Source organism: Dioscorea cayenensis, chromosome 20, assembly GCF_009730915.1.
Source record: "Dioscorea cayenensis subsp. rotundata cultivar TDr96_F1 chromosome 20, TDr96_F1_v2_PseudoChromosome.rev07_lg8_w22 25.fasta, whole genome shotgun sequence".
NCBI lineage: Eukaryota > Viridiplantae > Streptophyta > Magnoliopsida > Dioscoreales > Dioscoreaceae > Dioscorea > Dioscorea cayenensis.
In genome coordinates, this window is record NC_052490.1 from 28,700,437 (window position 1) to 28,837,203 (window position 136,767).

A 136,767-nucleotide genomic window follows, 5' to 3' on the forward strand; every position below is an offset into this window, starting at 1 on the left:
GGTGCGTCTACCATCGATCTAAACATCATTACATCTTCATGTCACTCCTCTTGGTCGAACAAACCTTCATACGGATCCGGATTGAACATTTCCCGCATGTATTCATCAATAATCTCATCAATAGTGTCTAGAAAGTATAAAGTGTCATCGAAAAACCAAGGGAATGCCACATAGCTTCATCAAGGCGGTATGTGAGCTTGTCATCTCCAACTCTCAATGTGAGCTCTCCACCGTCCATGTCAATCAATGCTTTGGAAGTCTGCAAGAACGGTCTCCCAAGTATCAAGCGTACATCTACATCCTCATCGACATCTAGCACTACAAAGTCAACCAGAAAAATGTACTTGTCCACCTTAACAAGCACGTCTACAATGATGCCTCTCGGATGTCGCCTCTGTTCGGTCCACTAGTTGCAAAGTTATCCGAGTAGGCCTAGGCTCGCTCAAGCCTAGCTTTTTGAAAGAAAGTATATGGCATGAGCGTTGATACTAGCCCCCAGGTCCGCTAATGCCATTTCCCCACCTAAATTGCCAATATTACACGGAATGATGAAGCTTCCGGGTCTTTCTTCTTGTTCGTCATGTTCTTTTTGCAATACCGCCGAGCATGAAGCATCTAAAAATCACTTAAGCACTTTCCTAAAACTTCCTATTATTAGTCAACAAGTCTTTCAAGAACTTCGCATACTTAGGCATTTGGGCTAATGCCTCAACAAAAGGAATATTGATGTGGAGCTGCTTGAACAAACTCATGAACTTCTTATACTGTTCATCCCCTTGGTCATTTTTCAATCTAGAGTGATAGGGGATTCTTGGCTTGAAAGGTGGTGGCGCCACCTGTTTCTCTTTGCTCGTCCCCTCTTTTACCTCTATAATCTCGGGTGCATGTTCTTTTTGGCATCTCACTCGGAAGCCTACCTTCAACCTCACGACCACTTCTCAAAGTGATCGCCTCGCATGCTCTCTAGGGGTTGGTCTCTGTATTGCTCGCCTAGCTTCCATGTGGCCTTTCGGAGAGAGACTTGCAATTTTGCCCCACCGATTTTCAAGGTTATGCAAAGAAGCGGTGTTCTTGTGAAGTGTAGCCTCGAGTGATTCAAACCTTGTATTTGCAGATTGCACAAATCTAGCCAAGTGCTTCTCTAAAGTCGGTCATTCGGGTTTCCAAACCTGATACTCTGTTTTCCACCTGAGGGGCTTGTTGTTTTTGTTGTTGGAAACCCGGTGGCCCAATGGTCTTTTATGAACCCTGATTACTCCATGAGAAATTGGGATGATTCTTCCAACTTGAATTGTAGGTATTGCTATATGGGTTTCCTTGTGGTCTCATGACATTACCTACAAAATCAACGTTTCTCTACCGAAAGAAACATCACCGATAGAGATCGAGGCAATCGGAGGAGCATGTCCTCCACCACACCCGGTGTAATTAGTCACGGCCGCCACTCTATTTGAAGTTAGAAGATCTAACTTCCTACTCAAAATTTTTCCACTTGAGCCGCCAATGAAGTTACGCATCTATTTCATGGAGACCCGGCCACTTTTTTTCTTCTCCTTGGCATTCCATTGGTAGTTGTTTAACCCCATTTCTTCAATTAGCGATGGGCCTCATCGGGGGTCTTGCTACCTAAGGTACCTCCTTCGCCACATCCAAGAGTTGCCTTGTACTCGGGTTCAAACCATTAAAAAAGGTCTAAACAATCATCCACTCTGGGAATCTGTGTTGCGGGCACTTTCTCAGGAGCTCGTTGAACCTTTCCCATGTCTCGAATAAAGACTCCAATTCCAACTGAACAAAGGATGAGATCCCATTCCTAATCTTTGTTGATTTTTCGGGAGGGAAATACCGGGCCAGAAAAGCTTCTACCATCTCCTCCCATGTGGTAATTGATGCTCTAGGTAATGAGTGTAGCCATTGCTTCGCTCTCCCCTTTAGGGAAAATGGGAAGGCTCTCAACTTGATGGCATCATGCGTCACTCCGTTTATCTTCAGCATATCACACACCTTGAGAAAACTCTCTATATGAATGTTTGGATCCTCATCGGCCAAACCGTTGAACTGTGCGGATTGCAGCAACATGTGGATGAATGTCGGCTTCAACTCAAAGTTCTGAGCTGTAATCGGGGGACGCACAATACTCGATTGTGTCCCCAACACTGAAGGTCTGGCACAATCAGATAATGTTAGTTATTGCTCATTCTGTTCTGCCATGTTTCCAGATCCTTCCATTTCCAAATCAGCTACATTAGACTGTTCTTGCACAGGCTCTTTCTCTTTTTTCTTAAGTGTACGTTCAAGCTCAAGATCTCCTTCAACCAATATTGAGCGATTCCCTCGGGTCATAACCTGGAGCTGCACCCAAAAAGAAAGAAAAAGAAATTAGAACGATGATTGAATAAGAAGATAGGAAATAGAATGTATGGTGAAATAGCTAAGAAAAATAAAGTGCAAAGTATCTTTAAACGCCTACTCCCGGGCAATGGCACCTAAAACTTGACTAGGTCCCCTTGCGTATATCCCGTAAGTGTACGTGTTTGTCGAAGTAATAATTCCAGATGAGCGGGTATCGAATCCGCAGAAAATAGGGAATAAAAACACTTAATCCGCTTTTAGCTATGTGAAAAATCAATAGTGATAAGTGTGACAATGATTCAATTATCAAAAGTAAAATCAACAAGTAAGAGAGCATGAGTAAAAGAGAAGGTAAGGCAATCAATAAAGATGGGGTACTCGGATAATGCTCCGACTAGGACGATTGCTTCAAGTGCAAGAACCCTCTATTATGCTTCCTAATCAATGCAATAGTCAGTCGTGGAAATCCTTCATTACATAGTCCCAAATCTAAGGTCAACTATGCCTAACTCTATACATGTCCCGGAGAAGAAATCGAACAATCTCAACACCTCGTACTCGCATAGAGTTGCAATGAGCTCTAGGGATTCCAAGTAATAAATCTCTTCCTAATTATAGACCTAACCCTTTGGTCCAGGTGGAAGGTCCCTAACCACGATTAAGCCCTAGATACTAAGATCACCTCAATGATTCACTCCGTTGCACCTGTAACTAAGCCCCAGCGGAGGGTCATCCCTTAGACCATTCACTCTATTATGGCCGCAAAAAACTCGAGGAACGGAGGTAGAATCTATCAGATCGGAGGGGAAAGGGAACGCTCTTGTACCTCTCGACTCACCCTCTCAACCCTCTCCAACCTAGCTTTGTCTAACACTCATGGTGTGTCACTCACTCACAATGTCACCAACAAGAACTCTCAACCCTAGCGTCACTCTAGGTGAAATGTTCATACAATCAAGCATTTAAGGTTGGAACTCACAATAAACATCAATTAATTGAAAGCATAATAAAGAGATTCAATGAAATGAATACATCCTAGGGTTCACAAATACCCAAGTACCAATTAGGGGTTTAGCTCTCCATGGAGCTAAGTACAATCAAAAGAATAGAATGTAAAAGCAATGAATCCATAGAGAAACCACCTCGATAGTCGTGTCGATGGTCTTGTGGAAAGTCCTCTACTCGTCGTCCAAGGATTCCCTCGTCCGGTATAGGATACGCCTCGACGGAAGCTCCCCTACCAACCTTCTTCCTAAGGAATGACAATGTCAGAGCCATAGAACCTCCCCAAAACCTTAGCCAATACCTCTCAAAACCCTAGCCGAACCCCTCTCTCAAGTTGGGGAAAAGATGAGAAAAGAATGCTGAAATTGGGGCTGAATCGGCTTTAAATAGGGCTGGAGTCGGGCGACTACATGGGCCTGTGTATTTTTCAAATGCCCATGTGGAATTTCCACATGGGCGTGGATAATTTCCAAACGCCCATGTGGATTCCCTGAATTCCGGTTTTCTCGGCCAGCCTGAATAGCTTCCCGAATCCATATTTTCATCGGGGTAACGCAAACAGGCACACGTCCACGTCATAGATCACTTGCTTCTTCAATAATAGACAAGTTGGTGGAGCTCTTGTTCTATGTGCATAAGTCAGAATGCGCGAGTGTGACTGCCCTTGTGCCCCTCCAAATGGATGTGAAAACTAGAATATGAGGAGGTTGGCACACACTCTAGCATTTCCCACCCGACCTATGTCTTCGCGTTTGAACCTTAGCAAGATTTCCTCCAAAATCGGTGCATTACGATCCACATTGGCTTCTTTCCTTCATACTCAGCCTCAAAACCCTACCTGCACGAAAGTAACATAAAAACACACATATTAGTGTAAAAACCCGAGAAAAGTAATGCTCAACATAAGGAATGAACGCTTCGCATTCATATCGCACAAGCACTTATCACACTCGTGGTGTGTCACTCACTCACAAAGTTACCAACAAGAACTCTCAACCCTAGTGTCACTCTAGGGAAGTATTCACACAATCAAGCATTCAAGGTTGGAACTCACAATAAACATCAATTAATTGAAAGCATAATGAAGGGATTCTAAGAAATGAATATATCCTAGGGTTCACAAATACCCAAGTACCCACTAGGGGTTTAGTTCTCCATGGAGCTAAATACAGTCAAAGAAATAGAATGTAAAAGCAATGAATCTATAGAAAACCCCCTCAATAGTCATGTCGATGGTCTTATGGAAAGTCCTCTACTCGTCGTCCAAAGATCCCCTTGTCCGGTATAGGATACGCCTCGACGGAAGCTCCCCTATCAACCTTCTTCAAAAGAGATGGCGATGTCTGAGCCATAGAACCACTCTAAAACCCTAGCCAATACCTCTCAAAACCCTAGCCGAAGCCCTCTCTCAAGTTGGGGAAAAGATGGAGAAAAGAATGCTAAAATCGAGGCTGTATCGGCTTTAAATAGGCTGGAATCGGGGATCCAAAAGTCCCTGTGGACGCCCCTGTGGATTTTTCACACTGGCGTGTGAAAATTCCCCACGCCCGTGTGGATTCTCTGTTCAGCAGCTTTCTCGGCCGGCTATGAATAGTGCTGCTACAGTCCTTTTGCTACAACGCTTTCCTAGAGTACCTGGCCAAAAATACTTCCCGAGTCCATAAATTCATCGAGGTTACGTAAATAGGCACACGTTCACGTCGTGGATCGCTTTGCTTCTTTAATGACGGACAAGTTGGTGGAGATCTTGTTCCATGTGCATAAGTCGGAATGCTTGAGTGTGACTGCCCTTGTGCCACTCCAAATGGTTGTGCTAACTCAAATACGAGGAGGTTGGCAGACACTCTAGCATCTCCCACCCGACCTATGTCTTCGTGTTTGAACCTTAGCAAGATTTCCTCCAAAATCAGTGCATTTTGATCCACATTGGTTTCTTTCCTTCATACTCGGCCTCACAACCCTACCTGCAAAAAAGTAACATAAAAACACACATATTAGTGTAAAAACCCGAGAAAACTAATGCTCAACATAAGGAAAGAACGGTTCGCATTCATATCACACAAACACTTATCAGTTATCACCGATTCACTCTACTATGACCGCAAAGAACTCTTGGGATGTGGAGGTAGGATAGATCACACCGGAAGGAAAAAGGGACGCTCTGCTACCTCTTGGCTCACCCTTTCAACCCTCTCTAATCTAGCTTTGTCTAACTCTCATGGTGTGCCACTCACTCACAAGAGTTACTAAGAACTCTCAAGCATACAAGATTGGAACTCACAATAAACATCAATTAATTGAAAGCATAATAAAGAGATTCAATGAAATGAATACATCCTAGGGTTCACAAATACCCAAGTACCAATTAGGGGTTTAGCTCTCCATGGAGCTAAGTACAATCAAAAGAATAGAATGTAAAAGCAATGAATCCATAGAGAAACCACCTCGATAGTCGTGTCGATGGTCTTGTGGAAAGTCCTCTACTCGTCGTCCAAGGATTCCCTCGTCCGGTATAGGATACGCCTCGACGGAAGCTCCCCTACCAACCTTCTTCCTAAGGAATGACAATGTCAGAGCCATAGAACCTCCCCAAAACCTTAGCCAATACCTCTCAAAACCCTAGCCGAACCCCTCTCTCAAGTTGGGGAAAAGATGAGAAAAGAATGCTGAAATTGGGGCTGAATCGGCTTTAAATAGGGCTGGAGTCGGGCGACTACATGGGCTTGTGTATTTTTCAAATGCCCATGTGGAATTTCCACATGGGCGTGGATAATTTCCAAACGCCCATGTGGATTCCCTGAATTCCGGTTTTCTCGGCCAGCCTGAATAGCTTCCCGAATCCATATTTTCATCGGGGTAACGCAAACAGGCACACGTCCACGTCATAGATCACTTGCTTCTTCAATAATAGACAAGTTGGTGGAGCTCTTGTTCTATGTGCATAAGTCAGAATGCGCGAGTGTGACTGCCCTTGTGCCCCTCCAAATGGATGTGAAAACTAGAATATGAGGAGGTTGGCACACACTCTAGCATTTCCCACCCGACCTATGTCTTCGCGTTTGAACCTTAGCAAGATTTCCTCCAAAATCGGTGCATTACGATCCACATTGGCTTCTTTCCTTCATACTCAGCCTCAAAACCCTACCTGCACGAAAGTAACATAAAAACACACATATTAGTGTAAAAACCCGAGAAAAGTAATGCTCAACATAAGGAATGAACGCTTCGCATTCATATCGCACAAGCACTTATCACACTCGTGGTGTGTCACTCACTCACAAAGTTACCAACAAGAACTCTCAACCCTAGTGTCACTCTAGGGAAGTATTCACACAATCAAGCATTCAAGGTTGGAACTCACAATAAATATCAATTAATTGAAAGCATAATGAAGGGATTCTAAGAAATGAATATATCCTAGGGTTCACAAATACCCAAGTACCCACTAGGGGTTTAGTTCTCCATGGAGCTAAATACAGTCAAAGAAATAGAATGTAAAAGCAATGAATCTATAGAAAACCCCCTCAATAGTCATGTCGATGGTCTTATGGAAAGTCCTCTACTCGTCGTCCAAAGATCCCCTTGTCCGGTATAGGATACGCCTCGACGGAAGCTCCCCTATCAACCTTCTTCAAAAGAGATGGCGATGTCTGAGCCGTAGAACCACTCTAAAACCCTAGCCAATACCTCTCAAAACCCTAGCCGAAGCCCTCTCTCAAGTTGGGGAAAAGATGGAGAAAAGAATGCTAAAATCGAGGCTGTATCGGCTTTAAATAGGCTGGAATCGGGGATCCAAAAGTCCCTGTGGACGCCCCTGTGGATTTTTCACACTGGCGTGTGAAAATTCCCCACGCCCGTGTGGATTCTCTGTTCAGCAGCTTTCTCGGCCGGCTATGAATAGTGCTGCTACAGTCCTTTTGCTACAACGCTTTCCTAGAGTACCTGGCCAAAAATACTTCCCGAGTCCATAAATTCATCGAGGTTACGTAAATAGGCACACGTTCACGTCGTGGATCGCTTTGCTTCTTTAATGACGGACAAGTTGGTGGAGATCTTGTTCCATGTGCATAAGTCGGAATGCTTGAGTGTGACTGCCCTTGTGCCACTCCAAATGGTTGTGCTAACTCAAATACGAGGAGGTTGGCAGACACTCTAGCATCTCCCACCCGACCTATGTCTTCGTGTTTGAACCTTAGCAAGATTTCCTCCAAAATCAGTGCATTTTGATCCACATTGGTTTCTTTCCTTCATACTCGGCCTCACAACCCTACCTGCAAAAAAGTAACATAAAAACACACATATTAGTGTAAAAACCCGAGAAAACTAATGCTCAACATAAGGAAAGAACGGTTCGCATTCATATCACACAAACACTTATCAGTTATCACCGATTCACTCTACTATGACCGCAAAGAACTCTTGGGATGTGGAGGTAGGATAGATCACACCGGAAGGAAAAAGGGACGCTCTGCTACCTCTTGGCTCACCCTTTCAACCCTCTCTAATCTAGCTTTGTCTAACTCTCATGGTGTGCCACTCACTCACAAGAGTTACTAAGAACTCTCAAGCATACAAGATTGGAACTCACAATAAACATCAATTAATTGAAAGCATAATAAAGAGATTCAATGAAATGAATACATCCTAGGGTTCACAAATACCCAAGTACCAATTAGGGGTTTAGCTCTCCATGGAGCTAAGTACAATCAAAAGAATAGAATGTAAAAGCAATGAATCCATAGAGAAACCACCTCGATAGTCGTGTCGATGGTCTTGTGGAAAGTCCTCTACTCGTCGTCCAAGGATTCCCTCGTCCGGTATAGGATACGCCTCGACGGAAGCTCCCCTACCAACCTTCTTCCTAAGGAATGACAATGTCAGAGCCATAGAACCTCCCCAAAACCTTAGCCAATACCTCTCAAAACCCTAGCCGAACCCCTCTCTCAAGTTGGGGAAAAGATGAGAAAAGAATGCTGAAATTGGGGCTGAATCGGCTTTAAATAGGGCTGGAGTCGGGCGACTACATGGGCTTGTGTATTTTTCAAACGCCCATGTGGAATTTCCACATAGGCGTGGATAATTTCCAAACGCCCATGTGGATTCCCTGAATTCCGGTTTTCTCGGCCAGCCTGAATAGCTTCCCGAATCCATATTTTCATCGGGGTAACGCAAACAGGCACACGTCCACGTCATAGATCACTTGCTTCTTCAATAATAGACAAGTTGGTGGAGCTCTTGTTCTATGTGCATAAGTCAGAATGCGCGAGTGTGACTGCCCTTGTGCCCCTCCAAATGGATGTGCCAACTAGAATATGAGGAGGTTGGCACACACTCTAGCATTTCCCACCCGACCTATGTCTTCGCGTTTGAACCTTAGCAAGATTTCCTCCAAAATCGGTGCATTACGATCCACATTGGCTTCTTTCCTTCATACTCAGCCTCAAAACCCTACCTGCACGAAAGTAACATAAAAACACACATATTAGTGTAAAAACCCGAGAAAAGTAATGCTCAACATAAGGAATGAACGCTTCGCATTCATATCGCACAAGCACTTATCACACTCGTGGTGTGTCACTCACTCACAAAGTTACCAACAAGAACTCTCAACCCTAGTGTCACTCTAGGGAAGTATTCACACAATCAAGCATTCAAGGTTGGAACTCACAATAAACATCAATTAATTGAAAGCATAATGAAGGGATTCTAAGAAATGAATATATCCTAGGGTTCACAAATACCCAAGTACCCACTAGGGGTTTAGTTCTCCATGGAGCTAAATACAGTCAAAGAAATAGAATGTAAAAGCAATGAATCTATAGAAAACCCCCTCAATAGTCATGTCGATGGTCTTATGGAAAGTCCTCTACTCGTCGTCCAAAGATCCCCTTGTCCGGTATAGGATACGCCTCGACGGAAGCTCCCCTATCAACCTTCTTCAAAAGAGATGGCGATGTCTGAGCCGTAGAACCACTCTAAAACCCTAGCCAATACCTCTCAAAACCCTAGCCGAAGCCCTCTCTCAAGTTGGGGAAAAGATGGAGAAAAGAATGCTAAAATCGAGGCTGTATCGGCTTTAAATAGGCTGGAATCGGGGATCCAAAAGTCCCTGTGGACGCCCCTGTGGATTTTTCACACTGGCGTGTGAAAATTCCCCACGCCCGTGTGGATTCTCTGTTCAGCAGCTTTCTCGGCCGGCTATGAATAGTGCTGCTACAGTCCTTTTGCTACAACGCTTTCCTAGAGTACCTGGCCAAAAATACTTCCCGAGTCCATAAATTCATCGAGGTTACGTAAATAGGCACACGTTCACGTCGTGGATCGCTTTGCTTCTTTAATGACGGACAAGTTGGTGGAGATCTTGTTCCATGTGCATAAGTCGGAATGCTTGAGTGTGACTGCCCTTGTGCCACTCCAAATGGTTGTGCTAACTCAAATACGAGGAGGTTGGCAGACACTCTAGCATCTCCCACCCGACCTATGTCTTCGTGTTTGAACCTTAGCAAGATTTCCTCCAAAATCAGTGCATTTTGATCCACATTGGTTTCTTTCCTTCATACTCGGCCTCACAACCCTACCTACAAAAAAGTAACATAAAAACACACATATTAGTGTAAAAACCCGAGAAAACTAATGCTCAACATAAGGAAAGAACGGTTCGCATTCATATCACACAAACACTTATCAGTTATCACCGATTCACTCTACTATGACCGCAAAGAACTCTTGGGATGTGGAGGTAGGATAGATCACACCGGAAGGAAAAAGGGACGCTCTGCTACCTCTTGGCTCACCCTTTCAACCCTCTCTAATCTAGCTTTGTCTAACTCTCATGGTGTGCCACTCACTCACAAGAGTTACTAAGAACTCTCAAGCATACAAGATTGGAACTCACAATAAACATCAATTAATTGAAAGCATAATAAAGAGAATCAATGAAATGAATACATCATAGGGTTGACAAATACCCAAGTACCCATTAGGGGTTTAGCTCTCCATGGAGCTAGATACAATCAATGAAATCGAATGTAAAAACAAAGCATCCATAGAAAACCCCCTCATTAGTCATGGTGATGATCTTGTAGAGAGTCCTCTACTCGTCACAAGGGTCCCTTTGTAAGGCCTATTATACACCTCACCGGATCGATGCCGACAAAAGCTCTCTCACTAACCTTCTTCCAAACGGCGGCCAATATTTGACCCGTAGAACCTCTCCAAAGCCCTAGGCAATACCTCTCAAAACCCTAGCCACAGCCCTCTCTCAAGTTGGGTAAAAGATGGAGAAAGGAATGCCGAAATCAGCACTGTAGAAAAGCACTGTAGTAGCAAAGGTACGCCGAAAATCATAATTCCAAAGAAATCCCATAGGGGCATGTGGATTCCCGATTCCAGCCCTATTTAAAGCCGATTGAGCCCCGATTTCAGTATTCTTTTCTCCATCTTTTCCCCAACTTGAGAGAGGGTTTCGGCTATGGTTTTGAGAGGTATTGGCTAGGGTTTTGGAGAGGTTCTACAGCTCCAACATCGTCATTCCTTTGGAAGTAGGTTGGTAGGGGAGCTTCCATCGAGGCGTATCCTATACCGGACAAGGGAATCCTTGGACGACGAGTAGAGGACTTTCCACAATACCATCGACATGACTATCGAGGTGGTTTCTCTATGGATTCATTGCTTTTACATTCTATTTCTTTTGCATTCTATTTGTTTCATTGAATCTTTTTATTATGCTTTTAATTAATTAATGTTTGTTGTGAGTTCCAACCATGAATGCTTGATTGTATGAACATTTTCCCTAGAGTGACACTAGGGTTAATAGTTCTTGTTGGTAACCTTGTGAGTGAGTGACACACCATGAGCATTAGATAAAGCTAGGTTGGAGAGGGTTGAGAGGGTGAGTCGAGAGGTACGGGAGCGTCCCTCTTCCCCTCCGGCGTAATAGATTCTACCTATACAGGACAAGGGAATCCTTGGACGACGAGTAGAGGACTTTCCACAAGACCATCGATACAACTATCGAGGGGGTTTGTCTATGGATTCATTGCTTTTACATTCTATTTCTTTGATTGTACTTAGCTCCATGGAGAGCTAAACCCCTAGTGGGTACTTGGGTATTTGTGAACCCTAGGATGTATTTGTTTCATTGAATCTCTTTATTATGCTTTCAATTAATTGATATTTGTTGTGAGTTCCAACCTTGAATGCTTGATTGTATGAACATTTCCCCTAGAGTGACACTAGGGTTGAGAGTTCTTGTTGGTAACCTTGTGAGTGAGTGACACACCACGAGCGTTAACAAAGCTAAGTTGGAGATGGTTGAGAGCGTTAACAAGAGTGTCCCCTTTCCCCTCCGGCGTGATAGATTCTACGTCCGTTCCTCGAGTTCTTTGCATCCATAATAGAGCGAATGGTCTAAGGGATGACCCTCCACTGGGGCTTAGTTGCGCGTGCAACAGAGTGAAGTGTTGAGGTGATCTTAGTATCTAGGGCTTAATTGTGGTTAGGGACCTTCCACCTGGACCAATGGGTTAGGTCTATAATTCGGAAGAGATTTATCACTTGGAATCCCTAGAGCTCATTGCAACTCTATTCGAGTGCAAGGTTGAGAGGTTATATAATCTCTCCTCCTGGACATGTATAGAGTTAGGCATAGTTGACCTTAGATTTAGGACTATGTATTTAAGGATTTTCACGACTCACCATTGCATTGATTAGGAAGCATAATAGAGGGTTCTTGCACTTGAAACGGTTGTCCTAGGCGGAGCATTATCCGAGTACCCCATTTTTATCGATTGCCTTACCTCCTCCTTTACTCGTGCTCTCTTACTTGTTGCTTTTACGTTTGAGAATTGAATCATTGTCACACTTATCACTACTGATCTTTCACATAGCTGAGAAGAGGATTAAGTGTTTTTATTCCGTACTCCCAGTGGATTCGATACCCGCTCATCCGGGATTATTACTTCGACAAACCCGTGCACTTGCGGGATATACGCAAGGGGGTTTTGTCAAATTTTTGGCGCTGTTGCCGGGGGAGTAGGCGTTTAGAGATACTTTGCACTTTGTTTTCTTAGCTATTTCACCATACATTTTATTTCATATCTTCTAATTCTATCATCGTTCGGATTTCTTTTTGTTTCTTTTTGGTGCAGCTCCAGGTTATGACACGAGGGAATCCCTCAATATTGATTGAAGGAGATCCTGAGCTTGAACGTACACTTAGAAGAAAAGGGAAAGAGCCTGTGCAAGAATAGTCTAATTTAGCTGATTTGGAAGTGGAAGAATCTAAAAATATTGTAGAACAGAATGAGCAACAACGAATATTATCCGATTATGCCAGACCTTTATTGTTGGGGACACAGTCGAGTATTGTGCGTCCCCTGTTTACAGCTTAGAACTTCGAACTGAAGCCGGCATTCATCCACATGTTGTAGCAATCCGCACAATTCAATGGTTTGGCCGATGAAGATCCAAACAGTTATATCGAGAGCTTTCTTGAGGTGTGTGATATGTTGAAGATAAACGGGGTGACGGATGATGTAATCAACTTGCGAGCCTTCCTATTTTCCCTAAAGGGGAGAGCGAAGCAAAGGCTACACTCATTACCGAGAGCATCAATTACCACATGGGTGGAGATGGTAGAAGCTTTTCTGGCCCGTTATTTCCCTCCAAGAAAATCAGCAAAGCTTAGGAACGAGATCTCATCCTTTGTGCAGTTGGAATTGGAGTCTCTATTTGAGACATGGGAAAGGTTCAAGGAGCTCCTGAGAAAGTGCCCGCAACATGAATTCCCGGAGTGGATGATTGTTCAGACCTTTTATAATGGTTTGAACCCGAGTACAAGGCAACTATTGGATGCGGCAGCAGGAGGTACCTTAGGTAGCAAGACCCCCGATGAGGCCCGTCAGTTAATTGAAGAAATGGGGTTAAACAGCTACCAATGGAATGCTAGGGAGAAGAAAAAAGTGGCCGGTCTCCATGAAAAAAGTGCATCTGCCCATGTGGACCTCTCTTGATGAGGCGCACGGGCTTGCATAATTTCTGCACGCCCGTGCGATTGCGCAGAAATCCAAGAGCCGCGAGTCTTCCTATAAAAAATCCTTGCATGCTCTTTTCTTTTTCATCTTCAACCGCCCGAAAACCATTTCTGATCATATTCCCGACCTCTCATCGTTGTTTTGGAGAATTTTTCTTTGCATATCGAGCCAATTTTCAGAGTTTTCGCATTTATTTCATCAGTAACCTTTTTATCCTCTTTTTTTGCCAACTCTTGTTTTTCACAGATTAAATATCTGTATGTGCGAATTTTCATTTTTACAATGCATGGTGCATGTTTAGAAAGCATCTAAACGGGGTTGTAAGTTAAATTCTTGAGAATTGTTGTGCACCTGTGCTGGTTTTTCACGCTCTACAGATAAACACGGGCGTGGGTAATTTCCACAAGCTCGTGTGGAATTCTGTAGTATATTGCTTTTGGGCTTCTTTGATCATTTTCCTCTTTTTGTACTATAGGTATGGCACCTCACGTGAAGAAGAATGAAGTAAAGTGTCTCAGAGTCATCCCACCCGAGCCAATACAGATGGAATTCTCAAATCCCTAGCATCAAGCTCGATTTGAGAGATTTTCAGCACTTGGTTTTGGTCAGACTTGTGTTGTGGATTTACAAGCGCTGAGAAATATTCAGCGGTGTGACGAGCTAGCTGATGAGATTGATAATATGTTAGCAGTAGGAAGCTGGAGGAGGTTACTGACGATTCGTGAGCCGGCTTACCGCGCATTGACCGTCGAGGTTTTAGCGTCTTTTGAGTTGAGGTATGGGAGAATTGACACTATGGATGCTATACAGTTTCGAGCATTCGGACATCCATTTTCCAAGAGTGTCCCTAAGTTTTTGATTCGGATGTGCCTGTATGGCGTTGCATATACTAGTACAGAGGAGTATGGATGTTTACCTGCAGAATTTCAAGTATCAGTGACTCCAGACTATGTATATAGGGTCCTATGTGGACATGGGCAAATTGAACTGGGAATGTCGAAGGCCACCAGCCTATCCCGGTTGAGCTACAGGTATTTGCACACGGTCCTCAGTAGGTCTGTGTGACAAGGTCCCCTTGCGTATATCCCGTAAGTGCACGGATTTGTCGAAGTAATAATCCCGGGTGAGTGGGGTCGAATCCACAGGGAGTAGGGAGTAAAGACACTTAATTCGATTCTTAGCTATGTGGAGTATCAACAATGATAAGTGTGATAATGATTCAATTCTCAACAATTAAAAGCAACAAGTAAGTGAGCAAAAGTAAGGAGGAGGCAAGGCAATCAATAAAGATGGGCTACTCGGATGATGCTTCACCTAGGATAATCGCTTCAAGTGCAAGAACTCTCTATTATGCTTCCTAATCAATGCAATGGTGAGTCATGAAAATCCATACATACATAGTCCCAAATCTAAGGTCAACTATGCCTAACTCTATTCATGTCCCGGAGGAGAGATTAAATAACCTCTCAACCTCGCACTCAAATAAAGTTGCAATAAGCTCTAAGGATTCCAAGTGATAAATCGCTTCCTAATTATAGACCTAACCCTTTGGTCCAGGCGGAAGGTCCCTAGCCACAATTAAGCCCTAGATACTAAGATCCCCTCAACGCTTCACTCCATTGCACGCGCAACTAGGCCCCAGCGGAGGTTCATCCCTTAGACCATTCACTCTATTATGGCCGCAAAGAACTTAAGCAACGGAGGTAGAATCTATCACGTCGGAGGGGAAAGAGGACGCTCCTATACCTCTCGACTTACCCTCTCCAACCTAGCTTTGTCTAACGCTCGTGGTGAGTCACTCACTCACAAGGTTACCAACAAGAACTCTCAACCCTAGTGTCACTCTAGGGGAAACGTTTATACAATCAAGCATTCAAGATTGGAACTCACAATAAACATCAATTTATTGAAAGCATAATAAAGAAGTTTCAAAGAAACAAATACATCCTAGGGTTCACAATCACCCAAGTACCCACTAGGTGTTTAGCCCTCCATGGAGCTAAGTACAATCAAAGAAATCGAATTTAAAAGCAATGAATCCATAAAAGAAACCCCCTCGATGGTCATATCGATGGTCTTGCGGAGAGTCCTCTACTCGTTGATCGCTTCCCCGCAAGTGTACGGGATCGCCAAGTAATACCTCATGCAAAGACACGAGGATCGTATTCCACGGGGCTAAGGATCTCCTATTACTCCTTCTCGAGCTATTATCTAGCCTAAGATCTTAAGTGAAGGATTTACTCTACTAAATACAAATAAAACTAAACACAAAATTTGCTAGCAAATTAGAGAGAACAAGCAATAAGCAAGCAAGAGAATCAATGAAGTGCAAAGGCCTATGGATGTGGATCCCCTTGAGGGGTTATCATGCAACATGGATGATGATTTAAAGATGCAAGGGTAAATTGGACCATGAGATTCCAAGATTAGAACAACCCCAATTTCTCAGCGATTGAACCCTAATCCCATACGAACATAGATAGGAATTTCTTCCAAATCTACATTCCTACGATTGCATTAAGTACAAAGAAATCTCGCTTAGGAATAAACCTACTCTTCTTCAGATTAAACCTACATGGAGGGCTACCAAACACCCAATTTCTCGGCGTGATGATACAAGTATCCCCCTTCTAATCCATTCATGACCTAATACATGCGAGCAAGTCACATCTACATGCATCATTCATAAAAGAGCTACGGATTTCTCCTTGGTGTAACACTTAGCATGAAAACAATGTATTAGATCTCAAAAATACCCAAGCATAGAATTAACAAGTAATCATCCAAAATACATGATAAAACCCCCCAAGGTTCACCAACACCCGGTGGCCTTGGGGGTCTAGTGTGTCATCATCTCATAACAAAGCATACAATCAAGCAAAACATGAAACAAAGACATAGTATGACACTCCCTAGATGAAATGGTGAAGGATGAGGCGAGAATATGCCGAATGACGCTTCCCCCGCCAAAGGAATGCCGAATGACCCTTCCTCCAGCCGCGGTTCTCCTTCCTTCAAGTCGTGATCGATCTCCCCTTTGAATGATGTTGCCTTCTTGCCTTGAGAGCCTTGGACCTTGGGCTTGAATGATCTTCTAGCTTTCTTGCCCTTCTTCTCCTCCCCAAGGTCGCCCAAAATCTCCCAAATGATCTCCCAAAAGTCAGCCAAGAAAAAGTCTTTTAATAAGCCCTAAAAGTGAGTATATATATCCCCCGAGGCATACGGGCCATATAAGGGTCGTATGGGGGTCGTATAGCACTCAGAAACCCTAGATTCGCGTTCCATACGGGTGCATACGACCTCCATACGGCCCCCGTATACTCGGGTAGTATGGAAATCGGACGTAATACCAAATCAATCCATCAGCATACAGATACGGCCCCCATACTCGGGTAGTATGGGGGTAGTATGAAATTCTTGTTTTCTTCTCTTTTTTCCAAAATGATATCTTCTTGTTCTCCATGGCTTCCATATGCCCTACAAGCAAATAATAGACGATTAAGCGTGAAACGGGCATCAAACCTCACAAAATACATGCAAAGTGCATACGATACATATATGAAAACACCTACATTTAGACACTTATCAAACATCCCCACACTTAAGCGTTGCTTGTCCCCAAGCCAACAACTCATGAAAAACAAAGAGACTGAGAAGTGGCTAAATGCAATACCTCTGTCTCAAGCAAATATAAGATTCCAAAAGCAAAGGATAATGAAACATAGATGTTGAGTTATAGTCATTAAGCATAATAAAAATATCCTGTCTCACCCCTAATATGTATGTGCGTGTAAAGTGAATCCTTTATCTCATTTGCCCTGATCTGGTCTAGCTCAAGGACTTCAATCAGTACAGCTCTAGATGCTAATCACTCCACATACAAAGAATACTAAGTCTTAAACTACTAAGTGCTACTTCAATGGCCAAGTAAGATCCTTCTAATTCTATAGCTTGAAACTAAATCCTTTTTCTTTTCAAAACCTTTGGTAGGTACTCAAAAAGATCACTAGGGTTTTTTTATTTTTCAACTCAATATTCAACATCGAGTCCAACTAACGTAGACTGCATCAAAAATCATTTTTAAAATCTTTCTAGAGGATGCACATGCTCGGGTTAGGCACAAGAGCCACCCAACTACTCGATTACGTCTACATAGACGCATTCATGCTTCATTAGCGGAGGAATACTCGACATAGACTCATCACTTTCACTCTCACCCCTAGATCACATCTTCGTAGTACACTACATGCCACAAAAACTCAGATTAGCTCAACAAGACTTAGAAGTTCTTAAGAAAAACATTGAAGGATAGAACTTAGTGTTCTAAGGCCAAGTACTCAAAGTAGTGTGTTAAGCATACAAGAGAGTTAGAGTAGTCACATTGGCTATTCCCTGTGGCATCGACAAAAAATTCAGTGCACAAGACAATACTATGGGGTGAAACAGGATTCAATAAAGCATAAAAACAAGTAATTCACATCAATCATTAGTCCAAGCTAAAAGAATCTTACAAGAATGAACAAAGCCATCATAGGTAACACTAGCATGTAACAATGGTCCTAATACATGAAATGCACCCATCCCCACACTTAGTGTTGTACATTGCCCTCAATGTACACTAATCATGAAAAAAACATGCATGATGAAGCAATACAAATAATAAAGGAGGGTGAAAATGAACTCCCCGGTTGAACTTGTGCTCGCCGTGAGGTAGGACTCGACAAAAGGTGTGGTGAGCAAGACATGTCTCGTCCGGCCTCCATTAAAACTAGGAAAGCTCACCAAATTCCCTTAATGCCCTACGAGGCAAAAAGGGGACACCATCATTCCATAAAGATTTTAAAAATACAAGCACAAGGGAAAAACTAGGGAGTAGTCAACAAAACACAAAGATGAAAATAACATAGAGTTCGACAACACAAGTCGGTAGGGTACAACCATGCCAACTCAACAAAATACAACAAAAATACAAAACAAAGCAAACTAAAGTAAATGCTAGGTGTCCATGCTCATCCTTGTCCTTAGAATTAAGTCTCTCATAACAAAATTAAGTCTCTCATAACAAAATGACATCTTGTTACATGTGGTCACCCCGTGTGGTGTAAATATCACTCCATGGTTTCTTGTTAATTTCTTCATCCCCAAAATTCCTACAAACAATGAAAAACTCAATCAAGCATAGAGGAATCCAATATTATTCAAAATGTAGTGTAAGAGATGAAGAAACAATGAAAATTATGATGTATAGTGTCCATACGGCCGTATGGGGGCACGTATGGGTACTGTTCATTTTCGACAGTAACCTCCCCAAAAAAACATGAAAAATCGAAAAATGTTTTTACATAATTTCAAGGGATACTTCATCCATAACAATCACACCATCCAAACCAAGCAAAATGCTAAAGAAATTCCACACAAAAACTCCAAGAATGCCCAAGAAATGAAAAAGATAAAACTAGGGCATTGAAAAAGCATACCGACGAAATCTTGAGAAAACTAGCATTAAACATGTGGAAAACTACTAGATCGACGTCTCAAATGGATGAGGAGAAGATTTAGGAGAAAAAATGAGCAGATTCGGCCAAGAAATGAGTGAGAAAGAAGAGAAAAAGTCGGTGGAAAAAGAGAGAAAAGAAGAGAATGGAAGAAAGAGAAGAGAGAGAAGAGAGATGAGGGTTAAATGGGCAAGAACCGGGCCATACGGCCCCCATACGGCCCTGTATGGGGGCCGTATGGCCTGAGAAGGCTTCTCGGGCATTCTGGATGGCATCCCAGACGGCCCAGTATGGGGGGCCGTCTGAGATGGCACAGAGCCTCGGAATTGCTCTGTGTTCATCTCAGACGACCTCCATACGGTCTAGTAAGGTCGTAAACCTTTTAAACTCACTCAAAACTTCGAAAACCTGCTCCAAATGATGTAAACATGGTATGGCAAGGTCGAAGGCTTCTCCAAAAACGAATGAAATGAATAAAACGACGATCTAGTGCATGAATTAACACCTAAACATGAGTTTCTCAAGAAGTTGCACAAATATACCACAATTAAAACGATAGAGCATTGTGCCAATTGTGTGAGCATGAACTTATTCAAAAACAAACAAGTCTAAGAAATACGAAAATTGAAATGAACTAAGAACTAAAAATACGGAAAATGCAAACAAATGCCCCCGAATGCTTGGGTTGCCTCCCAAGAAGCGCTTGTTTAACGTCACGAGCCTGACGTACCTTGTTCCTTACCTCATGGGGGTTCAAACAATTTGAAGCCACCCCCGGTTTCCCTTGTAGTGTTGCTTTGGAAGTAAAGTTTCAATCGTTGCTCATTGACTTTAAAAGTGCCATTTTCCGGGTGAGTTACCTCGACCGCTCCATGGGGAAAGACTTGAGTGACTGTGTATGGGCCTGACCAACGTGATCTAAGCTTCCCAGGAAATAGTTTCAACCTTGAGTTGAAAAGTAGAACTTGATCGCCCACGTGAAATTGCTTAGGGTGCTTGATGCGTCTGTCGTGGTACTCTTTTACTCTCTCTTTATAGAGTCTCGAACTTTCATATGCCGTGGAGCGCCACTCATCAAGTTCATTTAGTTGGAGTTTTCTCTTGCAACCTGCGAGAGAAGAATCAAGATTTAGAAACTTTATCGCCCAATAAGCCTTATGCTCAAGCTCAACAGGTAAATGGCACGCTTTTCCATAGACCAGACGATATGGAGTGATTCCAATAGGAATCTTGTAAGCTCGCTCAGAGGGCCCGGAGGGCGCCATCTAGATCTTCCCGCCCAATCTCTTCGGGTTTTGAGACACGCTTTTCTAGGATTCGCTTTTAAGTCCCTATTGGACACCCTCAACTTGCCCACTGGTTTGTGGATGGTAAGGTGTTGCCATTCTGTGGGATACTCCGTAACGCTTCAGAATTTTGGCAAACTGGGCATTACAGAAATGAGTGCCTCTGTCACTAATGATCGCACGCGGTGCGTCGAACCTGGAAAATAATTTCTTTAAGAATTTTACGACCACCCTCGCATCATTTGTTTGCAAAGCCCGGCCTCCACCCACTTAGACACATAATCAATCGCCACGAGGATAAACTTGTATCCTTGGGAGCTTGGAAAGGGTCCCATAAAATCAATCCCCCACACATCAAAAAAACTTCACAGTGCTTGGTTCCAATTTTGGGGCATCTCATCCCAGCGAGATATGTTGCCGACCCTCCGACATCCGTCACGGTGATTGAATGAATTTTTTTGTGTCTTGAAATATTGATGGCCAATAGAAGCCCTCGCATCAAGAATCTTTTTGGTTGTTCTATTTGCATCATAATGGCCACCGTTGGTCCCGAGTGGCAATGCTTCAAAATACTTTAGACCCTCCGCTCTAGAGACGCATCTTCGAGCAACCTGATCGGAGCACATTCTAAATAAGTATGGATCTTCCCAAATATAGTGTTTAAGATCAGAAAAGAATTTCTTCCTCTCGTTGATATGTAAACCATTTCGGGATGACCCCACCAACCAAGTAATTAGCAAAATCGAGCAAACCGGGTGGTTCCTTCTCTTCAACTGCCTGAATATTATATAGATGCTCCTCAGGGAATAAGTCATTAATGTCCTTTTCTCTTATAGTTTCTGGGCCAGGGGCTTCTAACCGGGATAGATGATCGGCACTGAGATTCTCCGCTCCTCGCTTATCCTTAATCTCAAGGTCAAATTCTTGGAGCAACAAAACCCACCTTATCAAATGAGGTTTTGCATCTGATTTGCTAAGTAGGTACCTCAACGCCGAATGATCAGTGTACACCACAACCTTAGAAAGAACCAAATATGACCCGGAATTTATCAAAGGCAAAGACCACGGCAAGTAGTTCCTTTTCGGTGGTAGTGTAATTCAGTTGGGCACCCGTTAGAGTCTTGCTTGCGTAGTAGATGGGGTGGAAATGTTTATCTCTCAGCTGACCAAGCACAGCCCCAACTACAAAATCACTCGCATCACACATCAATTCAAATGGGGAATCCCAATCGGGAGCGACCATGATGGGTGCTTGGATTAGCTTCTCCTTGAGCACCGTGAAGGGACGCCATGCAATCGTTATTGAACTCGAATGGGACATCTTTTTCCAGTAACCTTGTTAGGGGCCTAGCAATTTTTGAAAAATCCTTGATGAATCGTCTATAAAACCCGGCATGTCCCAAAAAACTTCTTATGGCCTTCACATGAATTTGAGGTGGTAGCTTTTTCAATGATAGAGATTTTTTTGCCCCTGTCGACCTCAATTCCATCTTTTAGAGATTTTTGTGACCCAAAACTATCCCTTCTTGGACCATAAAATGGCATTTCTCCCAACTTAGCACCAGATTAGTCTCTTCACATCGAATAAGGACCAACTCAAGGATCTTGAGGCAAACATCAAATGAATCACCAAGACGGAGAAATCATCCATGAATACCTCCATAAAATCTTCCACCATATCCTCGAAAATGGCCGTCATGCACCTCTGAAAGGTAGCCGGGGCGTTGCATAACCCGAAAGGCATGCGGCGATAAGCAAAGGTGCCATAGGGACAAGTGAAGGTGGTCTTTTTCCCCGATCTTCGGGGCGATAGGGATTTGGAAATAACCCCGAGAACCCTTCCAAAAAGCAATAGTAAGAATGTCCGACTAATCGCTCTAGCATCCGGTCAATGAATGGTAGGGGAAAATGATCTTTTCGGGTGGCGCTATTTAGTTTTCTATAGTCGATACATACTCTCCACTGGTAGTTGTACTGAGTTGGAATCAACTCATTTTTTCATTGGTGATCACAGTCATCCCCCTTCTTTGGGACCACCGGACGGGCTTACCCACTCACCGTCTCGATATCGGGTAGATAATACCCGCATCGAGTAGCTTGATGATCTCTCGCCCGAACCACTTCCTTCATGTTTGGGTTGAGTCTTCTTTGGGGCAAGGCTCGGGCTTGTGTTCATCCGTCATTAGAATTTTTGTGAGTGCAAACCGACGGATTTATTCCTTTTTATATCCGCAATCTTCCAAGCAATCGCACTCTTGTGCCTCTTTAGCATATCCACCAATCTATTCTTCCGCTCGCTTGATAGGTTTGCAGAGATGATGACCGGAAGTCGCGTATTTTTCTCCCCAAAAAGCATATTCAAGATGGTCGGGTAGTGATTTTTAACTCCAAGTCGGGTGCTTCCTTGGTTGATGGCAAGAACCCTCCTGCTCCAAAGCCCATCACCCCGCTCCCGACCCCCGCAATATCATCGAGTTGTTTTCGATACCATGGACACCAAACTCACAACATCAAGTATCACATCCAGACTTTCATGTCAGATATACCGAGGTTCCACATCGGATTCCTGCATCAATGCTAGCATCCGCCCATTTCAAGACAATCCTCCGTAGTGGGAATCATGGCAATGGATCTCTCACCCTCGTAGTCAACATAAACAGCTCAAGCTAGTGACATGTTTCCTCCACTCGCTGATGGGGCACCACTTTCCAAAAAGGTCTTAAACACTGTGTGCCAGTCACTTCCATAATAAGCTATACTGGGGTCCCCCGATAGTAAAAGTGCGTCTAGACAATCATTCGGAAATTGTGAAACATGAAGTTGGGTTTGCCCATTAATCCGACCGTCAAATCTATATACGTAGTCTTCCAACTTGATGTTCGGATTTGCCATGTATGGTGTAATCAAGGTCGATGGATTCGAACGTGTCATGCACATGCACCTTGCACAACCAAGAAAAAAATTGATAGAAAGTTAAGATCAAGGGAAAAGAAAAACAACAAATGAGTAAAGAATGAAATGGCTAGAGTAATAATCTAAAAGTTTCCTAGAATTCCTTAATGTCCCCAGAACGGCGCCTAAAAACTTGATCGCTCTCCCGCAAGTGTACGGGATCGCCAAGTAATACCTCGCACAAAGACACGAGGATCGTATTCCATGGGGCTAAGGATCTCCTATTACTCCTTCTCGAGCTATTATCGTAATACCCCGAACCCCGCTGATTAACCGTTGGAAAAATATATTCGTGGTATTACTATAGTTGTAGTAAGATTTTTTTCTACGAGTAATATTGTTGAGAAACCCCAAGTGGAAATAATAAGGACCTAAGTGTAAAAGTTTTATAAAAAGATTTTGGGTTAAAGAGTAAATAGAAAAAGGATTGATATGAAAATGTTTCTGGCATCCAAGGACTGAAAGGTAGGATGGAAGGGATCTTTTTAAAATGTTGTTTCTATAATCCAAGGACCATTGGATAATTTGAAAAAGGATCTTTTGAGAATACTATTTTCGTAATTCAGGGATCATTTCAGGGAGTTTTTTTCAGGGACTGTTTTGTAAGGAAATTATGTTTTGAGGGACTAAAATGTAAATTTCGGCTGAAAACTTAAAGTTGGAGAAAAACTCTAGAGTTTGTGATGTTCATCTTCTTCTCCACTCATTTGCTACAGATAACTCGAGGGTTATGAAGAAATGGGAAGAAATTTGGAGGTTTTAAGGAGAGGGACTTGGAGATCGTTGGAGTGAGTCTCACGGGAGGATGACTTGGGCTTGGTAAGAGCTTCCTTGTATTGTTTTTGGCATGTATGTATGCATGTATATATATGTATTTATGGTTGGATTTGATGAAAAATGTTGATGAATTTGAAGAAATATTAATGAGAATGATGAGGGTGTTGTTTTTGAGATGAAATTTGTGTCGAAAAACCTTGTATCCATGATAAATCGAAAAGGATGAGATTGCTGGAATTCATCGTAGCGATTCATGTAGCAGCGAGATTAGGGTTTGGTTTGATTAATTAAAGTTGATGATTATGATGATTAAGGTGTTAATGATGATGGTTGGATTGAAATTGGTTGGGTTTAGCCAAATTGATTTGGTTGAGTTGAATTGAATTGATTGAGTTGAGTTTGATTTGGTTTAACCAAGTTCATTTTAATTGAATTGGAATTGGGTTTGGATGAGAATTGAAGTGGTTGGGTTTAATTGAATTGATCCAGTGCAGGTTTTGATCAAATCAAGTTGAGTGTAGTTGGACTTGAATGGTTTTGGTTGAATTAAATTGGTTGAAGTTGATTTGGGTTTGGTTTGGATGTTGGAGCTACGGGTTTTTGGGCGAACCAAGTTGGTTCAACGAAATTTGTATAAGAATTAAGTTGGTTCAAAGGCTGGTTGGTTTAATTAAACCTGGTTCGAGTGAATTTGAGTTTGGTTCAGTGAATTTGATCTTGGTTCGTGGAATTGAGGGTGGTTCGAGTTGGTTCATAATAGTCTAGCCCTAAATTGAGTTGGCTTTAATTGTAATTGGAGACCAATTTGGTTATACAAGGTCGAGTTTTGAACCGATTGGAGTGAGTGGGGCCCAATTAGAGAGTCGATTATTGATTTCTTGTATTTTCTATTTGGGATAAATTATATTTTTTTAGTTATCGTATTTATTTATTTTTATTATGTTATCATGCTAGGTGTTGATTAGGCTTGGGAGGAGTTCTAGGTCTAGCAAGGAACTCAAGGACACCAGGTGAGTTGGTAGTGGCTATTATTTTTAAATAATTGATTAATTATTATTATTTTTGAAATAATTGTTTAATGGCTAGTATTTTTGGAAAATAAATGTTTAAGTATTTCATTTTTATCATGTTTGATTCCATATATAGTTGAAATATACGTATATTTGTTTGCCATTGATGTTCATGATAACCGTATTGATACATTCGTTTTTGTATAATTATACGATGTTGTGAATAGTAAAAAAATACATGTATATGTGATTTAATTATTCGGTTCATGTATTTATTTTTTTGATGGGTATATATGCTTTGATTTGGAGTGATTTGCGAAACCATGTGAGCATATTAAAAGATGTTTTATCGGCATTGTTAATAGAATTGGTTTTCATTCACGGTATAGGAATGGTATCGATGAATCCGGGCTTTCTTGGTATTATGCATTATTATACGTTTGGCATTGGCTTTGTGGAAAATAATGTTTATTTCCGTGATGTGAATACTTGTCCTGGAAAAGGATCATGTGTTATGATTTACACAGATGGTATTATTGCTGTATTTACTTGATGGTTTTGATGGTGACGGGCTAAGGCCCGACTCTCTGCGATGAGTGGGTCCCCACGGGCCGACCCTTTAGAGGTGGCGTGGTGGACCGGGTATTGATTACTACGAGGGGCCGGTTCGGTGGGAGTGTAGAGCCACTGCTGGATATTCATCGAGTAGCCGGGGTCACCGACCGGTGAACCGATGGGTCAACGTTAAGGACATGAGTTCCTCGACGGCTCTGAACCCTAGCCGTGACCACGGCGAGGGTTTAGAGAGTTTTCTGAACCATGTTATCTTTGGGTGAGTGTTGGGTATTCTTGTATTTTGAATTTGAGATTTATGTTATTTTTTTGAATTGTGATGAGGCGTCTCTCACAAAAAAATTGTGTTTTTCCCGAGAAAATCAAATTGATGTTGATTTATGTTGAATTTATGTTTCAAGAGTTCTTTAAAGATGTATTTTTGCTAGAATTACAGTATTTTTGGAAAAAAATTGGAAAATTATTTGAGCAGTTGGTATTTATATATTTTATATATATTGTATTTAAGTATTTGAAATTATTAAGCCACTACCGACCAACTGAATGTCTCGTAGGCTGCGGGAGGCGAGGACCCTAGATTGCTGATCGACTATAGAGCTAGTCGGGGTTGAGTCCGAGGACTGCAGTGGGTCCCCCTTTCTTTATTTCTTGTCATTGGTGTTGTGATCTTGTAGCGGTTGTACCCTGCAAAATTTGAGTTATTGTATTCATGATATTTATGTATTTGAACCTGTAGTTGGTGTAAAGTTGTAAATTGTGATTTGTAGGTCTGATTTTGTTTAAAAAGCAGAGTGTCGGTTTCGAGTTAAAAAGGGAATTTTAACCGATGGGTGCCACATTTACCTCGAGTAGAAGGGGTGGGTGTGACGAGTAAAGGCGAAAAACATCATAAAATTCTTCGGGAGAAAATATCCTATCTGATTTGGAACTCAAGAAGAATTATCTCGAGATAATGGCCCCGCTTTCAAAAGCTTTTAAAATTGGGAGATTTGCACAACATCACAAAATAGACTGGAGGTATACCTCCATCTATAATCGCGAGAAACAAATGGGTTAGCGAAGCATTTAACAAAACTCTCTCAAAATTGCTAAAAGAAGGTCGTGTCTAAAAAAATAAAAAAAGGATTGGCGTGAAAGACTTCACGAGATGCTATGGGCCTATCGTACCACATATAGGACCCCAACACGATGCACACCATACTCTTTAGTATTTGGGCCCGAAGCAGGTCCCTACCCTTGGAAATTCAAATACCCTCATTAAGGATGGCATTGCAGAATGAAATATCAAATGAGGATAATGTTCGACTTCGCCTAGATGAGTTAGACTCTCTTGATGAAAAAAGGATAGAAGTACAGCAAAATCTTGAAGTTTACAAAGCAAAAAAATGTCTCAAGCATATAATAAAAGTCGGCGGGGTTTCAGTACATTTACGAAAAGGAGAAATGGTTCTTGTCCTCGGAAGACCTATCATCACCAACAAGCGAGCTGGGGGCAAATTCAAAGCAAATTGGGAAGGTCCGTATGTCGTGGAGATCGTCTATGAAGGAGGTGCATACCAACTTATTGATGACAAAGGAGAAAGACCCATGCCACCTATTAGCAGTCGCTTTTCTAAAGAAGTACTATGTATAATGTAGAATGTTAGATCTATGACTGAACGTCTGGTCCCTTAAAAAGAGGTAGACCCGGTCAGTATACGATTATGCGTACTTCTCGAGGCAAACATTAATATTTATGTACTTTTTGTCTATAATGAAATACACGCCATGTTATCTTAAAGTTTCATTTTTCATGAATCAAAAAAATATGTTCGACTATGACATATAAAAAGTTTTGAAGTTCCTACTTCTCTCACTCAATCTCACTAAAAATTTCTTCGTGAGAGAAGTATGAAGGGGCATTTGTTTATATATATGAAAATGAAAATGATAATAAATAAATTAAATGTATTTCCTAATTTAAACAAAATATTCAAAATATTCAAATCTCAAGACTAGCCGAGATCACAGATCTCAAGGCAGTTTAAAATGCACAAATCTCAGGATTAGCCGAGAGCACCGAGTTCGAGCTGATCCAAAATATTCAAAATATTCAAATCTCAAGACTAGCCGAGATCACAAATCTCAAGGCAGTCTAAAATGCACAAATCTCAGGATTAGCCGAGAACACCGATCTCGAGGCGATCCAAAATATCCAAAGTATTCAAAATACTCAAATATCAGGATCAGCCGAGAGCACAGATCTCGAGGCGATCCAAAATATTCAAAATACACAAATCTCAGGACCAGTCGAGAGCACCGATCTCAAGGCGGTCTAAAATACTCAAATCTCAAGATCGGTAGAGAGCACGGATCTCGAGGCGGTCTAAAAATATTAAAAATCTCGAGGATCGCCGAGGGCAGCCGATCTCGAGGCGGTCTAAAAATGCACAAATCTCGGGGATTAGCCGAGAACACCGATCTCGAGGCGATCCAAAAATATTCAAAAATACTCAAATATCGGGATCAGCCGAGAGCACGGATCTTGAGGTGATCCAAAATATTCAAAATACACAAATCTCGAGGACCCGATCGAGAGCACTCGACCTCGAGGGACGGTCTAAAATGCACAAATCTCAGGATTAGCCGAGAACACCGATGTCGAGGGGATCCAAAATATCCAAAATACACAAATCTCAGGACCAGTCGAGAGCACCGATCTCAAGACGGTCTAAAATATTAAAATCTCAGGACCAGTAAAAAGCACCGATCTCAAGATGATCTAAAATACTCAAATCCCAGGATCAGCCGAAAGTACCGATCTCTAGGCGATCCAAAATATCCAAAATACACAAATCTCAAGACCAGCCAAGAACACCGATCTCGAGGCAGTCTAAAATACTCAAATCTCAGACCAGCCGAGAGCACAAAAAATAATAGTAAAATGAATAAAATAAATAAAAAAATAAATAAAGAAAGAAAAATAGTAATTATAAATCAATCAAAAAAATAATAATAATAAATAATAAATAATAAATAAATAAATAATGAACCAAAACCAAATCAAAAAGAAATCAGATAAAAAAATCTATATATATATATATATATATTAATTAATTAAATAAAATAAATAAATAATAATAATAATAATAATAATAATAATAATAATAATAAATCTAAATCAGATAAAATCATTAAATATATATAATTAATTAAAAAAAATCAGATAAAATAAATGTAATAAGTTAAAATAAAATAAAATAATAATAATAATAATAAATAATAATAATAAAATAAATTAAAAATAAAATAAAATAATAGTTAACTAAATGAAAATTAATAAAAGAAAAGAGCGTGGGGGATTGGACCGTCGTTGCCCTCACGATCAACCAAAAAAATATATAAATAATATATATGTATATATACAATACTAATAAAATAATAATAATAATAATAATAATAATAATAATAATAATAATAATAATAATAATAATAATAATGACGACGACGAATAGTTCAAATCTGATATCTATATATAATAAAATAAATAAAATAAATCCAGTCAGTTAAAATATAATACATATATATATATATATATATATATATATAAAACAAAATTTTAGATATAATAAGATAAAATATTATATATATAATATATAGATAATATATAAATATATATAATTATAAATAAAATAATAATAAAAATATTTAATTGATTAATTAATTAAAGTAAACAAATAAATAATAATAATAATAATGAATATAATAATAATTATTATTATGAAATTAATATAAAAAAGGCGATAAAATAATCGTGTTGCGTCGTGCTCCCTCACGATCTCCTCACCGCCCATGCAACCGATCACCACGATCACGTCCCCTCACAACCGGCGTAACGGCGCACCTGTCACAAAAGTCTTTAAGAAGGGGGAGAGGATTGAAAACAAAGAAGAAGAGGAGAGCAAAAGGGAGGACGAACGAAGAAGGAAGAGCAAAGAAGAAAGACAAAGAAGAAGAAGAAGGTCATCATTTTTCTCTCTAAACCTATAGTTATATATACACATGTAAAGAGAAAAGAAAGTCGCTGCTGCTTGAGGCTGTCGCTGGTGTCGCCGTCGTCACTTGATGCTTGTTGTCGCTGCTGTTGCCTGATGCCGTCACTGGTGTCGCCGTTGTCACTTGATGTTGTGGCTGCTCGCCACTGATGCTTGTTATCTTTGCTGCGATGTTGCTGTTGCCGCTTGCCTTAGTTATTGTTGATTGCTGCTTCCCTTGATGAGGAGCCCATGAAGACGAAGAACTCTAAAAAAAAAACTGGAAGAGGTTGTGAAGAAGGAGGATGAAAAAAGGAGGTCGCTATCACTGATGCCGTTGTTGCCGTCGATGTCACCGCTGTCACCGATTGCCGCCTGTCGCCATTGCTGCCGTTGCTGATCGCAGCCGTCGTTGCCGCGTTTCGTCATCATCACCGAAGAAATATATATATATATATTGAAGCTGTTTCCTTTGATGAAGAGCAAGTGAAGATGATGGACTCTAAAAAAAAAAAAGAGGCTTGAAGAGGTTGTGAAGACAGAGGATGAATGAAGACGGAGAATAAGGCCAAAGAAGACGAAGGAACCAGAAAGGAGATAGAAAGAAAGACGGAACCGGAGAAGGAGAAGATGGCTCGCACATCTCCACTGCCGGGAAATGATGAGTGGTCACTATTTCGTTGGACTTCAACTAGGTTTCCAGTTCGGCTGTGACATGCCGAACAAGCAAGCTCTTGTCAACGACTTTGTCCTCTTAAAACAGTGCACTCGAGAGTGGAAGGATCATATTGCAAGCGCGAGGCATACGACAGAGTTGCTTCGCTTGATGATGACACAACCAAGGCTGTCGCATACTGGACAGGCTGCGGTTCTCATCCACGTTGTTCATACTGTTGGTGAACAGTTTATCATTGCTATCCTATTGAAGAGCTCGTGAATACGAAAAAGTCCAAGAAGCCCGAGGAGGTGTTGAAGATGGAGGATCTGTCGCTCTTCATCGTCATCAAATAAAATATTGATGCCGTTATTGTCGGGATTCGCACTGCGTTGCTATTGCATGTTGCTCGCTTTTTCACGATTGCGACCCCATCGTCGGAGGATAACAATATTGATGCCGTTGCTCGTTGTTGCTCGCCGTAGGCCGCCGTCGATGCCGGTCATCGCCCAACACTTTCAAAAGTCGGAATCTATACATGAATCCCAAGATCTACTAACTATGGTACTGAATCACTTTAATCTTATCGGCAGCACTGTTGTTGACGTAGGGAATATTGTTAAAGCGTCACGAGTCATGGATATCCTATCGAGAGGAAGCAAGAGGATCCCGTTCTTTGTCGTCTGTGGATTTTGATGAGGATCATGATCTCGATAAGGCTTTGATGATTGTTGTAGCGACTTAGAATGATGGACACGTGCAAGCGATTTATTGAAGATATGGCGTCAAGAAGCTTCAAATAATGATGATGATCATGAATGATTTAGTCTCTGTTGATGGGGTCAAATCCCAACCTATTAAAGGATCTTTGTAGAAGTTAAAAAAATAAAATTATATATATATATATATATAAGTAAACATCCAAAAGAGAAGTTCCATTTCTCGATTGCGGAGAAGAAATAGATGTTGGGCTTAGGGTTCGCTGACAAGATGATTATGGCAGTGTCCAAAGATACGTTAAGAGCTATTTAAAGAGATATTTCCAACTAGATGATCCGATACAGTGAGATGCGTTCAAACAAATATCTTAATGAATAACCATGCCTCAGAATCTGATCCCGATCATAGAGTATTATCAGAGCGATGGCAATCTAATTATAAATGTAGCGAAAATGTTGGTGTTCCTTACTATGCCCTACCTCGTGTGACATTTCTCAACAGATGGAGTATATGTGGCACTTAAAAGGCTGTGATGATCTGCAACGTTACAATTGCGATGATTGACTCTTTCCTTGAAGATCCTTTGGATCATTTGGAATGTGATGCATTCACAGAGGATGACTAGAAGTTGATTCAGTTAGTAGTCACTCTTTTTCAGAAATTCATTAATTATCCAAAACATTCTATTACACCATAAGGACGCTGATCTAAATGTCGCAACGTCCGTAAATTCTCTTAAATTAATGATGGAAGAAGAAAACAAGGAATCTGGAAAATTATTATTATTTTTTTTGAGGAGGGTATTTGATGTAAAAAGAATAGAAAACCTCCCGTCCGTAATAGAGGCCTTCCAACGATGCCATCAAAATCGTCTTTGTTAATTGGTCATTTAATAATTGACAAAGTTAGCCTCCAAATGCAACATGATGAGATGAAAAAGGCCATACTGATATCATGTTGCTCTCAGGTAAACAAAGTCAAATATGAAATGGCTTTGGAATGGATGTTGACACAAGAGAAGCCAGCCATGCTATCGATCTGCATTCAAGCCCGCAACCACCAAGTAGCAAGGTTATGGTTTGCATATCCTATAATATGTTCCCACCAGAGCAAAGGAGAATAGATATATTCAATTTAAAGCTTGATGAGCTGTAATAGATTAAAAGCTTTTCTTTCAAGGGACGTACATGCCATATGTTTTTGTAAAAAATATATGTATGAAAATGTATTGGAGGGACCCACCATGCAATCCATATCCCATTCTCAACACTAGAAAATTCATGTTGAAACCATATTGTAAAAGCTGTAACAATGTAACCTGAACAACATCTTCTTTGGCTATTCTTGCATTTTCCATCTTTACTGGCTATATGTATGGAGTCATTGATCTGCGTGATGAAAGATTGTTTCTTTTGTGTCATCATGAAGTATGAACGACAATGAGGAGCGAATCAACTGGCTTTTGATTTGAGGCATTGGTGAACTTCATCAAGAGAAACTTTATGTAATTTGCATATAAAATATTTCTAGGAGTTGCTAGCCTATTATTATGCAAGATTGGGTTACAAAATGACAAGAAGACTAATTTTGCCATACATTAAACATCATTCAAGGAGAAAAGGTCTTTACCCATATGCATGAAAATTTGCAAAGAATACGTGAAAGAAGGCATAATTATCCATTTCATTAAGTGGGGCCTCCATTGATGGTTGCATGGAATGGACATGGTGGGCCATAAAAAAAAATAATAATTATTAATGGCTGAACCCATGCAAATATATACATATATATCCATACATGCACGATCATGTACTCAAAAGCCTGGACCATCATGCACATAAACATAAGAAATGATGAGATGCATGTAATGGCATGCATGCACATATATATACTTGTGCACTTTTCATGGAAATGAATAAAATGTGACAGTGAAGACTAAGTTGATGGTTATGATCATAAAAAACAAATATATATATATATATATATATATATATATGCATGGCATGGATGAAGTGGTCATTTGACCTATGGTAAATCCAATATATATATATATATATATAAGGACACATGGCAAGTAAAAAAATGAAAATGATGAGAAGCATAAAGTGAGAAGCACGCTATTGTGTGCATGCAAGCAAACGTGAACTAAAGAGAAGAATCTAAAGGTAGGCTCCACCATTCAAAGGATGCCCATGGAATAAGCATGGATTAATATATATTATATAGATTTTTGAGAATGATGATCATTTGAGGTTGCATGGACTGGACTACATTTAATGTTATATTGTTGCACATGCTTTGCAACTTCGAAGCTCACTAAATATCAACCCGAGTGAAGATTGGAGTTATCTAGAATTGATGTATCAATCCAACGCAGTGAACTCATCCTAAAGCAATAGCAAGAAAGATCATCTCGAGGCAGCGGCAATGTCTAAAATAAATATATAAATTTCAAGGCAATGATAAGTTATATATTAAGGCGACAACGAGGCATGCAACGTGGCGACAAGGCACAGGCAGCAGCATTGATATAATATATATATATATATATAACTATATATAAAGTTATATATATATATACATATAAAAAGTTACATGTTGTAGTGAATATATATATATATATTATAAAGAGCAAAATTTATAATTCGCACATTTTCTTGCCCTTTTACTTGTACTTGAGCCCTTAATCGGAGGTTCCTAAGATCTCAGTCTGGGGTAATTAATAATGGAGGCTTGCCTCTATTAGGAATGGAAGAGCCTACAAAGATAAAAATAAATAAAATAAAATAACATTTGTGATTCGATATATCGTCTGGTGTCTCATCATCGACACGATGCCAGGGCGCCTATTTTCGATCCCACAGCCTCCATAACCCCACCTCACAAAAAAAAGAAAAAAAAATTCAACATTTTTTATTTTAATTTTAAATTTTTTTGGGTTTTCCATAAATGAGAAATTCAATATTCTAACTATGATTCCGCCACCAAGGTCGCTTTTGCCTCTTCGCTTCCCTAGAAGGTATTTTTCTTTGCCTTTTTTTTCCATTTCTCTTTGTATTGATTCATTTCTTGTTTCAGTGTTTTTTTGTTGTTGTAGGTGTTTGACATCCCAAAAGGAGGAGGAGAAAGAGTGATATATAAGTTTGTATAAACAAAGTGAGTTATTTTATTTTATTTTGGGTAATATTGGATTGTGTTGTTGTTTTGATGCATGGGTTTCTTGGTGTGCATTTGTTATGCCGATCAGTTATATGTTTTAATGTGTCACTGTTTGTTTCTTTGCTCTTTGTCACGAGTTTTGAGTTTTGGTGTTTGTTTCTTGATTGTTAAGGCTTGGAAAGTTGTGATCTTGGGATTTATTGTATTGTTGTTTTGATGAATGAGTTTCTTGGTTTGCATTTGTTTTGCATATGAGATGTATGGTTTAATGTGTCACTGCTTTTTGTTTGCTTTTTTTTTTCACAAGTATTGAGCTTTGTTGTTTGTTTCTTGATTAAGGCTTGGAAAGTGGTGATTTTGGGATTTTCCTGAATTGGAAGGGAAGGGGAGACAGCTTAAATTATTGCTTATGTAAGAGATTTGACTGCTTGTTGAGGAGCATCTAATCGTTTTGTAGTTGATTTTTGCATAAAAGATGTAGTACAGTTAAGGAAAAATTGATTGGGCTAGTGGGAAGATGGTAGTTTGGGTTGCAATTGTAATATTTGGCTTGTATTTTTGGTGACAAGGAAGCGGCTCAGATTGCTTTCACCACTTGTAATGCAAGCACATATTTCTTCTTGAAGTCGTAACTTTGTTGGCAGGAATTGAAGAGTGTAAAATGACTAGGTATTTCTCATATTGTTTTGCATTCCACGAATTTGTGTTTTTCTCAGTCTGAGAGGACTTTCAAAAGAAAGATTTATCAATTGAGGATTTCTATTCAAGTTGAATTTGAAAAGCTTCTTGATGGGTTATGAACCTTGTTTATTTGGTAGTGTTCTTGGTATGTAGAAACTGTGAACTAGCTATAATGTTTTGTATGCTAATCTACTTGGAATTGTTTTGGCATTCATGTTGTGAACTCTTGCCTCATGCAGGTATTTTGCAATGGCAACTGTCCTTTTGAATGGTAACTCCCACGTGCATTATGGTGGAGTTAAGTTACTTAATATGAAGGATCATAGGTTAGATTGTGGTGTCATTGACATATCTTTCAAGGCATGTATACAGAAGGATCTTTCAAGGTATGATATATAAAAGCATGATTTTATATATATATATATATATATATATATATATATATATATATATATAAAATCTTCTTAGCATATACTTTTTCTTACTTTCTATTCTGAATATTGAAATGCATGATGGTTTTTCTTACTCAAACCATCATATGCTTAACATTCGAAGCAGCAAACCAATTCATGCCACTTGCCTTCTATATATATGTTTGTGTGATCCTATGTGCTGTATGTTGAATAATGTTGAAATTTTTCTATGATTTAGTAACAATCTGGTTGCCATTTATTTAGTACATTCCTGGAGGTACGTAATTAGGGTTTCTAAATTTTGGGTTTTATTACTGTTTGAATACACATTAGATTTTTCTTACGGAGTTTTTCCTTTTTCTTTCTTTGATTTGGGGCTTTTCAAATATCTTGCTTTTATATTGGGGTTCTTCTTGCTCTTTCAACTCTGTACAAGATAAGTGTTTATTGTTTACAATGCTTTATTCAAATGTTCTCTTTCTTTAGTCATAGTGTGGTACACATTGTCCTCTATTTTTTTTGGAAATAATCATTTATCCTACCATGTAATTTTTTAAATTAAGTCAACCCCAAAAGGGTTGGGATTGTTGACATATCTTGTATGCTGTTCTCCCTGGAAAGGAAGATTTCTACCATTTTATTCATCTATTGCTCTGGGCTAGTAATTATAGCTTGCAAGCCCATTTTCTTAAATATTATCCCAAAAAACTACTTGGGTTAACTGAGTGTTATTTTAATTAGAAACTTGCCTGTTCACAAAGCTACGCCGATTTAATAAACCCAAATGAGATTTTCTAGTTTTGTTTTTGTGAATTTTTGGATTTAAATGTTCCAAGCATTTATTTTTATTATCATTTTAGTTTTTGTATGTTGTCCTAAGCCTACAATGTATTTGTAGGGCTTGAACGCAATCAAATTTTTTGTCGATACTCTTGTCTTGATTTAAGCTAATTTTAGGCAAGCAAAAAAATGTGTAGAATCTCTATGAAGCATGGACACGGATACGGGGGCACGATACGATACGACACGAACACGATGACACAGTAATTTTTGAAAATTAAGGACACAGGTACGGAAGGACACGACAATAAATAAATAAATATAAATATATAAATACATATATATAAATATATTATATTTTTAATATAAAATGCTCATTATAAATATAAATAATTATATTTATTATTTAGATATAAAATAATTTTTATAGTAAAACTATTGCAATTATACTATAGAAAGTCTTCAACAATGACATAACAATAGTAAATACACTAATATTAAAAAAAAAACACTTTCTTTCATGTTCAATTTAAAAATAAATAATGATATACTATAATGTAAAATATAATTATAATAATAATATTAAATTTGGTATTTATTTCAGTTTATAATATCTTATAATAAATATTTATAAAGAATAAATTGCAAATGAATCTAAACAAAATTAAAAAAATAAAAATAAATAAATCAACGGTCAGGAATAGGATTGATGTGTGTGGAGAATCCCTAGGTATTAAAAGGCGTACAACCCTATCAGCCACCGCGTCTCTCCTTCTCTCCAACCCTCGTCTCTCCTTCTCTCGTCTCTCCTTCTCTCCAACCCTCGTCGCCTCCCCGCGCGGCGCCTCTCCTCCACCGGACCACCTCTCTAAACCTCATCACCTCCGCGCGCAGAGCCTTTCCTCCACCTCTCCAGCCCTCAACACCTCTGCGGGCAGAGCTTCTCCTCCACCTCTCCAGCCCTCGTCACCTCCACGCGCAGCGCCTCTCCTCCATCTCTCCAATCCTCATCACCTACGCGTGTAGAGCCTCATAAAGCCCCTCCCTCAAACCCTCGCAGCTGCCGCCTCTGTCATCATGCCCCTCTTCTCTCCACCACTCCACCTCTCATCACCTCAATTTCATCCTCTTACAAGCCTGTTACCGGCGAAAATCTCGACCCGAACCTCTGCAACCTAAGGTTAGACGAAGCTTCGCCACCAAAAATCTAGTTCGGCCGTATCCAGGCATGTCGAGAGGTGTCCAATTGTATGAGAGGGTGCCGGCCGTGTCGGACACCGGCACGACACTGGTCCGTCAGCGGTTTTGCCGTGTCCGTGCTTCGCAGGTGCAGATTCTTAATCCTGTTAACACGTGGTGATTTTCTCAAAACTTTTGTTTTGTTTGGTTGGATCTAATCCAATTATAATATTTTCCTCTTTGGGATGTGTGCGATTCACTTGACAGTCGTTCAGTCGTTTAATTATTTTAACATCCTTTTCCTCTTCTTGAGTTCCCTTCCTCCCTTTCACCCTGGCATTTTGATCGTTTATGCGCAATGGTTATCTTGGTATTTTTCCCAATATGATGAAGTAGATGCTTGATTTTAATATCTAAATGACTCATTTTTAGTGAATCTTTTTTTATTCTTGTTTCTCCAGATCATTCATCATACTATGCTGTACTCTCGCAGCTTTGTGTGAGTTCTTATAAAATTTCTACATTAACATGAACTTTACCATTTTGGAATGCTTCTCCTACATATTAGTGTTTTATATGATAAATTATTCTCAATCAATTGCATTCCTTGTGCGGTAGAGCATCTGCTGAAGCTTGCCTATTTAGTTATTATCTGTATCTGATCATATACAACCTTATTTGTTCTGTTTGTAGTGCTGTTGTGGTCGAATTGCTTCCTTCAGTTGTCAGTTTTCTCATTGATGACTCTTTCAATTCCGCCATCTGGTCTTCTACATCTTATTTCTTAATTTAGTGATTGTAATAATTGTTTGAATTAGGGAAACATGTATCTAATTTCTGCTGGGTTTCCTCTTGCTTTTATTATAGACAAATGTGAAATAAGCATATATAATTAATGCTTTGCCATCTCTTTCTCATCTCTTGCACTGCTGTTTTCTGCTTATCTTGATGTTTTTTTTAATACAATGAAGCAAAAGCTTGCTTTTAATTTCTAAATGTCTCACCTTCAGTGAATTCCTCTGATTCTTGTTTCTCTGGATCATACTATGCCGTATTCTCTTAGCTTTGTATGATTTCTGTTGGAAATTCTTACAAGAACATGAACTTGGACCATTTCCGATTGCTTCTCCCAGCTATTAACATTCCTCTAAAAATTAATTATTCTCAATCGATTACATTCCTTGCATGGTAGAACATCTGCTTAAGCTTTCCATTTTATTTATTTTCAGTATCTAGTATTATACAAACTTATTTGTTCTGTTTGTAGTGCTTTTGTGCTAGAATCGCTTCCTTCAATTGTTAGTTTTCTCATTGACGGCTCTTCAGTTCCGCCATCTGGTCATCTACATCTTATTTCCCTATTTACTGATTGTAATGATTTTCTGAATTAGGCGAAAATATATCTAATTTCTGCTTGTTTTCCTCTTGTTTTTATTGTAGACCAATGTGATTTAAGCGCATCTAATGCTTTCCCATCTCTTGCCTTGCTGTTTTCTTAATCCAAGTTCTCTACATACAGCTTATAAATTAGCCATCTCACATCATTATCAAGTTCAAAGTGCTACTATTGATGACATAAGTATCAGAAACCACATCATTCCATCTTCGTTTTTTTTGTAATGTTTCTATAACACTGTCAATGAGAAAACTTTGTTAATGTTTCTCTAGAGATGGAGGTAAAGTAAGTTTCTGATGCTTTTATAGCTCCAATATTAACTATATTAGATACGCTTTAACGTACCAGTCTAGAGACGTGCGTGAATCGTATTAAAATATTTCTGTTTGGGCATACATAAAAGCATTTTAAATAGAATTATTTATGTATTTAGAGAGCTTGATTTGATGTTGAGGTTATATAATTGTTATTAAACTCAATAGAATAGCTTGCATATGTTTTCTGCCCCCTTTAGACTCATTTATTTTCTAAAGCCAATTGTAGGCTTCTTATGATTTCCATGTCTTTCTTTTAGTGAGAACTGCATTGGTTTCAATCTTTTACAGTATCTGCTGCACTGATTATTACAGGCTAAATTATGTTCACAATAGTCTGGAAAACAGTTTTGTTTTGTAGAATAAGTATCTTTGTTGTATATTGCAAAGTAAAAATAAAAACATGTACCATTTTTTTTATGAAACCAGGGTATGCATGTCCTCAAAGTTCTCTTGTATCAAGAGCCACTGTTTCCAAGTCATCTTCAATCGAAACCATGCTTCCCGCAGGAATCTGAAAATATCATGCTTTCAGGACAGTGCCACAAAATATTTTGATTTCGTTGTTATCGGCAGTGGTGTTGCTGGATTAAGGTATGCTCTAGAAGTTTCTAAACGTGGATCTGTTGCAGTAATTACTAAGGCTGAACCTCATGAAAGCAACACAAACTACGCACAAGGTGGTGTTAGTGCTGTGTTGTGTCCTTCAGATTCTGTAGAGAATCACATGCGTGATACAATTGTTGCAGGAGTTCATTTATGTGACGAAGAGACCGTTAGGGTAAGCTTCAATATTTATCATGTTCTCGTCACCTCATAGTTCAAACCTTTTCTATTTTGGTTTTTGCATCTATAAATTTTAGTAGTTGTGTGCTAATACAGAGTTATTTCCATGGATTTAATGAAGCTCAGATGAAGAATATGATTTTGGGTAGCATAACTTGCTAAACATCCAAGAAGCTTTATATGACATTATAGTCACACTTTTTGCCAGCCCGTTCTAAATGTGATATACAGATCATATGATCTCCATACTTTGCTTGATCTTCAAGTGTTATCCTCCTACTAACACATTACAATATCTTTCTTTTTTCAGTTCTCTGCATTGGAAAAATGCTTTTTTGGGTTTTAGTAAATTGGAGAAAAAAATACTTGTTTTTGGAGAAGTTGGAATCAGGCCTCACATTTTCTATAGAAAAAAAATACTTGTCCCTGTACTAGTGTTTTTCATTCATTCTCATCTCTAGGAGTTGTGGTGGAGACTGTATCAAACATTTTGGAAGTACATAGATAAAAATAAATATTTGACAAAGTAGAATATGGCATAATTTTGATTTCTGCATCAAATCTTTGCACAGGCCAATTGGAGTTTTTCTGAAAGTGATTCTATTTTTTTATAGGTTGTTTGTACAGAAGGGCCTGATCGTATCAAAGAATTGATTGCTATTGGTGCATTATTCGATCATGGAGAAGATGGTAATCTGCACCTCGCAAGGGAAGGAGGACATTCTCACCGAAGAATAGTTCATGCTGCCGATATGACCGGAAGAGAGATAGAACGAGCTTTACTGAAGGCTGTTGATGATGATCCGAACATCTCCATCTTTGAGCACCATTTTGCTATAGATCTACTTACTTCTCAGGTTATTCTCTTTCAATCTTCCAAAGTTGATTTTTTTACCGAACATTCTGAATGATCTTTTTTGCAAGTTGAGAGCAATTGCTATTGTTTATTCTTGCAATCTCTTAATTTTGTTCAAATAAAGAAAAATTATGACTGAAGGAAGCAAATTGGCTTATGATTTTGTAGGATGAATCAGATATATATTGTCATGGAGTGGATACATTAAATACTGAAACTCAACAGGTAGTCATCTGCTTGAGTATTTTCCGCAAGAACCTTCTTGGAATAGTATTATCTTTTTATATGTGACGCATGTGCGTTATTTTTACGCTTTGTAATCTGCAGGTGGTCCGCTTTATTTCAAAAGTGACGTTGCTTGCTTCTGGAGGTGCTGGGCATATATATCCTACAACCACCAATCCACTGGTAATTAATTTCTAGATATGGATTTGTGTTTCATCATTTTAATCATCAATCCTTGTTCCATTGCTTTCTAGTATTATCTAATTTCTACTAAACCCTGTAGAAATTCTAATGCAGGTAGCAACTGGCGACGGAGTGGCAATGGCACACCGTGCTCAAGCTGTGATCTCCAACATGGAGTGAGTTTTACAACAGATAGAATTCATCAAATGTATACATTGTGCATTGATCATTGACAATTTGATCTAAACATGTTCAACTTCTTTCTCAAGGTTTGTGCAGTTCCACCCAACCGCCCTCGCTGATGAAGGCCTTCCCATCAAGCCAAATAAAAGACGGGAAAATGCTTTTCTAATCACGGAAGCAGTAAGAGGCGATGGTGGTATCCTCTATAATCAATCCATGCAAAGGTTCATGCCATTGTATGATGAACGCGAAGAACTAGCTCCCAGAGACGTAGTTGCAAGAAGCATCGATGATCAGCTGAAGAAACGCGGAAAAAAATATGTGCTACTAGACATCAGCCATAAACCAAGACAAGAAATTCTTGCACATTTTCCCAACATCGCTGCGGAGTGTCTTCAGTATGGCCTGGACATAACAAGCATGCCAATACCTGTAGTCCCGGCTGCTCATTACATGTGCGGAGGAGTGCAAGCAGGGCTGCATGGCGAGACAAATATCAAAGGCCTGTATGTGGCCGGTGAGGTTGCATGCACAGGTTTGCATGGGGCTAACCGGCTCGCAAGCAATTCATTACTTGAAGCACTAGTGTTTGCTCGTCGTGCAGTAAGACCATCGATAGACCATTTGGAATGCTTGAGCCTCAACATTCAGGATTCAAACATGTGGGCTCGACCAGTGCTTCCATTGTCTCTTAAGAGTAATACAGTTCGAGATATAATGTTGCAGACTAGAGTGATCAGAACAGAGTTGCAATCTATCATGTGGGAGTCTGTTGGAATCGTGCGGTCCACAAGCCGATTGAAGACGGCCGAATGGAAAATAGGCGAATTGGAAATCGAGTGGGAGAAGTTTTTGTTCAGACAAGGATGGGAACTGACAATGGTTGGGCTTGAAGCATGTGAGATGAGAAATCTTTTCTGCTGCGCAAAGCTAGTTGTTAACAGTGCTTTAGCAAGGCGAGAAAGTCGAGGTTTGCATTTCACCGAAGATTTTCCGTATTTGGAGGAGAGTAAGAGGAAGCCAACCATAATTCTACCTAGTTCTTCACTGAAGTTGACATGGAGTTCTCGGCAGCTGCACAAAGAACCTCATTGATGAATAAATTGTTCAGCTATTATGCATCATTTTTTATGTCATATATACATAATCATTTTGGAAAACAAGAACTCATTGAAAGGTGATACATAGGACAAGAAGCTGAATCAACCCAATAATGTGTACTTTGACAGTGAAAATTTTGAAATCTTCACATTTAAATTTATATACGTCTTTGTTCTTGTTGTCCAATGAGAAATTTATTCTTGAATCAAGCCTTTAATCTTGTTTAACTGTTCCTATAATCAATATTGTTCCATGTCTTTTATTATAGTTTTCAATAGAATTTAATTTATAACTTTTTTGCGTTTTTTTTTCAAACATGCAAGTATTATGATATCATTTACATAATTATTTTCTATTAATTTCATTTATGGTGCAAGAGTTATTTGATTTAAACATAGCTCTGGATATATGTATGGAAACCTATTGGATTTTATTTTATTTTATTAAGGTTGTTACATTGCAACTGCTTCTGATCCTTATCTGCCCAAACCGAGATGATATTTTGTTTGTATGTATGGCCTCACATGAGCCATGTTGTACATTTTTCACCTTAACGAAATAATAATAATAATAATAATAATAATAATAATAATAACAACAACCAAGTTGGAGTAAGGCATTGGTTAACTAATTTTAGTCACATTAATGGCATGATGAGAGTTCCACACCCATCAATTAAATGTATGTGCTTTTTAAATATAAATAACATTTTATATGTCAACCACCTCATGGTTTATTAGCACCATATACCTTGTGTCCATATATTTTTAATGTGTCTTGTTCACTTTATAAAAAAAAAAATTAAGTTAGATCTGGTATTGGTTGACTAATTTTAACAACAATTCAACTGTCATTAATAAGTGTTTCATATGTTTTTTAAATATAAATAACATTTAAATATGCCAAGCACATCTTGATTGCTAGTATCAAATCTTTTGTGTAAAAATATTTGTATATTTTTTTAATATTCTTTGTCCACGTTATTAAAAAAAAAAAACATTTCAAAATCACTATCTATATATATTATAGGTAGCACATTCACCTTTTCACTGAAGTTTTTAACATTTCAAGTTATAATACTTTATAAAATAAATTTATATTTTAAAAGCATAATTATCTATATAAGTTATTATATTCACAAAACCAACAGAAAAATAATAAGACAAAAACAATTTTGAAGACTTTAGTTTAATAATATTATAATTAACCATAATATATATACTGTATATATATTATAGAAAAGAAAAGAAAAGAAAAGAAAACATAAACTTCCAAACAATTAAAGAAGAAAACTATAAAACCATAATCTTTTATTTAAAATTCACCCATTTTTCTCCTTCATTTTTGAAGCAAGTGCAAACCCTAACCACCTTCAATTACATCACCTAATTCCACAAACAACTCCTCTAATTATTAATTAACCTTCTTACAATCAACCCTAACTTGTCCAGCAGTCCCAGTGAGAGGACTCAAGTTCCCCATCTTCACCATTGCACTAGCAAAATCAGTATTAAAAGTATCAGCATCATCACTATAAATTTTCACAATTGAGTCAGCTTGACCACCATTAAACAACACTTGATCCGAATGCAACAGTCCTTTGTTGTTAATCAAACCTTGATAATAATTGTTCCCAAATCTATTCGGACTTTGTGAGTCAAGTGGTGCAAGGTTTGAGTCCGTTGAACCGGCTGTTGAGGCGCATTTCGTCTTTAAGGATGTGGCTAAGTTGGGTTCAATGTTGGACTCGTTGTATAGTCGGGTGCGGAATGTGCGGCATTGGGCGAACCCGACCGTGTGAGCTCCGGATAATGCGACCATGTCGCGGAAAGTGAAGCCTTTGTTGGTGAATTTTTGTGCGATGGAACTGAGATCTTCGAATGGAGATGGTAAGTCAGTGTTTGCTGTGGATTTGCTTGCTGTTGTTGCGTCTCTTCTTCCCACTGGAACTGAGTAGGATGGTCCTCCCAACTGGAAAAATATATGTAATTTTTATTAATAAAAAATAATTATTAATTATTAATAGGTTTAAATTTTGAATTTAGATGAAAAGTTGGATGATCATCTTGCATAAATATATTTGATTTTATTATTAAAAATAATTATTAATTAATAGGTTGATATTTTTTCAATTTTGACTAAATAGGACAGTATAATTCAAAATTTTAGGGAAAAGATTAATTCATCTAATGTTTGTTATTTATTTATTTTTTTTTAAAAAAAATGATTTGGAAATTTGATTGGGATTAAATAATATTTTTAGTATGTGAGTGAGTTTTTTAAGTGATATATGTAACATCATTAGGTCTTTGGTCAAATAAGATAGTACAAATTGGAGACAATGTATCTAAAATTTTAGGGGAAAAAACTTAAATTTTCAGTTAAAAATAAAAAATTAAAAAAAAGAAAGGTTTCATAGTCAATTTTTTTATAAGTCAAAAACTTTTTGTCATGTGTGTGAGTGTGTTTTTCTGAAAAAGATGGAAAATAAAGATTCTTTCATATTTAACTCAAAAAATTAATATATATATTTTATTTACTTGGCCTATTAAACCCTTGTTTTTTTTTTTTTGGGGTTAAATCTGTCCTATTAAACATGTTAAATTTTAGCCTTATATTTATATATGTACTCATTACACAAGTAATTAATTAAGCATATTAAACCATTATACATGCTATATATCTTTGATATATTATATCTTTTTTTTTATTTCCACAATCTTATATCTCCTCATTTAAATTTATAAATATTAAAATCACTAAATTAATTAATTAATTAATTAATTAATAATACTTACAGCAACAACAGAATCACGTGCAGCAATAGCAACAATATCAGCACAAGAAACCACAGGGCTTCCACAAGCCTTATCAACTTGAGCTTTTATCCTATCAATGACATCAAACCCTCTCACTGAATTTGCATTAGGCCCTGCGGTCTTCTCTCCCACAAATGAACCAGTGTCATCCAATAATATCCCTCCATCACAACCCTGCATGCATGCATATAACCACCATTCATGCAATCAATATTTATAAGATATATCACTACGTACCTACGTACCTACCTTGCCACCATTTATATATTTACTATGAAGAATCTATAGTTACTATTAAGAAAATTCTCAAATATATATATATATATATTACTAGCAAGTCTAACATGCAATACATTTTTTTTCTAAAAAAAAAAATGTATTTTAGCTCTTGAATTATAACTTTATGTGTTGGTTTTTTTTTTTAATTTTGTTGTTGATTAATGTAATGATAATTTCATCAATACATCAGTATCAAAATTGGACTGAAGTACATGTTTTTAAAAAAAAATCAAGTAACAAAGTACGCGTGTTTTTTTATATAATTTAGGGACTAATGAAAAATTATATTTGAGAGATAATTTTTGCATTATTCCTTTTTAGTTTAAAATCAAAATAAATATAAAAGTATAAAAATATATTGTTTAAACATGAAAGTTTGCGTGTTCGTCTATGTTTAAAAGAAACTTACATTAACAAAACAATCATGAAAGAAAAGACGAATGAGCGATGCTCCCATGCGAGCTTCTCGGTTAATTGCCGAACGAACAACAAATCTCACTGTGTTAAAAACAGAAGGACAAGTGGTGTCATAAAAGGAAACGGAGAGCTGCGCCGATGCCGGCGAGGTGATTGTGATTAAGCTAATGATGAGACCAAGGTAGAGGAAATTGTAATTATGAGTAGGCATTGTTGTCATGTGGCTAAGGGAACTGTGATAAGAGTTGTTGATGTAGTATAAGGTGTATATCAAGAAATTGAAAGGTATAGTGAAATGGTTGGGACTTGAAGGTGGTGACTGGTGAGAGGGGGGTATTTATAAGGTTTAATTTAAGTTAATTTAATTAATTAATTAATTAGTTAATTAATTAAAGGTGGTGAACAGCATGGAGAAGGGGGAAATCGCGTGGAGATCGTTACGTGCTTTGACTTGTTGTCATCCATGTTTGAATGCCAACTAGTGCTTTTTAGGCAATCTTGTTTGTTTCTACTGAAATTGGGGAACTAAATCATGTGCATGTGAAAATAAATAAATAAATAAATGAATCATTAATAAAGAGAAAAATACCAACAGGTCCCTTCAACTCTTTAATTTCTTTTAAAAAATCTTTCAAATTTATCAAATTCGATAGCAACATTTATGTTCCAAAATTTTATTTTTAAACATAAATTTAATTAAAATTATAAAATTATCTTCTAGCATGCTCATGTATAAGATCTTGCTACTTGGTGCTAGAGAGATCTCGCCCCTTTTGCTTTTGCATTCATTGATCACACTTGATTAGTATTTTCTTTCATTGTTTATTATCGTTGATGCCAGAGATATTTTTAATATTTTATTAAAATATTAAGATCACAAGAATTTTAAAAAATAAAAATTAAAGAGTAAATAGAAATGTCAGAGGGATAATGTAAGAGAAAATTTAAAAAATAAAGGTCAAAGAGTATATAAAAAGGTCAAAGGGATATAGAATCAAAATGAAAAGACATAGAAACATTTTAGTAATTTCCTCTCAGTAATTAACATTAATACTATAATAAATAAATAAAATAAAATGAAGATAAACTAACGTTAGACTGAGAGATTGTTTTGGAGCTCACTTTTATATATTTTTCTTCTCTAATCTTCATTTATATTTGGATGCATCAATAGGTTTTATATTTTTATCATTAAAAAAAATACATGAATTAAGGTTGTAGCATATAAGTATTTACTTATTGTTGTAAACCTAAAAATTATTTAAGTTATTAAAATACATGCATATGTGCATATATGTTGTATACTTGTATGAAGTTAATTTATTTTCTGTGTATATAAGTGAGACTAAATTTATTTTTAATACATTTAAATAGCTTTGAAAATTTACACATTAGGTAGTCTTGATGATTTTAGAGATTTATTTTATTTTATTAATATGTTTTTTTAGGAAACAATAAAGACAAATTATAAGTGTTTTGAAAATTTAATTATAGTTAAGAGTATCATAGGCAAATTCTTGAACGAAGTTTATAAAAGTCTCACTTCATTATTAAAAAAAGAAATATATTGTTAAGATTAATAGTGTGCAGGATATATTTATTATATATTTCACTAATTCCACTATATCTCATTATATGTTATTATATTATAAACTCTTTTCAATTATATTTTATCCAATTTGCAGTATAAGCTTTCCTTAAACAATATAGAGTAATTACAAGGGGTAAAAACGTAAAAATGTTTAACATGAATAAGAAGCATTTGAAAGATATATTTATAAGTTTTTTAATCTTTTTTTTTTTTTGTGTAATATTTTCTACTTTCTAAATGTTTTCCTTTCTAATAAATAACAAAAAGTCAGTGTATATATAACACCTACTTTAATAATATTTAATAGAATTATATTATTGATATTTAATAAAAAAAAATTCTTATTAATTTCATTGCAGGAGAAAATCATATAAATAATTTTATTTTATATTAATTTATGAATTATACTTTATTCTAAATGTCCAAACTACATATATTCCTAAAAAAAAATTATACCCAACCTTTCTCTATCATTAATCATTATACAAAGTACAAACTATTAAAATTATACTTCTCTTTTTTTTTAAATAATCAAATGATTGAAATATACAAAAATACTGATTTGACTATTACAACAAAGATTTTTTAAAATTAAATATTAATAAACTCAGTGTGGCTTTAGTCAACATCTGTGGGGATCTCTCTCTAGCGGTGGACTTTGACCTTTTCACTGTGTTTTGTGGGCCCCATTAGATGGTATGAAAAAACAAGAAAATTATAAAAGTAAGGGCACACTCTTGGAAATTGTAGTTCATGCAAGTTGTAGAATGATTCCTTATCATCATAATTGAATCATGGATTCAAATTTCTCTTGTTTACACTCTAAATTCAAACTCATTTTTTCATTACTTTGACATGAATTTTGGATTCTCATGATTTTTTTTTTCCTACGTAAAAAAATATATGAGTCAGATTTAAGTGACAGGGACTCTAGGCATTCAAGTAATTAATTTAAAATTTGTATCTTTATGCACATAAAGATATCTTTAAAAAAAAACTTGTGTCTTGATGAGGGTCATAGTATTCAATGACTAAAAATAAATAAATAATTTTTTTTTATATACTTTCAAAGTTATTTAGACATAGGTGTATCAATTCATTGAATATTTTTTACTTTTGAAGATTAGGATCATGCATCTAAAAAAGAAAAATAAATAAATAAAGAAGCATTGAGAAAAAATGAACATAATAATGCTCAATGACAAGATGACAACAAAGAACTACAAATTACAGTAAAAAACAATTGACAACCATTTTCATTATTGGATGCTTTTGTATCTCATATATCCTACATTTTATTGGCTCACAAACTTTGACTATTTTCTCTTAATAATCTACATTTTGTACAACTAATTGTCATTGCAACTCACCAAATGCATGCATTTATTAGAATAGTATTACTAGTGCTACTTACATGTTGTATTAATAGACTCAAAAGATATGTTTTTATATCTAAGGTTTGTCCCTTCCCCGGAATTATGCCATGAAACATGCTCTGATTTTAATGCTTAGGAGAACTATGAAGTTAATGGTGGTGGTGGTGGTGGTGGTCATGGTTCAATAAGTCTTTCTTTGTGTGTGTGTTTTATATATTTATTTATTTAATCTTGGAAAGTACAGCATTAGGAGAAAAAGATTTTAGGCTAACATCAACATCATGTTGTGGAAAATAATGCATGATCTTGTTTTTGAGATAGCAAATGATCAGCAAGAGAAATGGATATATACTAGTAGGTGTAGACTTTTGAGGTCAAGAAACACTTATGGTGGAAGTTTAACAATTGGGTGGTATAAAATTTCTCTATTGATTTGTTTCTTTAATAGTTTAATAACTTTTGTTTCTTAGGACTTGGACGTTAGTTTATGAAAGCTTGCGAAGACTTGAGTAAGAGTTTGCATTAAAAATATGTAATTGATTAATGTTGTAGTGGTAAGCTGCATTAAAAGAAAAAAAAAATAATCAGGACATCCACAAGAACCCAATAGAATATTTAAGTGAGAAAAAAAAAAAAGAATATGTATAAATAAATGCATATGTAAAAATCTAAATATATGATATGAGATTAAATTTTTAGAGCTTGGAAGAAGTGACTTTGGTTTGATTGCACAAAAGCTTGGGCTCGGCCTAGCATCAGCTTTGAACCTGGCCCGGCCCAACTCTTGCATGTTGAACTTTATGCGACATATAAAACTCGGCGAATTTTTTTTTAAAAAAAAGCGTTTGTAAATAAAAATCAATTAAACCCTGAACACAATTGTATGTTAATTAGTTATTTACAAAGTATTAGCAATGGTTAAAATGATAGCCAAAATAAATAAATAAATGATAGCAAAAGAAATGACTAATAATATTTTTTTTTATCAAATTATATCTAATTTTTTTATCACTATTTATTAATAGGAGACAATTAAAATTATGAATAAAAAAGAAGTAACATAAGTTAAGCATGGAGTTAAATGTAATAAGTTAGAGCATTTGTTCAATCGATTAGGAAAATAAAGATTATTAAAACATAATTTAAAAAAAAACACATTAAATAATACAAGAAAATTACTAAACACATTAAATAATACAAGAAAGTTACCGTTAGAAACCGCATTTTTCGTTTCTAATCCGTTGCTAATTCTGTTTAGAAACGGATTTTAAAACGGAATTTATCTGTTTCGAAAACTCTTGTTTCTAATTTAAATTGAAACGGGAAAATGTTCCGTTTTAAACTTTAGAAACGGGAACCAATATGTTTCTAACTTTTGAAACATTAAAACGGAATAATGTATGTTGCTAATCCTTTTCTAAATTCCATTGTAATTCTATTTCCGAAGTTAGTAACCAATTTGAAACGAAAGTGTTATCGTTACAAAAATTAGAAATGGATTCCAAACGGAATTTTTTCTATTTTATTTTTGTTTCGCCCCATTAGAAACAAAAGTTTTTTTTTGTTCCTAATCTGTTTCTAAATTTTTTTTAAATTAAAAAAAAATAATGTTGAAACAAATAAATCCGTTTATAACATTCAAGTCAAAAAATAAAATAAAAATAAAAATAAAAATTATATCCCTAATTTTTTTTTAAACCTGGTGTATGAATTTTTCTTAAACCTAGAATACTAATAAATAAAATAAATTCATCAATTCATACAAAAAGAAATGTTTAAGTATATATGTTCAACACAAAATAATAAGTATACGACAAATACAACTATAAGTCAACATCAAGATCGTCAGTCAATGGCTGTGAGTCCTGTGTTGTAAACTGCAACTGTTGAAGAATTCTCTCCTTAAAATTCATCATCAAGTCATTCATTTGACACATCATCTCCTCACGATATTGGCCCCTCTCCTCTTTCATTTCAAGCAAACTTTGTTGAAGCTCCTTTGTTATTATTTGGTACTTGGCCAAGCTTCTACTGAAGCCTCTCCTCACGATCTTGGACTTGAGTAAGAGTTTGACGCAAATGTCTAACCTCAGCTTGTAGTGACTCAGATGATGAACCTATGGACAAACTCGAAGATGACCATGGGTAAAAGATACACGCTTGGGACCTTATTATATAAACCCGACTTTTTTTTTCCTCCCCCAATAGCCTCATAGTATAGAGATGTTTCATCCACAATAGGAAGCTCGTCATGTCCTTCTTGTGTTTGAGATGCCTACTCCACAAGCTCCAGATAGCGATCCTACATCAATTAACTCAACTCATTAAATATTATTCTCAAAACAACTAAATATAAACTCACAATAACATTGTAGACAAAGTCTATGATTGAAAACCCCACAAAAAATTTTTCCGCTTACCTTAATAGATTGAGCACATGCATCAACAAGCATGGAGGTACCCTTCTTTGTATGAGTCACTTCAAAAAGCTCACAAGGGCGAAGAAAGTCCAAGCCTTGATCGCTAGAATAATACAACAAATTGAATTTTGTTACAATTAGCACTAAACTAATTCTTTATAATTTAAAAGCACATTTATATAAATATTAAACAAATTACCAATCTATCCACATGGGAAGCATGAGAAATGGAGCCTCCCGTATGTTAGGATATACCATATCCAAGTCTTGCAATCTCAGTGAGTCGGTTTGCATTAGATTTCCCACACCTAGTTTTAAATTTCGGGGAATTCCATGCCTTGGTCCATGTTTTTCATGCAGAGTCAGACACATGCATTGATTTTTCTTTTCCCTTTCTCAAACTACACATCAATGCTCTATACCGTTCCGCAACTTTACGTTGGCATGCCATCTTAATAGCAAATGACATTGACTCATTCCATACAATGAATTTTTGTAGTTTAACATAAACAAACATACATATTATATATAATTGTTGATTTAAAAAATACTAACAAATATTTTATATTAAACTACTAATGTTTTGCTAATTATAATTATAGTAAAACACTAACAATAAGATTTAGATTGTGGAAAATGACACTATATAATTAATAATTCAATAAAATTTAGTTCCACAAGCAACATCAATTATGTGCTTTGCCAACATCCAAACAATCATGATAAGGATTTTCAAATTCACTAACAATTACCAATTTAAGTACTTACTAAGCAATAATATTTGAATGATGTAGATGACATAATACCTATTAACAAATAATCTCTAGGTTATTGAAATTGAACCTATACAATTAATATTCAATCAAAAAATTAATGTTACAATTTATTTATCCTCACAAACAACATCAATTATTTATTTTTACCAACATGTTAAGGATTTACAAATTTAATAAACATTACAAATATAAGGAAAAAAAATTTACTTTAAATATTATATAAATCTACCTATAATTCATTCCAATAGAAGTCCATTATCTCCTTAGAGACTTTTTTTTTTCAGTTGTATCCATGCTCATCCATTCTTTCCTTAAAGATGAATGTAATTTTTTTAGCACAGATATTTGAGGGATGCAACCTACACATATACAAAGATAATGAATAAATTAAATAACTCATCATCAACAATTGTACATAAAAATATAGCAATTTTAATACTTACATTCCATTCACTAGCTTTATGCGTGGTCTCCTTGACTCATCAATAGCAAGGGGCAAGCAATCCATGGATGATGTCGTAGTATCTCTAGCATGCATAGTAGGCTCGCCATTATGGGTAACCCCTCCACTAGTACAATGAGTAGAAGCAGAAGATGATGATGATCCCGCATAAGCATTGGCAACAAATGACTGTAATGGTCGCGACAATACATTAGGTGCAGAAGTAACTGGAGTTGGAGCATCACGTGCTATCGAATGTAAACTGTCATAATGTTCACCATGAACATGCCAACTCCTCTAATTTGTGGGTGAACCAATATGCCTCAACTGATCGGATGAACCTTTGTAACTTGAACCTCCTTTATGACCTATCCCTCTCAAGTAGCTTAAATAAGTACTGTTATATAAGGACATATACAAATACATATCAGAAGGAACTAGCAAGCAACTTATGCTATTATTTTTATTCGTTTCATTACTTTCAAGAGTTTTATAAAATACATTACTTTAATTTATTCACTGCCACTTTCAATTTCATCAAACTCATCATCTTCTTCATTGCTTTTGGATTCAAATATAGGATCATCTTCAATCTCAACATCTTCATCATCAATTTCAATCAATTCTCCACTTGGATCATTTAGAGATTGTTCTTCATCATCAACATTGATTTGTATAGATGAAACTTCTATTTCATCTTGTTGAAAAGGTTCTTCACATGATGTCAATGTCTTCAGTTGAAATGGCTTAAACAAATTAGAAATGCGGATAAGTTCTCATTCAAATAATCTAACAAAATGATACATAAATGGAGCATAACTATTGTCAAAAAATTTGAATAACTTGGAATAAAGGTTTCAATTGAATTTATTGGTAAAAAAAATTCATTGAATGAAAAAATAATCAATCTCCACGTTTGAAAGTCCCTCACACAATCACAATTAAATCAGATTAAAATAAAAAAAATGTTGAACTTCAAAGTTAATCAAATGCAATAATACAGGCAGCATGAATGCCACACACCTTCTATATTATAATAATCCTCTTTTGAAGTACAGTAAGGACCCAAATCCCCATGAGATCAATGTTCTAAAGTTTTCATTATGCATCATCCTTAGTACCTAAACATAACCCAAACGATAAAAAATGTATCAAAAACTCCATGTTTAAAGTTTAAACATCAAATGAAATTAAAAAAAAAAAACAAAAATATTGGAACAATGGCAATGTCCATAGTGAAGCATGAATAACAAAGTTATTGTCTTTTGCATAAAAATAGCTCATTGGTTGTGAAGCAAATTCTACAAAGATAGCAAGAATTTTTAAGAGCATAATTTCATGCATTAAACTAAATAGAATTATCATCAATCCAAATAAGAGTCTAAATTTAGTTTTAACATGTTGAACTCAATTATCTCCATCCAATACATACTTGAATTCCTAAATGGATTGTAAAATTGATAGAATCCACATAACATGCAACAAGAAATACCGAAATAAAAATCTTAAAAAATCAACATATCAACAAGAAAAGAAATTTAATGAAGGATGCTTATTCCGTGTATACTATTATTATTATGGTAAGTCAATGATTTGCAATTAAAATTAAATATTTGATTTAACTAAAAAATAGCTTAGCTTATTGGTTGTACTTGTTTCCCTCGTTTCCTGCCTGCATGGATCGAAACATACATGTATATTTTTATATAACTCACAATGTTTTATTTTTCAGCATTTGATGATGATAAAAACAACATTCCATTGCTTATTGGTGAGTAAGTTACCACTGAACAGTTATGTGTGTTACAAAGAGGGACTGGGGGCTTCTCGGTCTTTTAAGTAAAGATTCTAAACTCCAATTGCTGCATTGTTTCTCTGAACACAAGGGGCCAGCTCTCAATCAATTCCGAATTAGTAAACAACGTAATCTTGGGAAGGGAGGCATTATTGAGATTCCAATCTATTTTTCTCATGTTCATCTTCTTCATATGGTTCTTGTCTTAGCGTTAGAGATATCCAGGTTATCAACCTATGGCCTCTTGTTGTGGTTGTTCTTTGGTTGTTGTGTCTTGTGTGTGTTACTTCATGTATGTGTTGTAACTGAATCCGTGAATTCAGTGTTAATTTCCATTTCTCATTGTTTGTTCTTATGTTGGTGTGTATCTGTAGGATTTACAGCTGTTGTGCTATCTGGATCGCATCAAATTGGTATTAGAGAGGTCCAATCCTTGTAAAGCTATGATGGAAATTAGAAATCAGGAAATGAAGAAGCTTGAGAAGAATTTGAAGAACCTGTTAAAGGAAACGACTGAGAAGCAGTTAGAAAAACATGATAGAGAAATTTGAGAGATGAGGGAGAAGCAAGATAGAGACATAGGGGTGGCAAAAATCCGGGTTCTGACAATTACAAATATAAATAAAAAACTTGTGTCTGGACCCGGCCTGGTTTTAAATCCGGACAAACTTAACATGTCCAAACCCGCTTTATTTTAAAACCCGGTTGTCCGAATTCTATGAGCTACTTTTAAATTTACTCAAATATTAAATTATACAAAAATAATTTAATTCACATTAAATTAAAAAAAAAAAGCGTTAACAATCCAAAACTCAAATCAAATCATACAGAAATCTAAGTCTCAATAGGAAAAATAAAATATGTTTGAAGTTTTAGAAGATTGGGCCTAATATTGTGGTCTTAGTAGTAATTTCTTTGAAGGCATTGGCAGGCATTCAAACTTTGGCAGATTATAATACCATGAAAGTTAGTGGGTCAGTAAAAGGTCACAAAATACACATTCTGATAGACTCAGGTAGCCCCCACAATTTCATTGACACCATCACAACCAAATAGCTTGGGCTTGAAATGACTGTTCATTCTCCTATAACTGTAGTAGTAGCAAATGGAGAGAAAATCAAATATGATAAGATGTGTGCTGGAATGAATTGAAAAATGCAAGGGGCGGAGTTTAAAGCAGATTTGATGGTATTACCCTTGGAGGGCTGCCAAATAGTTCTAGGAATACAATGGTTGATTCTGTTGGGTCCATTTTATGGAATTTTAGTGGATTAAAGATGGAATTCAAGGTGAACAACACAAAGGTTGTACTAAGGGGGTCTCCTCAGCCAAGATTACAGATGATGTAGTGTAAATCCTTTATAAAATCACTGTAACTTCCTGCTGAATTTTGCAAGGCCCAACTGTGTTCATTGGTCATGATCAAAGAGTCTCAGCGTGAAGATGAGAGTGAAAACCAGAAGTAGAAGCAACTATCTTCAAAGCATCAACGACAATTAGATCAATTGTTGAATTTGTATGAAAACATTTTTTAAGAAGCTGGACAACTTCCTCCAGTAAGATCTCATGACCATAAATCATTTTGAAGGAAGGAACTGACCCTATAAATGTTGGACCTTACAGGTATCCAGCTTTTCAGAAAAAAATATCATTGAAGACATGGTCAAGGAAATGCTAGACAAGGGAATTATCAGGCCAAGTTCAAGTCCATTCTCTGTACCTATTGTGTTGGTCAAGAAGAAAAATAACAGTTGGAGACTATGTATTGACTATAGGGCCATCAATGAGAAGACTATCAAAGACAAATTTCCCATTCCTTTCATTGAAGAACTTCTGAATGAGCTGCATGGGGCTAAATATTTCTCCAAATTAGACTTAAGGTCAGGATATCATCAAATAAGAATGGATGAGCAGGACATCAATAAAACTACTTTTCACACACATGAAGGGCACTATGAATTCTTTGTAATTCCCTTTGGGTTTACTAATGCATCTTCCACATTCCAAGGCCTCATGAATAATGTCTTCAAACAATTTCTGAGGAAATTTGTGTTAGTGTTCTTCGATGACATTTTGGTGTATAGTAATAGCTGGGGTTTCCATTTGAAGCACTTGAGTTTAGTAATGGAGGTCCTCAGAATCAATCACTTATATGCCAAGAAGAACAAATGCATTTTTGTAGCTAAGAAGATTGATTACTTGGGGCATGTGATTAGCAAACAAGGAGTGGAGATGGATCAAGCCAAAATAGAAGCCATTACCAGATTACCCATGCCTAAAATTATCAAAGAACTGAGAGGTTTCTTAGGATTGATAGGATACTATAAAAGGTTTATTAAGGGCCATGGAATTTTATCCAAACTCTTAACTAAATTATTGAAGAAGAATAAATTCAGTTGGAATTCAGCAAGCACAACAACTTTTGATAAGCTCAGAAGAATGATGACCACCAAACCCTTACTTGCTCTTCCAAACTTTGAAGTTGAGTTTGTGGTGGAAACTAATGCCTGTGAAGGAGTAGGTGATGTTTTGATGCAACAAGGTAGTCCACTTGCTTACATGAGTAATGCATTATCTAGAAAACACAAGTTACTATCAATCTATAAGAAGGAGATGCTAACTATTGTTCTGGCCCTACAAAAATGGAGACCCTATTTATTGGGAAGACATTTTAAGATCAGGATATCATCAGAGTCTCAAATTTCTCCAACAAAGAATCTCAACTCCAATGCAACAAAAGTGGCTAGTCAAACTTATGGGATATGACTTCGAGATTGTATATAAAAAGGGAAGGGAGAATGTAGTAGCTGATGTATTGTCCAGAAGGCCAAATCTAGCTGCCATATCTTCTTTCAAATCAGATCTTTGGAAGAAAATTCAAGAACATTGGGAAGACGACCCTGAATTGAAATAGCTTATTCAGCAAGTTCAACAGAACGGTCAGGGTTAACAACAGTATGAATGGGCTCATGGTTAACTCAAGAGGAAGGGAAAATTGGTAATAAGTAATGATGAAGCCATTAAGCAACTAATCTTATAGGAATTCCATGACAGTTTTGCTGGGGGACATTTAGGAGTTAAAGTAATCAGAAAAATAATTGGGGATCATTTTAATTGGAGAGGGATAAAGAGGGATGTAAAGATCTATGTGCAGAATTGTGTAGTTTGCCAGATGAATAAATCAGACAACTTTCCTCCTACTAGCCTATTGTAACCTTTACCAATACCAGAGGGTATATAGGAAGAGATTAATATGGATTTCATTCCTAGTCTACCCAATTCTCATGGGAAGGACACTATATTAGTGATAGTTGACAGAATGAGCAAATATGCTCATTTTATTGCACTATCTCACCCCTACTTAGCATTATCAATTGCTCAAACCTTTCTTGATCAATTTTGCAGGTTGCATGGGTTACCTAAATTGATTGTCATTGATCGAGACCGGATATTTCTGAGTTATTTCTGGAAAGAACTGTTCAAGATTTAAGGAGTTAAGCTTCATTACTCCACATCCCATCATCCTTAATCTGATGGGAAAACTGAGGTTGTAAATAGGTGTCTAGAACAGTATCTTTGCTGTATGATAGGAGAGAAACACAAGGACTGGGTTAAATGGTTACCACTAGCAGAGTGGTGGTATAACAGCAGCTACTGTTCCTTTATTAAAACCTCTCCATTTGAAGAGGTGTATGGCAGGGGTCCTCCTATGGATTTACCATATAAGGCTACCAATTCAAGACTGGAATTACTAGATAGAAGCTTATTAGCAAGGGAGAATATGCTGAAATCACTCAAGTAAAATTTGTATAAGGTAAGAAACAGAATGATGCAATTGGCTGATAAGAATAGAAGTGATAGAGAACTCATGGTGGGAGACATGATCTATATTAAACTCAAACCTTACAAATAAATGTCAGTGGCTCATAGGGCCAACCACAAGTTATCTCCAAGATACTTTAGTCCATATATGGTGAAGGAAAAGAATGGAAAAGTCACCTACAGATTGCAGTTACTAGCAGAAGCAAGGATACATGATGTGTGTTATATATATCCCAATTGAAGATAAAAATTGGTGGTCAAATGGCAACAACAAATTGGCAGCATTCTTGAATGAATCTCAGGAGATTCAGAAGACCCCAGTGGCTATCCTAGATCAGCAATTAGTGAAAAGGTTCAACAAAGATGGAACTAAGATACTGGTACAATGGTCCAATTCATATCCAGAAGAGGCTACATGGGAATTTTATGATATGTTACAGAATCAATTCCCAGAATCTTGCTCAAAGAATTCTTGAGGATAAGGATTTATTGGAAGGGAGGGTAATTATTGCAAGCTTTAGTAGTGAAGTGGTAATGAATAAATGAAAGGAAGGAAGATGGAGCTGAATTTGAAGTAGAAGTGAAGTGTTTAATTTGAAGGAAGAGCTAGAAGGAGTAAAAGATTCCAATTGACCCCGGCAGTTAAGTTGGTTAGTCACACAAGGAAGGGTATTTAAGTAAACTCAGTATATTAAATAAAGAGGAAATTACATAAGTTGCCCTCAGGGTGTTATTGTTGGTAGACTGAGGAAAGAAGGGTGGAGATGTTATTTCACCGTGTTTAAAAATGGGGAAATTTCGGGTAAGGCCAAATTACATAAGTTATCACTGAATAGTTATGTGTGTTACAAAGAGGGGCTGGGGGCTTCTCGGTCTTTTAAGTAAAGATACTAAATTCCAATTGCTGCATTGTTTCTCTAAACACAAGGGTCTAGCTCTCAATCAATTCCAAATTAGAAAACAGCTCAATCTTGGGAAGGGAGGCATTATTGAGATTCCAATCTATTTTCTCCTATTTATCTTCTTCATAAGGTTCTTGTCTTAGCGTTAGAGATCTCCAGGTTATCAACCTATGGTCTCTTGTTGTGGTTGTTCTTTAGTTGTTGTGTTTTGCGTGTGTTACTTCATGTATATATTGTAACTGAATCCGTGAAATCAATGTTAATTTCCATTTCTCATTGTTTGTTCTTGTATTGGTGTGTATCTGCAGGATTTACAGCTGTTGTGTTGTCTGGATCGCATAAAAAACCTAGGAACAACAAGAGAGAATATCAATAGAAACGAAATACCATACCGAAATGAAGTGAATTCAGATAGGATTGGATGGAGGCCCGCACCATAGCAGTCCCGAACCCTAGAGAAAATCATAGGTCGTAATGATAAAGATCCAGAAGACCTTTCCCCTATCAAACCAGCCACTTGCGAGGGCGAAGTAGGGACATTGGCCGGAGGTCATTCAGAGATGATGAGTTGGCGGTATTAAAAGGTGAAACAGGCGAAGAAGACGGAGGAAAGGGGTCAGTGATGAAGGAGACTGAGGAACGGTGAGCTGAAATGGTCTATTGCTGCATTTTTATTTATTTATTTTTTATTTTTTTAAGGGGGAACGATCTCTTGTTGCATTTTTTATTTTTCATTTTTAGTTTTTTTTTCAGGTAAATCGAAGCATGAAATTAACTAGAAATAAATAACAACAATATATTCATTTAAATTACCAATTATTTAATGGTTATCATAATATTCATATATTTATTTTATTTAATGATTATTAAAAAATAAATCTTTCATATAATTTTTAATTCCGTTTCAAGTCTCTTTCAATTAGAAAAGGACTATAAACAGATATTTTTATATTTGTTTTTAGTCCTTTTTTATTAGGAACGGAAATTTTCTAATATTTAGTAATATTTAAATAAAATTTAATTTTTAAATCTGTTTATAGTCATTTTCTATTAGGAACGGATTAGGAACGGATATTTTTTTTAATATTTAATAATATTTAAATAAAATATTAGTTTTTGAATCCATTTTTAGTCTCTTTTAGTAGAAACAAAATAGGAATAGATATTATCAAATATTAAATAATATTTAAATAAAATATTAATTTTTAATTCGGTTTCTAGTCCCTTTTTATTAGTAGGAAAGGATATTTTCTAATATTTAAATAAAATATTAATTTTTAAATCTGTTTCTAGTTCCTATCTATTAGGAGCTGAGTAGGAACAGATATGTTCTAATATTTGATAATATTTAAATAAAATTTTAAATTTTAAATCTTCCTTTCTAGTAGAAACAAATTAGGAACATATATTTTCTAATATTTAATTACATTTAAATAAAATATTAATTTTTTAATTTGTTTCTAATTCCTTTCTTTGAGAAAGGGATTCGAAATGGATATTTTCTAATATTAATTAATATTTTCATAAAATTTTAGTTTTTTAATCCTTTTCTAGTCCCTTTCTATGAGAAGCAAATATTTTCTAATATTTAATGATATTTAAATAAAATATTAATTTTTAAATTTGTTTCTAGTCCCTTTCGATTGGAAACAAATTTGAAACGGATATTTTTGAATATTTAATAATATTTAAATAAAATATTACTTTTTATATTCGTTTCTAATCCCTTTTTATCAGGAACGGATTGGGAACGGATATTTTCTAATATTTAGTAATATTTAAATAAAATATTAATTTTTAATTTCATTCAAGATCCTTTCAATTAGAAAAGGACTACAAATGGATATTTTCTACCATTAATTAATATTTAAATAAAATATTAATTTTTATATCCATTTCTAGTCTCTTTCTTTTAGAACGGTTATTTTCTAATATTTAATAATATTTAAATAAAATATTAATTTTTAAATCAGTTGTTAGCCCCTTTCTATTAGCAATGGATTAGGAATGGATATTTTTAAATATTTTAATAAATCATATTTTTAAATAGTTGTTTGTAAGCCGTTGTTATTAAAATCATATTTAAAACGATTGTTATTCCGTTGCTAATCGGTTGCAATTATAAACCCAATAAATTCTGTTTCTAATATTCTGTTTTTAAATAGTAACTTTCTTGTAGTGGAAAACTATACAATACAATATAATATAATGTAAAAAGTCATTGCTATGAGCAATAAGATATTATCCTTGGAGAAGTAAAAAAATTCGCTTCCTTCTAATGCATAGGTGAGATATGTTTATTAGAAAAGTATGTGTGCCTGATTGTCAATGAATAAATAAATAAATGAAAGTAAAAAAGAAAAAGAAAAGAAAAATGACACCAACACATACTAAAGACAATGAAAATAGATCATCTAATTCATTGATTTAGTGGGGACAGAACCAAGGGAGGCTAACATGGGCTTTAGCTCCCCTTTGGCTCCAGTGATCTTTTTATCTGGCCGGTGGAGAACTAGCCTCTTCTCAATAAAAGGCTGCAGGCCTACAACCGACAACCCCCCAGTCCCCAAGCAGGTAGGGATGGCATGGAACTAGCCCCTCCTTTGGTGTCGCCATCGATGACAAGGTCGAGCTTGGAGTCGGAGGAGACCATAGAGAGGATGAAGAAGAAGATAAACAGTAATATTCAATCCATCTATCTCAAAGCTCATACTCATTTTAATATATATTGACTCAATCTGCCATCTTACACAGTTACACTGCCTTGAGCTTAAAAAACAAATTGAGATGATGAAATCTCGTCCATCCATCTCAAACCGAACTCATTTGACTCAACCCAACTATGCCACATTGCCTTAAACTTAAACACAAATTGAGATGGTGAAATCTCATTGATCCATCTAAAACCGAACTCATTTGACTCAATCGTACCATCTTACACTGCTTTGAACTTAAATACAAATTGAGATGATGAAATCTCATTCATTCATCTCAAACCGAACTCATTGGACTCAACCCAATCATCCCACACTGCCTTGAACTTAAACACAAATTGAGATGATGAAATATCATCCATCCATCTCAAATCTCAGACTAATTTGACTTAACCCAACCATCTTACAATCCCTTGAACTTAAACACAAATTAAGATGATGAAATCTCATCCATCCATATCAAACTTTAAACTACTCTCCAATATTAACTACATTAACTAATTGACAACTTTGATTCTTTGAATACTTGAGCTTCAGCAGAAATTCAGCAGCTTTAAACGCCAGCTACAACATTAGCTTCAGATTTTGTCCCTGGTTGGAGGTAATAGTGAGTATTTTGATTTTTTTTTTCCTTTTATCATGTATTGATTCTTAATTGAATTGAGAACGAATGTATAAATTTTTATGGGTGAAGAAACACAATATAAATGGTAAATTTCATTTTTGTGATATGCCTATAATGTGTTTGATTAAATGTCTCAATGAATTGAAATGATGTTAGCACCTATTACTTAATATTTTACATATTATTTTTTATAGTATATAATTAAAGATTTTTTTACTTAATTATTTGTAGATCATGGATAAGTTTTTGTTTAAACGACTAAGGAGTCAAGAGTCATCCAATGCTCCTTAAGTAGCATTGGACTCTAAATCAAATGAGAACAACATTAATCCAGATTTAAGTTAGATGACATTGTTAGTGATCCCGGACTTCGGAAACCAATTAAAGACTTCAATGTTGGGATTAGAGATCAAATTAGAAGAGAATATTTGATGAGAGGCCAATGTCAACCAATTGGCCACAATTTTCCATGGAAAGACTATGGTAAACAAAAAAAAAAAAAAAGGTTTCAAGATACTTGGTTTAAACAACATCCATGGTTGGAGTATAGTGTCACAAAAGATTCGTCGTTTTGTTTTTGGTGTTATCTTTTTAAGCCAAGTAAAGAAAGCCGAATAGGAGAAGATTCATTCACCAAAATGGGGTTCAATAATTAGAAAAAAAACATTGGAAAAATTTGTAGAATATGTTGGTGTCATAAATAGTGCACATAATGATGCAAGAGTACAATTTAAAAGCTTCCAAAATCAAAGGCAAAGTGTGTCACACCAACTGGTTGCACATTCACATGAGATAGAGATTGATATCGTACATGTTTGATGACGGTTTTGGATGTGACTAGCTTTCTATTGAAGCAAGGTTTACTTTTCCGTGGAAATGATGAGTCCTCAAACTCATTAAAATAATGCAATTTTCTTGAATTGCTTGAGTGGTATAGCCAACGAAATGAAGAGGTTTGGAAGAAAATAAATGAAAATGCCCTTGGAAACAATCAAATGATTTCTCCAAAAATTCCAAAGGCATTGGCAAATGCTTGTGCATCAGAGATAAGACGTGTTATTGTTGATGATATTAGGGATAATTATTTTTCCATTATGATTGAGAAGTTTGGGATGCCTCAGTGAAGCAACAAATGCAAGTTGCTTTGCAATATATGAATAAGAATAGACATGTGATAGAGAGATTCCTTGCTATGGTTCATGTGCTTGATACCTCTGCTATACATGAGTTGTCTCTTTCAAGGTTAAGAGGGTAAGGATATGATGGAGCATCAAATATGCGGGGTGAATTCAATGGTTTGAAGGCACTTATTTTAAAAGAAATCACATATGCAAGATATGCCCATTGTTTTGCTGACCAACTACAATTAGTAATTGTTGTTGTTGCTAAAGACAATCAAATTGTGAGTGATTTTTTTCAATATGTTAATATAATTACTAAAGGAGAGACCAATTTTAGTAACATCATCATGATAGATTGGTTGAACAATTAGAGAAATGAGATATACATAGTGGCAAAGGGAAAAATCAAGAGTCCGGCTTAGCATGGTTAGGGGATACACGTTGGGGATCACATTATACTACCATTATATGGCTAATTTCTATGTGAAACTCAGTTTTAGAGGTATTCCAAAAATGTGTATGATGAAGGGAATTCTAATGATAATAGAGGCAGTGGCAAGCTTGATTGAAAAGATGGAAAATTATCAATTTGTATTTGTGATGTACTTGATGAGATGTTTATTGGGGATGAAAAATGAGTTGTCACTTGCCTTACAACAAAAGGATAAAAATATTATTCAAGCCATGTGATTGATTGAAGTTGTGAAAGCTCGGCTCCAACACTTTAAGGAGACTTGATGAGAGGAATTTTTAAGGGAGATTACCACTTTTTGTGAGGGAAACTCAATCCATGTGCCTAATATGGAGGATAATATGTGAATTAGCAGTCGTTCTAGGCGGGAAGGGCAATTCATTACTCATTTTCATCATTATCGTGTAGAGATTTTCTGTGAGGTAATTATTTTTTATATTTATTATGCTTTTATAAATATCATTAATTTATTCTTTTATTAATATTTGTTTTAAATTTTATCATTGTTTCAATGTTAGGTCATTAATTTGATTTCTCAAGAAATTCATAACCGCTTTCTCGAAGCTTGCACAGAGTTGCTTCTTTTGGTGTTATGCCTTGATCCACGGGACTCTAAATTCAACATCCATAAGTTACTCCGTCTCCAAAGATGTATCCTGAAGACTTCTCGATAACTGAACATATGATGCTTGAGGATCAGCTTACCACTTTCATTTATGATATGCGGTATGATGATGATTTCACAAATGTTGGGGACTTGGGAGGTTTTGCTATGAAGATAGTTAAGGCAGAAGAGCATACTATTTTTCCACTCATTTATCAACTTATTGAGTTGGCATTTGTTTTACCAGTAGCTACAGCTAGTGTTAAAAAGGGCATTTTCAGCGATGAATGTTGTGAAAACTGACTTGCGTAACAAAATGGGAGACGAGTGGATGAATGATTCCATGATTGTGTATTTCAAAAAAGAGGTTTTTGCAACTATTAATAATGAGACAATTCTACAACGTTTTAAAAAATGCAAACTCGTCGTATTCAGTTACCTTTTCTTAGTAGCATGCATTGCATAGATGGCAATTCTAGTTCGAGTATTTACAAATAAAAGTTTATGTTTTTTGAGCTTGTTTTAATCAAATGTTACATTGTCGCACTATTTTGTATTGGAAACAATTGTTATATTGAATGATTTTTTTTTTTTTTTTTTATATTTTGCCCTCAATCCCACCTACCAATAAATCTTGGTTCCGTCCCTAGCGATTGCAACATGAAATAAAGACCATTTTCATGTAATATTAACAACAATGAAATTTATCAAAAGAATATGCTTTTGAGACATCTATCAATAAAATTACAAGGATAAAAAAATTATCAAGAGAATAATCAAAGTTATTCATTAATGACACATATTGTGCTACCTATGATCACAATTAAATTATTATTATTATTATTATTATTATTATTATTATTATTATTATTATTATTACTATTATTATTATTATTATTAATGAGTTTACATGTCAATATCATCCCAAAGCATGGAATTTTTTTTTATTTCAATATCTTCGGTCGTTATCAAATCTAAGAATGATGGAACTATCCATTATAATATATATTAATTAAATTTCATTAAAAGTATAAGTATAATACCATAACAGCGTCAAATATATAAAACCATAAATTTAATACTTTAGTGAATGTGGTTGTAGTACTCAAACCGTTTAATTGAGTTTTTTTGTCCGTAGGCAAATGTAAATAAGTTCAAGGTTCGAATTTTAATTTATTAAAAAGTAAAAAAAAAAAAAAATGATTTTTTTAATTTTTTTTACAAAAAAAAAAAAGCATTTTTTAGTATTTATGATGTATGAATTAATATTTCAAAAACGGCCATACCTTGTGGGAGTACATGGAGGGGGTAGAACATCACCTGTAAGTTAATTCCTTTAATGAAAAATTGAATAGTCACCACTACATGCTTCACATGAGGGACCCATATTAATATTTCCAACCAATTGAACCAAGGGGTTTTGGATATATATACACTACACCATTTTATGTCTTTAGAGGCATGTTTATAGAGGGGTTTATAAATAAGCGGATCTATAGGAGAAAGAGGTTCTCTTTTCGAAGCGGTTTAACACAACCGGCTCAATAAAATATTAATAACAAAAACCCTCAAAATAAAAGGACTTCAACTACACGCTCATGTATTCATCCATTCATTCACTCTCACTCTCTCTCTCTCTCTCTCCCTCCCTTTTCTTCTTCTTCATTTCTTTCGTTTGTCTAATGGCATCGGACTAGACCAATTTGCTGCTTAGTCACAAGGAGAAGCACTTCACCACCGGTGATGTGGTGCGGGACGTCATCATGGGTGTCTCCGATGGCCACACCGTCCCATTCGCCCTCGCCGCCAGACTTTATGGTGCCCAGGTTCCTTCCTCCCTTTTTTTGATCGCTGGACTCGCAGAAGTCGCTATCGGATCCGTCTCCATGGGCCTCGGCGGGTACTCTTTATCTCTCTCTTCCCTTTTTTTCACTTAATTTCCTCTTTTATATCCCATAGAGATTTTATAATGAATTCCGCGCTAATTTATGGAGATTACCCGGTGATTTTCCATCTTCTTCTCATACTTCTCTCCATTTTGAATCCTTTGATTCACTTGTTTTATTAGTTGAAATTTCTCATAATACATTAGATCTCAAAGGTTATTTAATGAAATTCTCTTTGTGATTTCGCAATACCATACTAATTTATGACTAATTTCCCCATTTTTATCTAATTTTCTCTATTTTCATGGTTTTTATTCATTTTCTTTGGAGAATGAAGTAGCTAGGGCATTATTTGTTTCTTCTCCTTAAGTTGTGAATCTACACCATTTGGTGGTCATGTGATGAGTATTCTTAGTTTTTTTATTGCTTCATTTGGTTGTAATGTTATCAACTGGAGTGTTTCTTATGAGGTTGATTTACTGATTTTGTGTGCTTTTGTTATAATTTAAGTTTTTATGATCAGATTATGTTTACTCTTATAGTATTGTATTCCTCCTCATCCTTATCATTGTTAGGGTAACCCAATAGACTTTTCTTATATTTACTTATTTGAAGGTTTTATATCAAGATTGAGTGGTAGGCTTGGATGCCCAACCACAAACTTTGACCACATCATATAGAAAACTACTAAAATATGGTTCTTTTATAATCTTAACTAGCTGTTCTGCCACAAGGTAATATAAAATTTTCTTGCATTATTGTTCCAGATGATATTTTTCCTGGGGATCTGACGTGATTAACTTATTTTATATATGAATCTATGTGCAACTCTCATCCTAATATGTTACTTTGCCATTGTTTCAGATTACCCAAAAAAAAAAAAAAAAGTGGAGGTAACTTGGAGTTCATTACATTCATAATGTTTTTGATGCAAACTCACTAGTATCCTCACTGGTAATTCTTGTTCATGGTTAACTATTTTAGTAGATATACTTATGAATGTTTGAATTTAATCATTTTATTACAAAAAATCAATAATACTCTTCTGTTCAAGAGAGTTGTATTGTTTTCATAAAGTTTGGATTTGTTTATTTCCTGTAGCATGGTATACTAATTTACCGTATGTCATTATACGGAACATTTGATGTCAACTGAGCAAATGAGAGTTATTATTAACTCAAAACTATAGAGATTCATTGTAGGCACCATTATCTATATGCAATTAAGTAAAATTCCTTAAAAAAATATAACGAAGCAACTATACAATATTTCAGCAGAAATAATTATTGCTTATCAACAGAATTGTTTGTCTCCTATTTGAATTCATCTGTATCATTAGAGTGCTCTATTCTTATTTTATAGGATTCATTAATGGAATTCATTAAGAAATTAATAATTAAAACAATTATGCTTTTGTTGTTTTTTAAGCTTTGGTTTAATTCACTAGCTTGATAATAATACTCCAACCTCTAGAATCTCCACTAACTTTAAGCTACCAATTAGATATCTTTCTATGAACATAAAGAAACTGTAGTACTTAGTATTCTTTGGACAACCAATACTAACTAAGGGCTTATTTTGTGTTTCTAAGGTGTAAATTTATGTGCAACCTGCATTATTTTGCTTGAGGATTTCAGAGATGATTGAACTTGGGGAAGGCCTGCCATCTACCGAGACTTCAAGACTTCCAATATCTTATTGGACTCTGTTAAGTGGATTCTTGTTTTAATTCCTTTGTTTCTTTTCCTCAATGTTGGTGTCTTACCTCCGCATTATTGGTAAATTGGAGACATAACTGTACCTTATGACCTTGTCTTTTTTCTCTATATCTTCACAGGATTATACTGCTAAGCTTTCTGACTTTAGACTTGAAAAAGCTGGCCCTCAGGGAGATGAGACCCATGTATCAATAAGGGTGATGGGAACTTATGGTTATGCAACACCTGAGTATGTGATGACAGGTATAATCTCCCAACTTGGTAGGATTTATCTCTCTAATCGGTTAATAATTTTGCTAAAGATCTATTCTTCCAATTAGTGGTTTATTGATATGAACCAGATATTAATTTTCCCAATGGTGAATCCTTTACATTATCCCATGTTCATGCAAGCACATTACTTTTAGACTTTATAAAACAGATTGCCAATTTTAGGATCTATTGTAATCTCTCAAGGGCTAAATTGCATAGATTATAAGTAGCATCCTTGAAGTTCAAACTACTTTTTCCTTACAGATTTTATGCTTCAGATGATGAACTCCATATATTCTTAAGTTCCTTCAGATGCATTACTGACTAAGCATCCAAAGATGGTTATTATCAGTATTTGTTGTTTCCTTTCCTTTCTTCTGTTGCTTTCTCTACTCGATAACAATCCCTAGCTAGGGGGTGTTGCATTGCACCTCTACAGCAATTGTTTCTTTTTTGATATTCTATCCTGTAGCTGCTACAACACCTAGCAACCTTTCTTCTTCTTATTCCAACTGAAGACCTTCCGGCATTCCTCCCACACTTGTTTCTGATTTCTGCACAATGTACAGTAATCTCATGATTTTTCCTACTCAGGTGTAGGTAGTTACTACTCTGTACCTTCAGATCTATTACAAGTGCTCTTGCGCAATAGGCATCATCTTGGATTGCATTCTCTCTGCAACCACACAGATTGTGCTTCTCTGAATGTCGTTCCTCTACACAAAGTATTATGATTAGATATTATTCGTTTGCCTTTGCAACAGATTCTGAACAATATGAGACTTATTCGGTAATTCCCCATAGCAATCTGAGACCTTCTCATGTTCTTTCTTTTCTGTCTTTGTGAGCTCATGGCATTCACTTTGATGTGTTTCTTCATTTCCATGACATTCATGTTACTTATAATATCTGGAGTTCATCATCTGAAGCATTGAATATGTAGGGAAAAAAGTAGTTTGAACTTCAAGGATGTTACTTATAATCTATACAATTTTCGTGAAATCTAGCAACCAAACATTAGAAATTAAGAAAGACCAAAATCTAGTAGCCAAATTTAGCCCTTGAGAACTAGCAGGATAGACTCGGGGGAATCTATACCAAGAACGCCCATACCTGCTGCCAAGGAGTGCAAGCAGTGAAGGATCTTGCAAGTTCTCCAGCAACTAGAAGGAGCATATGTGAATGTTTGGAGTCAGAGTAGGCTTCAGCTAGGAGTATTAACTCTAAACATGCCATCGCACTCTCCGGCATTTGCCGCATCACCATCAATATCATTCCTTTAAGCTCATCTTTTAACTGCAATAAGTAACAAGTATATAGTTTGGTTATGATGTTATGGATATGAATGAATTTGTGATCAGTTGATAGTAGGTGTTATTTTTGTTGTTTCTTTGTAGATTTGCATGAATTTGGAAAAAAGGGTGTAGTAACCAGTTGCTTGAATGCTTATGATTGAATGAATAAGATGAAGTTTATGGAATTTGAATAAGATCTTTAAAAAATCTCAAAAAAATAACTATTTGAAATCTTTAAAAAATCTCTCAATTTTAGAAGATTTTGTTCTCACCTACATTCTAAACAAAAAAAATAATGAATACTAAACAGAGATGAGGAATACTATAAAACTATACTAAAGAATAAGAATGAGAGCATAAGATTATGATGGGACCAAAGATACAAAGATGTTGATGGACTTATCCATTTTCAGGGATTACTAAATGATTTCAGGCTTGATTTCATTCCAGGCTTGTCTCACGCTTTTCATTCCCAAAAACCTTAGTCCAACATTTAATTTGGTTATATATTTATTATTGTTTGTGTAGCTGGACATTGCCTTTTCATATGAAAGGTAAAGACTTCTTGGATGTCTTTCATCTTATTCTCAATTAGATGATGAAATTTTCTCTTGTCCAATGTGACAATTGCTCGTTGAATGTCATGTTCAAAACATTACTTTTGCGGTGCCACATTTTATGTTTAACATTTGGGTATGTATGTTGAACTCAAACAACAGATTATTGTTTATTTATAGATCTACACAAATATGATTTACAGATGCACATTCACACACACACACACACACACACACACACACACAAACAACCTAAATGCATAATCTTAGCATGGTATCTAATCTCTAAATGGAGATATCTCTTCAATAACAGGAATCAAATGGAGACCATTCTCCCAGCAGGTGCTCAATTCTCACGATTTCGTCGTCTATCATTCTTTGGCATCATGTTAACTAAGAGAACAAAGTTTGTCATTTTATCTCATCCATCAATTCTTCTATTCTTTTCAGGGTCCTGCTATCATCCAAATGCGGTAGTTTCCCATGGAGGATTTCCTGCAGCAAACTCCAATTTTCATCAAACCGGGCCTGCTTCATGAGGTAGAGAGCAAGGTTGCAAGCCTTGTTGGAATCGGTATCGATCATTTGTGTTTTCTGGTACGCTGCCTCCACTGCACTATAGTTGGTTTTCTGCATGTATGCCCAACCAAAGTTCCCCTGGGATCAATAAGTTAGATCACTTGTCTGCTATCAAGGTACCAAATGTCTTTAGAATCATTCAGAAATATTTATTTCATTCGCACACAACATGCATGCATTTATGTTAATTGACTAGTAAAAATGTTGAAGTTTACCAGAATGCAAGATATCTCTTGATGGATGGTAACTTAAAATTTCTTTCCATGTGAGCGTGCAACGTAGTCTTTGTTGTCTTTCCATTGAAAGTCTCCCCCAAGTATATCTTTTGTATCTTTCGCTTTAACAAGTCTATTTGTTCCGGTATTTTTCCACATTTCTGAGCACCAAAACAAATGGTAATTATATGAATATTTGGCAACCTATTTTTTCTAGTGTTTTCAATACTAAGCTACATTGAAACCACTAGCTTATTGCTAGAATTGAGAATTGCAAAAAGAATAATGTTTGACTTATATTTTTAGACAAATACATCTTGCATTAAGGCAATGAAATATTATCTATAGATTGTTAGACTTGTTTTGGACCTAAACTTTTGTGTCCACACTAATACCATTAGATCATTTCGGATTAAGGGTTCATGCTTGACTTCTATCCTAGATGAATACGTGTGTCTTTTGTATTACTAGTATTGACATGTATTTTTAGATAAATTAATATATCTTGCATTAAGGCAATGAAATATTATCAACAGATTCTTAGACTTAGATAAATACCATTAGCTTGTTCAGATTAAAGGTTCATACATGGTTAATGACTTGTATCCTAGATGAATGATCTATATATTGGAATACCTTGTAGAGGTCAATGAGAATGTTATCAAAGGATTCTTGAGCTTGTTTGGAACAAAGATGGCGAAAGGACTTGATAGCCTCCACAGCTTCCTCTGCTCTGTCTTGTTATTTCATGACTACAGCCATGTCCTTTAGTGTACTGTCCATTCTATCTCCTGTACTTATGGCCTTCCAAAACCATACTATTGATCCTTTTGATTTATAATTTAACATTTAATAGTTCTTTGTTTGATTTTAATTACAATTATAGCTCTTTATTTGATAATTTTTGTTTACTTATGCAGGAGAATTCATGGTTAAAGATTGAGAGGGTTGAAGATTAAGGGGATACTCGAAGCTTTTTATTTTGTGTAATTAAGTAAAAAATTATTTTGTAATAAAAATAAATAAAAATGTAAAACTCTTTACATTTTGTTATTAATCAAAAGGCATTGCACTTGAGCTCATTACTTGTCAATAAAAGTCAATGAAATTAAATTTAGAATACTTGTGAATGTATTAAAAGATTTATGTTTTTAATATGTAGGTTAAACAAATTTATTTATTATTAATAGAAAAATAAATTAAAATTTAATTCAATTAATGAAAAAATTTAGAGGCGGTTATAACCGCCTCTAAAAATATGAACATATTAGAAAATTAATAGTTTTAGAGGGGATTATAACCACCTCTAAAACTTTTGAAGAGTGATATAAATTATTAGATATGGAGGCGGTTATAACCATCTCTAATACCATTGAGGAGGGATAAAATCACCTTTAAAACAAATTATTAGCTATAGAGGCGGTTATAACCACCTCTACAACTATTTAAGAGGAATAAGAAATTTTTAGTTATAGAGGCGGTTTTAACCGCCTCTAAAACTATTGAGGAATAAAAAATTATTAGTTATAGAGGTGGTTATAACTGCTTCTAAAAGTATTGAGAAGGAATAAGAAATTATTAGCTATAGAGGCGGTTTTAACCGCCTCTACCCTTATTATTAAAAACCACTTCCATATATAAAACTTACCCCAACGGTTGCTACAAACTGGCTCTAAAACATAGAACCGGCTTGATACGAGGCGGTTTAGAGGTGGGTGAAAAAACCAACACTATATCTGTAGCGACGGTTAAAACCGCCACTATAGAGCTTAAAAACCACCTCAAAAGCTCCATTTTGGTGTAGTGATATATATATATAATTCACACTGTCATTTTATTAAATTTATTTTATTTATTGGGCTTTAAAAAATAAAAAAAATAAAATGATCATGAAAATAGTATTAATGTCATTATTATTATTATTATTATTATTATTATTATTATTATTATTTGACTAAAATGAGTGGCTAGACAATTAAAAAAGATAGACATGCATAAATTTCGATGGAGTAAATGATAACAGGATCCAAACACACATGAAGCTGAAATTACTTTCACATTATCACTGTTTAGATTTCAAAAATGTATAATTATTATTGATTTCAACTTTTACCACTTATGAAATGTTTCAAGACAGATCTGCTTTCAATAGAACACTTGGCAGTTGTTTTAATGTTATTATTATTATTATTATTATTATTATTTTGAAACAGAGAGCAAAGCTAGAAAAACAAAAGGGAACACAAATTAAAAACTAATATTTTTTCTTCTACGGATGTCTTCGAGCCAGCAAGGCCGATTAAGGCCTTGAAAGAAGAGTGAAAGTTGAACGTTGTGTCTTCCAAAGTTAGCAAGAGCATCGGCGACATCATTGTCCTCTCGAGAAATGAGTTCAACGTGCAGGTTGGGGAAAAAGTTCAAATTTCGCTTTAGTTTGGTAAATTCAGTGGATAAGTGCCAGGCGATACAAGCGTTGAAGTTTTTCAGCAAGTTCGGTATCCCAGAGCAGTCACAGAAAATATGGCTAGGTTTCCAATCACGATCTTTGCAGAATTGAAGGGCGAGATTAACAGCAGCAATTTCAGCCATGATAAGGGTATCGTGCTTGGCTCCCATTGATCCTACAAGGAAAATATATCTAAGATTAGCCATGATAATAAATTCTAAACCAAAATGGGAGGAACTAGAACTCTAAGAAGCATCTGTAAAGATTGATAAAGAAATAGTAGGAGATCGATTAGAGCACTCCCTGAAAGAAAGCTTATTGAGGTCAAGACAGAGGGACCAAGCTCTAGGGACAATCCTGTTAACATTGAAGGGTGTGTTTCTGAAGATTAAGTTGCACTTAAACTTCTAAAAAAGCCAGGCAATAGTAGCAATTAAATCTTGAACCCAAGGTTTGGAAACCCTGCCAAAATCTTGCTCCAACAACCAATAACCTGAACTTAGAGTGTCAATTAAATCAAAATTAAGTCCAATTTAGAGAAAAAGTTCAAACCAACAAGGTAACACTTTAAAACACTTCCAGAATAAGTGCTTAGAAGTCTCCTCCACAAGGCCACACAAAGGACAGTAGCTGACCGGCCCAATGTTAAGATTATACAAGAAAACACTAGCGGGAATTTTACCATGAGATAACTTCCAAATAAAATTTATGAATTTTACCATGAGATAACTTCCAAATAAAATTTATTACTCTAGGCATCACACGCAATTTCCAAATTACAGATCATCCAATCCAAGAGTGATCAGGATTAGAATCCCTATTAATAAGAGCATACACCGAGGAGGCAATAGAAGCACAGTGAGAGTGATGGTTCCAAACCCAGAAGTTAGCACCATCAGTATTGATATTAATCTTGCTAATATCATCCCAGTTTAAAGCATTGCCAAACATGGTTTCCAGAATATTGTTACAAAAGCCATTAGCACCAAGAATATCATGAAACTGATAATTATCAAAATAAGGAGACATGTTAAGATAGGTTGGTTTTTTAAAAATTGGAAGGTCAAAGATACAAGGATCATTCCAAAGATTAGTGTTGGAAGGATTGCAAGAAATCAATCTAAAGTTTTCTTTTAAAAAATTTGCAGACCTGCAAATGAAATAATAAAATTAAGAAGGGTTTTTAAATTTGAAAGGATTCCAAATTTGCCAACCATCATACTTCAGTTTAAAGATATCAACCCAAAGTTTGTTAGTAGAATTGAGGATAGCAAAATTTTTTTGGCCATAAGAGAGTGATGTGCTTAGCGAAGATTCCGAATTCCTAAACCGCCCTCAGGTTTGCTAAGTGTAGTAACTGTACAACCAAGTGAAAACCAGCATTATTGCTCGTCCTACCCCAAAGAAAACCTCTAGCCATCTTAGAAATACTGTCCAGAATATTAAGAGGCAAGTTCATGATAGACAGAACATAATTAGGAATAGAGAAGATAGAGCTATTCAGAAGAGTAACCCTGCCAGCAGTAGAAATAGAGGAGTGATTCCAACTGTGGATGTCATTTCTAACTTTAGTAGGAATGTGTTGGAGTTGATTAACAAGGAGCTTCTCGGGAGAAATAGGAACACCCAGGTAGGTGAAAGGAAAGGTTCCCAATTTAATTCCCAGGATACCAGAAATAGAGATGGCAAGCCGCTTGTTGCATCAGGAAGGGACATAAATGGCTGATTTAAGGAGATTAGGTTTTTGTCCCGAAAGAGTTTGAAAAACATTAAGACAAAGAAGACAATTCCTGGCATTTTTTCTAGTGGCTCTAGTGATTAAGATGAGGTCGTCAGCAAACATCAAGTGATTGAAATTTTGAGGAAGACTCTTGTTAAAGCCACTAATCAAGTCAAGGGTGAGGGCTTTGTTAAGAATAGAAGTAAGATTTTGAGAGACTAAGAGAAACAAGAGAGGGGAGATAGGGTCCCCTTGTCTAACTCCTCTACTACTATTGATCCAAGAAGAGCTTCTACCATTAAGGATAAAGGAAAAAGAAGCAGAGGAGAGACACGAATTAATCCAGTTGATCCAAGAAGCAGGGAAGAGCATTCTTCGGAGGGTAGCAAGAATTACCGGCCATTCAATAGTATCAAAGGCTTTTTCAATGTCAATTTTACAAATCATCATAGGGGGGTTATAAGACTCAGATTCAAGGCTATGAACAATTTCCTGGGATGCGATAATGTTATCAAAAGAGCCATGCCCAGGAATGAAAAAACTCTGTTCTGAACCAAAAATCTTATGAATGACCAGCCTCAAACGATTAGCTAACAATTTGGAAATAACCTTGTAACAAACGTTGCAGAGGGAGATGGGTCTAAAATCAGTAACAAAAACAGGATTGGGCTTCTTAGGAAATAAAACAACATACGTTTTTCCGTAGGAATTAGGAAGAAGACCAGTGTTAAAAAAATAGGAAATGGTATGAAACAGATGATCACCAATTTGATTCCAGTAAAAAAGATAGAATTCAACATTAATCCCATTAGGGCCTGAACTCTTACTGCGGGCCATGGAATTAAGAGTTTTGAAGACCTCCCCTTTGGAGAAAGGTCCAATCAGAAACTCCCTATCCAAATCGGAAAGAACAGGCGGATCATTGGGAAGGACATGAAAATAAAAGTCGAGACTGTGAGAAGAGGAAGAAGACCAGAGATTTTTGAAAAAGCTAAGAAAGCAATTTTCCATATCAAAGTGCTCGTAAAAGATGTTACTCCAATTGTCTTTGATGAATTGAACTCTGTTCTTATGTTGTCAAATTTTGCAAGAGTTATGGAAGTAGCGAGTATTGTTGTCGCCCTTGGGGTCACCCACTGAACTTTAGCTCTCTGCCCCCAAAAGATATTTGCTGCCAAAGAAGAGTATTGTGACGATTGTGAAGGGCCCTTAGCCAAGAAAGATGCCAAGGATCATGAGAGATTGAGTCAGCTTGCTCAATCCTAGCAATTTCATCCTGAATGTTTGCAATCTCCACATCAATGTGACTGAACTCGGAATTTTTCCACCTGCAAATATTTTTTTTAGTACGGGAAATTGAGTGCATGAAAGCATGCATGGGGGAAGCACTAGAACAATTATTCCAAGCACTAAGCACAACATTGTGGCAACCCTCGTAATCGAGCCAAAAATTTTCAAAATAAAAGATCTTATTAGGAGAAGTACGAGGGTCACCAACAGAAAGGAACAAAGGAGAATGATCAGAATTAATGTGAGGAAGAATGGAGTTAGAATAATTATTGAAAAGCAAAATCCAGTTAGTGTTGGCAAGGAGTCGGTCTAGTCTTGTCCACCTGAGGGCAAGACCATGTCGGCCATTGCACCAAGTAAAACAATCACAAGAGAAACCAAGATCATGAAGGCTATTATCATAAATAAAATTAGAAAAGAAAGTAGCTTTCAAAAAGTAGTTAACAAAATCCCCACCCCTATGCTCGTCAGGAGCAGTAATGACATTGAAATCACCATTCAGGAGCCAAGGATAATCAAGGTTAGAGATCTTGCTAAGAGAATGCCAAAGTTTTTTATGGTTAGAAAGCACCTGGGAGTTATAAATGGTGGACAGAATCCAAGTAAAATCGTTAGAAGAAATTATAAGATGTAGATCCCATCTGGAAACCGCAATTGGAGTAACACTAACCAATAGATCGCCTCCAAAGCACTAGTATCCCGCCTGAGTAACCAGTAGAGGGAATGGCCACCCACTCCCATTTATGATTGAGCTTGACACATAAACGCTGAAGTCTATGAACAGAAGCTTTGGTTTCCACCAGACAAAGAAAGTCCAGGTTCTTCTTCTTCAAAAAATCAAGGATACGATCCACTGTGCATGAATTGGAAAGACCCCTACAGTTCCAAGATATAATTTTAAGGTTCATAAGAAAACAAATGTAAGGAAAAGCGAAAAAGAAAAAGGAGAAGGATTAAATAAGGGGAGAGCTCCTTCCTTTCTTAGGCTTCTTTCCCTTCTTCGAAGGGGCTCTGCGAGCAATGGCTTCTGATTTAGCTTCTTTTTGGTACCGACCAAGGGTCATATCATCCTCAACCTCTTGGACAGTATCCAGATCCTCCGAGGCAGAATCATCCATGCTATGGTCACTGTGAGAGGATCCAGCAAGAACATCCACAATTTTATCAACCACCAAGAGGTGATGGTCATGAGGAGAAGAGTTGTCAGGAGAAGAGGGAGAATGAATTGCAACAGAAGAGATAAGCATCGGCTCTGCTGAAGAACCAGGACCAATGGTACTGTTCGAAGATTCTCCTTTATTGAGAAGCAACGGACGACTATCCCCAATACCAAGACAAAGAGCTTTGTTGGGAGCTTACAGGGGTTTCTTCATGAAGATATCAACACAGTGGTCAAGGGGGGAAGGTGAAGAGAAAGGCAGCTTCTCAACAGGAGATGGTGTGTCATTAATGGTGGGATGGATGGTAGTGGGAGGCGAAAAGACAGGTGCCTCGAGACAAGCCTCATCGAGACGAGAAACGGTAGCAAATGGGTTCTTGGAACTAGGGTGTGCCTTGGGATTAGAAGTTAAGATATTTGAATTACCGCTCAAATGACGAGAATGCCCTTCAGAGGCAAGTGGAGAGCCACGTGTCAGGAGTAAGGAGGAAGGGCCAGCCGTGTGTTGATTAGGGTTCCATGCAGGCGGTCACGCGTCGGCATCAGGTGCATCGTCCCCAAGAGAGCCTCCTGAATTAGGGTTTCTGGAACCACAACGGCTGCCACTGTGACTCCCTCCTTGACCTCGGGAAGCAGTATATCGTCGATGAGGCATTAACCAAGCCCCGAACTCCTTTTCATTATTGGAAAGATGGCCAACGGGATTGGGAACATCAACGATGCCCTCCTGTCTTGCACCGACCTCATCAACTTGCATTATCGGATCAGCTTACACCTGCTCCATCTCCACACGGGTGGAGGGCACAAGCTTACCCTGACGCAGGCGACTGTCGGCGGAAGAGCAGTGTGCTTCGCCGTGTCCAATCTTACCACATCTGTAACAAAAAACAGGAATTTTTTCATATAAAACAAGAACATAGGATGAGAACCCTCCATACTTAACCTAGGTTCCAGGTTGCAAAGGTTGCTCCAGATCCAGTTCCACGCATATACGAGCAAATTTAGCCCTCAAACGATCGATAGTATGATCATCAACCTTGAGCACTCTACCAAACTGAGAAGCAACTTGCTCGAGAATTTCCCCGCTCCACAGCTCTATGGGTAAATGGTATATTTGAATCCACACGGCCGCAAGGGAGAGTTTTTCAAACGCTGGTTGGAAACTTCCTGACCAAGGTGCAAGTTGGAGGATGCGTCCAGCCACCGACCATGGACCATCCCACAAAAGTTTGTTTTGCATTTCTTGAGTTTCGCAACTAATAAAGTAGAATCCATTAGGTAAATTGGCAACAGAGAAATCACCTAACCTCCTCCAGGCATTGGCAAGAGCTAGCTTGGCTTGGTCTAGAGGCAAAGCTTTCCTAAGAAATTTGGCGTATAACGAGGACTGCATCTTGGCTCTAGCCTGCATCCAGAGGTCGTCATCAATCGTCACAGAAGCTACCGAATAATTCGTAACCTTGTCAAAGTGGGCCTTGATGAGGTGAGGAGGATGAGCTAAGAGTTCCGGTTTGGATCTTGCGCCAACGACGTTGGCCTAGGAAACTCCAGTTTTGGTGCCGAGGCGAGGAGGAAGAGGCTCAGGGCCCCCTCGAGGGGTCATCTCGGTGACTGAGCAAGGATGAGCGCTATCAAAAAGGAGAGCCCAATAACTCACCGATTATACTGTTTGATGGAGTCATTAATGTCATTATTATTGATTTGGCATCAAAATGGTCTGCAAGTGATGCTGGCAATGTCAAGTTAATAAATAATTTTGAAAAGTGTATATAAATAATTTTTTTCCCTTAAAAAATGAAGATTAAAAAATTGAAAAATTCTTTGACAAACGAAAAGTACACAAATTAATAAGCAAGCTCATCATTGTCATTGTACTGTGAGGTGTCATCCAAGACTTCAAATATTCCATGAGGCTTTCTTTCTCATATCAGCCAGTAACTCATCATCCAGACCGTCAAAATCCACCTTACGATTCCACAAAAACCAAATCCCGAGGCACAATCCATATCTGAAATGACATTTCTACCCTCCCAAACTAATAATAGCCGTAATTTCCTTCAATATCGGATCTCATTTGATAACGGCCACAAAATTAAGACTAACCCGCGCTCAGACAATGGCCTCTTTTCCACTCCATCGGAACGGACGGCCACGATCGCATCTTGGGAAATGCCCGTTGACCATCCAAGGGCCACGGCGAGCTCTCGCCGTTTCCGTTCATGGCGCCGGCGAACTCTCGCCGCCGCGCTCCTCGCCACCACCATCGCCATCATCCTCACCTGCGCCATCCCCTACCTTTTCTTCTCCCCGCCGCCAACCCTGGTATCCTTCCATCCTTCCTTCAATTCCTCTCGAGATGCTCGTCAGAGAGTCTCGCTGCCGGCGCCTCTTGTTTCCCTTCCGAAACCCTTGTCTCCTCCTCCGGCTCGGAGGAGTTCGGATGTGAAGTTTGCTGGAAACGATCATCTGAAGATCAGATGCTCGATTGTGGCGGTGAGTGGTTTAGTGTTGCTTTGATTGTTGGTTTTGCTGGGTTTTGATTGCGGGTGTTTGATTTTTTATTAGGATTTGCCGGCGATGTCGCCCGATGAGCAGCTTTTGTATGCGAGATTAGAGATTGAGAATCCTGAGAATGCGCCTTTGGATTCGGAAGATGCTGACAACGAACTCTATGCTCCGTTGTTCCGGAATGTGTCCGTTTTTAGAAGGTAATTTGTTTGATGTTCTTATTGAGCTACGTTGTAAATGATGTAAAAAAGTAGTTTTTCGAGGCTTGAGTTCTGAATGATTTGAAGCATGTTTAGGAATTGATTATTGATTTAGGAGTTTCTAGTTCAAATAATTGAACGTTGGACTATGTGTGAATTTTTCTGCTGCTGTGTGTGCAAACTTGAATTTAGATTCTTTGGAGTTTTAGGAAGTGAATCAAATTTGAAATTTTGAACATTGTATGATTACTTCTTTTGGGTCTGTATGATGTGTGTTGTATTTCCTAGCAGGATGTGTCAGCTTGACATGTTTCTTATTCTTGTCCTGTTAACACACAAATAGAATGGAATATAATATTCCGCTGATGTTCTAGTATGAAGGTACATTGAATTTGTAGTGTTTAGATGCATCAGTATTTGCTCTTTTTCAAATGGTAGTGGAATGCCAGAAGGATTATAGTACTTCAGTTACTTTAATATATTGTACATTTGTTTATCTTAATCCTGTGAATTATCTCATAGTGAACAAGTTTTGGGTGCTGAAGTATATTGTTTAGACCTTGCTAGGCACTATGAATGGTAAAACTGGATTAGTACTTAAGTTACTGCATATAATGTAGTCACTCTTTTTTTTTAATCCTATTGTTCAGACCTTGCTAGGCATTATGAATAGTAAAACTGGATTAGTACTTCAGTTAAAGCATGATGTTCATATTCCTCCTTAATTGAAAGCTTACTGTCAAATTACATATTCTTTCTTTGCTAATAAGAACTCATCCCCAGCGTGTATTTAAGGCGCCATTATACAAGTGTCTTCTCTTGGGAATTTACTCTCATATTCTTGTCTACAAGTAAATCATGCTTGAGAAGCATAGGCTCACTAGGCATTGTTTACAGTTTTAAGCCTAATGTTAAATTTGCCTACTGAAGTTTAGTCTCGTTGCAGGTATATTTTAAAGAGGGTTCGAAGTACTTCTAATTAAATTTTATGCCCATTGTCCATCCATCAACTTTTCCAAAATATACTTTAATTATTGAATTGCTTTTCTTTCACCGGTGAAGTGACAATTTCACTAGTCATTGATGTCATGCACGTTCAGCCTTCATGTTTCCATCCCTCTTATATGCATTAGCCTTTTCTCATAATTAAACCACTACTGATAAGTTTGCACAGTCATTCTTGATGGAAATCATTTGTACTATATGGATTGCCTTCATATTCTGTCAAGAACTGTCATTCTGAAAATTTCTAAAAATCTTCTACTTCCAGGAGTTATCAGCTGATGGAAAAAATATTAAAGATTTACATTTATCCGGATGGCAAGAGACCAATTTTCCATACACCTAACCTTAGAGGTATTTATGCTTCTGAAGGTTGGTTTTTGAAATTGATGGAGGAGAACAAGAAATTTGTAGTAAAGGACCCAACAAAAGCCCACTTGTTCTATTTGCCTTACAGTTCTCGACAGCTAGAACTTGCCATATATGTACCTGAATCACATGATCTAAAACCGTTGTCCCACTTTTTGAAGGATTATGTGAATAACATATCTTCTAAATATTCTTTCTGGAACCGAACAAAAGGAGCAGATCACTTTTTAGTTGCTTGCCATGACTGGGTATGTTGTCTCCACTCCATTCAATTGTTATTTGGTATTTCTATGATCTGCTATTCTGATAGGTCCCTTCCAGTGTTTAATTATTATCAAATTTTATTATGATTTTCTTTGGATATACTTTTATACTATATCCAGTTTGCTTGATTTCTATCCTGTTACTTAAAGAAAAAGTCAGCTTTTCTATGTTAAACTTGAAGATGTTTTAATAGCTTATCATTTTTATGGAGAATAAAAGTGCAGACATTAATTGCAGTAATGCTATTTGTCCTTTTAGGATTTGTTTGAAAATATACACTAGAAAGTGTGTTTCACATATCAACTGTCTAGAAAGTGTGATTGCTCGTTTATTCTCATTTATCATTGAACTGTATATATATCATGCGCATCTACCCACGTTTGCCCTTTACTCACCCTTTGACTTGGAATTACTACTTTGCACAAACAAAATCCTCACGCTAGATTGTATTTAAGAGCATTTAGGCAAACTTAAATTGTTGAGCTATATATAACCTGCATGTGTTGTTAGGCTAGTAGCCCTTCCAGTGTTGTAACCAAGGGCCCATGTTTGATTCCTCATGTTAGTTAAATGATCAAAGGGAAAGGGGTTTGGTCTTTAAAAAGTAATGAAAATTACTTGATCATTTTTTTTCTTGTAGTTATTTTATTATTCTTCTAGGTTCTGAGTGTTTATTTACCACGCCCATTTAATTGATAAATCTAATTGTATCCTCCTATTTCTTTCAGTATTTGGATTAAATATTTTTTCCCTGGATGTATTTCAGTAATGAGTTGCTTTAAACAAATTCTCATGGTTTTACTTCTTGAATTGGTAAATTTTTTATTGTTAGATTTTATATTTTGTACTAGTAGGCCCATATGGGTGCGACATAAGCTTAGGGGTCTTCCACCGAAAAATCTCAAAACTTCATCGCTCAACTCCTATACCTATATATAAACCCATTACATTTCTATCACACAACTGACGTGGAACTATATTTCCAACACTGATTAAACAGGGACAGTAATTATTCTGATTGTACTTCAGTTTTGTGGTTCAGTTTTTTTCCTCATTCTGAGTTAATTGGTCCTTGCTATTTTATTTTTCTTCAGGGACCTTACACAACAACAGCACATGAAGAATTTCGTAAGAACACTATGAAAGCTCTATGTAATGCAGATGTTTCTGAAGGTATATTTGTCCGTGGGAAAGATGTATCACTCCCAGAAACAACCATCAGGACACCCAGGAAGCCTCTTAGATTTCTTGGTGGAAGACCAGTCTCACAGCGATCCATCCTTGCCTTTTTTGCTGGAAACATGCATGGACGGGTCAGACCCGTCCTTCTTAAATACTGGGAGAAAGATAAGGACATGAGAATATATGGTCCTCTTCCAAACAGGGTAGCCAGAGAGATGTCCTACATTCATCACATGAAGACAAGTAGGTTTTGTATTTGTCCCATGGGTTATGAAGTAAACAGTCCAAGGATTGTTGAGGCCATTTACTATGAGTGTGTTCCAGTGATAATAGCCGATAATTTTGTGCCTCCTCTTGACGAGGTGCTTGACTGGAATGCCTTTTCGGTGATCATTGCAGAGAAAGACATACCTAAGATGAAAGAGATTCTTTTAGGTATTTCTCTAAGGAAATACGTGTCCATGCACGACAATGTGAAGAGATTGCAGAAGCATTTTTTATGGCATAACAAGCCAGAAAAGTATGATTTGTTTCACATGATTCTGCATTCGCTCTGGTTTAACCGGCTGAATCAGGTCCAACTGCAGCAGTGAAGATTTTTATTCGGCAATGTACATACGACATCCAAGTGTAGGATCATAGCACGGAGATGATTGTCCTCCTTGATATTTAACAAGACTTTCAAAATAAGATCATTCACTCTAGGTATGAAAATTTATATCTGATTCATGGTTTTAGTGTTTTCAGGTTTACCAACTTTTTTTCTCCACAGAAATTATAAAAATATGCTGTCTGTGATGGATATGAACTAAATTTATGAAAACTGAAAAATGTTCAAGATGTGATGTTGAAGCCTAAGGTCATACAATTAGTTGATAGATGCAGAGTGTGAAAGAAGGGATTTTTTGCATTCTTTTCTTGTAAATTACTGAATAGTTTTGGATCTTAATTATCATGATTCTTTTGTAAGAAACTGTTTATGTGAGTTATTGAACATCATTTCTTGAATAGACAGACGTTGTAAATCATTTTATTTTCTTATAAATACATGGAATTGATACAGATAGCTAGTGCTTCATATACATGTGACATTTTTCTTTTGACCCCTAATATATATATATATATATATAATAATAATACATCTTCTATGGACGTCCATAAATATTTTATCTATGGACGTCCAATTATCAGCCGTTGGATCACAATCCAACGGCCGATATTAATAAACAGTAATCACTATTCTAAACAATAATTACTGTATATGTTGCTATAGTAATTACTGTCATCAATGTTGGTTGTTGGATCGAGATCCAATGGTTGATAATGGATGTCCATAGATTTTTTTACTATGAACGCCTGTAGAGGAATGGTCCTCCATATATATATATTACATATACCTTCCTGAAATATTACACTTCCATATCATGGGTTAGATGTAATCTAAGATGTAAAATGACTAAACTGCCCAAGGCTAAGCTTCAGAGGAGAGAAAAATAACAAAGACCTCTTCTTCTCACTTGTGGTGAAGGAGGAGAAATAACAAAGGCTATAAAGATTTTATGTTATATTTCTCCATATTATTAGTTGGTCGAAAAAAATAAATATTTTACTGAATCATGAGGGCAATTTTGGGGGAAAAAAATTAAAAATCAAACTGTATAGTCACCTCAAATCTTTTAGTGAACAACATGACTATAGAGAATTATATATAATTAAAAATAAGACATAGTTTCTTCTAATAACAAAAGACACATAATCTACTATATAAACTGATTTGTGTAGTTTCTGCAGAATACATTTTATAGTTCAATACATGTGCATATAGAAACAAGAGCAAACTCACACAATTCATCTACATACATATATATATATATAAATATATATAAATATATATATATATATATAATTATCTAAATAATTAGATATCTACAAGGTGAAAATGTCTCATGGGATTGGAAATATGACCACTTTGCCAATAGCTCTTCCAGTTTCAAGATAAGAGAAAGCCTGAACCAACTGAGAGAAAGGGAAGGGTCCATTTGGGTCCAGAACTGGTTTAACCTTCCCACTCTCCAGATATGGGTTTAACTTTGCAAGTGCACCACCATCAGAAGTCACAACAAATCTGAAACCTGGTGGTGTTACTGCACCAGTTAGTACTACCACACTTCCTCCCTCTTTCACTGCCTTCACTGCTTTTTCACATTGTCCTGCAATTACCGATATCGATGAGAGTTTCAGAAAATTCTTACTTTTTTAAGGTTAATAATTTAGGGATATTCTTTATATATTCAATCTAGAAACAACGTTAATGATTGTAAGTAATGAAATTAACTGCGATACTATTGCAATGATCCTTGGTCTATTCTGACTGATAAAGAGTTCACTGAAGAACAAAACAACAAATTATAAGGTTAATAATGTAGTTTTTTTTTATTTGCATCAAATGAACTTCTTTGCGTGTTCCTCATTGACGGCTTTGTTTTCAGTTCATGATTAGCATTATTATACTTTCTGATTAGCATAGCTTTCGTTTCGGACTTTCCTTGATCTAGCTATAGTTCTTTCTTGGTCCTTTAGTTGAAATTATGAACTTTTTTCTTATGCTAAGTAATAATTTAATCCTCAAAGTTCATCTAAATGAAATAACTCGATGGCATTCTTGTTGTCAGCTTATTACTAGCCTCATTAATAAGTCATTTGTCAGTTTTTCAATTAATTTTTTAAGTTAATAAGAAAAGCATAGGACTCAATGTTTCTAGGATTAATACATGTTTGAAACTTTTATTATTTAGCTTCAATAGAAACTTACCGACGGTGTCATATACTACATCAAACTTCTCCGGCAGGTCTTCAAAATTCTCTTTGGTATAATCAATTGCGAGATCAGCTCCCAAACTCTTTAGTAGCTCCAATTTTCCTGTACTTGAAGTTGCAGCAACCTTCGATGCACCAAATACTTGCTTCGCTAGCTACAACAAAAATAGAATAAACCCAACTTGTTATTTCTCATCCAAAACATCATCAGTTCAACAGAACTCAAAGTAATGTGCAGGTATAAATCAATCGACAAGAGCATGATAACAGTAAAGTCCTCATTGGCATTTGATTTTGATAAGGCATAGAGTAAAATCCACATGAATATGTTCGACAAACTTTTAGTCGAAGAGAAATTAGGTACTTCCGCCATTTATATCTGCCGGGGAAGTTTGTTTTTCTTTTGATTATTGTTGTTTCTTAACTGCATCGAAAGAGCAACAATTGGATTGAATACAACATAATAGATCGATATAAATTAGATTGAAAGCAATCATAATACCTGAATTACTAATGAACCTACTCCACCTGCACCACCCAACACAAGAATTGATTTACCAGCAGAAAAACCGGCTCTTTCCAAGCCTTCATAAGCAGTTTCAATAGCAAGAGGCAGTGATGCAGCCTCGGTGAAGTTGAGATTTTTCGGCTTAACAGCCAATAATTTCTCTTCCACCGCTGTGTACTCCGCTAGCGAACCGAATTGTTTAGGATTCTCCAAGGCCTTCTCATTGACATCCCCGTAAACTTCATCTCCTTCCTTCAAGCCCTTCACTTGGCTTCCCACTTTAACAACCACACCGGTGACATCATAACCCGGAACAGTCTACACATTAAACAGAGACTGAGAACCAGAACCAAATTACTGAAAATTCAGCACAAGGAGAAGAAGACAATGTGTCTTAAAATATGACACTTTTACTGATATGTGTCCTTGATTTCACCTCTAGTATTTATACAAGAACCATAGATAATGAATATGATAATGAAAATAGAAATTGATTAGTGTGAGTTCTACAGCAAGAAGAGGAATTAAGACATCCCAAAAACAAATATTGAATATGTTTAAACATTTGATTTTGAGAATCCAGTCATTGCCGACACTGCATCGCCTTATTAATTGGTTATTATTATCTCTACATATTCATTCAATTTCTTGCCCATCCTTTTGCTTCATTCAACCAAATGCAAGAAACCAAACCTGAATTCCTTCTTTTCTATTCAACTTACCCTCAACCCAAACACAAAATGATAACATTCATTCTACTGGAAAAACATAAAATTTCTTCAATTTTGCCAAAGAATTATACTCAATTCAATGTACCTTTTCCTAATTATGACAACCATAGACTCAAAATCCTTATCAATTCAACAACATAAACCAAAAATTAAGATAAAAACAGGGACATAAAGGAACTCACAGGAAGAGGAGAGTCAGTGGCTTTAAACTTCCCCAGCCTCCTCTTAAAATCAACAGGATTGAGAGCAGCAGCAAAGACCTTAACAAGAACCTGGTCATCCTTCACTTGAGGCACATCAATCTCATCCACAAGCTTCAAAACCTGTTCATCCCCATACTCTTCATAAACCCATGCCTTCATCTTGGAAGGGAGTGAGCTACTTGTAACCAATGTCTCTGAAGTTTGAGACACTTTGAGAACATCACTTGTTCTTAATCTTCCTCCTCTTCTTGTGTTGCTAGGCTTAATGGTGATTGTTGGAGTTCTAAGGTGAGTGGAAGGGGTGGAGAAAGAGATGAGTGTGAGGTAGGAGGGTTTGGTGGTGATGGTGCTGGTGGTGGGGAAGAAGAAGGGATGGGATTGGGAGGTGAAAAGAGCTTCCATTTGTATTGCTTTGATTTGCTTTCCTTTGCAACTGCTTTTTTATGCATGCATGTATGTGTCTCTGAAGAAGCAATGGGGGTATATCTAGAAGTGCTTACTTTGCAGTTTCTCATTGGCTACTTATTTGACACATGAAATTTATATCACCAACTAACTTTTACAAAATATTAAGTATTCAAAAAAACATACTAATAAGTAATAGATTTTTTTTAAAACAAAAATTATTAGTAATTAAAAAAATAAAAATATATAGATCTGTTTAAGTAAGTGATTTTGAGTTTAAATCTATATATATATATATATATATATATCAAAAACACCTGATTAGAGAGATCTACCTCTTTCCATATTTTTTATAATTTTTAAACCAGTTGCTCATAGAAAACTAGTGATCAACTCTATATTAATTAATATAAATTAAGTTTAGAATATTTATTTTAATTAGTAATAATTAAATCCAGTTAACTTTATATAAAAAAAATTTGTGATTAAGCACTATTCTTGTGGGTAACCATGTCCTGCACATTTATAAATATATTTTGAATATAAATTTATTTTATAATTGATTAAATTTGAAATAGAGCAGTAAAAGTAAAGGCTATTAAAGATAATGATTATTCATTAAGATCAGGGTAATGATATTTTTTTCTTTAAAAAAAATTAATTATTTTTTATTATCTATATACTAAATTTAAACCTTTAATCGTAAATTATAAACAAAAAAAAATTAGGATTTAGGACTCAAAATTTATAGTTTAGGATTTAGAGCTTAGGATTTTAGGTTTGTATTTATTATCTGAGGTTTAAGTTTTAAAATTTTTAAATATAGATTTTATAGTATTTGGGTTTAAAATTTTATATATAATTTTATAATTTTTTTTAAATTTTAAGTATTTAAAGATTTTTAAAATTTAAATTTGAAGTTTAAAAAAAAAAATAATGACGTGGATGATGATGTGAATGACAAATTGGAATCCACATCATTCAGAAAAATAATTCGGGAAATAAAAATAGCATTGCTCTTAAGATTAATTTGATTAAATGATGATACCTGGACATATATGAAATTTCAAACTTTTATAGGGTTATAAATGTAAATAAAACATGCATACTGTTTTAATGTACAGGTCCACAAGCACATCAAACCCCTTCAGTTAAGCTGCCTGGGCATTACAAGAAACAGACTGGTTTCACCAAGCATAAGCTTAACCTTCAGTATTCATCATAATTAGCATCAATGACTGTAAGTTCCATGTTGTACCATCACCATGATATTTTCAGTGTCGAGGTTGAACATAGTTTCAAGATCAATCAGAATGCGGAGAAGAACTCGCGCGCCTTATCATATTTATCCAGGACAACGTTATAGAGAGGATGGATGGGTTCCAACAAGTTCGAGTACTGTCCCAGCACGTCATTAGGCGATGGAGAATTGTGACGAGGATCTTTGCAATGGCTATATTGGCTTACGGAGAGTCCGCTGAGGCAGTAGCATGAGTGATAGTGATCTCGGCTTTTCCCAGGCTTGTCCCTGAATCCTCCTTCATGTACCTACAAATGTGAAATTAGGCTCAGTCTTACACAAACATAAGTCATGGTCCATTAATCTGATATTGGAATGCCATACACAAACTACCAATCTATATGATAGAACGGTAAAGAAAATTTTTTAACATATACCAAATGGTATATGTTGACTGCCAGAAAGTTCAGGACAATTATGGAAATATTGGCAGCCATATTTTACAGCTGTCGAGTGATCGGATGAAGAGATAATTATAAAAATAATTGACGACATTGGGCCACAATTATTCCTATGATTATTAGAACAGTTATTATCTGTTCTGTTATGCATTATAAACCCAGGTGTAAATCAGAAGGAACAATCAAGGATGTCTAAAACTGTTCACAAAATTTCTTGTAGTTCTTGTTCTTCTTTTCATACGTCTTTGCTTTCCATTCCTTTCAACTTCATTCTATACTTTCAAGCTTTTATTTTTCATCAATTTCTAACAAGGGAAAGATCTAGCTTGCACTGCATGCATTGCATTGCATCAAACTGTTGGATATGTGGCAGGTGGTAGTAAGATGATAACTTGATGGTTTAGAATCATTTGTGATGGGATATCTAATGGGTTGGTGCAAACATTGCCTCATTTTCTTAAAACAAATGATAATAAATAAATAAAAAGAGAGCCATTGGGATCAATTCAAGCCCAACAAAACATAGTAAACTGAACATACATCAATAGCTTTAAAGAAAAATCCTGCCAGGATAACTTGTATACTATGCATTTATCTGTTAAGTCTAATTTTGGGATAACTAGCTCATTGTATGTCTGTTTACATTAAGATATCCTGTTGGCATTTTTATTTACTATTTCATGTTGAAAACGATAGAACTTCTAGAAAGTACCTGAGAACAAAGGAGGAGATATTGTTGCAAGGCAATAGTGTGGAATAGAGGGCCGCACTCAGTTTTTTCATTCATAAAAGCAAAGCCAACATCTGAAAGTTTTTCTGCATGCAAACAACATTCAAACATCGGTTTAGCACATCTTCAATAATGAATCTTTTACTGTTGTACAGTTTGATAGCTTTTCATTCTTAAACCTTAAGTAGTATTACAAGTTCAACCACAACAATCTTATGCAAACTGCAGACCAAGAATTAAAAAAATAAAATAGAAGGAGAAAGGAAGGGAACATCTTATTTGGATATAGATTCTGGTTAGGACAATGGTGAAGAGTAAAAAATCATAAAACTAGCACAACAGAAAGAAAGGTACCAAGTGAAGGGCTAGGAAGGCTGCCAAATCACCATCAAATACTAATTCTTTAGCTAGAAGCTCCAAATTCAAGTTAGATGTATGTATAGTTTATTTCTTTTCTTTGCAAATAAGAAATGGCTTATGAAGGTTGATGATCTTTGACTATGCAAGTAAAGATACAAATCCATGTCACATTCACCTGACAATTAGATAGGAATTAAACTCAGTAATACAGGACAGCAACCATAAATATATAAGCTAAGCTAATAATGAAATAGTTCTAAACGGTGGAAGTATTTGGCAAAAAATATCTAACTAAATGCGCTACAATAGTGGACATATAAAGAGAAAGCAAATGGTTGCAGACATAATCTGTTTAAATATCAACTATGATAAGGAAATAATTCTGAAAACAAGACTTCATCACTATCATCAGTTCTTTAACCAATAGTGTCCAGCCATGATGACACTAAGCCAAGAAGTCTCTAGAAATAGCTAAATTTGCTAAAATGTTGCCATTTGCTGACATGACGTCAAACTCATTGAACTAGTGTTAAGATGTCAGCTGAAAAAAAAATGCAATTAAGAAAGGGAATGTCAAAAAAATAGAGACAAGGGATCATTCATCTGGGAAGCACAAATCATAAACCAAAAGAAAATTTGAAAGAGCATTCATCTAGCTTATCAAATGGAATTAATATGAAAAAAGCTAACAATCAAAAAAGAATTTCTCAAAGATGAATGGATTTTTAACAAGAGAAGGCTCGACAATTGAGCATGAATTTGTATCTAGAACTCTTACCACCACGAGATAATGTGATATTATACATGCTTTCTTCAGATGCCTGCCCTCCACATAATGGTGATTCTTTACCAGCAGCAGACAATAACTTTTGAATTAAAGCAAGCGCACCTCCCTACGATTGTTGCACAACAATAAAACCTATTGCATACTACAGGAATACAAACAAAAGACTGAAAAGGTGAAAAAATTACTTGCCAAAAGGAGTAACAACCATCAACCAACTTGTTTGTTCGACCTTGGAATCCACATTCCACACCTTGGCGGAAAACTGCCCAATCCTAATCAGGTAAGAGGATTCTGTGATACTTGAAGAACAAACAGTGCATGTAACATTTCTATGGCAAGCAATTATTTATTCGAGTATTCAACGATCAATTAATAAGAAGATACTACAATTATACCGAAGTACACAATAATGAACATATAAAAAAGTGACTCACACTTGATAGCGGATACAAGAAAACAAAAAGAGCCTGTATTGACTATTGAGTAAGTAGATATCTTCCTTTCCATACTTCATCATGAAGTACATCCATTTCCATGATGAATATTTGTACACCCAATCCATCCATCATAAGAAAAGTGAACTTCAAACAAATAACACAGCATAAGAACATGACTGGAACTTGCTTGGTAGGTACTACCATAAAAACAAGATTATAATAAAAAAAAGGTTATGTCCACTACTTGGAGATCTTCCTTGTTTAATTCATCATGAAATACTTCAAAATGCCAAAAACATGGCAAAATACCATTAAAAGCAGGTTTTTTTTTTCTTTTTCTTTTTTCTAACAAGATATATTGCTCATGGATAATAATGCACAAAAGGATTCATATCTGCATCTTACAAATGTTGCAATTGTGTTCACCAGTCCCCTACCAGATGTACTGATAAAAACAATTCGAAAACACAGTACTAACTAATAGAAGAAACATGACATCAGCGAGAAACCCTAAGTGGTGGTTAGAATAAGTTGGATTGTGGTTTTTAAGTATGAATTTAGTTGGAAGTGAAGTTTTTTACTTAAAAGTTCTTTTATTTTTTGCCTTAATACTGTGGAGATTTATTGTATGTTTATATATTTTAAGCTTTTAAGGGGCCTATGGGCAAATAGGTAACTATGAAATAGTCTAGGGTTGTTTTTTTAAGAATGAGGTGTAAGGCTCTATATAAGGCTAAAAAATTTATCAATGAGAAAAACAAAAATTAAAAACAATATGGCATCAGAGCGAAATCTAGCAAAACCCTAACGAAATTCCGCCGCCGCTACAGTACGGCCGCTCATCTCTTTTATACTCGGCCACCACCTTTCTCTTTTTCCGTCAATTGAAGTTTGAAATTTGCCCGGGTGGGGAGGCCGATACCCCACCGATCCGAAGAAGGGGTTGAGATGGGTTTGATCTAGATCTTGATGACTTGAAGGACCAAGATTGTGTCAAGAAACGAAAGAAAGGTAGAATGAAAGGGATCTTGATCTAGTGGGTAAAGAAGATCAAGACTGGGTCAAGTTAAGAAGAGGAAGGAAGTCACGTGAGATCTAGACTTTGATACTTGAAACTGATCGATGGAGGATATTATGAAAAAACTGAATGAAACGGAGCTTAAAACCTTGCTTTTGGTGTTGGGTCGGCAAGGGAAGGGATTGACACCGGTATATCCACAGCCTATGAGGCTAGATCTCCCTCCTGTAGATTTGAAGCTTGATGGACCAGCCACGTATCTCAATTGGTCGCGTCGGGTTGAGGCTGCTCTTGTGGGGAAGAGGCTAGATGGATACCTGACAGGAGTTAAGGCTGAGCCAACAAGTGGAAGCGCTGAGGAGGATGAGTGGACCACACACGCCTTGTTTACACCTGGCTATTGAACTCAATGGTTCCAAAGGTTGCTTCAACAGTGGATGGTATTCGAAAGGTAGAGGATATTTGGGTGAAACTGAATAAGACCTATGCTGGAGCTGAGAACCACATGAGAGTGTTCCTGATCCAGCGCGACATAACGGCGGTGGTGCAGAGTGATAGATCTATTCAGGAGTACTCCATGGAGCTGGAACAGCTGTGGCAAGATCTTGATCATTTTTCACCTATATCGAGCTATAGTGATCTAGTGTGCAAAAGCAAAGAATTCAATGCACAGATGAGGACTATGCAGTTCTTGGCTCATCTAAACCCGGCTTTTGATCAGAGAAGATCAGTCCTTCAAGCCCAAACAAAGATCCCTTCATTGGATGAGGCTGCCTCTGCTATGATACAGAAGGAGAATCACATGAGGCTACACTCTGAGTTGAGTGGACTTCCAGGTGTTCGATCAGCTTTGGCTATCTTGAGCTCATGTATGACAGGTACGCAGGGGAAGACCCGCAAGTGCTACAACTATGGAGAAGTGGGCCACCTGAGTAAAGCTTGTCCAAAGCCACCTAAGGAGAGAGAGGCAGGTGGGTGAGGACAATCTGGAGGTTGTGGTCGTGAACGTGGGGGCCATAGAGAAGGCAGAGGTGGAGGTTACCGAGCACATCTGATGATAGATCCACAAGTAGAGGAGAAGTCAGTTCTTACTGAGGAGCATGAGCTTTTCGAGATGCTAAAGAGGAAGCAGAGAATGGCAGGACATGGGGGAAAGAAGAGTATGACAGATGAAATATCCACATCTGACTCCAGGGGTAATCTTTCTACTTTTGCTCATTCTGCCACAGGTACTGCACATGTTTTTGCCTCTATACCTCCCACTAGACCACTAGAATGGATCATAGATTCTGGTGCATCTCAACATGTGACAGGGGCGTCTAGTGAGTTCACTTTTTTCACTCACTTGACCCCTCCGGAAAGCATCCAAACAGCGGATGGCACATCCCAACCTGTGGTTGGTAAGGGTACGGTTAAATGTACCGATTTAGTGACCTTATCCAATGTATTGTATGCTCCCTCATTTTCAGTAAATCTATTGTCTATCAGTGCTATTATCCTCCAACTAAATTGTGTTGTTTCTTTTGATATTCCCAAGGTAAACTTCACAGAGAAGGGGACAGGTCGGAGACTTGGGACTGGCACGTGGCATAGAGGATTGTGGTACATGGATAGAGAGGGGATGGATTCAGCATTGACATATTTGGTAGAGGGGACAGGAGTAGGAATGTCTGAGATGACTGTAGAGGAGGTGTTTCTACTGCATCATCGGCGTATAGGACACATTTCATTGCCTGTTTTGAGTCGGTTGTACCCTTAATTGTATGAAAGGGCAAATAAAGAAAAGTTAGTTTGTGATGCTTGTGAGTTAGGAAAACATACCAGAAGCACTTATCATAGCTCTGGAAATAAGAGTTCTGGGGTTTTTTATCTTATTCACTCTGATGTGTGGGGGCCTTGTCCGGCAAATACAATCAATGGTTATAGATATTTTGTGACGTTTATTGATTGTTTTTCTCGTGTTACTTGGTTGTATTTGATGAAAAATAAGAATGATGTACTTGCTTGTTTCAAAGACTTTCACAAGGCAATAAAAACTCAATATGGCGCTGTGGTTAAGGTATTGAGATCCGATAATGGGACAGAGTACTCTAACAAGGCATTTGGGGAGTACTTGTCTACACAGGGGATACATCATCAGACTACTTGCCCATATACACCGGCACATAATGGGGTAGCAGAACGGAAAAGCATACACCTTCTAGAGGTAGCCCGGTGTATGATGATATTGATGAATGTCCCAAATTATCTATGAGGGCAAGCGGTCTTGACAGCTGCTCAGCTGATCAACAGGATGGCCTTGAGAATATTGGATTGGAAGTCTCCCTGTGAGATGCTGAAGGGTGATAATGGAGGAGTTCTTCCCTTGAAAGTGTTTGGATGTGTGTGCTTTGTGAGAGACAACAAACCAACAGTGGGGAAGCTAGATCCTAAAGCAATCAAATGTGTTTTCGTAGGCTACTCAGCCACGCAAAAAGGGTATGTGTGTTAGAGCCCAGGAGAAAGGCGATTGTAAGTATGGATGTGACTTTTCGCGAGTCTGAGCCATACTACCTCTTGAAAGTAACCTCACCCTTTGGTGACTCACCAGATAGTGGAGAAATAGGGTGAGAGGGGGAGAAAAGTGAGTAAGAAAAAGTGATTCAGTTAGAGATGGGATCGGATCTTGTTTTGAGGTAAGAATCGACTAAGGATAAGCTAGAAGAAGAGGCTGAAATAGAGGTGGCAGGAGAAGAAAGAAGAGAAAAACAGGCTCTGGGGAGCTGAGAGTATACCAAAGGAAGGAAAAGGTGAATGTACCTATGCCTACAGTACTAGTTGAGAGTGTACCAGAGGAGGGAAAAGATGAATGTACTTATGTCTACAGTACCACTCGTGCCAAGTTCCTTGTCTCGGCCTTCTCCAACTCCTGAGACACCTACATCATCCACCACAAACCTAGGTGATATGATTCCTCTCTTCTTCTCCCGTAACATTAAGGAGGACTTCTCTCAGTAATTTGGGAAATCCTTTTGATCGTTTTGGGTTTTCATATAATATTGACCAGTTTGTTCAATACTCTAATCTATCATCCATATATGGAGCATTCATTGCATCTTTGGACATTATCTCTATACCCAAGTGTTGGCAGGTAGCAAAGGAGGACCCAAAGTGGAAGGCATCCATGCAGGAAGAACTAAAGGCTCTTGACAAAAATCGGACATGGGAGTTAGTATCACTACCATCTGGGAAAAAGGCAGTTGGATGCAAGTGGGTCTTCACTGTGAAGTAGAATCCAGACGGGCAGGTTAAGCGCTACAAGGCACGCTTGGTAGCAAAAGGGTACAGCCAGACCTATGGCATCGACTATGATGAAACCTTTGCACCTGTAGCGAAGATGAGCACCGTTCGGACGTTGGTCTCGTTAGCAGTGAATGTGGGTGGAAACTACACCAGCTAGATGTGAAGAATGCATTTCTTCATGGGGATTTAGTGGAGGAGGTGTACATGGATATACTACTAGGATTTGGCACAGACCAAACAATGGGCAAAATCTGCAGGTTGAAGAAATCTCTTTATGGGCTAAAGCAATCCCCTCAAGCTTGGTTCGATAGATTTAGGAGAGCTATGATAGGTATGAGATACCAGCAGATCAACGCTAACCACACTGTATTCTTTCGATGGAATGGGGGTTGCGTTACTATACTTGCAGTATATGTGGATGACATGATCATCACAGGGGATGATGAGAAGGAGATTGCCCAACTCAAGGTGAGACTAGGCAAAGAATTTGAGGTGAAGGATCTTGGTTTGCTTCGATATTTCCTTGGGATTGAGATAACTCGAGGAGCGGAGGGAATGGTTCTCTCTTAAAGGAAGTATGCAATTAATCTTCTCACGGAGACAGGTATGTTGGGGTGTGAACCTGCAGGTACACCGATCGACTAAGGATTCAAGATGAGCGTAGAGGCCGGAGAATTAGTTGATCGCGAGCGATGCCAGAGATTGGTAGGCAAGTTGATCTATCTGAGTCACACGCGTCCTAATATCTCTTTTGCAGTAAGCGTGGTGAGTCGCTACATGCATGACCCGAGGAAGGGTCATATGGATGCAGTGTACCAGATCCGGAGGTATTTGAAAAATGCTCCTGGAAAAGGACTGATATTCAGGAAGAATGGTCATGTGAGCATTGAGGGGTACTGTGACTCTGATTGGGCTAGCTGTTCTGACGATAGGAGATCCACCTCGGGTTACTACATCTTTGTAGGAGGTAACTTGGTCTCTTGGAAGAGTAAGAAGCACTCTTTGGTGATAAGATCGACAGCGGAAGCAGAGTACAGAGCTATAGCTTTGGGAGTTGCAGAGTTGTTATGGCTAAAAGGTATGTTGGTGGAGTCGAAGTTGGATCAAGGAGTCTGAATGAAGTTATGGTGTGACAACAAGTCAGCCATAAGCATTGCCAACAACCCAGTGCAACATGATAGGTTCAAGCATATCGAGATCAATAGGTTCTTCATCAAAGAGAAGTTGAATAGTGGACTACTGGAGCTAGGCTATGTTTCAACCAAAGACCAGGCAGCAGATTGTTTAACGAAAGGGCTCAATTCTTCAGACTTAGCTAGAGGATGTAACAAGATGGGCTTAGTGGATATCTTTCGCCCATCTTGACGGGGAGTGTGGAGATTTATTGTATGTTTATATATTTTCAGGTTTTTCAAGGGGCCTATGGGCAAATAAGTAACTATGAAATAGTCCAGGGTTGTTTTTATAAGAGTGAGGTGTAAGGCTCTATATAAGCCTAAAAAATTTATCAATGAGGAAAAAAACAAAAATTAAAAACAATAAATACTAATTAAAATAAGCACCTTGTAATAAAAATTATATTTTCTAATTAATAATTCATATTTATCACTAGTGAATGATTTTTTCTAATATTAATTACTGACTATATTTTAAGAATAATTAGTTTGTTAAAAAAATATTTATTCTTATTCCAACTTATTCCAACTTATTCCAAAGGTTGTATTTGGAAAAATGTGGAATAAGATGTGTGTGTTTTTGGATAAGTTATTGCAGGCAAACGTGTTGAGTGGATTTTTTTAAGTTTCATTTTTTAATTTTGAGGAGCCATAGAAAAACAAGAGAAGCTATCAAATACATAAGTTGTTCCTGAAGATATTCTCAAAAAAGACCTTGTGTCTGCTATGGTGCACAGTATGTACCGAAACTACAAGAAGTTCAATCTCTGGTATGAGCGCAATATGTCATTACACGCTTTCAAAGAGTAACACTAAGAGGCAGCAAGAACAATCACGAAATGGAGGAGAAAAACATGAAATGCATGGAAACCATATTCAATAATGAGTTTTAAAAAATAAACCAAAAAATGCAATAGACGGTCCTTACAATTAGACTAGGCATGTCCAACTTATCAGCCTCGTTGATCAGGATCATGACTGCCAAGCCACAAAATGTGTACCTTCATACAACAAGGTAAAAAGAAATGCTCAACAATAAAAGAAATGCAATGTAGAAGTAGCAAGATCTATATCACACACAAGAGTAGGGGGAAAATTTAAAGCATTTGAACATACCCACCATGAGCTTCAGAACCAGGTTCTCCAGCAATACCACCTTCATATGTTTGGCAACTTCAACAAAAATAAATAAATAAATTATAGGAAATCAACAAACTAAGCTAAAGCAAATACATTTTTTAAACCTGCTTTATATACTCAGAAAAGCTGTCAACTAAGTTTTTAACTTTGAAGTGACAGATAAACATCTACATAGTTGTCTACTGGAATATATACTCATAATTGTAAGCAAGCACTAATAAAATCTGCAGTATTTGCACGAGTGCATCTAGTTTTAGCTTTTACACAAGCTCTTGGAGAGACCTCACTCATGGAGCATATGTTCAAATATGTGGATTTGTAATAGCATTGTGATATTTGGAAAAATATAAGAACAAAACTAAATTGCCTCTAGTAGCCAAGCACACCAATAGACGCAGGAAATGATCATGATATTGGTCAGTTAAAAGTTACATTTTAGACACAGTTGTTTCATGGAATTACAATATGAGGTTAAGCTGCATTAAAGGTTAAATAAGCCAAACCCTTTACATGAGCATAGAAAAAAGACTATAGCATTTCTCAATGAAGAACTTCTACCAAAAATGAGAAGAACATCACACTAACAAAAAAAAAAGTGCGTCTTTGTGAACCTAGACAAGAAAATGCCAGGCATTTGATATGTCGAGGTATTTAAAATGTAAAATTTGCAAAAGCTGTCAAGAAACAACAAATAATTTCACCATAACTATACGATACAATTGTAGCCAACTCAAAGATACTAATATACTCCAAAATCATATCCTAATCTCAATGTTTATCGTTTCTTGCACTGAAGATTTCTAAACAGCAGTTCTAATGCACATCGGAGCTTAGTATTAAATTAGCAGAATGTAGCATTACAAGAAAATGACACTTTCAAAATTGAGCTCTTCATAATTTGACAAAGTTCATTGAAGTGTAAATAGGGCATGCGATTGTTCATGTTTTATCACCATTTCTTAAAATAAACATATAACATACCCCCCTTCATCTGTGCATTGATGTCTTATACTAGCATATGACCCCTTGTTATTGGTGATTGCCGCTATCATTATTTAGTATTAGAAGTTGTTTAAAATAAAGATCATGATTTAGATGTTAGAGGTAGTTTGGTACTTTAAGTTTTTGGCCTGCATTTAGTGTGCCAATTCAGGTGGATTTGTTTTAAATTTATTATAAGTTGAGTTTATCAATAAGTTTAGACATCTCAATACATTTTAGTTTAAATAAATCTTTCTCCTATTTGGGGTGTCAAACTTTGCTCAGATAAGTTCTCAAATCGCTATCAATCTTCTTAAGAAGTTAGTCAATGACTGAATTATTGAGTTTTTTTTTTTAAGCTTAATGCTTTCTTTTGAGATGTTATTGTCTTTTCTTCTATTTGTGTTTGATTAGATTCTCTAGATGTGATTGCCTATAAACCCTAGGTGTGATTGCATAGCCTATCCTAGGCCAGATTGTCTTACAATATTTTGATGTCCACCTGTCGCCTGAAAATCCCAGGCAAATCTTAGTTGGGTAGACTCTTGAATCTCATCATCTTCCACATGAGAACTTTAACTTTGAGTGTTAGTTTTACCAAGCCTTTGCTAGAGCATTAACAATTTCCATAACATTGTTGCATTTCCTTGATTTCTTTATCACAACTAATAATTGGTGTCTAATCCAATGCCTATTTTAGATAAAGCTCTATCTCAATAATATTCAACTCTATTAGTGAAACAAAATGCAATTAGCAATCTTTTTTTTGCTTGGCTTACTCAAAACTAATTTTTAGATTTAAGGCTGGGCTATGGTCGACGATGCCATATCTGCGAATTTGCAATATTAATATAGTTAATAAGGTAGCAAACAACTCTTTGGTAGCTTTGACCCCAGGCTTGCTCACCTATTGCATTGGATTAGTTTCTTGACTCCTTAATGTTAGCATAATTGACTGATTTCTGATTGATTGCTGCTTTTATGTCTATTACCAGAATTGGCTAATTTCTGATTGATTGCTGATTTTATGCTTGACTTTAAGCATGCATAATATCAGGCATTGCAATTAGCCATTTATAACTAGCAGATTTTGTGTTGTAAATTATACTTTCCATAATTACAATGTGAACAGAATCAATTTGTAATTTGTATATAAGTGGAGTTCTCCACCAAGAAATGGCACACCATTTTTCTCCAAAGTTTTCATGAGTTAATCAAAGTTTATCATGGTACCAGAGCTACAGTTTTGAAATTTTGTTTCTCTTGTTCTCCATAGCCCTAGTTTTTATTATTAGTTATCTTGATCAAGTTCTCGCAACCTCATGTCTTCAGACAAGTATGACTCTTTCTTGATCCGTTTTAATAGCAAAAACTATTCCGCCTGGGCATTCCATTTCAAGATATTTGTTAAATGTAAAGATTTATAGGGCCACGTTGATGGAAGCAAACAAGTTCCCGACAAAAACAAAGATGAATGTGGCAAGTGGGAGGTTAAAGATGTTCAGATCATGGCAAGGATTTTAGGATCTGTCGAACCTAATATTATCTTGAAACTTCGACCTTATCAAACTGCAGCTCTAAGATATGGACTTACTTGAAGAAAGTGTATAGTCAGCAAAATGCCGCTCGTAACTAGAGCATGAATTAGACAATCTACAGCAAAACAATCTCTCTATTTCTGATTTTTATTCTAATTTTATGAATCTTTGGGCTGAATATACTGATATCATTTATGCTTCCTTATCTCATCAAGGCCTTAGTGCAGTTTAATCTGTCCATGAAATTACAAAAAAAGATCAGATTCTTATGAAATTGAGATCTGAATTTGAAGGTACCAGGTCTAATCTTATGAATCGAGACCCAATTCCCTCCTTGGATGCATGTCTTAATGAGTTATTTCGGGAAGAGCAACGACTTCTTACTCAAGCAGCCATGGAACAACAAAAATTCAGCTCTGCTCCAATGGCTTATACAGTGCACAGTAAGCCAAGAGAAAGAGGCATAAGTAATATCCAATATTTTTGTCGCAACGGATTTGGCCATTATGCTTCAAATTATTCCAAAAAAATTTGCAACTATTGCAAAAGGACGGCCATATTATAAAAGAGTGCCCTACTCGATGTCCTAAGAGATCTCCATCAGCATATATTGCCTCAGTTGGTTCTTCTAGTATTAGTGGTCCTGTGGATGCAGCTACCCCGACACAAAATGCTCTTGCTCATGTTCAAACTATTACCCCTGAAATAATCCAACAAATAATTATCTCTACGTTCTCTGCTTTAGGACTCTTAGGTAATCCCTCTTCTACATCTACTTGGTATTGTGATTCTGGGGCATCCAATCTTATGACCAATAATGATCAATTTCTAACTAATGTACACAAATATTCTGGAAACCTTGAAATTCATACTGCAGATGGCAACCACTTACCTATAACAGCCACCGGTGATTTTTTCCTCTTTAACTAAAGTTCTTGTCTCTCCCAATCTTGCCACTAGCCTTATTTCAGTTGGTCAATTGGTTGACAATAATTGTAAAGATGATTGCAGGATCAATAGTTAGGGAAGATGATTGCAAGAGGGCCTAAAGTAAGACGTGTTTTCCCTTCAAATTTGCTTTCTCTTCATATATGGCATCTTCCTTTGTCTCTTGCAATTTTGCACATGTTGATTACCAAGTATGGCATAAACGTCTTGGGCATTCAAACCCTAATGTTCTTCATAATTTGCCTAATTCTGGTTTACTTGGAAATAAAAAGTCACTTTCTCTTAGTGCTATCCAATTTGATTGCAATTCTTGTAAACTTGGTAAAAGTAAAATTTTGCCTTTTCCTACTCACACACCTAAAATAGTCCAGCCTTTTGAAATGATTAATACTGATTTGTGGGGTATGGCACCAGTTACTTCTCATGCTAATTACAAGTATTTTGTTACTTTTATTGACAACTATAGCTGCTTCACTTGGATCTATTTTTTACACTCTAAAAATGAAATATTTTCTGCCTTCAAATCTTTCCATGCATATGTCCAAACCCAATTTTCAGCCAAAATTAAAATTCTTCGTTCCGACAATGGGGATGAATATATATCTCATTTGTTTCAGCGGCTTATACAATCCAGTGGAATAATTTCTCATAGGTCATGTCCCTCAACCCCGCAACAAAACGGGGTAGCTGAATGAAAAAACCGTCACCTTCTTGATGTTGTCCACAATCTTTTATTGGAATCATCTGTTCCTACCCGGTTTTGGTGTGAAGCTCTCTCCACTGCCATCCACCTCATTAATAGATTGCCTTCTTCTTCACTGAATGATGTTTCTTTCACTCGGTTATTTGGCCATGGCCCCAATTATTCTAACCTTCATACGTTTAATTGTGTATGTTATGTTCATCTTCCTGCACATGAACGCACAAAACTCACTGCTCAATCTGTTAAATGTGCTTTTCTTGGATATGTTGTACATCAAAAAAGGTTTTCTTTGTTATAATCCCAACTTGCGTCGCATTCGGATTTCCAGAAATGTAATTTTTTTGAAAAATCAATATTTCTCTCATCAAGATCCTCTTTCTCCTTCATTTTCTGTACTACCTTTGTTTACAGTTTCTCCAGCAGATCCCATATCTTCTAAACCACTTTTGGTCTATCAAAGACATCCGACTCCAAAGCCTCCTGAAGATCATTCCCTTATTGATTCTACTACAACAACTGCACCTGCTCCACTTAGACATAGCTCTCGGGTTAGTAAACCTCCAGATAGGTATGGTATCTCAAATCCCACAGCCTTGATAGCCACCTTGTCTTCTATTCCTATTCCCTCATCTTACAAACAAGCAATGGAGCATGAATGTTGGCGAAAAGCTATTGAAGCAGAACTTCTTGCACTTGAAGAAAATCAGACTTGGGAAGTTGTATCACTTCCTTCATCTGTGAAACCCCTAGGTAGTAAATTTGTGTTCTCTATCAAGCTTCGATCCGATGGATCTATAGAGCGTTACAAGGCTCGGTTGGTGGTTCTTGGAAATAAGCAACAATATGGTCTAGACTATAAAGAAACCTTTGCACCGGTGGCCAAAATGACCACTGTTCGGACCATCCTCACACTTCCTGCATCTCAATCTTGGACTCTACTTCAAATGGATGTCAAGAATGCGTTTTTGCATGATGATCTCGAAGAAGTTTACATAAAACTTCCGTATAGTATGTCTACTTCTTCTCCTAATGTTGTTTGCAAACTAAAACGTTCTTTATATGGTTTGAAACAAGCACTACGTGTATAGTTTGAAAAGTTTCGATCTACTTTCCTTAGGTCTTCTTTTACTCAGAGTCAATATGACTCGTCTCTGTTTCTTCAATAGACAAGCAAAGGCAAAGTGGTCCTCCTTGTTTATGTGGATGATATTGTCATCATTGGTTCTAATTTAACGGTATCTCCAATCTTCAAAAATTGTTACACTCCACTTTTCACATGAAAGATCTTGGTCAACTCACCTATTTCTAGGTGTTAGAAATGCATCATCGGCCTTAAGGTATTTTCTTAAATCAATGGAAGTATATTCAGGATCTAGTTCACTTAGCTGGACTCGCACGTGCTACTTCAACTGAAACTCGAATGGAAACGAATGTAAAGGATCGAAATAATGAAGGAGAGCCTCTTCCGGATCCTACTTTATATCGGAAATTGGTTGACAGTCTTATTCATTTATCACCCACCCAGATATCTCTTATGTTGTGCACATTGTTAGCAAGTCCATGCAGTCTCCTCGACATCTCCACTTATGTGCAGTGAATCACATTATTCGATATATCCTTGGTACACCTAATTGTGGTCTATTTTTTCCTACTAGTCCTTCACTTTAACTACAAACTAATAGTGATGTTGATTGGGCGAGGGTTACCCACGACACTAGGAAATCTACTACTGGCTGGTGTATGTTCCTTGGTGATGCTCTTATATCTTGGAAATGCAATAAACAAAACTATGTATCCGAGTCATTCACTGAGGCAGAATATCGTGCCATGTCTCATCGCATGCTCACGAGATCATTTGGGCTGCGAGGTCTTCTCGATGAACTTGGTTTTCCACAAAATAAACCAACTCTATTACATGTCGATAACACCAATGCTATTCAAATTGCTACCAATCACTGTCTTCCATGAGCATGCGAAGCACATAGAAGTTGTTTGTCACTCCATCCGAGAGGCCTATAACCACCAGGTTATCACCTTGCCTTATGTCTCGACCACTTTCGACAACTAAGCGGATATCTTCACGAAATCCTTGACACGTCAGCGGCATAATTTCCTTGTTGGCAAATTGATGCTTGTAGACTTATCCGCACCAATTTGAGAGGGATGTTAGCAGAATTGGCTGATTTCTGATTGCTGATTTTTATGTCTATTAGCAGAATTGGCTGATTTCGATTGATTGCTGATTTTATGCTTGATTTTAGAAATGCATGATATTAGGCATTGCAATTAGCCATTTAAAACCAGCAGAATTTGTGTTATAAATTATATTTTCCATAATTACAATGTGAATAGAATCAATTTGTAAGTTGTATATAAGTGGAGTTCTCCACCAAGAAATGACACACCATTTTTTTCTCCAAAGTTTTTCTTGAGTTAATCAAAGTTAATCACTTAAAAACTACATAAACAAAAGTTTAAGAGACCCAACAGAATGTTAGATACAAAACCAAATAACCCAAAAACTTGAAGCTCATAGGATGAGAGATCCAGACATATATTCATCCATATAAACTAATTTAATCAATGTAGGACTACTAGCTGCTCTAATACAAAGAAATAGTGATGTATGTCTATTCCATTGGCAGCCATAAATTTCACAATTAAAGCCACTCTTTGTCCCTATAGTTGGCCGTATTGTTCATTTTTGTACATGTATTTAAAAAATGTTAAGAATATCCCTAATGTATTAAAAGAAAACATCCATATGGTCCCTACTGTTGACTCAACATATAATTTCAAATACGAGAATCATTTATCTGGGTTTTTCGCATATCTGAACATTGATAATCCATGTGGGTGCCGACATACCATGCTCAGATGATAACTTATGCCATGTAACCACCCATGTAGCATTAAAAAAACTTCGGAAATTTTGCTTTTTGTAAAAAAAATGCCATCATGGTTGGCTTGCCATGATGCCATTTCACAAGGCCTCCTCTCACCATTCCAAGTCAGCCACATCAACTGATCAACATTAAAAAAGCCCTTTCTTACATAAAAGTAATATATTTCTTCCCAAAAAAAATTTATTGATATCACATGGATGGTTGTACCATAAGTGGCCACCTAAACCTGAAATGCCAGCATCCATATGGATTATCAGTGAGACATATGCAAACCAGAGAAAAAAATAATGAATTAATAAATCTGGCACTTGAAATCATATGCTAAGTCTGAACAGGGGATCATATTGAACATGTTTTTTAATTACATAGGTACTAGACAAAAATGACCCAAACAGTCAAATATAAGGATGAAAAATATTGTTAAACCTAAATTTAAGCAACAAATATATGCATTTGTCACTCCATTATGATTCTTTGTACAAACTTCTAATAGTTTTGCCCTTGCTTGGCCTGAAATTCTGCCTCAAAAACTGTGCACTTCACAAATATAAATAACAATCACAGCACCAACTTGGCAAAACAAATGAGTCTACTCAATTATGATCCTTGCTTATAAGTTATGACCTTCAAAACCAAATGTTTGTTCGTAAGAGGATCAGCTAGGATCATAGTTGTCAAATCGTGAATCGGATAGCTCATTTTCCGAACCGGGAATCGAATTGTGAATCGGACGATTCAGAAATAACTAATAATAAGTCTTAAAATTTCATGGAAAATAGATTTCCTATATTTTTAATCCAAAATAAAATTAAATGACTACTATTAAAAGATGATCATTCACCTATACTTAGCAAATTACTCTAGGACTTTGTCAATGAGAAACAAACAAAAACTAAATAAAAGTCATTTGTGGTAATTAGAATTAGATAAGATTTTAAATTTTTAAAATTTTGATAAGCACAGCACAAAAATAACCCAAATTTAATGTATTTTTGGAATCAGTGTGAACCGTGAATGGGACTATTTGAATCGAATCGTCCATGATTCAGATGATTCACACTGATTCAAAGTATGGCCGATTCAGACCCCCGATTCGTATCGTAGGGGGGTTGAATCGAACCGAATCGCCAATACGAATCGGGAATCGGCCGATTCTAACAACTATGGCTAGGATAACTAAAAGCCACAATTTTGCAAGATTGCCATTTACCCAACCCCACAGTAGAAACCACAGACAAGCCAATCAACAAGAATTATCTTTAGCAACAGCCCACTGTTCATATTGATCATTCCTAGGCACAATTATAGAATAATTTCTTTCCAAGGTATCATTCTTGTAGGCCAGCAGAATTTTAAGAAGAATGAAGTTTGTTCCTTATGGAGTTTCATAAACAAGTTCCATAAACTAATTTCTATGACTAAGCCAATAATGCCTGAAGTCTCCCAGCTTCCAACTTCCTATGTGTAAAAACTGTAGTTAAACCAAGAAGAATGAATTGGATCGGTGCTCCACACACCCTAAATCATGTTCTCAGAAATATGTGAAACAAAGTAAAAAAGCTATATATAATAGATAGTCAAATTGCAGGATACCAACCTCCAAATGAAATTTCCAACATCTTTAATAAGCACAGAATCCAGAATATTCAGCATGCTTGCCACCTGGTGTCAAAGTGGCAAAACTACAAGAGTTTAGAGTGGCTGAGTGTTTAAGCATATTTTCCACACTTATAAACCAAAGAAAAAAAAAATCTTCTGTTAACTATAAATAATGAGTATGCTACAAAATCATGAAGAACCCATGAAGGCCACTTACCTGCCCATTATTGACCTCAGGAGGTCAACATGGACATGGCCAATGCTCAATACCAACAAATTAACATGTCTCCCCAACCTGACGCAATTTTACCAACACAATGTTATGACCAAGTTATTGCCAGGAAAAGTTCAGGTCCTATGAGCCCAAGTACCCTCACTCAACTAGCTCGCCTAAATGATTGTGAAAATATTGAACCAAAAAAAAAAAAAGGCAAAAGCAAAAATATTATCATTGTTCAAAATAAAGTAGCTGTAAGATAAAAGAGAGAGACAAAAATGCTTTTTAATTATGAAGAAATTCAGGTCACAAAAGTTAGTGAAATCCCATCTATCAAAAAGCATTCCTTTGTTTAAACTGACACCTCAAACCAATGCAAATATTGAACCAAAAAAAAAAAGGCAAAAGCAAAAAAAAATTATCATTGTTCAAAATAAAGTTGCTGTAAGAAAAAAGAAAAAAAATAAAAGATAAAATGCTTTTTTTAATTATGAAGAAATTCAGGTCACAAAAGTTAGTGAAATCCCATCTATCAAAAGCATTCCTTTTTTTAAACTGACACCTCAAACCAATGCACACATTGACTTGGCTTGATTTCAAACCCACTCATACTAGCCATACCTCCCTTTCTCTTTTACTGTCTTTTTTAAATTATTCATACTTCATTTTTTTCTCCAAATTCCCCTTTAATATAAATGCAACGAATATGAATTCCACACAACATAATTCAAGAATCACTATTTGTCACAGCTCATAGAACCAATAAAAAGTAAGTTTATCATTTCATATATAAAAGCAAAATAATAATGAAACTCATTTTCCATATTCTTAATCATGTCACCAAAATTCAACATGTGTTCAACCAATTTTGTTTCCTCATCTCAATCTCTTCCTTGCCAGTTGATACCAACGAAAGTGCTAAAGAATCCAACCATTCCAAAGGTCTCATACAATTGCAAAAATTGTGACTACTAAGACCCACATCCAATACCTGTCCACTTTCCATCAGAATCATGCCTTATGCATAGGTTCCATCATCGTAAACCATCTCCGCATCATGTTACTTATTATTTGGACTGATCAGCCATTAAATGAAGGCATTCTTTATACCAATTCAATGAGCAAAAATTGTTTTTTTCTATTTGAAAATCTCAGCAGCAAGTCAACTTCAGCTTCCTAGTGCTAATAAGGCATTCTTCATACCAATTCAATGAGCAAAAATTGTTTTTTTCTATTTGAAAAATCTCAGCAGCAAGTCAACTTCAGCTTCCTAGTGCTAATAAGGCTTCTGAGAGGCACTGTTGGCAATTTTTTGGTGTTCCTTATTTTTCAAGATTTTTATATTTGGCTTTCTTTAGAATGAATTCACACAATTGTTCAAACTGTATTGTTTAATTAGAATGGTTATTATGATTAACCATAAAAAAAATTTAATATTTATTTTGAACTTGTTGCTTGTAGCCTAGTAACGACACACAGGAAAACAAACAAGAATTCCTTTTTTTTTAAGAAGAAGAAGAAGTGGATAAACCACATTTCATTAGAAACTGAAAGAGCAGCTACAAAGAGGAAAATATGTGCGGTACACAGGCTAACGAGAGGAAAAAGAGAGAACATACTAAGATCCTCCACCAAGTGTGGAGACAGACTTAGTCTAAACAAGAACAAGAAACATAGAAAACACAAAAAAAAAAAACATCAGCGATCTGAAGGAAAGGTGATTGAAGGGAGAGCCGCATAGGGGAACTCCAAAAGAAGGCCCCAATAGAATGAGTCTCTTCAAATCGTGCCAGATTACAGGTGCGTCTACTCCTCAGGAGCAAACAAGAATTGTTGTTTGATAAATCTAGAACCATTTAAAATGATCAAATTAACAAAAATAAGATGACAAGAAGAAAAATAAAGCCAGTCCAATGTATAAGTCTCCAGTTTAATGTCATTATTTTAAAATAGTATCATTACATAACAAATGCAACTGGTACAATCTCCTAATATTAGAGTGTCCCTATTTATCTTTTCTTATTGTTAGAACTTTTTATATACCTTTCTTTTTTAGTTTCTTCCATATTATGTAATTTTCTCATATTTTAATTCCTTTATGATTTGTTTCCATATCATGTAATTTAGAATATGATTCGTAGCTTCTCTATTTATAGAGGGCAATTACCCCCAATAAAGTGGTCTCACTTTCATTACATTCATATGGTATCAAAGAACCAGGTTCCGAGGGCCTGATCAAAAGCCTCAAGACCCTAGTCGTCCAAGGCTCATCCACTCACGGTCCAATAACATCAACAACAAGGGTTATTTGGATCTCCCAACGTCATCCTCTATCCTTTGCACTATTACAGAGTTTCCAAGTCTTCTCCTCATTTGTCTTATTTGTAGTCTTTAGAGTGTGAATCCTATCAGTTTGAAAAGCATGTTTAGTCTTTTTTTCCAAACATATCCAGTCTGCTTGCCGACTTCGCAAGCATCAACTTGTTAGCTTCAATTTTCGTTCGAGATGCTATTCTTCGCGGTCAGATTTCAACTCCACCTTTGGCAACTGAAAATTGATAAGTGCGATGAGTCCTTATTTTTATAAAATTTCACTTAGCATTTGCTTAATCCTTGAGAATTTTGATAAATTTTGATGCTCAATACAATTATTTTTCATGTCTAGACTCTTCTACAAATATTAGGGTAAAAGAAAGCATTTTTAAGCAAGTTTTGAGCTATTTGAAGAAGAAAACAAAGTGAATGAACTAAAGACGTCTGTCAAACAAGCCCATGTATCGTCCTATGGGCCTGTGTTCCAAACAAAGACAGCCGTGTTTTGGTTATGTGAGCGCGTATTTGCAAGCCTTGTTTTGGTTATGTGAGCACGTATTTCCAAGCCATGTTTATGCATGAATATGCCGTTTCAAAAATTTTAACTACCTAACATGCCCACTAAACACCCCAGTGATTAGTGGTCGTGTTTAGTAGTTTAGAAACCCTATAAATAGATTATGAAGACCAAAAAGGGCAACAATTTGACGACATTTAAGGTTGGAAGCTAGCTTCTTCGAGAAGGAATTGAAGGTCTCTCATCATCTCAAGCATTAGCAAGGGGAGATCATCCTTAATTTGAGAAAGAATTGAGGAGAGATCAAATTTCAAGAGGATTGATCTATCTCATCAACTCTTTTTCATAATTTCAAAAAAGTTCTTTATGGATCTCTTGTTTTCTCGCACTTTGATTGTATTTCCAGTGATGCTTGTATCCATGAGTGGCTACACTTTCTTGATGCTTGGACTTGATGAATTTTGATTGAAATATAATTTCTAGACTTCTTTTTTGTTGATCTAATTTGTTTTGATATTGAGATTCAATTGTGGCAATGCTTGATCCGCGAATTTAGTTAACGCGAGCCCAAATTTGTGAGCATAGCTTTAGTTAGAGAAAGCCTAACCCTATGATTGATCACATACTTAGTTAGCGAGAGCCCGAGTGTGTGAATGATCTTACATCAATGAAAGAGTTTGAACTCATTTCTTATAGCTAAAATAAATAGAACTTTCCGGATTAGAGTGACCTAGTAGCAAGGATCATAAAATCGAAATGCATTCATAGGGGTATGTGTGAAATTTTCTTCAACATTTGCCCTACCTTGTTTAGGAATTAGTCACTTAGAGATAAGGGCTAGTTTATGTAAGAAACCTCCATGGTCCAATGATCATGACGAATTAGGTTCAAGAATCTACAAAAATAAAAGTCTTTACTTTTAACAACCAAGGGAAGTCATTTCCAAGCACCATTCTCATCATCTTAATCTTTACTTGATATATGTTGTGTATCTTGGAAGCATATTCTTAGTCTTAGACTCTTAGTTTCCTCGTCAAAAATCTAAACTATATTTTGATCAGCTAGATATTAGGAAGAGGGTTAGTATCTAATAATTAATTTCCTTGTGAGTTCGACCTTACTTTTATGCACACTTTTACTACTTGATACGTACATGTGCACTTACGTTTATTTTTGGCTTGCTTGCACACCCTCATCAAAAAAACAATTGGCAGATGTCTTTATTAAAGCTCTTCAATGCTCCTATTTTGGCTACAATTACTTTCCAAAACCAGGCATGATGGATCAATATACTCCTAACTTATGGGGAAGTGTTGGAATCTCCTATTATTAGAGTGTCCTTATTTATCATTTCCTATTGTAAGAACATCCTTATATACCTTTCTCCTTTTTAGTTTCTTCGATATTATGTAATTTCTCCTATTTTAATTCCTTTATGATTTGTTTCCATATCATGTAATTCCTACTATGATTTGTAGCCTCTCATTTACTCGAGGGCAATGCTTCTCAATAAAAATGATCTCAATCACAATCTTACTCTCAAATTGATAGATATTTCTCATCTGACTTGAGACACTCAAATCGCCAAAATTAAGCATAAAGCAAATAGCTAAAAACCAGCCTTCTTGTTCTAAGTCTAACAAGACATGGTAAAGCCTTCAAGCCATCCAGTAAATATAGCATAGTTCTCAATATTCTGCTTAATTATTCAGCCTATCTGATATAATGCATCAAATATAAGCATTCAAAAATCCTGTAAACTAGGAAATTATTTTTTTTCTTATCCTAAAAAAATGGAGAATGTTTGTAAATACTTACAGAAACAGCAGTGTAGCAAGCTCGGACATCAATTTCACCACCATCATGCATTCTGCATGAAAAAGAAGAAATCAAATTTAAGAAATTAAAGTCACCAGCTGAAGGTAAACATTGGAGATCTCATTAGTGAAGAGTTCAGTTAGGAAATTATTATAGGGATACAAAAAGTGAAAACCAAGGGCCAAAGAAAGATGGAATTAACGTACAGAGGCTTTCATGCCGAGACTAGTTTTGCGAGTGTCATGATTTAGAAAAAATAAAGAGAGTAGGTTAGCTTTCAAAAAGTCATGATTGTCCATATAGAATTTCAAGATAGTGCTAATGACAATGAACTTGAAGCCTTAGAACAGCTTGGTACAAACAAAAGTATTTCCGCTAGACAGCTTTCGGATGAAGAGCAAAGGAACTTCTCATAATTTGGATGAATTGAAATTCAGCTGACCTTTCAAGAATAAAATAACTTTTTCCTAATGCCTGTCATTCTTGTGCGGCATTTCTGCAATGAAAATAAGAAAGCAAAGAAGTGCACCTGAAAGCCCCTCGATGCGCTCTTTCATCCGCAATAAAAACTCGTACATTTTTCCTCTGAGCATCAAAGAGTTTATAAATTAGACCCCTATTCAATGTAAAGAACTAGCAGAAGATTACCACTTAATATGGTGGAGGGATAACCTGTCTATTGATGAGAATGCCCTCTCACTTCCCAAAGTAACTAATGTGTTTACAGCAGCATATGTTGTTGCTAGGTGAGGCATCTTTGCGAGTTCATAAATGGTTAGAAAACAAGCCAAATATCCAATTTCTTATGGTAACATACTCATTAAGCAATTCAAAACAAATATCTGCTTAAGTTAAACTTTTAACAGGGATATATTGGAGTTATACATTGCATCAATAGTCCGATAGTTTGGATTCTTTTTGTAAATCATACATCTCAGGTTCTGTATCAATAATTAGAGTATTATGGTCACCAGACTGTCATCTGAAACACACATGCATCTCAGGCTCGTGTGCCATTTCACATATAAACCAAATCTAAATTGCATATTTAGCCTAATTTCGTCAGAGACAAATTCTAACAGAATACGACAAAAAAGCATAGCATGGCATAAACAAACCTGCCCAGGTCCACCTCCATATCCACCATCTTTGTCCTACATTACCAAGATAGCACCCATGTAAGCTCATATGAATCCCAACTTCATAAATCCTACATCTGATATTCAACTTTCCCTATTGGCAAACACACAATCAGGGTATAGAAAGATAATAGGATAAGGTAACTATTGTGATTTGTGCGAAGATGAAGACCTGTACGGTTTTCATTACTTAATAAAGCCTAATATTTTAGCACAAAGACCACAAATCACATCAATATAAAATGAAGCATTGAATTTCTGAAATAACATGGGCCATATAGCACCTGAACCATGTCATGATACTTAAAGCATAACTTATGCAATACTTGTGGGAAAAAACATATAATCTTCTTTCATTGGTCAGACTTTCATAGTTAACCAGCCATGAAGTGATGTGAAATCTTTAAAGATCATTCATTCATTGGCCCAATTAAATATCTATAGCCTAGAATTTAAAAATGGCAATTGACCTTATAAATGTCAAATTTAGCAAACCTTTCACAGGTCATCGTCCTAAAGGGCAATTTAGCAATAAACAAAGTTCGAAGGGTGCACAAAGCAGAGAAGTTGGAACATTAGCCATATTCCAAATCAGCAATTACATTTATGGGATGGCCCATCATCAAGGGTGGTCATCAATAGCAGGATTCAATAAGCAAAGGTCGACTCTTAATGAACCATGTTACATACATATAGCATGCCATTGAGTTTTCAGGAAAGTACGCTGGAAGATGGAATCTCCTCGAATGGCACACATTAGTAGAAATGACAGGACTACTAAAAATAAATCCTCATCCCTCAAATAAATATGATGTAGTGTCTACGTGCTATTATCTGTTGGCAATTCTCGCATGTGGATTATACTCCTATGACTACCAAAATCAGAATTTGTAAAATTTATATCCGACATGATAATGTTTTTCCTTCCTAAGAAATATCCAAGTCAAATGACATTGCCATGGACCCAAGCAAATCAAATGACAACCTTAAGATATTGTTCTCAAGTTTGACAATTGTTTACTCAATGTTATTGCATTGGTATCTATCTATCTAATATATATATATATTACAAGCATATTATTATCTAATTTTTGTATTTGAAAATTGGGCATGCTCACCAAATTCCACAAACTAATTTTTGACATGTTTACTTATATTTATAAATGTCAAACTCAAATATGGGACTAAAGAGCAGCCCCGTAAGTTGTACTGCATATGTACATAAATTCAAAAACATATTTAATATTTATCACAATTACTCCCCCCTAACCTTCTGCTATCATTTTCTAATTGATTAAAACATATAAACATGGAGAAAATAGAACATAGTCTTTCCTTTATAACCCGATGTCATATCCCAATCATCTTAATCATATGTCAAGCATGTATATGCATAGTGAAACTCAGGAGAGAGATAACAACAACTGTACTTAAATTTTCTTAACTTAATCCTAAATCTCTTTTTTAGAAAAGAAACTTGTGGGCATACACCAAAGGAACAATAAAGTTTTATCACCATTTGGTACTTCACTGGAAAAAGCAGAGGCATAACTCATAAGCCCACTAAATTTCAACCAAACATAAAACAGCAGTTAATAACAAGAAACAAGATTCAAAAAATGCTAAACAAACACCACAATGATAAAAGATAAACTCATACTGAAAGGAAGAACTAAGGGAAACCTTGAACCTGGCAACGGGAAAGAAAGTCCACTACATTATTCTCCAATTCTGAGTCAACATGTTCTCCTAATAAAGCAATCGAGTGAAGAATCCAATAGCATAACCAAGGCCGGCTACAAGTTTGATATTGGCCAGCATCAGTAAAACAGAAAAGATAGCATGAATCTTTGATTGAGAAAGAGGAATCCTCAACAATATATATAGATACAGATGTGTGTAATGAAAACCAAAACCAAAACCAAACCTTACTTGGCATCGAGTACATCAAAGTTTGGACCAAGTTTTCTTAGTCCTTTTGTTAAGAACTCAACATGCTCATCATGCCAAAGCTGCACCCTAATAGACCAAAATCTAAAGTTAGATGCTAAGATTGAAGAAAAAATCACAAGAGTTTACAAAAAAGTGTTCTAGAAAATTCTCTCATCAATGATTTATGCATGATCAAGTACTGAAGGGTGTTTAGTATGCCTGAAGGAATCTAAAACAGGTGCATTACTCCCTTAGTAAATTAAGCATAACTTCAACCTGTCCCTTCTCTGATGTATAAAATTAAAATTACTTGTATAACTGGAGATACATAAGAATGAATATCAAAAAGGTTGTGCCTGATTAAGTGCTCAGTGTATATGATACAAGCTACATTAATACTCATTTAATGAAACATAGGTCACAATGGAAGCATAAAGCATAAGGCTATAAAATTTACGCATAAGAATCGACCATATAGCATACCAATGTTGACTATCAAATTATTCAATGAATGAAATTATTTGAATACACAAAACTGTAAAACCAAAAAGCTTGGTTCAAATCATTTCAATTCAAGATATGGAATACAAAATGCCAAATATTATAACTCCAAATTGAATGCATAGTCAAAAATACAACGCCATTATTATGAAGAGACTTAAATCACCTTTAAATGCCATCCTTTTAAATCTCCTGGAAGGCCTTAGATTTAATCTTTTGATCCAAGTCATGTCCTTTCCTTATATAAGCAAAGTTGCCATACTCACAGTAACACAATATTTTTCAAGATTAAAAACTTTCATCATAACCCAGGAACAGATCAATATGTATAATTTAAAAAACATTTTTTGCCATATGGTTATATCTAAATCATATAAATCCTTCACCACTTTCGGGGAAGATGGAGGCCATTTCATGCTCAGAAAATTTCTTTTTTTCTTTCTGGTTGAATTCATTAATAAAAGCTTGGCAAGGCAACAAAAAAATCGCCCTCCTTAAAAATCCCTACCCAATCTAACAATACAGAACTCAAAATGGATAGGGTAATCCAGCACTGTGTATACAAAATCATGCCTTTCAAGGACATTGAGCCAGCCCAACAACTCCCCCAACTAAACCTTATCTACAATCAAACGTACATACACCATCTAGAAAAAAATAATAATAATTTTTTTTTAATTCACGTTACGAATCTTGACTTGAAACATCATTGCTTGAATCTTAAGTTCTTAACCATAAAAAGCAAAGAAACAATTCATCAGAAAAATTAGATGAGATAGGAGCAATTCAATAGCAAACAATAAAAAAAGGGGGAAATGAGCACACATGAAAGGCTTGGCCTGAGGGGGAGCTTCAGCGAGGTGACGGTAAATCTCAAACACATTCCTCTCCACGCTCTCTTGCTCCAACTGCGTGATGGTAAGCTTCACCTCCCCCTGTGAATGAGGAGAGAAACAGTGGGTGGAGGAGGTGGGCGAAGAGGAAGATGACTCCATGACCAACTTTCCTCTCTCTCTCTCGCTCTCGCTCTCGCTCTCGAGCTCGAGAGCTTGAGTTCTCGAAGTCGTTCGCTCGAGTGCTCGAGTTCTCGAAGTCGAAGGGCATGATAAATTTGGGGCTACAGGTTAAAATGTCAAAACAATCACAAGAATAAAAACAAATTAATTTTATATCAATATAATATTTTCTATAAAAAAAAATAAGTGATATAAAATTAAGGGCAAATAACTTAAATAATTCCTAATATTTTTTAGTGGAAATTGCCAAAAAAAACCCCTAAATTTGCCATATTGCCAAAAAAAACCCCCTAATTTTGCAATCCCCAAAACCCCATTCCTTTTACACTCCATGATTTTGAAACCCCCAAAATATGTAACGGTAGTTAACTGAGTAATTTTTAAATTTTATGGACGAAAATGCCCTTGCACGAGAAGTCATGGTTGCAGCCATTTCGGCGTTGTGAGAGGGAGTGGGTGTGGGGGCGTTTCTTAGGGCTACAGCCATTTGAGCCGTTTGCTTGTCTTCTCTCAACTCGCGTCTCCAGCCATTTTTTCACATCCTCTATAAAATTCAGCTTTTCCTTTTCCACCGGTGTCTCAAAGGAGAAGTCCCGTGCAAGTATTCGGCATTTCATCAGTTTGTAATCTAAGGTATTGATTATAGTTTTATGTTAACTATTATGTTACAAAGAAACATTTTTCGGTTTTGTTTTGTGATTTTGTTTTTATTGGAAGACATTGAAGCCTACAGGGGGATTTATCGGCTGGGGTTTTGTTAGTCTACAGGGAGATTTCTCGGCTAGGGTTTTGTTTTGTTTTACATTTTCATTTATGTACACGATCGAAATAGTTTTTCGATTGTTGTGATTTGTGTAATGTTTATAATGTACGCTTTCCCCTTTCAATCGATATGGTCGATTGTACAGAAAATGAGATTTCCGCTTTAAAGAATGAGCTTTTTACCGCTTAAGTTTTGTTGTCTCCGCTTTAAATATTGGCATCCCTATTTAATAATATAGGTCTCGCTTAACAAGAGATACCATCGCTTTAAGAATTGAGAGTTTATCGCTTAACAACTTATATTTCCGCTTAACAATTTGTGAATACGAGCTTTGTCGAATGTCGTTTGTTATCATCAGCAGCTTTGTGATTATAGCGGTCAATCTAGTTAATGGGCGATGCTATTTGACACCGGTAGTGGACACCATGGCTGAATTGAAAGTTCACATGATCCCTCGACAGTGGGAGATCATCCGAAGAACACCATTTGCTGACGATTTCTCGAGTTGGAGTCGTATTCCAAGAGTGGGACCTTCTTGATTCTCTGTTGCAAAGGTACGATAGCTGCATCAATAAATTCAGGATCGGGAAAGCATGTCGACTTTCGACTACGAAGATGTGGCTTTCATTCTTGAGTCCGCGATTACGATGGAGATGCAGTCATATTTCAGGAGAAGAAAACACGCTCAGCTTTCGAAGAGAGGTATTTATCCAAAACCTACGAGAGACACAAAGACTCCATCAGGAGCACTCTTCAGCAACTCATTAGACAGAGGGGAGAAGAAGAAAATTTTGTGAAACTACTGATGGTGTACCTCATGGGTATAATCCTCTTCCCAAATACCTCCTGCTCGGTTCCTAACTAGATCGTTGATTATGTCGATGATCTACCTGGCATGGGGCTATACGAATGGGCGCAAGCGACGCACAAGTGGCTTATGGAGGACATTCTACAAGCAGCCGCTAGAGTGCATACTAGATGCACGGGGAAGAAGACCAACACAGGGTATATCAAGGGTTGCACGATCGCGCTTAACATCTGGTTTCTACGAGTGACCGGACCGGAAAGAAAGTCCGTTTTTGCAAGATTCCAAGGATCGTCGTGCTACTGGTGAAAAATACTTTACCTAAGCAAGCTGACGATAGAAACCAGCTTTGTCATCTCTTGAAGGAAAAGAGGTAATAAATCATGAACGATGTGTTTAACAGTAGACGTTAATGTTTAAACATATAATTTACCGTTTAACTTTGTTCATTTACCGTTTAAAACATATTCTTCAATGTTTAAAACTTTTGTTCTCTATTTACGTTTATGCTATAATGTTTAAATATATAAGTTCAATGTTTAACTTTAGTTTTTATTGTTTAAAGTAAATGATTTCGTTAAATTGTTTGGTTTACACATGTTAGTTTCCTGAGCTGGTTCCGGTGAATGTTGATGAAGATATATTTGTTCGGACCAACCGTCGGTTCGATGCTATTGCTCCGGAACCACTTGCTCGAAAGCAAGATGAGAGGGCAACCTCTTCCGTGCTCGCTCGACGTCATTCTCTAACTTCCAGCCCAAAATGCGCATGCATTCCTCGACGCCAGAGAAGCCCTCCCCTACCCGACCCAGTTACAGAATCCCCACCGATGACAACATCGACAGTCCCCGGACCGTGGCGAGCGCCTGCACGACACTAGACAAGGATGTCACTGCAACTCTTCTGCAAGTTTGCCAGATATTGATGACCGAGTTCCCTCGGCTTGTCGCTCGGGTTGAGGCATTGGAAGACCGGTCACAATCAGCGTGGTCGTCCCCTCCGAACAAATAAAGCACCCGGACGGACGCCGTCGTCGAATCCGACGATGACGACATCATCGGGAGGCCATTCAAAAACGACCTCATTCGAAGAGGCTTGCGAAAAAGAGGAAAACAATAATGCCTCCGTCTCCACCGCCGGCTGATGATGAAACAATACAAGACCATCGGGCGATCGATGGTGTTACCGTTGATGACATGGTCGTCACGGTGGAGGAGATCGCAGATGATGTTGCCATTGCCGCTGTTGATAAGATCAATGACTCTATCATGAACCCGGTGGAACGGGCGGCTGACAGTTCGACATCAAAGATAGACACAATCCCTGAAGAACAAGAACCAGCTAACATTGTGTCTCCCGTTGATGCTGTTGTCATGGCCACGGTTGAGAAGGTCGTTAACTCTATTATCAACGAAATCATAGTCACGGTGGAACCAATGGCCGACAGTGCCGCATCAAAGCCAGACACAATCCCACAACGAAAAGAAGCATGTAAGGATATGTCTCCGCTTGATGTTGCTGTCATGCCCGCATCGAAGGAAGATGATGCTGGTGCTAAACACCGACAACCATTAACAACAGTGCCGCATGATGATCCCAAAACAGATGTTGACGAGGGTCAAGGGAATGCCGCCGAAATGACGACGAGAGAGAAGATCAATGCCAATAAAAAATTAGAAGAAGTTCGGAAAGTCTTTATTCCGAAGAAGAAAAAATACGTTGGCCAATCGCACCTCAACAAGTATGAACAGGAGTTGATAAGGATCTTCCTCAACTGCCCTGTGGACAAGTAAGTTTGAAGTTTTTTTAGTATTGTTTAAACTATTACATGTTACCCTTTAAGTTATATATTTAACGTTTAACTATTCTAGATAAAATTTAAACTATTATATTTTACCATTTAATTTATATAGTTAACGTTTAAATATTCGACATAGAATTTAAACGATTGATGTATCAGTTAAATATTTATAATATTGCTTACGTATCTCTGTTACCGTTTAACCGCAGCACTGTCGTGTGGAAGAATGACTCTGTCAGCTTCACACGGTCCAGGTTATTCGATCTGCTTGAGGGAAAGGACATGGTCGCAGACGATGTGATGGACGTTTTCGTATGTATAATCTAAAATTCGCTGACGATAGTGCCATATCGTTATAAGAAGCGCGCCTCCATTACACGACCACTAGCGCTGTTTATGTCAATGCAAAAAGACGCACATGATACCACTATGGCTATGATCGGAGATACCATGCGCAACTTGCATGATGTTGAAATTGTCATCCTCCCGATAATTATGAATGGCCACTTCCATGTCATCATCCTTGACAATGACAAACAAGAATACAGGCATTATTCTTCATGCCAAAGCAAGGAATACGATAAAGACACGCTAGACATGGTAAGTGCTTTAATAATTTGTGTTTGAGTAATCGTGTTTGGTAAGTAACCAGTATTCTAATATCAACTTGTATACCTCCACAGCGGAACCTATTCGACCTTTGTATCGGCATGGAGTTCGGCGAGTCGGCGATCGCAAAATACCCACTTGCTCATGACACTGAAACCCTACGACAAAGACAAGGAAGTATCGACTGCACCGTCTATGTGATGCGGTTTATCGAGCAGTTACTCGCAGATGAGAAGCTACGGCTGCCGCAAACGGACGTCCCTTATCTGCGATTAAAGTATGTTTCCCGCATACTTAAGGAGGGGAGGGCAGCCGGCATCACTGCCAAAGGGGAGTGTTCGAAAGCGGGTTCATAGAATACGTTGTCTTAGTTTCAAATGTTAACCGGTTTAAATTCAATTCATTGTTTTCGAAGAACATGACAAATTTTGTCAATGTAAATTTACATGTATCTATATTAATATACTTGAATCTTTTTTTAACCTTCCAGTATCATTGTTTAACTTACACTTTCATTGTTTACTTTTAAGTCTAATTGTTTAACTATCAATGTCATTATTTAAATATCCATGTTACAGTTTAAGAAGAACTAGTCACTTGTAAAAATAACTATTTAACGTTTAAAATAATAATGCCTCTATTTAAATACATATGTTAACTGTAAGAATAAGGTTTTCTCTGTTTAAAAATGAAAAGTTGGCACACAATTAAGTTTGTTTCTTTTTAAAAATCAGCTGTTTTACAATGGCTAGTCGGCAACAGTTTCATTGCAAGATCTGCGATTGTAACCGGAGCCATGGCAGTGGCTGTAACATAACTCGCGAACCTCAAAAGCTTATGACTCGATCCTCTTTCGCCTAGGATGCCCAAGTTGCCTTCTCGTCACAGGCGGTCGCAGACGCAGTTCACGAATTCTGTCCGTAGGCTTATCATCGTCGGGTATAGGGAATATAGCTTCCTTATACGCCAGTTTGTAATTATCGATGGTGAAGTAGCCGCTAATAAATCGATGAACGTTGGTGTCTGTCTGCATTATTGTAGCGCAAGCGTGTTTGCACGGGATACCATAAACTTGCCACCTGCGATATGAGCATGTTCTGATGGCAAGATCTACAGAGAAGCTGCACTGGTCAATCACTTCATAACGATCATCGACACAACGACCAACACGAAGATTTCGGCTATCCTCCACAAGTATCTCCACCTTTAAATGTATGTCTGTTAAACCAATATGTAAACCATTTAAGTATTTTGATTTAACTGTTTTAGAATATATGTGATTGTTTAAATTGAATATTTTCTGCGACATCGGGTTGAAGATGGATATTTTTCCAAAACATTGTGTTACAGGCATTCCATCAATCCTCTTGGGTACCTCATGGGTCTCTGTTTAAACGTCAACCTTTTTACGTTTAAATAATTATGTATATTCTTTAAACTATCGGTTCACTGTTTAAATAATTTGTATATCGTTTAAACATATTTATTGTTTTGTTTAAACCGTTGTCACTGTTTAAACATATTTATTTTTTATTTAAACATTGTTGCCACTGTTTAAGTAGTAAGGCGATTTTGTTTAACATTTTGTTTGTTTACAATACCGTTTTTTGTTTCTAAAAATGTTTAAATATCAAAAGTTGACTCTCAAATAAGTTTGTTTCATTTATAATATTTAAACATTTACAATGGCCTCTGATTAAATATCAAAAGTTCACACTCAGATACGTTTGCTTCATTTCAAATAAAATATTTACAACATTTACAACATCCACAACATTTACAATGTCTTAACGGACATCGGACACTTACGAGTCTATCCTAGTTCGTCTATTAAGATTTTGGCTTTCCTCAACAAGTATTTGTACCTTCGAATACTCACGGTGATTGCATAACATGTGCATCAACTTGAACCTGTACAACATAGAACACGAACAGTTAAAAAAGATAGTTAAACAGTTAAACAAAGACAATAATATTTGCACACTAAGGATAATTTTTTAAACGATGAGAACAATTCTCAAGTGATAAATATCAATTTCGTTTTAAAGTATGTGTCGTGGTCACCCTCTCCGGAGAATCCTCCGCAATCAAGCAATGCGTGAAAACTTTCTTGTCCTGATCAAGTCAAAATGCCCGCTTAATTGCTTGCCCATCATCCTCCGCATTCAGGCAATTAGACAGGCTTTCTGACTTGAACAGGAAAAGAAAGTTTAACTTGTTGCGTGATCGATTCTCTAGAAGAGGATGATCACAACAAATCCTTTAAACGAATATCCTGGACACATGAAGATGAAACTCATCCGAGAAGAAGTAGAGGACGAGGAGGAGGGGGTGTTTAGGGGAAGTGGTCTTCCTTCTCATATATGGTGTGAAGTCCATAAGCTGGTTGACGCTTCAGATTCGAGAAAAAAATGGAAACACATGGGGGACCAAGCTTTTCTCATTAACGAGATAAATTTAATGTCGTCATTAATTCTTGTGCACTGGATACCATAAATTTACCATTGGCCACTTGGCAACACTTCAGTTTAAACTGAACAGAAAATATTTTAAGCAGAGACATAAAATGTTTAAATGATACATTACAATGTTAAACGTAATGCAAATAGTTAAATACTGACAAATAAATTAAACAAAGAAGACAATTGTTAAATATAAAAATAATGTATTTAAACAGAGACAGGCGACATTAAATAGTAATAAACTTATACAGCAAGATAAACATAAAAGAGAAGAATCTTACAATGAGAAAAACTCATTTTTAGTAGGATTCGACAATGCCACAGCGTCTGTCTCGACAAGATCGACAATGGCACATACGCTGGAAGTCAACCTCGTTTTCTATTGGACAAACCGTTTTATATCCATCGGGTGTGATAAACTTCACCCTAACACGGGGAACATCAAGACCCAATCGCTCACGTATCTCAGCTAAGCTAACACCAATTCCCAAGAAGTCAGCGCCGTGAACAATATCCCTCGAATCGAAAAAATTCTAACCTTATCAAAAAACCGGCAGAATTCAAATATAACAAACCAAATGAGGAGAATAAGAAAAAGAAGAAGAAAAAGAAAAAGATGTGATGAGCCTTCTAAACTTTGTTTGACAAAAGGCAACAAAAAAATTGCAAAATTGTATGTATAAAGATTGGACATGATGTGAGTGGCCCTTTTTTCCTGCCATTTTCAAGGGAAAAAAAATGGAATTTCATACCATGGTTGCATTTCAAGTGAACGGTAGGAGGTAAAAGGGAAGTTAAACAATAACGGAAGGGTTGTCCTGGGGTTTGCCAAAAATTGGAGGGGTTGTTTTGGGAATTTTTGAAATTCACTGAGGGTAAATAAGTAATTTTTCCCTATTTTTTTAGTGTTACTATTTCAATCACTCAGTTTTAAAAAATTATAATTTGATCCCTTAAATTTAATTTTAAATAAAATTATTTTTTGGAGTCCATGTGATTTATACAAAATTGACAAACCCAAGCATTAACCCGATAAAGTTCAAGGGTCAAGGGCTCAATAGGGTTGAATCAAAGTCAATAATAAATTTTTAAAAAATTATATTCTAATATTTAATAATTATAAAAATATAATATGATCTCTATTAGTAATAAATAAAAAAGCATAATTACTTAATTTGATATTTAAAATTTTAATTTTATAAAACAATAATTATAAAAAAATATAATATAATCTCTAATTTTTAATAAATTAAAAAAATATAACTAATTAATTTTTATATTTAAAAAAATTTAATTTTTATATACAATCATTAATTTCCTAAAACTATAAAATATTTGTTTAAAATAAAAATAAAAAAACATCATCATCTAAGCCTATCGGGCACTCGCAAAATTAAAAAAAAAAAATCAAAATTAAAAATAAAAAAAAACCTCTCATAACTCACAAAATTTCACTATCTCTTTCTCTCAAGGCCATTTACTTCACCTCCACTTCTCTATTTGGTGTTTATCTTCATTACATGCAAGTGCTCATCTTTAACTAGTTCCAGGTTAAATCGGCTAGGTTTCCCAAGTTCTTAACGGGGGTCATGTAAAGTCCGAGTTGAAGGGTATGACTGGACCGCCCTCATGGTCGATTTCCGAGTTGTCCAGTCAAACTGGTCGGGCTAGTCCAAGTTTGACTACTTTGGATTTACAATTTGAGAAGTCATGTATAATTACCGTTAGGGGCCATTTGGTTTGTGGTAATGACATATTACCACGTAATGAGATTACCATGGTAATATGGATGAGAATGTTATATATTTTGGAATATTGTGATAATTTGATATAACCATATTTGGTTGGAAACTCTTATTACCGGGAATATTTCATTACCATATTATGAGATTACCACATATTTGATATCCAAAATAGATACCAAATTTGGTGGTAATAAGATTAACAACTTTCTTGGTAATATTCTCATATAATGTGATATTACAATCCAGATTACCACCAATGCAATGCCAAACGTGGTAATATTTTCAGCACGTAACAGATGGTAATCTTTCTGTATTATGCGAACCAAACGATCTCTTAACATCATAAGCTAGTGTGACCAGGGTCGGCCCTAGACATAGGCCTTAAGATTTCCGAGGCCCCATAATTTATATATATATATATATATATATATATTATATTTAATATTTCATTTATGCTATGTTTGGATTGAGTGGCGGCGAGGGAAAGTAAAAGTAAAGCGAGAGTTTTGGAGGGTCATAATGAGTCCTTCCCTCGTTTGGATAGACATTTTTAATTTTATGAATGGAAATAAAGGGTTAACTTTGACCCTTCAAAACACCACTTTTTCTTGGCCCCTGATTTGGGGTGCTGGGGAGGGAGAACCTCCTAAAAATTTTAATTTTTTTAAAAAGACCTTAATACCCTTAATTTTTTTTAAATTAATTTACATAACGCTACTTCATAAGTTTTTCTTTCGCTTTTTTCAATCTAATTTTATTTTAATCAAGTATTCACATGACACCCATCGTAGGGTTTTTGTTTTTTTATGTATTTCTTTTTGTTTACTTATTTGTTTATTTGTTTGTTTATGTTGTGTTTTTTATTCGTCAATTCATCCTTAGAAGAATTTGTATTCTTTGTTATCCAAATTTTATTGTAAGTAAAAAAATAAAATAAAAATTTTTCTTTTAGTGAAAAATTAATAATTATCTAATTCAACATGATTATATAGCTATGAATTAAAAATATTATAATAGGTTTACTAACAATATGATAAAGTGATCTTGTGATGATTCAATAGAGATGTAGGAGGAATTGGTATTTAAATAATGTATGACATACTTCCAAAGGAAAAATAAATGATGTTATTTGAGATTAAAAGTATAAAAAAATCAAAAATCAAAAATAATAATGATCATTATAATAATTTAATATTTATTAAAAACCTCGCTTAAAATATGAATTTATTTTGCGATATTTTTCTATGTGTTTAAATAAAAATAAGTAATTTATATTTAAAATATAGGCTATAATTGGAAAAATCATATTATTATATATAATTTTTCTTTTCTTTCCTTCTTTAACCAAACAATGTTTATCCTTTATTTTCCTTCTATAAAATTTGTCTATCCAAACAAGGGTTGAACCCTTCCTTTCTTTTCTCTCACTTCCCCTCTCCTTCCCTCCCCTTAAGATAAAAACAATACTCATAAGTTAAAATTTCTACCAAAAACAAAAAATTATAATCATCTTTGTAACTTTTTTTTTTTACAATATGGACAAGCCGCCTACACACACCCTAAATCCACAGTTATATTTTAAAAACAAATCAAACCCTCAACTTTCTGCATAAGAGTTAAAATTACACTATCACTCACCCATTGTGGCAATGGTCATCTCTGTAAAATTTGAAAATAATAAAACTATCAATTCCACAAAAAAGTATTTAAAATTTCTTTATATATGTTTATAATGTACATTTTATTCTATTAATTTAAGTGAAGTTTTCTTCCAAATAAATCCCACACACACACACACACACACACACACACACACACACACACACACACACACACACACACACACACACATATATTGTTTAAAAATTCATCATCATTCATGTATAGATCTCTCAAGTTACAACTGTGGAGTCCTTTATTCTTGTCCGACCTTTAATAAAGTCAATCAGCAAAAAATAAGTGGATCACAAATCAAAATTTTAATTATTTAAAGGTTTCAAGTGATTATGGGCTCATGACTTCCATGAGGGCAAGCTCCTTCATGTTAATTACCCCTGCATAATGTCATGGAAACCTCCGATTAAGCTGCAAGTGTAAAAAAAGAATGAACAAACATGAAATCAATTTTTATTGACTTGAAAAGAACATGAGTACATGGATTTGATTGAAAATGCATAAACTAGGAATTCTAGTTCTCATAACCATATTTTTCCTAATTTCCTCCTATCATCACTTGATTTGCATATATTCGATTATGTGAATGAGGGTCACAATATTTCAATGACTTTTTAGCCGAAAAACATGCTTGACTATCTCTCTGACATGTTGACTTTGATCATCTTTGAATTTTTATAGTTTGCATCTTTAAGCTGCTATTTGAGGTTCAAGGTGTGATCCTGCTATTTTTGTAAGTCACAACTTGATCCTCTTTAATTTTTGATGTTTGAAGACTTCGGTATTTCATGCTGGTGAAGTCATCAAAATCTTTTGATTTGTTAAACTCGTTTAAGTCTCTAACTTTTGATGTCTTTTGAGACTCTAGAGTCCATTTATCACTTCATTCGAGATTTTTAAGTCTTAACACTCTTATGCCTTGGAGCCTTGACTTGTACATCATCAGACCATGACCTCTTACATGATTGGGCCAGTAACTTGATGACTTTGACTGATTTGCTTTTAGAATTTTTTGTGGATCTCAAGTTGTGTTTACATGGTTACGAATCACAAACTTGATTTTTCTTTCATTTTGATGAGTATTGAGATCCCATGCTTTGTACCTCATAGGGAGTCTTTGTTTTCTTCATCATATTTTTATTAACTCTTTTAGCTTGTGTGATTGTTGAGAGGTAATGGAGAGGCCCCCTCAAGGAGAACAGTCGTTATGCATTAGATATCACGACTAGCTTAAAGAGAGTTCTTCAAAGGTCTTCATCAATTCTTTTCATCTTATGCGGATCTGTCAAGAGGCAATGGAGAGACCCTCTCAAGGAAAGCAGTCACCATGCATTAGACATCACACTGAGCTTCAAGAGAAGCCTTCATCAGTTTTTATCAACTCTTTCACTGTGTGGACTCGTCAAGAGATAATGGAGAGACCCTATGAAGGAGAGCAGTCACCATGCATTAGAAATCACAACTAACTTCAAGAGAAGTCTTCGAGTGTCTTCATCAACTCTCTCAACTCGTGTGACTATCAAGAGGTAATAGAGAGGCCCTCTCAAGGAGAGCAGTCGCCATGCATTGGACATTACAGTTAGCTTCAAGAGAGTTTTTTCATCATGTCTTAATTAACTCTTTCAGCTCATGTGTGATGAGTGAGCGGGTAACACGCTTAAAAGCGAGCATCGCCGACCCTCGACCGTAAGTGCACGGGTCATCAAGTATTAAACCTCCCACGCAAGCACGAGAGAGTCGTATTCCTAAGAGCCCAAGATCTGCTATTACTTCCTCCTAGGTATCACTATCTAATCCAATAAATAAAATAAAGTACTATTAACAAAATGGACTAAGGCACACCATGCAAGCAATCTAAAGGGCAAGGTGTAATGAGCACAAAAAGGGTCCTCTCGCGAGGATCTCCTCAGGAGAAGAACAAGTAAGGATAAATTTAGGAAATTGAGTGCTAAGTTGCTACGTTTGATCCACTAGACTCAGGAGTTGACTACCTCGGAACCTCTATAATGTACCCCTAATCTAATATGGGTTCTTGCATCCGGGAAGATACCCCTACAATGTGTATGGGAACAGGAGTCTTGGTTAGGGTAATTCTAATGCTCGCTCGCCTAAAATTACCCCTAACCTCACGGGAGCTACCACCACTTAGAACCTCCTGTGTACCGGCACATTGAATCCCCCTTCAATCATTGTGTGACCTAATACATGCAAACATCCCGCCATATATATACAATTCATGAATTAAAACCTACGGAATCCATCCATTGTAGGTTGAACATCAAAATAATAGATTGAAATCAAACAAACATGCCAACAATCAATTAACAAAAGAAATCAATCATCCATACAAGTTCCTCTCCCAAGGTTTACCGGATGTCCGGTGGCCTTGGGAGGCTAGTTCCATATCACAAGGAGAGTATTCATAGATAAAATAATACAAAAGCTCATAATCAACTCCCCTAGGATGTAGGCTAGAAGGTGGTGACAAGAGCTCATCTGATCCTTGTCGCCGAACTCCCTCGATGTTCTTCCTCGAGTGTGACCTTCTCCCTACCTAGTTCTTGCTCTTCAAATAGCTCTCCAAAAACCCCCTTCTCCAAACCGATGAACTACTCCAAAGGATGGTGGTGGAGACGAGTGAGGAGATGGTGGCCAAAGACCCTTCCAAAAATCCTAGATTGGCTTTTTAAAGTCTTCAAGTGAGTGTTTTGCCCTATGTGTGAGGGTCAGTGACGCCGCACACATCTCAGTTTCCTCTATGCAAGCCGCACACTGGCCACACAATGCTATAGTGATTTGCTATGGTAACCACTACTACAGTGATTTGCTTGAAAATCCACTCTTTTTGCCCGGAGCCTGAGGGTGCGTGTGAGCTTCAATAAATTCTTTGATTTATTCCAAAACAAAGCTCATTCATGCTCTCGATGATCCTTCGATGTCCAGAAGCTATAGTAACAAATAAAACATGTAAAACGCATCGGAGTCATAAAAATATGCATGAAAGTGGATAAATTATATATAATTAAAGTGATGTATTTAGACATTTATCGCATGGATCGCTAAGAGGCAATGGAGAGACCCTCTCAAGGAGAATAGCATGCATGCATTGACATCACAAACCTAGCTTTTAAGAGAGTCTTGCATCATGTCTTCATCAATCAGCTTTCAGCTCGTAGGACTCGCTAAGAAGCAATGGAGGGACCCTCTCAAAGAGAACAATCACCATGCATTAGACATCACAGCGAGCTCCAAGAGAGTCTTTAAGAGATTTTAACAATCCATCCGCTTCCGTGAGTGTCACGAGATAATGGAGAGACCCCCGTCAAGGAGAGTAGGCGCCATCATTGGACCTCATGGTACGCTTAAAAGAGGATTTTTGGGTTGGTGGGGGAAGGGTCTTGTGAAATTACTAAAAATACCCCACTAAGCCTTTGACTTTCCATTTTTCAAAGAAGATCACTAACTTTGCAAATAAGCCCTAGTTTTTCATCTTTTTTTATATTTTGCCTATGAATTTTTTTCAATCAAGCTCCCGAATTTCTACATTTTTCACATTTTTAACTTCCGCAAATAAACCCAAAAATTTAATGCTTTTTTTCTTATAAAACTCAATAAACCTTCAAAAAGATTTATATTTTTTAGATTAGCTCTCATTTTTATTTTTTATTTTTCTTTTCTTTCCTTTTGTTTTTTCAATAGATTTCAAAATAAATCCAACCTTTTTCTTCTTTTGTTTTTTAAATGTTGATAGCATATACTTAGATCTTCCTACAATTGTCTCGCTCATCCTATAAAATCAAAGGATTCATGGCATACAGGAGTTTATCATCATATTAGACATTGAACACATAAAATAGGTATAATAACCAAAATAGTCCATGTACTTTCCTCTCTCTTCTCTTTTGGCCCCTCTACTCAGAAATGCTCCCAACTAGTCCCTTTACTTTTGAAAATGTGCCCACTTAGTTAGAAATGCTCCCAACTAGTCCCTCTACTTTTAAAAATATGCTCACTTAGTCCCTCTAGTTGGGCTATTTTTAAAAGTAGAGAGACTAGTTGGGAGCATTTCTAACTAAGTGGGCACATTTTCAAAAGTAGAGGGACTAGTCGGGAGCATTTCTGAGTAGAGGAACCAAAAGGGAAGAGAGAGAGAAAAGTAGAGGGACCAATAAGGGTATTATACCTATAAAATAAAAAGAACTTACTCGGATTCATTAATCTTAGTATGAGATGAGTGTTAAAGCCTAACACAATCTACCCTTTGACTATGTTTCATTCCTTAAAAGTAATAATAGTAATAATAATACCGAATCATCGAAGGAATACCCCATGGTTTCAATTCAAACAATATAGGCTAGATGTGTATGGCATAGACATAAGAAGGGGCCCGCAAAGATGGATATTATTTTGCCTAGGCAATTACATAACACTAAGGGGTTGTTTGGTTACATGTAAGTAGATGTAAGTGGCTGTAAAGTAAGTGCTTTTACATGTAATAATGTGTTTGGTTTGCTGTAAAATACCACTTACATGTAAAAGTAAATGGACCATCATGTCCTTTTGTTATAATGTGACTTACAACTAATTTGATTGTAAGTGAAAATACAGTAAAATGTAAAGGGTTAGAATCACCATCACAACCCTTCATTACCTTCTACCACTTGAAAAAAATCGAGTCGCCATCCTCTCTTCTCACATCCATCAAGCCGCTTCATTCTCTCCCACCTGCCTCCATCTCGCTTCATACCCTCTTCGTATATACCACGACGTCTGCTCTGGGTCAAAGCCACTGCCGCCAAAAAGAAATTAGAGCCATCCAAGGTCTCTTTACTCATTTCCGATCTAGGTTATTCTTTGTTCTATCAAGTTGTTATTTTTATAATTTTGGTGTTTTGTTTGAGCTCAGGTTGTTCCCCAAGCTAACAAAGTTCTTATTCATCTGGAGAAGTCACACCCGTGTATTGTTTTTTTCTTTTGCAAACTAATCTATATTATGATCCGAGATGAAGAGTTAGTGCAAATGGCTTTGCTCGGTTCTTGTCTCGACCGGCTAATTTCCATTTTCTCAATTATGTTTTTGTGTTTGGAAATAGACTTCCTAATTCTACTCCCTGATCTCTAGAAATAGACTTATGATTCTACTTGTTGTTTTGGTAACACAAAACAAGTACATGATCAAACCCATTAGAGTGAAATTTAATGGAACTATCATCAGCATAACGGCAACTCCAGATGCCACCCACATCACCATGTTTGCATGCTATAACAAATAAATAAAACAAAAATCACAACTTTTGACTTTGAATTTTTTTGTTTCATGATGTGTTGGTTTGTGAATCTTACCTTCATATCTCTTGATACTAGTATTGACTCGAACTTTCAATGTGGTGATGTTTGTGGTTTGAAGAACTTCTTGAAATTTATCCAATGCATGCTTAGTCAAGACAAGTTCTCCATTGTCATTTACTCTGAGGATGTAGGCACTAGAATTTCTATGCATTTATCTCGAAGATTCTTATTTCTAGCCCAAATCATTAAGCCAACCATTGACATCAAGAATGTTGCTATTGTATAACCAAACCGTTCCCTGTTTATTTAACCACATGTTAAAATAGATGTTTTTTGAGAAGATGAATACTAAATATTTTTTGAGAAGATGAATACCTTATCATCGGTGTATAACTTACTTATAAGGAATGTTAATATATATATCTTTTGAAATCCATGATACTTTTTAAATTATATAGATCCGAAAAAGAAAGAGATTTGACACTTTTATTCTTATCTTAGAAGTCAAGCAATGCTAACAAATGAGAAATTCCCACTTTCTTCTAAGTTCATAGCCATGATCTCTGGATGTGTGGATGTAAATCCCTTTTGTCTTTGTTCTCTCCTTCTGTAGGGAAAAAGAACCCTGATTGATAAATTTTAGTGGAATACTAGAAATATGTGAAAGATATATTCAGGATCTAGTCTTATTTATGCAATATGTTCATCCTGAATGTATAATTCTATCTTTATTATATCCTTGCTTAGCCTATGTATTTACTCAAACTCGTAATTTCCTTCATCTTCACTGTAACATGCATCTCATTGTATTGTTGAAATTTTGGTTACAGATATATAATTGCATAACAAATTTGCAAGTAAAGATCAAATCAAGTCACAACGAAGAACTGAAGCATCGCAGCCTTCCCCGTAAGCATATTACTGAACTACACATGGAATCTTTTTACATGATTGTGCATGTATTTATGTCAAGGATTTGAGTATAGCTTGGAAAAATCTGATGAGGACCTAATCCAATTGAAAGCTTGACAACCAACTTGAATTGCCAAAATTATTGAGGATCAGATAGGACTAAATACAACATAGTTAATGGAAAATGGAAAAAAATGTAAAAAAACCATCATGCAAATCTCTTTTTATTATCTTCTTTCCATTACTTCACTCATTGTTTTTGCTTGTATGTTACCGTACTCATTTTTACTTGGTTGAAGAATTAAAAGCCATTATTCAATAGACTATCTTGATATTATTGAAGCGAGAATTTAAATAGTAATTTGGTGAATTATGAATGAAATGAAAGTGAGTGATAAAAAGTGTCACATTCTGAGATGTTGCATAGTGGGTCCGCATTAGTATCAGATGTTACCCATGCACTATAATGACAAACTTCCCCATGTGCTTCTGCTCTTTATTGTCCTTTTACTTGCTTTTCCTTTCTGTTATTAATTAGGAAATTAAATGATAGAACACTTTTTTTAATAATGTTAATAATATTATTATTATAAAAAGGATGATAAATGATGGCCATGCTTTGGCAGGGTGAAATGATGGTTGAGGAGGAAAAATAGGTTTATTGTAGTATCAATATGAATCACTTTTCATTTTTAGTTTTTATTAAATAAATTATTTATTGGACTTTGTCGGTGCTGCAAGAAAGTGAAGGATGTATTTATATATAATAATATAATATGATAAAATGAAAACACTTCTTGAAACCTCTCAAGGATTTTTAATAGAATTAATGCAGATGAAAAAGATCTTGTCTTTCGTAATAATAAGATTTTTTTTTCTTTTTCTTCTTGATAAATTTAAGTAGGCCATATGATGTGCATTGTGACAATGTCTTTTTTACAACATTCTTATTTGTTAGAATCTTTTGCATGATATTTTTTTACTCGAGTCATATTTACCTTTTGATGACAATTATAATATATTCTAGATGGAACCAAATCACGGAGATGAAAATGTTGCAGTTGCCTTAGTTGTCGCAATTACATTTTTGTGTTGACATGGTATAAAAGAAGGTGATTTAATTTGCCATTAGAGCCATATTACAATAGGGATGAATAACATTCAAATTATATTTCATGAATAATACATGCCTCTGACAAAGCTAGTATAACCATGTTGAGAATGAAAATGGCATTATTTTTCGGATTGTGTGATTTACTAAAATCAAAAAGGATTATTAATCAACACTTTTACATGTAAGTGTCAAAGAGAAAGTGGCCATGTTTCTTCACATTCTTGGCCATAATGTATGAAATAGAGTCATTGGAGTTAATTTTCTACGCTCCGGAGAAACTATTAGCTGGTACTTCAATCATGTCTTATGTGCTATTGGAGAACTTCGGGGTGAATTAATTCAACCACCTAGCATGAGTATTAGTCCAATCATAACACAAGATCAAAGATTTATGCCATATTTTAAGGTAAATTCTCAAAGGTTATACAATTACAATCTTTTAATCAAACCTTACAAGGTACTAATAGTTGGGTTGTTAATTGCTTAGAATTGCGTTGGGGCACTTGATGGTACTCACATCCAGGCATCTATTCCAACCAAAATTGTAGCACATTTTTGTGGGAGTAAGAAAAACCTTATCCCACTCAAAATGTGTTAGCTACTGATTGATTTTGAATTAAGATTTACATATGTATTGGCGGGTGGGAAGGTTCCTCGCACATGACGCACTTGTTCTTCAAATACTTTGGAAAGAGAAGATGGACTTAGAGTGCCAGAAGGTATTTTATCACTATAATAAAATTATTAAAATTAAAATATTTGATCTTACGCAATTGTGGGATAACTTCAAACTATATTCTTATAGGTAAATAGTATCTTGTAGATGCCAGATACTCCACATGACCTAGGTTTATTTCACCATTTCATGGTGTTCGATACCATCTCAAAGAATTTAGTGCATGTACACCATCAACTAACAAAGAATTAATTAATTATAGGCATTCCTCTTTGCATTTACTGTGGAATGAGAATTTGGAGCTTTGAAAAAAATTGTTTCAAAATTTTAACTTCCAGACAATTTTTAATTTGAAACTCAAGTAGATATTGTCATCGCTTGTTGTATTCTACATAATTATGTTTAATAAAAAGGTAATGACATCTACATACCAAGTCTTGAAGAATGGGAACCAAATGTACGGGAGGTGAGAACACAATCCCAAGTCCGTGGAGAAGCGAGAGTATGGTTGATAGTACGGGATACAATCATGAATGACAGGTAGAATAATAGATAAAAAGTATCTTCTGACATGTTATGCTCTTTTCTTTTATTTTTTGTATGACTTGTGTTAATGTTATAAACTAGTAAGTTTGTAATGTTTAATTATACTTTTGGCAAATATTGTCTTGAAGTTTTCTTTTTGTAATATATTTTTATTAATTAATATTCTACCTTGTTTTTTAGGATACATTGGTTGTCTTTTGTAATTGAATATTACCAGGTATGTGGTATATTGGTTTATAAATTTTGTTGTCCTTTGAATGTAGCTTTGTAATAGATGGAGTCTGAAGAGATACCATTAGAAAGCCAAGATTTTTGTTGGAAGGAGGACATCAACCAATTTTTGATGGACAGCTATCATGGCATCATTCATGTAAGCTATTTAGTTAAACAAGCAAATCTTGGCCTTAAATTTGATAAAAGGATTTAAGAGTGTTGTTATTACTCCCTACTGAGAAGAGTCATTAGCGCACTCGCTTTTACATGGTGGTGAATGACACCCATGTCAACAATCGCCTTTGGCGCGTAAGGGAAAAATATGGTTGTTAATAAAACTCAAAAAGTTTAAGTGGAGTATCGTGGGATGATTTCCGAGAAAAAAATTATTATGGGTGAGGAGAAAAAAATTTATGCTTTATTTAATTTAATATTATATTTTAAAATACCAATTGCTATTTAATTTATATAGAAAGATATTTTTGTGGCATATAATTGAATTATATTACATTTTTAAATTTAATAAACCACCACTAAATTAATCAATTTTTTAAATTAGTATTAATCCTAATTAATGAGAGTCAAATAATTAATAGTTTTAAAAGATAAAATTGAATCATAGTATATAATTAAAAAAATTTATAAATAATATTAAATAACTAGTGTTAACAATATGTGATAGCAGTAATTTTACCATTTTCCTTGCATGGTAATTATACCCCCACAACTTACATCAAACCAAAACAAAGAAAAACAAATCAACATTTCAAATTACAACAAACCAAAAGTACATGTGATGTATATTAAAAATACATCATTTTCACTTACAATCGTAATTTTCACTTCATATGTAAATTCACTTACTGCATCAATCAAACAACCCCTAAGTAGTTTTTGCATGCATATATATATATATATATATATATATATATATATATATATATATATATATATATATATATATATATATATATGGGAACAATGTTTAGCTTAAATTATGCAGAGCTTAAATCGTGCTTAACATATACAACATCACATGGGGGGTTGATGGATACACGAATGGCTTAAATGAGAATAACCATGAATTCATGCAAAAGTTCTTAAGTCTCTTCAATTCATAATATAAAAAGATATCATACCTTTTTTCCTTTGTTGGATTTGTCTCCATTTTGCTTCCTCTTCTTTCTCTTCTTTTTCAGGGCTCGCTCTTCTTCTTCTTCTTTTTCTTTCTGTCCCTCCTCTATCTTTCCTTTTCTATCTTCTCCATGTTTGCACATTCTCCGTCGGATGGTTACTGAGCTAAATTTTTGAATTTTGAATTTTGAATTTTTTTTTAATTTGTCATATGAGCCCTCCCTTATTATTATTATTATTATTATTATTATTATTATTATTATTATTATTATTATTATTATTATTGTTGTTGTTGTTATTATTATTATTATTATTTTAAGATACTTTTTTTTACTTTTATTCAATATAACCCCTTTATTATTTATTCATTTTTATCTTTTTTTAATAGGATAATAATAAACCATAAATTATCCACTTCTTTTTTTTTATAACTGATTCGAATGAAATTTTAATGGAAATAGGGCTTATGTATTAAAAAAACCTATATAAACAAATGCCCCACTCATAGCTTCCTGCAAACGAGTGTCGGGAAGGAGGAAGATACAAGTTATCCAAAAATCCTCATCTTGCTTGAGCAAGTTCATCGAGGTAACACTACAACATTATGCATCTATAGCTATGGAAGAAATTGTAGCAAAAAGTACAAAATCCTCAGAA

At 36.1% G+C, this 136,767-nt stretch overlaps 6 protein-coding genes, 2 non-coding genes and 1 pseudogene across 9 annotated transcripts; 3 read left to right on the plus strand and 6 right to left on the minus strand.

Moving 5' to 3' along the window:
• Window positions 1–1,714: 1,714 nt before the first annotated feature.
• On the plus strand, window positions 1,715–1,821 carry LOC120252317. The gene has a single exon (XR_005533858.1). It is a non-coding gene; the product is annotated as a small nucleolar RNA R71 (small nucleolar RNA).
• An 11,216-nt stretch (window positions 1,822–13,037) lies between these two features.
• LOC120252052 lies at window positions 13,038–13,144 on the minus strand. The gene has a single exon (XR_005533604.1). It is a non-coding gene; the product is annotated as a small nucleolar RNA R71 (small nucleolar RNA).
• Window positions 13,145–36,682: 23,538 nt separating this feature from the next.
• On the plus strand, window positions 36,683–42,292 carry LOC120251528 (L-aspartate oxidase, chloroplastic). Of its 2 annotated transcripts, none has more exons than XM_039260074.1 (7): window positions 36,683–37,261; window positions 39,224–39,575; window positions 40,195–40,437; window positions 40,605–40,661; window positions 40,764–40,844; window positions 40,959–41,020; window positions 41,114–42,292. In XM_039260074.1, the coding sequence occupies exons 1-7, from the start codon at window positions 37,134–37,136 to the stop codon at window positions 42,120–42,122; spliced, it is 1,932 nt and encodes a 643-aa protein (XP_039116008.1). In that variant the 5' UTR covers window positions 36,683–37,133; the 3' UTR covers window positions 42,123–42,292. The 2 variants fall into 2 exon arrangements, with proteins under 2 accessions (XP_039116008.1, XP_039116009.1); XM_039260075.1 differs by having other exon boundaries at window positions 36,683–37,232.
• Window positions 42,293–43,439: 1,147 nt separating this feature from the next.
• On the minus strand, window positions 43,440–45,933 carry LOC120251529 (cationic peroxidase 1-like). The gene is made up of 3 exons (XM_039260076.1): window positions 45,636–45,933; window positions 44,927–45,121; window positions 43,440–44,099 (listed from the first exon to the last, which is right to left on the minus strand). The coding sequence occupies exons 1-3, from the start codon at window positions 45,861–45,863 to the stop codon at window positions 43,542–43,544; spliced, it is 981 nt and encodes a 326-aa protein (XP_039116010.1). The 5' UTR covers window positions 45,864–45,933; the 3' UTR covers window positions 43,440–43,541.
• Window positions 45,934–70,422: 24,489 nt separating this feature from the next.
• LOC120251397 lies at window positions 70,423–71,654 on the minus strand (annotated as a pseudogene).
• A 6,709-nt stretch (window positions 71,655–78,363) lies between these two features.
• Window positions 78,364–78,831, minus strand: LOC120251398. The gene has a single exon (XM_039259926.1). It carries the CDS (start codon window positions 78,829–78,831, stop codon window positions 78,364–78,366), a length of 468 nt encoding a protein of 155 aa, XP_039115860.1.
• Window positions 78,832–79,522: 691 nt separating this feature from the next.
• On the plus strand, window positions 79,523–83,977 carry LOC120251168 (probable glycosyltransferase At5g03795). Its single transcript, XM_039259705.1, has 4 exons — window positions 79,523–79,913; window positions 79,986–80,128; window positions 81,399–81,747; window positions 82,858–83,977. Exons 1-4 carry the CDS (start codon window positions 79,590–79,592, stop codon window positions 83,536–83,538), a joined length of 1,497 nt encoding a protein of 498 aa, XP_039115639.1. The 5' UTR covers window positions 79,523–79,589; the 3' UTR covers window positions 83,539–83,977.
• Window positions 83,978–84,705: 728 nt separating this feature from the next.
• On the minus strand, window positions 84,706–87,648 carry LOC120251058 (2-methylene-furan-3-one reductase). Its single transcript, XM_039259599.1, has 4 exons — window positions 87,184–87,648; window positions 86,265–86,588; window positions 85,758–85,917; window positions 84,706–85,155 (listed from the first exon to the last, which is right to left on the minus strand). Exons 1-4 carry the CDS (start codon window positions 87,604–87,606, stop codon window positions 84,890–84,892), a joined length of 1,173 nt encoding a protein of 390 aa, XP_039115533.1. The 5' UTR covers window positions 87,607–87,648; the 3' UTR covers window positions 84,706–84,889.
• A 1,016-nt stretch (window positions 87,649–88,664) lies between these two features.
• Window positions 88,665–116,452, minus strand: LOC120251545 (protein farnesyltransferase subunit beta-like). The gene is given in 15 exon segments (XM_039260100.1): window positions 88,665–89,157; window positions 90,023–90,126; window positions 91,179–91,293; window positions 91,373–91,459; window positions 98,028–98,100; window positions 98,216–98,272; window positions 106,913–106,977; window positions 111,780–111,831; window positions 112,309–112,322; window positions 112,325–112,364; window positions 112,452–112,534; window positions 112,898–112,933; window positions 114,609–114,714; window positions 114,851–114,937; window positions 116,177–116,452. Coding segments are annotated over 15 exon segments (1,329 nt in total). The 5' UTR covers window positions 116,347–116,452; the 3' UTR covers window positions 88,665–88,917.
• Window positions 116,453–136,767: the final 20,315 nt, after the last annotated feature.

Bases quoted from the DNA above. Each gene is read 5' to 3' on its own strand.
- LOC120251528 (XM_039260074.1), top strand. From the start codon at position 37,134: ATGTCGAGAGGTGTCCAATTGTATGAGAGGGTGCCGGCCGTGTCGGAC. The intron at 40,662-40,763 runs GTAGTCATCTGC...TGTAATCTGCAG, and splicing joins TAAATACTGAAACTCAACAG to GTGGTCCGCTTTATTTCAAA. The intron at 41,021-41,113 runs GTGAGTTTTACA...TTCTTTCTCAAG, and splicing joins GCTGTGATCTCCAACATGGA to GTTTGTGCAGTTCCACCCAA.
- LOC120251529 (XM_039260076.1), bottom strand. From the start codon at position 45,863: ATGACAACAATGCCTACTCATAATTACAATTTCCTCTACCTTGGTCTC. The intron at 45,122-45,635 runs GTAAGTTTCTTT...GCATGCATGCAG, and splicing joins TTCATGATTGTTTTGTTAAT to GGTTGTGATGGAGGGATATT. The intron at 44,100-44,926 runs GTAAGTATTATT...ATATTTTTCCAG, and splicing joins CACGTGATTCTGTTGTTGCT to TTGGGAGGACCATCCTACTC.
- LOC120251398 (XM_039259926.1), bottom strand. From the start codon at position 78,831: ATGCAGGCTAGAGCCAAGATGCAGTCCTCGTTATACGCCAAATTTCTT.
- LOC120251168 (XM_039259705.1), top strand. From the start codon at position 79,590: ATGCCCGTTGACCATCCAAGGGCCACGGCGAGCTCTCGCCGTTTCCGT. The intron at 79,914-79,985 runs GTGAGTGGTTTA...ATTTTTTATTAG, and splicing joins TCAGATGCTCGATTGTGGCG to GATTTGCCGGCGATGTCGCC. The intron at 80,129-81,398 runs GTAATTTGTTTG...TTCTACTTCCAG, and splicing joins AATGTGTCCGTTTTTAGAAG to GAGTTATCAGCTGATGGAAA.
- LOC120251058 (XM_039259599.1), bottom strand. From the start codon at position 87,606: ATGGAAGCTCTTTTCACCTCCCAATCCCATCCCTTCTTCTTCCCCACC. The intron at 86,589-87,183 runs GTGAGTTCCTTT...TTTAATGTGTAG, and splicing joins CCACTGACTCTCCTCTTCCT to ACTGTTCCGGGTTATGATGT. The intron at 85,918-86,264 runs GTATTATGATTG...TTTTTGTTGTAG, and splicing joins TAGGTTCATTAGTAATTCAG to CTAGCGAAGCAAGTATTTGG.